This window comes from Emydura macquarii, unplaced genomic scaffold (genome assembly GCF_026122565.2).
Source record: "Emydura macquarii macquarii isolate MOO-44397 ecotype Brisbane River unplaced genomic scaffold, CSIRO-AGI_Emac_v2 contig_3128, whole genome shotgun sequence".
In the NCBI taxonomy this organism is placed as follows: domain Eukaryota; kingdom Metazoa; phylum Chordata; order Testudines; family Chelidae; genus Emydura; species Emydura macquarii.
This window is the reverse complement of record NW_027133265.1, coordinates 3202128-3342368: the sequence shown is the minus strand read 5'-3', so window position 1 is coordinate 3342368 and position 140241 is coordinate 3202128. Positions and strand designations below refer to the sequence as shown.

The 140241-nt window shown below is 40.4% G+C and overlaps 1 protein-coding gene across 1 annotated transcript; it reads right to left on the bottom strand.

The window, feature by feature from the left end:
* Window positions 1–49215: 49215 nt before the first annotated feature.
* Window positions 49216–132371, bottom strand: GABRA2 (gamma-aminobutyric acid type A receptor subunit alpha2). The gene is made up of 10 exons (XM_067531179.1): window positions 131335–132371; window positions 130579–130667; window positions 127783–127898; window positions 98597–98664; window positions 80052–80272; window positions 78446–78528; window positions 69046–69189; window positions 68186–68338; window positions 58202–58404; window positions 49216–50607 (listed from the first exon to the last, which is right to left on the bottom strand). The coding sequence occupies exons 2-10, from the start codon at window positions 130647–130649 to the stop codon at window positions 50299–50301; spliced, it is 1368 nt and encodes a 455-aa protein (XP_067387280.1). The 5' UTR covers window positions 130650–130667; window positions 131335–132371; the 3' UTR covers window positions 49216–50298.
* Window positions 132372–140241: the final 7870 nt, after the last annotated feature.

Genomic DNA, 140241 nt, shown 5'->3' with positions numbered 1-140241 from the left:
CACAGAAGAGGGGCTTGCAAATGCAACAGGGCAAGGATCGGGTCGGCGCGGACTGACTGAGACCCTAAGGGGGAGAGCTACGAGCCGCTGAGAGAGCGCGGCGCTGCTCTCATGGGGAGGCGGCCTCACACACCCCGATGGCAACGCGTTTTACGACAAAACAAGCCCGAGGCTTGTGGGGGTCACTCTCGGAAGGCAGGGAGCCCGGAGAGCCAGCCCGTGCCCATCCGAATGAGCCCCCCCAGGCAGGCTGCAAGGGAGCCCATTGCTTCCAGCCCCCTCCTAGCGCGGCGGGGCGCCTCTGGCTGCGCCTTGCGCATCTTCCCCCAGGAGCCCCCCGGCGGAGAAGCACCTGCATCCCGCTCCCGCCAAACGCCCTGCGACCTCCGCCCCGCCCCGCCCGGTGCAGGCACCTTGCGACGCCGCAGCTGCTCTCCCGCTTCACGGGTCCGCTGGACTAGAGGAGGAGCGTGGAGCTCGAGCGCCTGGTGGCCGGGCGGTTGCTATGGGAATGGGAAGAGCCGGGCGGCGCGGTTGCCACGCGGGCTGTGCCCAGGGCGCTCAGTCCCTGCAGCCGGCCGGAGGGGGGAGGGACTGGTTCTACGGGCTGCCTCAGGCCCCCCAACGCACGCACCTGCAGTTCCTCCCCCTGCCCCGGGGCATGACTCAAAGCAGGGCCGGTGCGGCTGGAAGCGTGTCCCGGAGGGCGATGTGGAGGGACCTGAACTCCCCGAGAAGTTTGGAAGATGCATGAATGGCCCGGCCCACGCTGCCCATTCCGCCTCCCACCACCACGTGGGCGAAGAACTGGCGAGCCCGACCCTCGCCCACCACGTCCATCGCCCTTAATCGCGTCTGCAAACGTCTCTCTTCCCCCACCAGTTAATCTTTCCTTCTGCTAATTTTGCTTAGAGCTGGATTATCTAGAGGAGGAAGCCTGGGCAAGTTGCTGAAAAGAGGGGAGTGCTGGCTTCTCCCCCCTCTGACATGCGCTCTTTTAGGCATCACCCTTTCTTTGCCTCAGTTTCCCCACCAACACCACCCTTTCCCCTTTAAAAACGGGAGACCATATTATTTACCTGGCAGGAATGTTGTGGGGCTTAACTGATTCATATTTGTAAAGTACTTTGGGCTGGAAAGTATTAAAGGATTCAGGGATGCATATGGTATGAAAGTCACTGTATAAAATAAATTGTATGGGGATTTTCACTGTGTTAACTAAAGGAAAAGGTAAGGCAGTGGTGGTCCTGGTTGCTTTTTTAACAGTGTGTATGATTAAACAGAGACTATAGAGATTAAGGCTCACTCCTGAAAAGATTTACACACAGTGTATAAAGTGAAGCCTGCAATTAGTCTACATGACTTTAATGAGGTGTGTAAACCTTTGCAGGAAAGAAGTCTAAATAAGAAATAAATTATGTAACATAGCAAGTTTGTGTGTTGTCTGTAGTACTTTATTATTATTTATTTGCATTGTGGTCATGTCCAGATGCTCCCATCAAGATTAGTTTTTCATCCTACAGCTATGTAATAGAGCTCACATTTTAAACAATGTTGTAGTCAGTATAGTTGCACTAGCTTCCAGGTCACTATAGGGTTCTTTTTGCATAACCTAATTGATGAATTAGCATCAGCAGGCAGAGTGACTCCAGGGAATGAGGACACTGACACAAATTCAATAACTACAGAACTCATATTTGTTACTGAAAGTGGATACAGAGACAGCTCCCCTCCTGCTGCTTGTGTTGACTCCAAAGGCAGCTTTGGTTTTGCCCTATACAGGATGTTTACCCCACCCACCTTCACATCCCCTCTGGCCTTGTCTATGCATGGCGCATGCATGCGCACACAGTTTCCAAGGGGCCTAGGACCATTAAGGCTCTAGCTATTCCATAAAATGTTATCCTACCCATCTGCTGTCATAATAGAAAATGGAGACACATGGGGAAAATTGTGTGAAGTGTAAATAGATGTACATGAGAACCCAGGCTTGGACCCTGCATTTCTTTCATATGAAGAGACTGCTGTACCTACACACAGGCCCGGGGACTTCTCTACAGCTCCCTGTAGGCACAGCAGTCTATGCACACAAGAAATTCTAGGATTAGGCAAAGATTAAGACTATACTAGTGTATGCCAGCAATAAACAACTGAAGTTGAGAGTAAAATTTAGTTAACACAGGTTTTGTTGTCACCTGATTTGTAATTTTAAAATAAGGGGGGGGGGAATCAGCACACGTTGAAAAAAAAAAGTTGAACCCCAAACCAATGAGCTCATGCCAGAAAGACAAGAAAACAAAGTAGATATGTGCTCTGTCTACCACTGTGATAAATTTAGGCCAAGATAGCCCCAAACTTCAGCCTTTCCTCCTTGTACTTTCATTCCAAAAGTAGAAATTCATCCCTCATGGACCCACCAGAAAGAAGAACAATCTATAGTAAATTAAATGAAAAATTAAAGAGTAAGAGGGCAAAGAGGTTTGAAGAACAAATACCTAAAGACATAAAAGAAAAATCCTAAGAATTTACTGAAGTTTAGCAGAAGCAGGCATCCTGAGAGATGGATTGAAAGTGTGCTGGAGTATCAATGAGCAAAAGAAACCATAGAGAAGAATAAGGAAATAAGAGAGGTTGTTGGGAAAATATTTATTCCAGAACTAAAAAAAGATGATGTTTTAGCGGTGATCCTTAGAAGTTTAGACCAAATACCATTGCCTCAGAAACAGGAAAAGCAGAATTATAAAACTCCTAGATGAAAGGTGTGATGGTGATGAACCAGCATGGCTTCCAATCTATTAGAATTTTTCAGTCATATCAGTGAAGTAATGGATAAAGAAGAACTAGTATATTGTGACTTTCAAGAAGCTTTTCAAAAAGTCCATCACAAAAGGCTATTAAGGAAAATACATAGTCATAGGATGGAAGGCAAAGTATTGTCATGAATTAGAAAGTGGCTAAAACAGGTCAAGGATAGGAATAAGTGGTCAAACGTCAGGATGGGTGTCAATTAATCTCTCGTTGGCAATGAAAACTGGGATTAACAGTGAGGTGTCAAAATTTGCAAGAGATAAAAAATTATACTGATTAGTCAAAACTGGGGGAAAAGTGAGGAATTTCAGAGAAGGCTAACAAAATTATGTAAATAGACATCACAGTGGCAGATGAAGTTGCATGTTGGCAAATGCAAGATGCCAAATGCCTTTTACTAAAACAAAAACAGAAAGTTAAGTTCAAAATATTATGGGCAAGTTGGCAACTCCAAGCAAAAGCCCAAGGAGGTTGAGTGGTTCACACCAGATAATTCTGTTGCTGGGAGAAGTTTACATCCTCATCCTACAGAAGGGGCTGGTGTTTTGGGCTCCCAAAATCAGATTCCCCAAGATCTGGAGTCCAGAGCCACCAACCTGGAGGCCTAATTCCTCTGCTGCGCAGCCTGATCTTTCCAGAATCCATAGCAGCATTGCTCCATAAACCCTTGCTCCTGAAATGTATTTAGGGTCTTCAACATCAGAAGGAAATAAATAATAATTCACATTATTTTACAAGTGGCTTCCAGGGGAATGGTACTATGGACACTGCCTCCACGCCTCCTAGTTTAGATAATTATTTCTCCTTCTCTTTCATGTCACCCTTGCGTCTGCCTTCTTACACTCCATTTGATCCCAAATTTCATCCTAGCTACACTTAAAAAGAGAGTCTTTTAAGTGCTTTTAAAAAAAATCAGGGATCAGGAAGGGTTGTTTGTTTCATTTCCCAGATATGCATGCACTACACTCTCCTTGGTAATGCTTCTCTCATTTAACTTTTTAAGTGTTGCTATAGTCATACCATTGGCAATCATTTTAATGAGTAACGTAAGAGAATGAGGCAGTTAATGTATCTGGGATGGAATATTAATTAAAATGGTATTAAGTATGGGAAATGAAAGTTTTATATAAATTATTTTCTGTTAAAATGTTGCCTTATAGACTCAGACTCAGGCTATAAAGTCAGAAGGGACCATTATGATCATCTTGTCTGACCTCCTGCACAATGCAGGCCACAGAACTTCACCCATCCACTCCTGTAATAGACCCCTAACCTAAGACAGAGTTACTGACAGCCTCAAATAAGGATTTAAACACTTCAAGGTACAGAGAATCCACCAGCAACTGATCCGTGCCCTATGCTACAGAGGAAGGCGGAAAAACCCCAGGGCCTATGCCAATTTGCTCTGGGGGAAAATTCCTTTCCGACCCCAAATATGGTGATCAGTTAAACCCTAAGCATGTAGGCAAGAGTCACCAGCCAGACATCCAGAAAGAATTCTCTGTATAACTCAGAACCCACCCAATCTAACATACCTACACAAACCATGGGGCATATTTACTGCTAGTAATCTAAGATCAGTCAATTGCCAGATTAGGCTGGCCCATCATACCATCCCCTCCATAAATTTAACAAGTTCAGTCTAGGTTTCCTACCCCCACTGCTCCCCTGGAAGGCTGTTCCAGAACTTCACTCCCCTGATGGTTAGAAACCTTTGTCTAATTTCAAGCCTAAACTTCCTGATGGCCAGTTTATATCCACTTGTTCTTGTGCCCACATTGGTGTTGAACTTAAATAATTCCTCTCCCTCCCTGGTATTTACCCCTCTGATGTATTTATAGACAGCAATCATATCTCCCCTCAGCCTTCTTTTGGTTAGACTAAACAAGCCACGTTCTTCGTCTCCTCTCATAAGGCAGGTTTTCCATTCCCCGGATTATCCTAGTAGCCCTTCTCTGCACAGTTTGAATTCATCTTTCTTAACCATGGGAGACCAGAACTGCACACAGTATTCCAGATGAGGTCTGACCATTTGGCTGAATGTAATTGTTTCATATTTTATGATGAGATGAATGCTGCATTGAAGTGATGTAGTTTTTACAATCTATCATGTTCCCTTTATACCAAAATTCTTCCCACCTCATCTTTACAATTATACTTCAAAAGACCAGTGCCATATTTTAATAAGAAAGGCCAATGTTTTTCAAATATTTTGTACAGCTGTTAAAGTAGCATTAAGGCCACTACACTGCATTACTTCTTTAAGCTTTCATATACAGTAAATGTTCACGTAGCTTTGAACACGAATTTATTGCATATTTAATGCCACTTTGCGGGATCTATTAACAGCTTATTTTATCTGTGGGTTACATTTTCAAAAGATGTGCTACTGCATGCCCAATTTATGAGCACAATACCCAATGTACATGTGTGTAACTCAGGTTATGGCACACACATTTTGCCAGCTAGCTTGCTAGGTATATGCAAATACTTGCTTTGTGCGTTCACACTGGAAATGTGTGTGCGCGCGCATGTGTGTAACTTAACAAAAATGTGTCTGCAAAGTGGCACATGCTTAACTTTTGAAAATATGGCTCTAACAATTATCAAACATGCATTTCCTCTTAGATGCATCACCATACTCAGTTGTCCCCTTCTCCGTGCCCATTCTGCAAATGGAAATTGATCATAGAGGCCTTTGGGCCTGCATCTAGCGCCTACGTATTGCACTATGCACCTGCTGCCATTGCGCTAGTTCATACTGAAAATACTGCTGTTTGCAGAGCTGAAATGTAATAGGAATATCCATAGGCCAAATAATGGCAGCGGTGCCTCCTGTGCATTGAAAAATGTCACGGTTGCCCCAGCAGTACCTCCTGGTTCTGGAAAACATTGTGCATCTGATGTGTTTGTATGGGGCATAACTGACCTTCTGAAAATGCCATGCACCTTTACTGTGAGCTATGTGCTGCTTTTGGTGCATAGATAGCTTTGAAAATTTAGCACTACTAAGTTGGAGTCTCATTACTGGGGCAGTTTTTATTTAGTGGCTTTGAAAGCCATTGGTGGTCCCTGCTCCACACCCCCTCTTCAATCCAGCAGTATCAAGGTAAGGAACGCATAGCTTGGTGGGAGCTGGGACAGGTTAGGGAGGTGACAGAGAGAGAGCAGGAATCAACCAGAGAGCAAGGAGACATGTTCAAGAATTTAGTGATGCAGCAGCTGACAGAGAGGGAAGACACTTACAGGTATGTAAAGCACAAGCTAGGAGGCAACACTCAGACCCTCTCCCCCTCACATGCATCAGCCCCCTCCAAACTTATTTGGCCTTGGCAAGCAGGTCTGTATCTGGACTCATAGCTCAACTAGGTCTCCATCATTCCTCCCCATGACAAAGGAATTCCATAACATATGTAACTGGTCTAGAGCAGGTCTGTCTTTAATGAAGAATTTGTGCAGGGCTGGTTGTTAGGTAAGAAGTGATACAGGGGGTCTTCTTCTGTCTTCCCACCACCTGCCACGGGACCCCTATCCCACTAAAAGCACCTCCCATTACAGCCCCAGCCCCTATTCTCACACGGTCCACTTCACATGCTAAAACATGGGCTTTATTATCCTGTCAGCTGATCTCACATGATTTCTTACTCTCACAAGAGACAGAGGATACCCGCTCTGACCCCAACTCCTGATCCCCATTATTTGTCCTCTCTGTTTGTGAAAGATGATTTATCCATGACCACAAACCAAAAATGGTCACCAAGAGAGCATTTGATATCCTAATGACGTGTTTCAGTTCCCTCCTTCCAGATGTGGGACATCACAGCATTGAGCCAGTGAGTTTGGGGAGATATTTCTTGCAGCCTGTATATTCCAGAACACAGCCACACAACAGGAATGCCTTTGCCTTCAGGGTCAAATAGAGACAGTATGAAGGAGAGTGGTGGTGATGAACTCTCAAGGCAGCCCCCAGGAAAAGATGGTCCAGAAGTCTATCCAAAGTAACACTGAAACAAGTTGCAAGGCACACACTGCTGCAGGAGGCATTGAGAATTACTCCTAGCTCCAGAAAAGGAAAAAAAAAAAAAGGAATAAAACTACAAATCTCATAGGACCAAAAATTGCCAAATTAAGTGCTCTTTATATGCATTTAGCTCATTCAAGCATATGTGGGCCACTGCCCTGGAATCAGTGATGCATCTCAACACATTAGAGACTGCAATTGTATGCACCATCCTATATTATTTCCCATGAGTCATATTCATCAAGGCATAGATTTATGACCAGAAGGACCCACTGTGATCAATCTAGTCTGACCTCCTGTATAATATAAGCGGTAGGATTTCCCCACAATAATTCATAGAGCATATGTTTTAGGAAAAAATCCAGACCTCATTTAAAAATTGTCAGTGATGGAGAATCCACCACAGTCCTTGGTAAGTTGTTTCAATGGTTAATTACTCTCACTGTTAAAAATGTACACTGCATTTCTAGTCTGAATTTCTCTGTTTCAACTTCCAGCCATTGGATCATATTATACCTTTCTCTGCTAGACTGAACAGCCAATTATTAAATATCTGTTCCCCATGTAGGTACTTATAGCCTGTAATCATGTCAACCCTTAAGATTCTCTTTGTTAAACTAAATAGATTGCGGTCATTGAATCTGTCACTATAAGGCATGTTTTTTAATCTTTTAATCATTCTCATGGCTCTTCTCTGAATCCTCTCCAATTTATCAACATCCTCCTTGAATTGCAGACACTAGAACTGGGCACAGTATTCCAGCATAATTCACACCAGAGGTAAATAACCTCTCTACTCTAATTAGAGATTCCCCTGTTTATGCATCCCAGAATTGCATTAGTTTTTTTGGCCACAGCATTACACTGGGAGTTCATGTTCAGCTGATTCTCCACCACAACGCTCAAATCTTTTTCAAAGTCACTGCTTCCCTAGATAGAGTCCCCCATCCTGTAAGTAGGACCTACATTCTTTGTTCCTAGATAGTACATTTACTCTTAGCCATATTAAAACATATATTATTTGCTTGTGCCTAGCTTACCAAGCGATCCAGGTGGCTATGCATTATTAACCTATCCTTTTCGTTATTTACTCCCCCAATTTTAGGGCTATCTGCAAACTTTATCAATGATGATTTTATGTTTTCTCCTAGGTCATTGATAAAAATGTTAAATAGCATAGGGCCGAAAACAGAGAGAAATACCACTAGAGACACCACTAGAAATATACACATTTGATGATTCTCTGTTTACAGATACATTGAGACCTATCAGTTAGCCAGCTTTTAATCCATTTAATGTATGCAAAGTTAATTTTATATCTTTCTAGTTTTTAAATTAAAATGTCATGCAGGATCAAGTCAAATGCCTTACAAAAGTATTAATATATTACATCAACATTATGACATTTATAAAACAAACTTTTAATTCTATTAAAAAAAAGATATGAAGTTAGACAGGAGTTCACTGTATTAAAAATGAAAACATTTATGTATTATTGTGGGATTGAAAGTAACAACCCTGGGGAGGAGACATTACTAGTGTAAAGCTGTGGGAAGTCTTGAGCTTCAAAAGGACTATTTTAAAACACTGGGCCAGATAAGAAGGAATTTTTGGGATGAACAAAGTTAAGTGAGTTTGATAGCAAATATCTGGAGGGAGGGAATGCAAATTCCCCACCTTTTGAAGCTATGCCTTTCAGCAAAACCCATTGTCTGATCAGGGATGTGAACAGGTAAGGATCAAAGATCCACACAGTACAAAGGAGAAAAAATCATATTCATGGGGGTGCTTGTTCTGAGCCAAATCTGCTGTTATCCTGTAACCTGAGTGTGCTGAACACAGCAAGGATGAGCACCTTTGAATCTAGGCATTTTTTCCTTCTTGGGGCCCTTCAATATCCTACCTCCTCATAGGCCTTCTCCCACAGTTAGGTGACAAGATAGCAAGTGTGAAAAATCACGACGGAGGTGGGGGTGTAATAGGCACCTATATAAAACAAAGCCCCAAATATCAGGACTGACCCTATAAAAATCAGGACATCTGGTCACCCTACCCACAGCCCCTTTCCTGGAATACATGCTTTTCCTCTGTGGGTCTCTCTAAGCTTCACCTCATGGAAGTCTTTTCTTCTACTGAGCCATAGGCTTGCCTATATATAGCCTGCCAGTCATGCGCTACCTCTTGTTTACCTGATCTCTGGGTTTCCCTGGAGAATTACATTGTTCAGATTTCCTCTCCTTAAATATCCAAGTACCAGTAAAAGGATGGCTTGTGGTGCCTGCTCTTAAAGTGGCTAGCACACTTTTCCAGTGGTGCCTGTTCTTTATATTTCAGTTAGGAATTGTGGCTCACGGCTCCCCTCCTGTTGGCTACAGAAGGGAGCTGCTGCTTAAGTACCTAAGCGGAGTGCATTGCCAGTGCAGGTTCCTTGCTGCAGCCAAAGGGACGGGAGATCAGCGCTCCCCTCCCCTGGCTGTAGCAGGGAACATGGCAAAGTGCTCTGCCTGCGGTACCGTAGGCTCTGAGTTTCCTGCTGGAGCCAGAGGGAGAGGAGCACTGATCTCCCATCCCCCTGGCTGCAGAAGGGAGCCACTGCCTAGGGACCCAGGTGGAGTGCACAATTTCCCTGCTGCAGCAGGGGGGTTGGAGATCCTCCTCACTGAATTCCTCCCCTCTGGTTGCAATGGGAGGGGAGGAGGACTGCTGTGGGAAACTGGTGATCCTTCAGGGTTGTAAAAATGATATTTGTCGCCCTTGAGCCAAAATGGTTATGAACCACTGATCTAGCCAGTCTAAATACAAATACTCCAATATCAATCAAACATCTAAATTATTAGTAAGTATGATTTACAGTGAAAGAGACATATGTCAGTATTATGGATATGATTAGCCATTGCCTTGCATCATGTGAAGGCATTTACATTTACACAAAGTAAGTTTAAAACATTGCCAGATCAGAATGGTTGCATTTTACTTCCCCTCTTGTACAAGTGTAAAAGGCTATACAGGGCATCAAGAAATTGAATATCAGATTGTATAGAGTTAGTTTAATATATTTAGTAGGCCTGGCTGAACAAGTTTTTCAGTTCAATCAGAAAAAAATATTCAGTTAATTTCTGAGTTTTATATATTGAATTTGTCATCAAGTTGGAGAAGACTCTTTCTGGTCATACAAATCTATTTCAGGTCCCTCCTCTGAATCAGCCCAAGAGAAGATTTGAATTCATATCTACCTCCTTGGTGAGTACTTTAATCATTGGGCTATAAAGTCATTCTCATGCTCTCTCTCTTTGGCCCAATGCATTTATACCAAATGGAACAGCTTCAACAGGAAAGACTGAGTACAACACCCCTCAGAATAGCCTCGTGATTACAATACTCACTTTGGAGTCAAGATATGCAAGTTTAAGTCCCTGCTCCAGAGTGGGGATACAAACCTAGCTCTCCCGCCTCCCAGGCAAGTGTTCTAACAGCTAAACTAAGACATACACATGGTTTCCTGAAGCTGGCCCTAAAAAGCTTTTCCCCAATCAAACCTAAATTGGGTCAAATCTACAGATAGTTTCTGGTCAACCCAAAACTGCATTTTTCAGCAAATAGCCTAAAAATTAGTGGCCATCTGTGAAAAGTTTGCTTTAAGTGATTTGCCCAGCATCACATAGGAACTCTGTGGCTGAGACAGGGCTAGAATTCAAATCTCCAGGGCACTACACTGTTGAAAAAACAGTATATGATATGTAATTAAAGTCCATAGGCAGCAGGTTTAATAGGCTATGGGACGTTAAGCCTCCCCAACCAGCTGCTGCCGGAAGCTCCTCTGCCTCATCCCGCTTCACATGCTGTCGGAAGAGGAGTTGGCCCAGAATGCCCCTGGTGGCTACTTATGCACATGGCAGACCCAGCCCATGATGTACCTGGAGCTGCAGCTACCGCCCTCCACCACCACAGGGAATGCAGCATAGGGAGTGGCGTGGGCTGAGCACAGGCTGCACTTCTGGAAAGCAAAGGAGCCTTCCCTCCCTGCCTGGTATTTCAGAGCCCAACCAATGCGGAGGGGTCCAGGCAGGCCCCGTTCCTGCTTCCCCATAGCCCCCTCCCACCCACCGCTTGCACATCTTCACCCTCCCCCCTGAGAGGTGTGAGTGGCAGGCAGGGGAGGGGCAAAGAGGCATGAGCTGCAGGTGGGGGAGAGGGCCAAGCAGGAACGGGGCCCACCTGGATCCCCGCACCAGCTGGGTTCTGCGCCACCGGTCACCCTTTCCGGGTGCGCAGCCCATGCCTCACCCATGCCAGACGCCACACTGGGTTCGTTGCAGTACTGGAGGATGGTATCTGCGGGGATGGGCCAGGCCAGCTTCTCCTGTGGCAGCAAGTGGAGGGCGGTGTTGGAGCATGGACAGGGCCTGGGGAGAGGGGCGGGGGAGGAAGGCTAGCACCCCTCCCAGCCTGCCCAAAGGCAGGCGTCACATGCCATCCATGTTAAAGTCTGTATCATGATCCATGCATACAAGAGGGCTGAATGAAGGTTGTCCAGGCAAACTTAATTTTGATGTTTTCTATATTTTGAATGCTTGACTGTGCATCTTCTTCAAATGTAGAGTTTTGTACAATAACATTTTCTAGGTTTTGAAAATGGAAACTCAACACGCCCCATCAAATTCGATCATGTTGGATCATGTTGGCTCCCTTATGGTTCATTAGCAGAGTTAAAACTTTTAGACCCACAAACACAGAACTGCTATTGAACTACTATCAGAAAAAATGGATACTAGTAGTAGATGGTCATCTTCTCTGTGGATCAGCCACTAAAAGAGAGATAAGGCATGCATTTTCCCCACTGGTTGTCACAGCTATTTGCTGAGAGCAGAGAAAGATTCAGATGCATGAATCCCAATTTGTAATCCAGATTATGAGGAGGGTGTACTCTAGTAGTTACAGACCCTGCTGCCCCTGTCTGCCTCAAGTCTTACCTTTTCTGCCCATACCCATTAAACTGTTCATGTCTTAGTCCCAGTCTCCCCCCTTCATCTCTATCCCCATGGTCCAGACCCACAACCTCTCTTTCTCCCATCCTCATATCCCCATCTCCTTCCTTCACACATCATGCCTTCGTATTCCAGTCAGGTTTTTTTCTTCTTCTCGACCACAGTGCCTGGGTGTCAGCAGAGGGATAATTGACAGCACAGATGACAGTCTCCCTGCTCTCAGTTTCTGTGCCCCACAGCATAGCAGCCGCTGGCAGCCAGCGCAAGCAATTCAGATGGAATCCCTGGAAAATGCAGCTGTCAAACAGTATCAAGTCTCTACCGAGCATGTGTGATTTGACATTTTTCAGAGGCTCATAACTTGGACATATTTCATTGGAACAGAAGAAAAGGCACATCCCTGACACCAGGAAGACACCCCTGCCAAATTTCAAGTCCATTCTCCAAAGTACAGAGATGCTAGAGCTTCTCAATTAAGCAGTTGTTAGCATTCTTTAAGTGGGCAAAACGAGACATTTTTCCCTAATGTCATTCTGAGAAATGGCTGAACCTTTTTTTTGCTGAAATTTTCAAAACAATTCTACCTAAGATGGAAACCTTGAAAGGAAAATTTCAGCCCAAGTGTTTAAAATCTGACAAAGGTACAAACAATTGAAAAAAAGGTCTTGTAATGGAACACATCAGGCAACCTGGAGTACGAGTATTGATACCAGCACTGCCTATACTAGAGGCAACATTTTCAAATAAGATAAGGTAAAGTCTAGAATGGAGCAAGCCAAAAAAGATTCAAAGGGTTAGAACACAAAAGTTCAGATAGTTTGGATCAATTTAGGAAATGCATCTTAACATCTTGAGTCTGCAAAACAGGGCTGAAAATCTCATGAGAACAGACTTTGAAGAATTATAATTAATAATTGTAGCATATAGAAGCCCTTCTTCAGACACAGAGGTCAGCTCCCAGACCACAGCACTGAGCAGCACGAAATGGGGAGAAGGTAAGTACCTCAGTGCTAAAAGAACAGGTTCAGGACTATTTAGGAAGGCTGGAGATGCACAAGTCCATGGGGCTGAATGCAATGCATCCGAGGGTGCTGAGGGAGTTGGCTTATGTGATTGCAGCGCCATTGGCCATGATCTTTGAAAACTCATGGTGATTCGAGGAGTTCCTGGATGATTGGAAAAAGGCAAATATAGTGCCCATCTTCAAAAAAGTGAAGGAGGAGGAACTGGGGAATTACAGACCAGTCAGCCTCACCTCAGTCCCCGGAAAAATCATAGAGCCGGTTCTCAAGGAATCTATTTTGAGGCACTTGGAAGAGAGGAAGGTGATCAGGAATGGTCAGCATGGATTCACCAAGGACAAGTCATGACTAACCAACCTGATTGCGTTCTATGATGAGATGACTGGCTCGGTGGACATGGGGAAACGGGTGGATGTGATATACCTTGACTTTAGCAAAGCTTTTGATACAGTCTCCCACAATAGGCTTATCAGAAGGTTAAAGTAGCATGGGTTGGATGAATTGATTATAAGATGGATAGAAAGCTGGCCAGATCATCAGGTTCAACAGGTAGTGATCAACAGCTCGATATCTAGTTGGCAGCTGGTGTGACAAAAGGAGAGACCTAGGGGTCGGTGTTGGGGCTGGTTTTGTTCAACATCTTCATTAATGATCTGAAGAATGGGGTGGATTGCACCCTCAGCAGGTTTGTAGATGACACTGAGCTGGTGGGAGTGGTAGATATGCTGGAGGGTAGGGATAGTATACAGAGTGACCTAGACAAATTGGAGGATTGGGCCAAAAAAAATCTGATGAGCTTCAACAAGGACAAGTGCAGAGTCCTTCACTTAGGATGGAAGAATCCTATGCACTGCGACAGACAGGACAGCAGTTCTGCAGAAGAGGACCTGGGGGTTACAGTGAACAATAAGCTGGATATGAGTCAACAGTGTGCCCTTATTGCCAAGAGGGCTAATGATATACTGGGCTCCATTAGTAGGAGCATTGCCAACAGATCAAAGGAAGTGATTATTCCCCTCTATTCAGCACTGGTGAGGCCACATTTAGAGTATTGGGTCCAGTTTTGGGCCCCCCACTACAGAAAGGATGTGGACAAATTAGAGAGAGTCCAGCGGAGGGCAACTAAAATTATTAGGGGGCTGGAGCATGTGACTTATGATGAAAGGCTGAGGCAACTAGGCTTGTTTAGTCTGCAGAAGAGAAAAATGGGGAGGCAAGGTTTGATAGCAGCCTTTATATACCTGAAAGGAGGTTCCAGGGAGGATGTAGCGAGGCTGTTCTCAATGGTAGTAGATGACAGAACTAGGAGGAATGGTCTCAAATTGCAGTGAGGGAAATTTAGGTTGGATGTTAGGAAAGTTCTTTTCAATAGGAGGGTTGTGAAGCACTGGAATGGGTTACCTACAGTGGTGGTGGAATCTCCATTCTTAGAGGTTTTTAAGGTGCGGCTTGACAAAGCCCCATCTGGAATGATTTAGTTGGGGTTTATCCTGCTTTGAGCAGGGGGTTTGACTAGATGACCTCCTGAGGTCCCTTCCAACCCTAATCTTCTATGATTCTAGCACCATTTGCTACATATTGTAAAAGCCATCTTACTGTGTAAGCTCAAAAGCTAGTCTCTCTCACCAAACAGAAGTTGGTCCAATAAAAGATATTACCTAACCCACCTTGTGTCTCTAATATCCTGAGACTAACAAGACTGCATTTATCTAGCAAAGAGACAGTCCTTGCCCTAAAGAGATTACCACCTTGGTTGATGCTTTCTGCTTCCATTCAGGATGGAAAATGCCATGAGAATGATAGAAGCAAGAATCGTTTCATGGATTAAAGATGCTCTCAAGAAGCTAATATTTGTTTAGCTATCTGGTCTTATTTCATTAGGGGCTAACAGGGCAGCTGGTCTGTCTGAAAACTGTGAGCACTTACTGTTCCAGCCAGAATCAGTAAGGACAAAGACATGAGAAAATGAAAAATAATGGGGCAGGGAAAGTTTATCAGCTGAACTTTTTCCAACACCAAAAAAAGATTCAGTTCATATTTGGTTCAAGCTTTGAATGAAAGTTTAAATTGCTTCTTATTTTATCCCAACCTGTTTAGCCTTCCGTATGTAAATAGATTGTATTCTTATCCCATTTATCACAGATTTCTTAAAAAGATGAACTTACTATATCTTAATAAGAATGAAGTCTGTTGAATGAATGAAAATACTCTCTCAAGAATTGCTGTTCTGATTAAACTACTGTGTTTGTTCACTAACTGACTAAGCAAATGTAATTAGCTGTATATTTCTCTTTACTGCTGTCAATCCCATGTTCTATTGTTCAAGGTAGGACTAAGATCTCTGACAGGTAAACCTTTGCTCCCCACCACCACCCTTAATCCTCCTTCCCTACCTATCACTACTATTATGGCATCATATAGCAATTATTTTTTCTTTTCCAGAGGTATTTGGCCATATATGTATTTAGGGTGAGGTTCAGTTGACCTCTTGATTATACTAATTCCCACTGGGTAATCCAATACATTATATCAAGGTTAAGTTGTAGCACTGCCCGAGTTGGTTCACATTCAGTACCTGAGTAGAAAGAGTAAATTTTCTTCCAAATTTGGTTCAGGAAGCCACAGGACAACAAACTTCCTAAACAAGCAACATTAAAGTGAAGTTAAGATTTCACGTCTATGGCATTGCAGATACATTTCCCCTTGACATTGATCCTTGACAAAATTTAGAGCCAAGGAAAACACAACTAAAAGTCATACAAAAAAACTGATGGAAGCTATAAAAATTTAGGATTAAAATGAACAAAAACGCCTTTTACTTTGCCCCGGTCCTTTGCTAGCCTGCCATTAAATCTAGATATATTTTAACAAAGTAGGTCAGACATCAGTTCTTAAATTACATATATTAGCAGAATTTTCTGGTGAACTTGGTAAAGGCTGAAGTGTGTATTTATGGCAGATACAGGTCTGTGTTTAATATCACAGTATATCAAGAAAATAATTTCATATACTATTAAATACCCTACTGATTTGCTGAAATATATGTTCTATCTCCGGAGTGCATTAAGAAATCCCTCAAACTTTATTTTTAAGGCATTCACCTGTGGATATAATGATGGCTGGAACACATGGCTAGAACCATCTAAAGCTCAGCACCTAGCATGGTGTATATAGCAAATCCAGAAAACTATACTTTTTATATATAAAATTAACTACATCCACAGGTACCCAAATAGCTGTTGGTTCTAAAGGGTTGAAAAGGTATTTAGAGTGTCTGCTTATGGCAGGTCTGTCTTCCATTTGGGAGGTCTTTGCCTATTTCTTTGGTGCTGGTATGAAGTTAATTACAGCATGCTAGATTTCTGTTTCACTCTTGCAAATGGATAGTGGGTTGTTGCATATTGTGTGTATAGTGTTTGAGTGGCATTCGACTATACTTGGGGGGCAGTTAGTATTGTTCAAGTACCCTGAACTGCATTTATATTCATTTAGACATGGAGCTGTATTGCCAATAGGGGGGTGGTTAAGAGGCAGTACCAGAAGCTAAAGCAGCTGCAGAGACAGATGGTTTCTGCAGCTATGACTCTGGTATCTCACAGGTACTCCAGGATCTGCATGGATTCCAGGCTGGCCCCATGGTCTAATCCACAGGAGTTGCAACCAGCAGTTTTCTCATGCCCTCTCTGAATTATCAGAACTCTGCACCAGTCCTCTCAGAAATTTCCTTCCCCAGAGCAAACTTCTGTGAGTTTTTCTATGGAAGAGGTCTGTCTAGTCCATTGAGTTTCTAGGCCAAATCTTGAGATACTGTGATCTGCAAAAAAGTTGGAAAAGTTTTCCAGTAGTGAAAAAAATAATATTTTATTAAAATGTTCATATCTTTGATTTGCCTTGTATAATGAGACAAATCTATTCTGACATATATGATTACATATGAAACATTTCAGCTGGCTTTGGTTGTTAAGTTAGAAGGGGATAGGTCAAAACCAAGCTTAAAATGGAAAGCTTGTATAGCTTTAAGCTTAATTACTGAAAAAAGCAGTATTTCATTATAGCTCAGGTTTGGATTTTGGAAAGGAAAGACAGATCCATTTACTAAACAGTTAACCATTAAGCCACATTTGTTGACTTCTCCTGTGTGGCTGTTTTAAGGAATGCTAAGGAAGAATGACGTTTAAGGCATAAAAAGAATACAAAAATTAAAGTTTAGGAACATTCCTTGTTTTTCCCCCATTTCATTGTATCAGAATATTGTAAAATTGTTCACCTTTCAAAAGCTAGCTGTAATTTATATCCCCCTACTTTCTAATTCATCATCACAATTCCAACAGTGTTCTGAATTTTTTTTTTTTAAATATGTGCTCACAATGCAAAACAAATAAAAACATTTTGGACTTTTATGTGCTATTAGTTTTGTAGCTTCTAAAAGCTAGGGACAGAAGACCCTAAGGCTATGACTACACTTGGAATTAGAGGTCTGATTCCCAGCTCACAGACACACTCAAGATAGCTATCATTGAGCTAGCATGCCAAAAATAGTAGTGTAGCCATGGCAGCGAGGGCAGCAATGAGCAGTGGCATGGGCTAGCTGCCCTGAGTACACACTCATGGGGCCAGGGGGGGTTTGCTACTGCTTAACATTGCCTATGCTACTGCCGCCACACTACTATTTTTAGCACATTAGCTTGATGACAGTTAGTGCTAGTATGTCTATAAGAGCTGGAAATCACACTTATAGCTCCAAGGATAGACATAGCCTAACTCTTAGTTCACCTCATCTTACCACCAGGCACACTGTCTATTATGCAGTTTTCTTTAATCACTGGCTTCAATGGTCTAGCATCTATGCATGGAGAAGATTCATCATTCTAGCATGATGAAAGTAGTTGCTGTGCATAGGCTGGAGTGATATAGAAATGCAACTATATAGAAATGCAACTATTCTTCACATATCTGGAAGAACAGCCTGAGAGTTTACAGTATACTCTCAAGAGGACCAGATTTCATTATCATTGTCCCATCTCATTTGGATCTAACAAACCAGCTATTCTATTTTATACCTTGATTCCCCAGCAGTTATTTGTCCTTTGTCTTGAGAGCATCTCCTTAAATTATCTTTTTGACAAGATTGGTGATATTCACAGAATCTTACCTTTCAGCAGTCTTGCTAATGCTACACTGGATGTTGTTGCTCTTGATTTTCCATATAATAGCTATAAGAAGTGCTGTGTATTCATGAAGCTTCACCCACAACTTTGCCCTAATTGAACCCTGATTTACTAGGCTGTAGACAGAATGCTTAAGGATTCTTACTTCAGTCATTACTACACTAATATTATTTGTCTCCTTTGCAAAGCTGGTTTTCTTCATGTTTGAAGAGAGCTATGTGAGAGTGGTTTTGAGGGAAAACCACCAGGCTTCCTTTGGCCAATTAAGCATATATCTTTTATCAAATCTTGTTTGTTTTCTTCTTAGGTCTTTGGGAAGATGATTGCAGATCAATGGCCAAGCACAAGTTAACTAGCTATATAAAAACCCAACTGAAACTGAGTATATATCTAGCCCATAACAGCCATTATGTGTATGTGCATTGATCTGTGTGTCTGTTAAGGAGCAATGCATTTATTGTCATGATGTATGACATGGCTAAAAATATTCTAATAGTTGTGTTAACCTTATCTGGAAAGTGACTTTTTAAGTGTGTGCTGATCTTAAAATTAACAATTTGTGTTGTTTTCATAGGTTATCTCAGTCATCCACTCCATATCACACAACTTATGAGACTAACAGCACAAATTGCAAAGATTTTCCATAAACTGTGTGCAGATGATCTGCAGACCAATAATTATTTGCTGAGGAAATGTGCAATTCCACATAATGAACTCACTTGAGAATTTTATTAACTGTTCATGGACAATTTATAAAGAGGGAAAAGGTAACATTTGTAAATAATTATTCTTTGTCAATTATTCCCTGAACTTTATCATCAGCCATATGTAAGCTTCCAGTATCTGGTTTTATTTCCACAATTTGTGATACAGAACAAGTAGCAAAATCTAGTCTTTGTATACTATAATTGGTGTGCTGTACTAACTGTTTAATACAGATTTGCCATCTAGGCTAAAATATTACTATTGTTTTCAGTTAGAATTTAAAAATTATTGTGATTTTCTAATATTTCAGAGTAAGTGGTCACTAGGGCATTTATACTCCAACTTTTTAACCCAAGACAGAAGTTAAATATATCATAACTAGCTATGATTTATGAAAGACATGCTATTAAGTCAAGAAAGCACAAATCATGGAAACACTGCAATGGTTGAAGGGCATCGGTCATAGATAGATAATAAATACTTCGCAAGAAGTAATGATATATGTAACACTTCATAGCTCCTTTACTTGCTTCCAAATATTTGCTCTAAATGGTTCTTTCCTTGGTTCTTGCACTGATCAGTGCTCATTAGGTGTTGGCCTCAAACAACAATCAAGGACAATGAACTGCCCGTAGGAAAGCAGTGCAAAGACTGAAGAGTATTAATATCAGCCCCTCTGGCTAGGCATTACTGGTTTATGATGGGGGCCACACAGAGGTTCATGCATAATATAGTAGCACAGATCCTAGCTGGAGACATCTCTCACCCCAGTACTCCACAACCTTGGTTCCTCATCCTATTATAGATGCAAATTAAGGTCCTGGTGTTGATTTACAAAGCAATACAAAACTTTTTATATTGATCGCTCTCCTCAAAAGTAATTTAGTTGACATTGATACCACACCTTCACAACTTCTCTCTCCCTCTAATTAAATTTTCTGTCTCCTTATCTATGAAAGAACCACTGACTTGGCATAAGGTTACAGGAAATTCCACAAAGGAACTCTGCAGGATGCTATTACTCAAAGAGTATTGGGTGCATAAAAATCTATAAGAAACAGATATAAACAACTCTCTTCGGACCCATCTCTCTGAGAAGGCCAGTGCCTAGACAAATCTGTCCTGAACCTTGCTGAGGTTAGGCTCAGCCTGTTCTCTTCTGGTAACTTGTTCTGTAGTCGAAGAGGCCTTCTGCTGAGAATTCTGTGCCTCCATTTCTTGATAGCTTCACTCTGGATCTTGATATTTGCAACAGCCCCAATGCACTCTAAGTAAGTTGTGGATGAGAATACAGTTCTTGAGGTATTCTGACCCCAGTCAGCTTCAAGCCTTTCCAACCAACACCAAGACCTTGACATGGCCCCAGAATAAAATGATGATGAACAAAGGGAGAGCGTAGAGCATAGGTTTGAGGGAAGTGTTCAGATAGTCTCTCAGCCAGAAGGAGTGCTGCCACATTATGCCTGAGCTGTGTGTTGAATCTTATCCTCTTTGTAGCCTGTGTCATAAACCCTAGGTAGAGTGAGTCACAGTAGCCAGGCTAAAGGTGATAAACACATGTAGTACAGTTGCCAGATAGCTGTCCTAAAGGAATGGGTGTGGTCTCTTTCAGAGACCGTGACATGTGTATGATATTTGCTTTATCTTCTGAGGAGACAAAGCTGGTGTTAGCAGCATATTCATCTTATTTAAGGCCATGATGGTCATTTATATATTAAAATGACACAAAGTCCAAGGCTATAAAACAGTGCAGCTTTTACTATCACATTCTTACCTAATTTGTGGTGTTGTGACTGAGTTTTACATTTGTTTGTAGGATTTTCAATGAAGTTCAGTATAGTTTTATCCTGTTAGAATGATTGCCCTTAAAACTTGCCAATTGTTCCTTAGAGAAATTCTCTAAATAAAGTTATTGTATTTCCCTATACTTGGATAACCTTATATAGAGTATTTTTTTCCAAAGAATAATTGGCAAGTTTTTAAGAGGGTACAGGGATTGCTGCTAGAATGTATTGCTAGAAAGCAAAGTTGATTATGTCCAATGCATAACTTGTTTTCAGTAAGATCATTTAATTTCATTAAATACCAATACATGCAAGTGAAAGGACACTACTGAATGGGTATAGTTACACAAGTAACCAAGAGCGGAGCTAAAACCAAAACAGATTTATCTGGCTAAATTATTTAAAGCTACTACACTTCTACATTAAACATATCTTCCTTAATAGTACTATGCTGCACTGGTCCTGTCCTCTCAACCAAAACTAAGGTATTCTTACTGCAGTTTTATAATACTTCAAGAATGCATAGGTCAAACAAGAGGTAACGCCTGCAAACATGAGCACTCATCCATACATTTTAAAGGAAAACTCCCATTAGAGCCAGTAAGAATCATGTGGCTTGGCTTCATGCAGTTTCCTAAAGATGTAGCAGTTAATCTAATGCCTTACAGTGTTTTTAAAAATGCTTTCAGAAACTCAGGTGTGCTCTCAGAAACTCCGCTCTAGTACAGCTGCAGTACCTTTGTTTTTGTTGTGGATTTTGTGTTCGTGATAGATGCCTAGTTGACAGCCCAGGGAACTGAATTCTTCTGTTTATCCACAAAATCAGTACAGCACAAGCAACAGTTCCACACGTTGTCCCATGTATGTGCCTTAACCCAGCAGTGGAGAGACTACTTGTATTGGTGAAAGAGTAGTTCATGTCTTAGGCCTAAACAATCTTGCCTTCTTTTCTAAAGCGGACAATTAAATCAGTTAGTACTAAATGTGATATTGATTCCTCTGTTGCAGACTTTAGGAAGTAGTCTGAGAACCACCTTCTTATTTCATGACAATATTAATGACTTTTAGTCACAGCCAGCCTGATGACCCAAAGGTAAAAGGTTCTATATTTCATCAACAGTCCTCTGAGCCTTCCACTCATGCAATGGTATTTTGGCCTATCACCTGTAAAAAATATTTTAAGCTTTCTCTTTGTTTATTTATTTACCAAAGCAGATATATTCCAAATACTGTGGATATTGTAATGGTTAAGCACTCATATATTGACCAATTTGAAGGCAAATTTGGCAGGTGATTGGTTGAATATGGTATGCAATTGATTTCTTGTAGGACTCTTTTGAGTCTATTTTTCTGCAGGTGACAATCCTACTGGCTGTTTCTTTCTCTATATATCTGGGAGGGGGGAAAAAAAGAAAAAGAAAAGAGTCAGGAATGTGGCCTCAGTTCCTGGTAATTTCACAGTCAGACCTGCTTACCTGTATACTCGTCCTCTGTCCCATATCCCACTAAGAGATCACACCTGGAGTAGATCTTTCTGTACAGTGAGTTCCTGAGTCCCTCAGTCAATGTGATGTTTAGTATTCTGAGATGCTGATGGCAAAAAGTATTTCCTGTCATGGTTTTTCATATTTATAAATGTATCGATCTGGGGTGAACATGCACTACAGGAGCCCTTTATCCTGCAGATACTGTACTTAGGGCAATTAAAAATGAAGAGAGGAATTGCTTACATTCATCTGAGTACCTTTGTGACTTGTAACATCTTGCATGGATCCTAGATCTCTGTGGGTTCTTTCTATACCCCAGCATTCACCACATAGATTTAGCATAGCTTCTTGCTGAGTCCTTAGTACTGTCCATCCTAAACTTTGAAAATTCCTCCGATTCCCAAAGCAGCCAAAAGAGAGCCCGCAGCTTTCCTGCTTCATGCTCCAGACATATCTCTGAAAAAAATCTTTCAGCACATAGATGTAAAACTGCCAGTCCTGCCACCAGAAGAAGTGATATTTTCTCTTTATTAGTGATAGAGAGGGTTGACTTTATTCATTTCCATCATCAGCTGCATGCCTATGGCTTAGTTTCCCCCAGGGGTAGATGGGGTGATTTGGTGTGATGGCCCTCCAGCCAAAGCAAAAGTTCTCTCCTTCTGAGAAAGTCCAAATGTCACACCAATCTCTTTCACCCTCTTTAGGTTTCTTCCTGGGTCTGTTAGGTCCTTTCCCTGTGATTGCAGAGACCTCTCTCTCCCTTTATTACAGGGGCTCAATAGTTCTTGCTCTCCTTTGGCTGAAAAATCCTTCACCCTTCAATATAAGGATTCCCATTCTCCCTGTGTATCAGGGGATGACCATAGTCCATGTGACAGGGCTAACAATTCCTGTAGTGTCACTAAGGCTTTCACAGTTCTTCCTGACCTCCCCAGATTAAATCCTTGTCCCATGGTCACAGAAGTTTTCAATCCCTTTACCTCTAAATAACAGAGAATAAGTCCTTCATTCGCATCTCTAGGTTGCACCATACAGGGCCCCAGACCTCTACTCAAGACTGCACCCCTGGAACTCTACACAGTGGGCAAATGTCCATCCTCAACACTGATATACCCTGTTTCACAGCTTCCTAGGATCACTTCCTAGTTCTACCTGTCCGTCTGTCTTTAGAGAGTTTTCTTCACAACAGTCCTCCACTATACTTCTCTTGGGTTCCTCTCCCACTTCCCCCTCCTCAGGGACTCTCTGCTGGTCCCAGAGCTCCCACCAGTAAACCACTACTTCTGCTCCTTCCACTCTCCCCCTTACCCCTATGAATCAAAACCTAATATGGGTTTGTCCATTTTCTCCCCTACTGAGATGGAGTCTGACTTCTAGTCCTGCCCCCTTCCCCAGCAGGCCTAGTTTCCAGTCTGCCATCCTGTAATCCCTATTGCATCTACTACTCCCAGAATGCCTGAACCTTAAAGGAGCTGAGGTCCAGTAACAGGCATCCTGGGCCATTCCTATTCTTACAACACATCCAAACTCTGCTACAAGCCTGCACAGTGATCAGAAAATGTTTGAACTGTTGGTGTTTTCTGTGAAGAATTTTGCAAATCCAATGGACTTAGAAGTAATTGCTTCATCGTTATTTCAATATAACTTTTGACACCATGTAATATTTAAAAAGCACTCGGGAGTTGGGTTTGTCAGGAGAGAATGCACAATGCTGTTAATTAACTGCACAAACGTTCAGCTCTCTGAATCGGCTACGGTCTCGGGAAAGAACTAATTCACAGTAGACATGCTCAGAGGCTAAAAACAGGCATTAGCATAGTTTCTCCCAACCTAACATTCCATAAAGTTTTTTGTGTAGGTATTTCCAACCTAGCAACTTGATATGCTTCCTTACAGATATATGGCACATCTACCCATGCTCAGATGTTCTTTGACTTTTTAACTCACAATACAGATATCCTGTGTAACCATATATTTTCTGAGAGGAAAAGGGCACATACGGAGAGAATTTTTTTTTTTTAATTGAATAATCATCATACACATCAGAGGGCTTAAGTGCATAGTTGTGTGTCATTACAAAGGGAGCCATGTTTGCAACCATCAACAATGTGTGCCCAGTGAAGGTGAAAATAGGTTTGTGACAGAGCATGTGTGGTGGCTGCCATCTTGACTGACACATTGGGGACCTCAAGAACTAAGAGTATGAGTAGCTACACTTGGAGTTGTACCAGATGAGATCCTCGGTGGATCAGGTACACAGACACACAAACTGGGGTCTGCGTAACATTTCTGAAAGGTTCACGTGCACTCTGCTGAGTGTGCCACTGTTGCTGTTGGCCAGTGCCTCATATGGCAACAGCATAACGGAGGGATGCAGGCATCCAGCCTTCTCTCCAGCCAAAGTACATTTCCTGGTGATATTGGTAATCCCACATAAGGTCAAATTCTTCTCTTCGCACACGACGATCATCTCCTTCCCAAACAGAGAAGGATTTGGATGGAGATCAAGGATAAGTTTATTATCCCAAAAGATGGAGGACCTGATGGACAGAGCCTCATGCCTTTTACATGTATTTTCACAGAATTCACAATTTAGCACTATTGGAGGTAGTCTGGGGATAACTAATGCCCATAAAAAGCATTAAACACCTTTAGAAGGCATTGTTAGATTCCTTTATAAAAATCAAAACAGTAAGGCCAAAGAACAATTTCTGTGAAGGCAGTTTGATCTGTTCTTTACACACACCACAGTACTTTTTTTTTTTTTTTTTTGGTGTATATAAAGTGTCCCTAAATACACAGCACCGCAAAGCACATTCCTCACCTTACCCAGAGTGTCTGATGTCTCTAGTTTACAAAAATTCTCAAATATTGAGATAGGATGGAATGGGAGATTAATTCTGGAGCTGAATGTCTTCAGAGAATTCTCCTTTAAAGAACTATACTGTAGCTTCTGATTAAACAACAAATACTTATCTGATGTCTTTACTTGATTCCACCTCTGCTCTAAACTGCATAATTATTTGCTTTTTCCCCTTTAGCTACTTTGCATGCATTCTGCCCACTTTAAAGTACCTAAGTTGGTCATAAAGCACAAGAGATATATAAAAGGGGACTTTAAGTGGTGTCCTAAAATCGCTTGGGGGACCATGCACATATGAAAGTTTAAAGTAGTAAGTTAAACAAAATTATTTGAGGCTGAACTGGCTTCTGAGTGTGTTGGTGTAAATTCACCTTGGTGGGAAGTGCAGAGGGTGGGGGGAACAGGTGCGGAGAGAACATTGCTGGATTATAGATCAGAGCAGATCTCCAGGTATCTGGTACAACACAGTATATGGCTTCAGAACAGAAATTCTTCAAACTAGAACAGACTACAAGATCTATTTGGCTCGTTCCTCACATGGCTTCAAGACTGAGCGTGCTGCATTTATAGAGGGGATGGTATGATGGACTGCCCACAATGGCATGTCGGCTATCGGCGACTGCCAGTAGCTGAAATCCCCAAACACCAGAGATGGGAAGGTCTCTGAGTTACTACAGAGAATTCTTTCCCAGGTGTCTGGCTGGTGGGTGTCACCCACATACTCAGTTCTAACTGATCACCATATTCCCCCCCCAGGTCAGATTGGCAGAGACCTTGTGGGGGGGGCAGGTTGCCTTCCTCTGTAGCATTGCGCATGGATCACGAGCAGATTTAGATGAGTATAAATGGTGGATTCTCTGTAACTTGAAGTCTTTAAACCATGATTTGAGGACTTCAGTAACTCAGTCAATGGTTAGGGGTCTATTACAGGAGGCTCTGTGGCCTGCAGTGTGCAGGAGGTCAGACTAAAGTCAGAAGGGGCCATCTTGATCATCGTGAGTCTGTGAGTTTTTCAAACAGATGTAAATGATGTTTTAGCAGCAAACAAACCATCCCTCTTTCACTTAAAATTCAATGCAAACTCACAAAGTGAGATTTAAACAGTATTCTGAAGATGTGACTGCTGGGAGTGACATAGCAAGCCAGGACAAACAATTATTGCTTAGAAAGTGCCAGAGGGGTTCGTGTCACCTTACAGACAATTCAAACACATTATCTCTGCCAAACAGCAGGACATTAAAGTTTAGAAAGAATTTTACTGGTAACATTAAACAGAGGGACTGGACATCACTTTGTTTTATTATGTACCTATCTTGACGATTCTTTTTTTAAAGTCATTTTCTTTGCTGCGTATTTACTCCTTCTTGCACACGAACTGAGGTGATTGGGTAAAGGAGGTAGTACAAAAGGGAGGGGAAGGAGACATAGGGTGATGGTGACTGGGGGGTGAAGATGGGGGAAATGAAAGGATGAAGAGGAGGAAATATGCAGTGACCTGGTAAAAAGTCAATTAAACTGAATTTGGAGCAGTGAGTTTGTCAAGCAAACCAAAAGGAAAACAGTCAATTAATGGCAATGACACTACAGGCAATCAGGTAGCAGCAATGAAGACAGCTCCTAATCCTCAAGGAGAGAGTAAATCAAAGCCATTAAGTAATTACAGAGCAGTAACTGTCTGGAGTCCTTGCAGAAGAGTGAAGGTGAGAAGAGTGGGCGGCAGACCTGGGAGGTTGGGGCGTGGACAACACTGGAGATATGGACGAGATGCTGTTATAGAATGGATAGAGAGCTAGCTAGATCAACGGGCTCAACGGGTAGTGATCAATGGCTTCATGTCTAGCTGGCAGCCAGTAACAAGTGGAGTGCCCCAGGCATCAGTCCTGGGGCCAGTTTTGTTCAACATCTTTAATGAAGATCTGGAGGATGGGGTAGATTGTACCCTCAGCAAGTTTGCAGATGACACTAAGCTAGGGGGAGTGGTAGATACCCTGGAAGGTAGGGATAGGATACAGAGTGACCTAGACAAATTGGAGGATTGGGCCAAAAGAAATCTGATGAGGTTCAACAAGGACAAGTGCAGAGCCCTGCACATAGAACGGAAAAATCCCATGCATAGCTATAGACTGGGGACCGATGGGCTAGGCAGCAGTTCTGCAGAAAAGGACCTGGGCGTTACAGTGGATAAGAAGCTGGATATGAGTCAGCAGTGTGCCCTGGTTGCCAAGAAGGCTAATAGCATATTGGGCTGCATTAGTAGGAGCATTGCCAGCAGACTGAGGGAAGTAATTATTCCCCTTTATTCAGCATTTGGAGTACTATGTCTAGTTTTGGGGCCCCCCCACTACAGAAAGGATGTGGACAAGTTGGAGAGAGTCCAACAGAGGACAACAAAAATGATTAGAGGGCTGGAGCAGAGGATTTATTAGGAGAGGCAGAGGGAACTAAGCTTGTTTAGTCGACAAGAGAAAAGAATGAGGAGGGATTTGATAGCAGCCTTTAACTACTTGAAAGGGGGTTCCTGGGAGGATGGAGCTAGGCTGTTCTCAATGGTAGTAGATGACAGAACAAGGAGCAATGGTCTCAAGTTGCAGTGGGGGAAGTCTAGGTTGGATATTAGGAAAACGTTTTTCACTAGGAGGGTAGTGAAGCACTGGAATGAGTTACCTAGGGAAGTGGTGAAATCTCTATCTTTAGAGGTTTTTAAGCTGCGACTTGACAAAGCCATGGCTCGGATGATTTAGCTGAGGTTAGTCCTGCTTTGAGCAGGGGGGTTGACTAGATGACCTCCTGAGGTCCCTTTCAACTCTAATCTTCTATGATTCTATATGCGGCGAAGATGTGTCCTTGCTGCTAGTGGGTTTGAAGTTCCTTCCAAGGAAGCAGGGGATTTTTATAGGCTGCCAAGACAAGGTTTATACAAGAGACAGTGATGCTGCAGAACTGAAGGGCTGGCTAATAGGGTCACCTTTATGGGAAGGTCTTATGCAATTTAAAAAGTATATTCCCTTCTACAGAAGAGAATAAGATGGTTCAAAACATGAACGATTCTCTCAAATTCTACAATTTTTTAAAAGTAATTTCTATGCACACCTATTAGTTTTATCCCTAGGAAAAGCTTTGGCAAGGACAGGTCAAGACAGCAGGTAGGCTATTGCTGCTTGTAATGGTGCTAGTGTGGAGGGAAGCAGCTGGAAGGATGCTCTGTGATACTTGTCCACTCCACCAATGAAGGATTTTAACAAGGACTGGGGGGGCATGATCCCTGCAGAGGTATCTAAGGGATTTATATTTCCTCTGGGTCTTGCCTACCAGGCCTGGGCCCAGCACAATGTTGGAATGGGAGTGGGATACAGGAGGAAATGAAATTTCACTACATTTCTTCTGTAACATTTTGCTTAGTGCAAGTTTGTCAATTTCAGCAAAATATCATACAGTTGTTTAGGGTTATGCTTTCCCATTTTCATTATGAATCCATGAGTTTACTGAAAACAAATGATGAAAACCTGGGTTTGGACACATTTGTAAATTATGATAATTCCCCACAGCTCTATGCACAACCTCAGGAAGTAAATACTCATTCCAGATCACTTCTGCTAGGTGTGCATGATTATGGAATAGGTCTTGACTTCCAGTGTTAAAACTCCTAAGAGAGGGCCCAGGGAAGAAAGGAAGGAAGAAAAAGAGAAAGAAAGAACTTTGCGCAGTTTCTTTAGCTGAGTTTTCTCCAAATTCTTCTATTGGAGATAACGGTTGAAGCAGAGGAAGTATGAAAAAGGGAGGCTAGCTGAGCCCCTCCTATCCTACAGATCAGATTATCAGATTGGTTACATTTTAGAAAAAAAATAAATAGAATGAAATTGAGAATGTGCTATCTCTGATCATTCTTCAGTTCTGCTGCAATCAGAATATAATATGAAGGTACTAAAACATAAGGTGAGGAAATTGTCTCCTTTTCAAATAAAGTAATTTGAAATGTTAGTCTCACTTAAAGAAGAATAACTTGAATTATTCTGAAACTGGCAACACCCAGTATAGTAATCCTATGCATTCTGAGTGGAAAATAAAGATATTAGAGGAGATTTTTATGGACTTATTTTACAATCTTATTGGTCAAACTACAGATTAATACAAAAATAAAATTTAAATTAAAAAAAAAACAAAAAAACAAAAAAACACCCTTGCTGTACTGTAATTTCCCAAAGGGAAATCAGGGACCATTTAACTTTTTCTCACTATGTTTAATGGCAAGAATAGGTATATTGTGCAAGCAAATAAAGTGGGAAGAATTCCTCTGACACAAGGTAAAGGGCAAGAATTTAATTATGTTCCAGCAACTCAGAATAGCGTAGGGACTAGATATACTAAAGTAAGGCAAATGGTAAAAATATGCGCTATATTTTATCCACAGCTACAATAGGTTCTTAAGGAGAATTCCCTGAAGACCAGTTTAAGGAATTCAAGTGCAAGAATTAATATTCTAGCCCTTACTCTAGATTTCAGGAATGATTTGAGGCACCAGGCAATCTGGAGGAGGTGGTGAGTGCCTTAAATGAATTTAAGTTAAATATCCCATGGTAGATGTTTTGAGGCCTGAATATCAAAAGTTTGAGCCAAGAAGCTCCTTTAAAGCTGTTTAATTTTGGTTACAATCACTGGTGGTCTCCCATGTTCTCAACATTTCAACAATCACATTTACTTCTAAATGCAAAAATAAAAAAAGCAACAAGCTAAATCTAAATACACAGAGTAAGATGGCTGCAAAAGTCTGATCACTTTAGAGGGAATTTTACACTCAGGCATTTCTAAGGCATCTCTCACTTTGTCATCTAAACTGTATTGAATAATTTTTTTTCTAGGATGCTCACATGGGGGTTTACTGAGGATGAATATTGATCTGGATCTGCTCCCAAGCAATCCCCTCCTCCCAGACTGATTCTGATTCCCTAGCTAGTTCAGGGTAAAAGTACTGTATGAAAAAGGCCTGCAAGGTGTCTTTTTTTTTCCCCCTTCCCCAAAAACGTTTTTCTTTCTGATTGTTCTTCACTATAGAGATATTAGGAATGTCAAGTCCAGACTTTCCCTGCTTTGGAGGACGTTTGAATATCTCAAATATTTGTTGTGAGCTCTCACACTCGCTGAAGAAGTAAAGCAGTTGACCATTGAAACTTTAACAAGTACTTCCTGTGTCCTAGACGTAGTATAGACATTTGAATTAAATAAGTCCTAACAAAACAAATAGAGCTTAAATACATTAATTAAAAAGCCTTTCCTTTTCACACATACTGGTATCTCTCTCTCTGCTCACAAGAAGGGTAGCCACATTCCTGTGCTCTCTCCCAAGGTAATATGGCAGTGTCCCTCAGCTCAAAATCGCCTTTTCAGTACAAGGGCCTATAATAAATAAGTTTTAAAAAATCCCAAACAAACAGTATTTGCCCTGCATCTCATCTGACTGATGACTCCTGAAATTACAGTTTTCTTAACCACTTGGGTGCTGCACATCATGCACATCTGGGGACCAGTTGTGTTCCACTGATTGACTTGAAGTGAATAGGAGAATGCACAACAAACATCTATAAAGGGTGTCACTGTGTTGGATACTTTACAGCTATAAGAACCCAAAGGGGTTTAACATTACAATTTTGCAGGTTGGCATTGCCATGGAGACCAAACCACAGAGAGCAAGTTGGATGACTTGGATGACCAGCCAACAGAAGGTAAGCCAGCACTTCCTTACTCTTACACTCTGCTGAGCACTTCCCGGACCGTGGGTCAGTGTGCAGTAGGAGTGAGCAACTGGTGTGTGCCCATCTGTCTACTGCCCACCTTGGGAGAAGTGGAGCCAAAGCGCAACCCATTCCCCATCAGCCCAACTTGCTGGCTAAGCACAGCTGAGCTGGAGCAGAGTTGTTATAATTTGCTGCTGGTATAAGCCAGCAGGGAACACTATGAGGTGTGTGTCTGAGGCTATGTCTACACCACCACTTATATTGGTTTAACTTATGCCTCTCAGGAGTGTGAATAAGCCATCCCCCTGAGTAAGATAAGTTACACCGACCTAAGCACCAGTGTGGACAGCACTATGTCAGCAGGAGAGCTTCTCCCACTGACACAGTTGCCTCCGTTCATTGGGGGTGGATTAATTAAGTCGATGGAAGAGCTGTCTCCTGTCGCGTAGAGTGGTTACGCTAGAGAGCTTACAACGGTGTAGTTGTGCCACTATCTGGTCTCTAGTGTAGCCATAGCCTGAATCACACTGCTCTGGACTGGACCTAAAGTCACAATTTAGCCTAAAGGTATTTGAGTACATGACACCAGCAGAGTTTGGGCAGACTTTCAGCAAACTTAATGGGGTGTAAACCAGCATAGAATTTGGCCACATGTTTTTTAATTATTAAATTAGTGCTTATTTTTTAAATTATTTCCAAATAAGACAGATATAGATATTAATATTGTTCTACTATCTATAGCATCAGGGACAGAATACTTTAAAAATCACCTACTAATTATCCATCTAATGAAAATTCACTAGCTAGCAGTCGGTTGAGCATGTGTCATTCTGAATGAGTAGCACACATCATGAAGTGCAAATTTAACTCTGATCCCACGTTACATTTATTGAACATTTATTTAATTTTAAATGCTTTAAACATTTGTTTGAGCTGGTTAGATCATCAAAAAGAAATGTAGGATTTTTAATATGGTCTGTAATATTAATCATACATTACAAAAAGATCCTCAAAGCATCAGCGATCTATTTCATTCACACTTTTCTGTATTTCTCTTATAGGTGCTTCACATGAATGAAGCTCTTTCTTTCATGGCTGTGTACTGAACATGGTTTCAAAGAATTCAATTTTAGCCTTAATTTAACATTTCACTGAATTGGTCACACTCTTGGCTCAGTTCTTCAAAACAGCCAGAGAAATATCTATTGTGACTATTACTGAGGTTTTTTTTAAAAAAAACAATAACATCTTCTCTCAGCTAATCATCATTTCTAAAATTCAAAGGAACAGGAAAATCATTAATACTTTTGAAAGTAGGTCACAGTGGGGATGGAAGGGTGGGGGAAGGAGCTTAGATTGAAAGAAACTTTCTAAAATTGTTATGTTCAATATTTGAGTGGATTTTAAGTGCTCCAGGGTTTCCAAACAGCTTGGTTAGAAATTGCTGTTAGATTAAAAGAGGGGTTCTTTGGAGTTTCTGTTTTAAGATAATTTGTCCCCATTAATTCAACTTTTGAATTATTTTTTCTAACCTTCTCTCCCTTAGCAGGGCTACTCCCCAGCTCAAAAGCATACACTGCCACACCCAGTCTCAGGCAAGGAGATTTATTTTCTTAATGGAAGCAAGTAAACAAGCAGAAAAACAGTATTTTAACTTAGTCCTTACCTTCAGGTTGCAGCCCCACCCCACTCAGAGTTCTAACCAGCTGTGCTCCCTTTCTGGGGCAGCAGCTTGAACACCTGGTTTCCTTGCTCCAGCCTGGGCAGCCACAACAGTAGCTAGCACCTCTCTACTATGGCTTTCCCTCCCCAGGCACAGCTTGTCCCAATCAATCCCCCATGCCAGCTCACTAGCAACTCTTTATATTGGCTGGATTGGACTCACCTGCTCTGGTCCAGGGTCTCCTCTATCCATGGGGACCAGCTAGCCTGAGACACTTTCTTGTGCTGCAGATCATGCTTGTCTCTTTCCACCCCCTCACAACCAACGTCTCATACAGGAGGTCAATTCCCTCCTCACGCTCAGTGCGGTGGAGGAGGTTCCACCACAGGAGCAGGGAAGGGGATTCTACTCAAGGTACTTCCTAATCCCCAAGGCCAAGGGGGCCTGAGGCCAATTCTGGACCTCCGCCGTCTGAACAAGTTTGTCAGGCGCACCAGGTTTCACATGGTTTCCCTAGCCTCCATCATTCCTGCCCTAAATCCCAGGATTTTTCCCAGGCATGTAAATGGAGAGCAAGTCCTGTTTTACCTCTTTATGGGGTGCAACTTATTTCTTCTGCTGCATCAGGCCCACGCCCATGGCTGGCATGAAGTGGGGATGGGGACACGGACCTAGACCCAGCTTCTCTTTGTTTCTACCTGCCCCCTTATAGGCTGCAATTCTGGCTAAAGGTACTTGAGGAGTAAGACTCCGTATAAGCTTCCCCCCCATTCTGCACACCTGTGTAAGTGCAAGGTGGGAATGATCAGCAGGTCTTTTTTTAGGCTAACCACCTCAGCTAACTGCAGGTGGGCAGCTACTAATTCACAGACCATACAAGACCCTGTTCCAGATCTTCTGGAACACATAAGAATTAGAGCAGGGGTCAGGAAGGCATTCCTCACCTCCAATGTATTCGGGGAGATTTTTTTACCATCTCCTTCTTCTGAAGCCTCAGAGATGGCCACAGCTGGAGATGGGACATTGAACAGGGATGACTGGATTGCTCTGAGGTGGCCCTGAGCATTCTCTCTCTTGGGGGCTTACCTGGCTAGCCCTTGCTCAGATATTCAGGGTCTAACTGATCACCATATGTGTGATCAGGAAGGAACTTTTCCCCAGGTCAGACTGGCAGGGACCTTAGGGGTTTTTCACCTTATGCTGCAGTGTGGGGTATGGGTCACTTGGCAGGATTACCTGGGTATACTTCACTTAATCAATTCCCTGCCATGTAGTGGCCTCAGGCTCTGGTGCACCTCAATCCCCCCTATTCTCTGCCTGTGGAACATAAAAGTCTAGTCCCCTGTGGGCTGCAATGCTCTGGTCTACTTTCAGTTGTTGGGCTTAGTGTGAGGGAGCTGGGTGATGTTGGTGACCTGTGATATACAGGAGGTCAGACTAGGTGATCTGGTGGTCCCTTCTGACCTTAAATGCTACGATTTATAATCTTCTATTACAGCCTTAGGGCTCAGTTCTGCCTCTCTTACTCACCGTGGGTAGTACCTTAATCTGAGAGTAGTCCCATTAAGGGTTACAAAAACTAAGTTTAGAAAAAACTATAGGGTCCAATTCATTCATTACTCAGCGGGAGTATTGAGTCCAATTTTGATCCCCAATGTGTAGAAAGGATATAGAGAAACTGGAAAGGATCCAGAGGGAAGCAACAAAGATGATCAAAGGGACGGAATTTAAGCCATATGAGCAAAGGCTGAAGGAGCTGGGTATGTTTAGTTTGGAAAAAAGAAGATTAAGGGAGGGGATATGAGAGCAGTTTTCAAATATTTGAAAGGCTGCCATAAAAAGATGGAGAAAAGTTGTTCTCTTTTGCCATAGAGGGTAGCACAAGAGGCAACGGGTTCAAACTACAGCATAGCAGATTTAGATGAAATCTTATGAAAAAATTCCTAACTGTAAGAACAGTAGGACAATGGAACAGGCTACCTAGGCAGGTTGTGGAATCTTCACTGGAGATTTTCAAAAGGAGGCTGGACCACCATTTCTCTTGGATGGTTTAGACACAAAAAATCCTGCATCTCGGCAGGGGGTTAGACTAGATGACCCTTGTGGCTCCTTCTAAACCATGATTCAATGTGTTGATAACTGAATCACAGAATATCATTGATAGACTCATAAAAAGTAATTTACTGGCAATAGCACACACTACCTGGAAAACCTAATTAGATGAGGGAATGTTAGAATAATTGGTGCCTCTGAATATAGAAAGGCGTTTGATCCTATTGCTTTTATAGGAAACCAAGTGCCAACAACCTTAAAATTCAATGCAAAAAATAATTTTGTATATGTGGAAAAGGCTTAACTCAGCCCCTTAGAAAAAATCAATGAAAACAAGCAGGTGGCAAACTTGATTGTGTTGAAATAGAAAAAAAAAAGGGTATGGGTAAAAAAAAGTAGAGGTACTTTTCCCAGCTCTGCTCACTAACCAACTCCAGTTATTTAAGACCCCAAAATAATATGTTGCTCACAGAAGATTTCATAGATTTTTAATATGGGTTTCCTTCTTCTTTCTTGTATAAGTTCATCAGCCATGAAATAGTTAATGTTGACATGTCCATTGCCATCATTAGGCTCGAGAATTAACACCCATTTATATGAAGTGGGGTAGCTAACACAACTCAGAGTTGAGCTATTAGGGCAGACTCTGCAGGCTCAGGCAGACATAGCTGCATCTTTTCACACTCCATTTACAATGTAAAAGTTTTCTTTGCAACCATAAGGGCTAGAGATTTTAAAACAAAACAAAATACATTATGGTGTACAAAATGGCAAGCTATGAGTAAAGTACTGACTTATTTACAAAAGTGAGATGGCCTACTTCAATCACTGGTAACTCATACAGCCAGTGGAAATGTGAAAAGTCCAACACATTTCCCCAAAATTATACTTAGTCTACAGGGGGAAACTTCTCCAGACTTTAGGGGAAAAAATCCATTTGTTCTAATTATAGCTTTCTAATACAAGAGATCAAAATAGGGTTCTGCATATAGATCGCACTGTTGAAGGTGCAGACCCAAATACTGCAAACACACAAGTGAGTAACTATATTCACATGAATCATCCCAGTGGTTCAGTGTGAAAACTCATCTTCATGTTTGCAGGAGCTGGTCCATGAAGTTCACGGGGCTTAACATTGCTTTCCAACCACACAGGCTAGGAGAAAAGATGTCATACTTAAAAATAACCCAGTGGACAAAAAAGCCATTGGTGGAACTCAAAACTTCCTATGAGAAATCTTGAGTACGCTAGCATCATTTTTTTAGCATTCAAACACAACACAGAAGTTATAGATCAATGTACATGGCAGCAATCAAGATAAAGGTTAAATCCCAGCCCACTGAAGTCAAATGAAATGTTGCCATTGAGTAAAATGGGGCCCGGATTTCAATGATGGACTCCGATAGAGAGAAAAATACTGAAGACTAAGATTAAGGCTACTGAGAATGCTAGAAAAGACCTTTGGTATTTGTTTGGGTTTTCTAGACTACTTTATTCTTCTAGGTGAGGGAACCATCTGATTTATGTAATATACTTTGGACCTAGAGATTCAAAACAAACATTTTTAAGCTGTATTACACTTTCACCAATAGGAACAAAACTGCTGCTGTTAGTAATTTACTAAGCATAACTCGTACAGAAGTGTGAGTTAAAAGCATATTTCATGCAGTAAAATTATGTGTTAGTAGCAAGAGGCACTATAATGGGTTATTCTTATGTGTGGTTGGCTTTATCTCTTTCTTTTCAGTCTGCCCTGAGTTTACACTGACTGCAGCCCCTTTCTTAAGTGTCATGTCATAGATTGTAAATCAAAGCAGAATATGTCCCATTTTATTTATAAAATGTCAGGGCAGTACCTTGAAAATACACAATTTTTACTTCCAGATTAGAATGAGATGAGCAAGGTGTTATATTTTGAGCTGGAGAAGTACATAATAGTCCATCTATCCCAGTATCCTATCTCTGACAGTGGCCAGAGCCAGATGCTTCCGAGGGAAAGAACAGAGCAGGGCAATTTATTGAGTAATCCATCCACCAGTTCTGCAGTCCCACCATCTGGCAGTTGGAGGTGTAGGGACATCCTGAGCAAGGGCTTGCCTCCCTGACCATCTTGACTAATAGCGATTGATGGACCTATCATCCATGAAATTATCTAATTCTGTTTTGAACCCTGTTAAACTTTTTGCCTTCACAACAATCCCTGGCAAGGAGATCCACAGATTGACTATACATTGTGTGAAGAAGTACTTCCTTTTGTTTGTTTTAAATTGGCTGCCTATTCATTTCTTTGGGTGACCCCTGATTCTTGTGTTATGTGAAGGGGTAAAATATCACCTCCCTATTCACTTTCTCCACACCATTCATGACTTTATAGACCCTTACCATATCCCCTGTTAGTCACCTCTTTTTTAAGTTGAACAGTTCCAGTCTTCTTAATCTCTCCTCATATGGAAGCTGTTCCATACCCTTCATCATTTTGTTGCCCTTCTATACACCTTTTTCAATTCCAATATATATATTTTTTAGATGGCACAACCAGAATTGCATGCAGTATTCAAAGTGTGGCTGAACAATTTGACTCAGATGAAGGTGTGAAAAGTGAGGCTGCGTACACATCTTCTCTGGCTAACAGTTGTATTGGAAAGGATTAACTGCCGCTGTGTAATGGGTGGAAGTTAAATCATACGCCTGCAATGAGTTTAATTGGTAAGCAGGTGTTTTGTTCAGGAAACGGTACAAAATTCTGCAATGGCATTTCTGAGCTTTCCCGTGTAAGAATGTTTTAAAACTTTTCTGGGGCAGGGGAGGGGTGTCACATTTTACTCACCAATCACAGAAATTTTGAACTTTTAAGGTTGGAGGATGAGGGTTGTTTGAAACAAGGAAGCTCAATTACATGCTTGCACATGAGATTTTGTAAATTACATCCATTAGGTGGCAGTGGTCCTTGTAAAGATTCATATTCTTGAAAAGGAAAACTCATCATTAGAGCTGGAGTGTCATCATCACTTTGTCATTTCCTAAAGACCCTGGGTTTATTTACATTCCTTCTAGAACTGCCTGGGTTGGCTTCTGAGGTTTCTCAAAACTCTGGAAATGGGTCCCTGAATCGATAGGGTGGGGAAGTGCAGACCAATTTAAGTTATGTGCCTGGAGTGTGACGTTCACTGCCACTGTTGGTGTTAAGGCCATTACAGAGTGAATCCCAGCTTGCTGCCTGCAGCTGAAGAAGCAGTTCTGCTGAGCAGCTGATTTGGCCGCTTGTGGCCAACAATAGATTGATCTGCAGAACAGGTCCCTGTCTGGGAAGGGGTGCAGGGACCTACCAAATTTGGATCCAAGGATAATCTGGTCTGCCACAGGGACTAAGAAGCAGAAGCTAGCTTTCCAGGGCAGGAAGCCAGCAGACCCATGAGCACTTTTGCAGGAAGCAGGGTTGGATCCAGGCCCCATTTAGTTTTAAGCCATGAGAGGCAGTGTGAACTAGATTGGGATGGAGGACAAGTGAATCCTACATTCTGCTGACAACAAGAGCTGTGCAAATAACTGATTTTCAGCTCACTGGCCACGCCAAAGGAAAAAAAATCAATTCCCTCTGCCCCCTAACATGTTAAATTTTCATTTCAAATTTATTTTCAACCAAAACAATTTGACAAATTCAATATAAATTCAAGAAATATTTCAGTAGACCCAAATCTGGATTTTTTTAATTAATAAAGATTCGACTAGAAATATTCACCCAGCTCTAATGCCAGCTCTGACTGGCTTTAGCCACTCAACCATTCTTCCTTTGTTTACTCATCTGTAAAATAGGGATAATTATTACCTATGCCAGGGGGCAGGATTATGATTATTTAATTAATGTTTGGTTAATATTTGCCAGAATTCTCACAATATCCTCCAGTTGCTGATGGATGAGTGGCCTTTAGACTGCTGTTTTATTAACATGTATGTCTCTAGCATATTTGTTTCTAAGTGTTGGTCACTACGCACAGATCTCAGCATAAACGGCTGGGCTCTGGTTCTCCTGCAGCTGGAGGCTAGGCACGACTCCTCCCCTTCCCAAAAAATCATTTTGTTGGCATAACTTAAACCATAAAGCCAGTCCTGTATACAGTAATGTGATCCTTTCCTCCTATCCACTGTGAAATGAGCTATAAAATTGTCCTATCCAAAAATGCTAATGCTGGCTCTGGCAATATGCCAGGCAAAGTGATAAAAAAACAGAATGGGTTGAAAAATGATAGCTTTTAAAAAAAAATTCTGGACATTTTGGAATGTTGAAACTTGAATTTTTTTGACTATCTAATAAATATTCTGTAGCACTATACAAAAGGATAGTCCTTAATAAAACTTTTTCACTTATTACAACTATGCAATGTTAGCGAGAGATGGTGTTAATCTATGCAAAGTGGGAGAGACACTGAACTCTATCCTCTTTAATAATTTATATCTGGGACTCTAAAGACCTGCAAAGAAATTGAAATCAGAGTTGCTTTTAATATTTCAAACATTATAAATATTAATTTTCCACTTTATCTGTTGCTCACATCCACAAATGAAAAGGACAACTGTTCAAAATGTTTTAAATGCTTTGCTGAGTAAAATGTTGCTCTCCCTTTTGCTGTGTTTTCCCTAATTTCTGAAAATGTTTCATGGTCCTCCATTTCATTATTTCCTGTATGTAGCTCCCACCCCACAAAAACACCACCACCCACAAAACAAAAAACCCAATTCCCCCCACAAATACCCAAAACTGTCCCTCCCACAAAATCTTATTTTGGATTAAAAGCAAAAATGTCATGAGAAATGCACTGTGCTGCAGACAAACTACCACTAATCTTTGGGGATTCTGTAACTGCGCAACGCCTCACTATGGGTGCAGGTTAGAGAGAACAAAATCAAATAAATAGCCAGATTTTCAGTAAAATGCCATTCCAGCTGTTTGAACCAACTGCCCTTGGCTGGTTGCCACTGACAAAAATATGCTGTCAGTATTTAAACAAGGTGCTAACACCAAATTATTCTTCCTGCATCTTTGCGCCTGCAAAGAGGAGGGAAGAGGGCTCCGTCTCCTCATATCTTCTAGGCGTAATAAAGGAAGAAGGCAAGAAAACGTGTCAAGCCAACCTATATTAAGCACTCTTATGGGAAATGTTCATATGCTGTACCAGAGAAATGTTTACACTGTAAGCTGAAGAGGAAAGCGGGGTAGAAGGCCACCCCAGCAACAGTTGTGGAAAGACTTGCCATTTGGTGCAATCAAAGGCAGAAAAAGTTGCTCTTCAGAAGTATTGTTAAGAGCCATAGGGATACTTCAGCTCTAGCAGGGATGATTTAACAGTGTGCAGAGAGGGACAAGATATCACCTCAACTATCCATCAATTTTTTGACAGAACAAGGAGCTGTGGAGCAGGGGTGGGTGGTCACTGGCGGCTCATGAGGCTAAGTCACACAAATAGACACATTTGCTTAGTGTGGCTGATGTTCTTCAGAGCCAATGTCTCTTGCTGACCTTTGGGACTCTGGGCCGGGCTGTAGTGCTCCTGACCATGGAGTCTGCAGTACACGTGGCAGCCATCGAGCTACTGCAGATAGAAGAGGGAGTGAGCATAGAGCAAGGAATTACTGACTTCTTTTGGGCTAGCCCCACAGAAGCAACATATAAGGCACATGCATCTCACTGTATCTACGCCTTGATTTTCCAGACCCAGCAACAAGTGGTGCTGTTGGTGGATCCTGTTCTGAAGGGTGCCAGGCAGGAGGGGGAAGTATTCTGAGCTTGAGCATGTTTGTATTTTTTAGCAAGGAGGGGTGTAGTATTTTAAGCCTGGGACAGCAGATTGCAGCCCCATCACTTTTATTGACGCCAGTTGTCACTGCCCCAGCAGCTCCTAATAAGAACCTTCAGCTCAGTGAAGGCTACACCATGTTCACTCTCTTTTCCTCCTGAACATTGTCAATAGTTGTGTAATACATTTTCACAGGAGACTGGCATCTAGTTCAGAGACGAAGGAACCAGTATGCATAAGAAAAAGACCCAATTCAAACCTCCAAGAGAAACTTGAACCAAAACCATTTTAGAGAATTGGAAGAGTTTGAATAACATTTTCCCCGTCATTCTTTTTCTTTTCTGGGTATCTAACCAATCTTTTCCTGTTTCCTACATCAGGAACTGAGCACAGTAACAAAGTTCCTGAATGCAACGGAAGTTATGCAATACAGTCAGATGGTGAGCCTTACCTCAGAATCAACAAGAATTTGTGCAGACAAGGGAGAGTTTTCTCTCTTTCCACCATGACTTCTTTTCTTCTGTCTTCAGAGGAGTTACTGTGGGAAAGCTAAACTAAAATCATGGAGTGTCAACATAGCAGGTGGTAGGTCCCTGTGTGAGAATCAAGGCTGTTTTCTTGAGTCACCCTAAACTCAAATGCTAGAAGCCTTCACAAAGATGCATGGTAATTTCTGTGAATCGTACTGACAGGTGGAGTTTGTTACTCCAACCAATATTTCCTTGAGGCTTAGGAAACAAGGGACTGGGACAGAGGAGGTGTCATAGAGAAAACTCTAGGAAGAGCCAAACTTGAAGTGAAACCTTAAGTTGATGTTTAGGTATTATATTTTTTAAGTTATCTGTAAAGTCAAACAAACCTGGGGGAATAAGTTTGCATTACATACAGCATATGTATATTCCGTTCAGAGCAAAGAGCTTACAAATGGCTCTTGTATATTGTTCTGAAGGCAGTGTAATCTGTGGTCATTCTAATTTATTGCAGAAGAGGGTTCCGTAGCTGTGGTCCAGGAACTGAGAAGGTTCAGTTCCCTGCATTTGTGGGTTTCACCTTGGGCAAAGACACCTCCAGCAGCCTGAGGAGCACTGTTTGTCTTGGTAGGTTGCAGTTACAGATGAGGGATGGCAGTTCCTGAAATATTTACAGTCTATTCCATTGAAATCCTTTAAACTCAAAAGCAGATACTGTACTTACATTTCTTTGTCCTTTGCATCTCTGGATGTGACATGGAGACATGAAAAGCTTCCATGCCCAAATAACTCTCAGGATTAAAGATTCTGAGACTTTTACTTCCCGCCTCTGGTTACCTGTAGCACAGGTAATGGCGAGACAAGAATGGACATAGGCAGATAGAGGGTGGCAGAGAACATAGGAATTTCCAAACTAGATCAAAATAGTGGGCCATCTCATCTGGTATCCAGTCTCTGACAGTAACCAAAATGTGGTGCTTCTGAAGAAGGTTCATTAAGTCCACGCTTCCCCCACCCCAATTTATGGAATAAGCTGACTATTGGGAGATTTCTTCCTGATCCTCAGCAGCTGGTGGTCGGTTTATACCCTGAAGCATGAGGTTTTATGTCCCTTATATTAAAAAAAAAAAAAATTACCACTCAAATATAAATGCCCATGTTCTCATTATTCACATAAATGGATAAACCTTTTGAATCCTAGTACTGCTGCGGACATTGGTTGTTCAAAGTGTCATTCTCATCGGCCAGTTGTGTCTTTTTCATGATGTCACTCACTGTACCAACTACCAAAGTGGTACGGCTGCTGCTCCAAGGCTGCCTGTTTATGTTTGTCACCTGCTCCCATTTATCCGCTGCCCATGCTTCTAACTCAATGAGTATAATTTTTTTTTCAGTAAAGAGGTTCCAGCTGCAAGCCTTTCTTAGCTGGTGCATGTGTCAACTCCTTCTGCACCCTGTCTTGTAATACTCAGCTCAGGACCCCGTCTTAAAAATCCTAGAACTATTTGCACACATATCGGTTTGCAAGCTCATGTCCTTCCAGTGAAAGCTGCTCAGGGCAGAGACTGCATCTTATTATATCTATGTAAAGTGTCGTGCACAGCTCTGTATTTTATATACAAATGCTAAATAAGATTAACTAATATAAATAATTGTAATATAAATGCAATTTCTTATGCAGTGTTGCATCTACAATGTGCTGAACTACTGTGTAATGTGGACTTTCCAGATAATCTGATATGATGCAACAATTTAAGAGATGATCAATATAATATTAGACTGTCATAGAATCTAAGCATTGGTCTAGTTGTAGCATTGATGTTTGGGTGTTTCACTATCTTGTCTGTTCTGAAACAGTGAATTAGATTGGACAAAAAACCAGAAACTGCAAAAAATTCTGCAATATGGGTTTGTTGGTGGTTTTAAGATTGTGGGTGCTAAAATGTCAGATTCTAATGGGAGCAGGAGTTCCTAACTAATTTTAATATAGCCTCATTAATGATGGCTTTGAGTCAATGTGTTTGCATACAACAAACCATTTAATGTTTGATATGAAAACAAAAAATATTCCGTAATGAAATAGCAAATAACATCAGAAAAACTCCAAGAATGTTTTCCTTCCTTCCTTTTTTTTTTTTTTTTTTTTGCTGTAAACTCCATCTATAACTAAAAAGCACCTTTGCAGACGCTAAAATTCTTTCACTTTAAGCCAAGACACTTTAAGCGAAGACATGAGCGGTGTCAACTGGTTATGCTATTAAATTAAAAACAACAAAGAAAACCAAGTGCAGTATATTTAAATTAACTTTTAATAAGAAGTACAAAAAGATAATGTTAAGCAATATTTTGCATGTGGTTCATAAATATTCTTTAACAGCAAGCAAAGTGACACATTCAAACATAAGTCAAGTTCTTTCTTTTACACTTTTAAAAAAGTAACAACTTTGTCCAGTTAAAACAAGGTCACAAATTACAGAATATTATCATCCCCTTTATTTATTTATAACTGTGAAACCTACTAAATAAGTGAACTGTCACCCAGAAGTTTTTATATGATGTTGATGTTCAAAGTTAAGTATACTTACATTTAACATGCAGTTTCTTTATTGTGCATGTGCTTTATATTTAAATTTGTGATTTTTTTTTTAAATGCATCAACTCCATTCTTATTATTTCCTATTACTCAGCAATATATACGAAGCATCTATTCTTCAAGCTCCTATACATTTTCAAGCCCAGGTGTCACACTAAAATAAACATACCATCAAGTATTTAGGTATCTCTTGATTCCTGTTTAGTTGAGAAATTACTAGCAATGATTTCTCTCTGAATCAAACTTGGTTTTTAAAAGCAAGTGCATTTATATTTAGTGTGATCACTTCTGTTAAATAAATTTAAAGTGCCCTCAAACAATTCTTAGTAAAGTGACTATTTCTGGAAGTATTTTTGTTTAGTAGTTAGACATTATTTACTTAATAGTTTATGATGTGTGTACTGTATATATATTCTAATAAATAGATGTAAAGTACTAAGTTGCATTCAGTTCTAAAGCTAAGCTACAGTAACCTGTTAACAGATAAATTCAGTCAAAATGAATACAAAACTACCAAAACCAGAAGATCAAAGCAATATCTTGTTCCGTTCTGTATTTGCATCCATCCCAAAAAGCTAAAAACATGAGATACTGGAAAACAAAGATGGCCATTGACGCTCACCTCCTTTAACAGTTTACAAAATCATTAAGTGAAATCTTTGAGTGCCTTCAATGCATTGACATGAGCCGCAGGCCAGCAGACAGAGTGAAGAATTCACAAAGTTATGTAAGATAAGCAAGTAACATTTGAAAGCAAAGTTTAATTAAAAAAATTAATCAAGTTACACAATAAAAATATTTACGTGTGTGTGTATGTAGACACCAGCACTCGGAGAAGGGTATAAACCATCTTGCATATTTTAAAACACATTTCAAATGTGTTATTACCCACTTGTAATCCACAGCACTTTCACAATATTCCTAATTTCACAATATTCCTACATTAATACAGTACTGAGAGTAAAACAAGCATGATCAAGGCCCAATTTTAAATGTGCTTGATTCCTTTATATAAAAGTTCATCTTCTCAGTGTGAAAAGCTAAATAATCAAGCAACTCACTCCTAGGGAGAGCTGGATATGAGTCCCATTGTCAAGGGAAAAAGACCTCGATTGACTTCAGTAGTGCAGGGACAGGCCCTTAGGTCCTAACTAACTAACTTCCTATAAGATCAATGGGAGTTTAGCCACTGATCTCAGAGGGAGCAAGATCGGGCCCTCAAAGTCTGAAGACTCCTCAAGTAAAGACCCCAATTCTGCACTGAGAAACACATGAGCATGAGGGTCGACCCAGGCGGTTGTGAGCATAGAATCATGACCTAAGTTTAAAAAACATGGGGGTGTAGCTGAAAAGAAAGTGAAAAATATGTAGTTAAACAATAAAAGCAGAGCAAAACAAGCTATAAATGCAATTAGCATGAGCTATTCCCAAAACCAAATCTCTGAGTGTTTGCTTTTTGCTGCCTTATTTGTGGTGAAGCTATCAGCTCACTCATGGATCCCTGAAAATCCTTAAGAAGGTGTAATTTAGAAATCCAAATTCAGGATAATGAGACCTTATTTTCCAATTATTAGGGATTTGGATTTATTTACAATAATGAGGAAAAAATTCTCCCCCTCATATATATAATAAAATGAGCATAACAGAATATATTTTAAAGCTTAAAATTATGTTGAGGGTTAGTTGTCCAATGGAAGATACATTGTACAGTTCCTGGGGAAAAATGTTCGATGATTTTTGAATTAATAGGTTCCCGTATTTGGAACTCTAACTAGTGATAGTTTTTCAGGTAAACATAATTTGATTAATGATTCTAGGTTTTGCAAAAGACTTATTTTTAACAAAAATGTAGAGTTCTGTGATATCAAATGATAAAGCCCTGATCACTGTGGACTCTATTTAGACTTGTTTCTATGTTTGCCCACTTATCCTTCTACTCACAGGTTCTGAAGGAAGAATTAGATAACCTTGTTGATTCTGCTGATAACACTCACTTTAAAATCTTTTTTTGCTCTGCTTCATGGCTCTGAGTTCTGCTGATCTGAACTTTTGAAGTATGTGCCATGTACTAACTCAAAGTGGGATTGGGACTGATTGTAATTTCATATCCAGACATGGAATTATTTTTCACATAAACACTTTAAGTTAGGAATAGTGCAGATTCTAAAAAGTGCAAATAATGGTATTCACTATTGTCCCGAGGGCCAATACACCCCTGAGGCTCCACTGAAGCCCTCAAAATAAGGCATTGCATACAACCTGAGGAAAAGTATTGGGAACTAACAGGATTTACTCTATTCCTGAAGTATTTGTTTTCTCTTCAGGAGTTGTAGAGAGCTGGAAGAGCACAAACTTAGCTACATTATATTTATGAAGTGGTTAGTGGCATTGCCAATCCAGAGGATTCAAGAACATGAGTCAGATCGCAAAAAAATGATTAAAAAAGATCCTTTCAGGCTTGATCTGCCTCTTAGCTTTTACTGTGAAATTGTCTGCCCATAATTGGTGACAATTGCAGGTTCAAAATCCAACCTCATGCACACACAAAGATATGTAAGCTTCCCCATAGGCTGTTTAGAAAGGGATTCCTCCACTTACCTTCTCCTGTGGAGAAGTGGAGTTGCTGTTCTCTCCCTCTCTTCCCCATTTCTTTCCAATTGCTGCCCACACTGCCCATCCTGTCCCTCTCACGTTCTCCCAGTCTCCTGACCCTTTCCATTCACTTACCACCATCTCTTTCCTCTGTTTCTCTTTAGTCCCTGTCCCTTCACATTCTCCCTCAGCCTCTTGCTTCTTCTCCTGCACTCCCTTTAGTATCCTACCAATCTCCCCAAACCCCATGTAATTTCTCCTCCAATTTCTAAACTACATAAAGCCCACATGGCAGACATTTTCCCTCAGAGCATCATGGCCCAGATCCTCAAAGATATTTAGACTTGATTTCAATGGAAGTTAGGGAACTAAATACCTTTGAGGATCTGAGTCCGTGTAACTTCCGAGCAATTGAAATAATAGGAAGTGACGGCCATGTTGAATAAGAGAAAAAATTTGCACAAAAGCGGCGGAAGCTCATGAGGACATAAATAAAAAAAGCCACAATAGCAAGGAGTTGCCAGCTTCTTTAAAATATAAATAAAAGGTGATGTTAGTTTCTCTTTTTGAAAATATCAACAAGAATGTTTAGAAGCCACCCTGTTAAAACAGACGCACTAAGACCAGAGACTACCAGAGGGTGCCATGGCTTATAAACCCATGGCTCTCCATCTTTCCTCCCCCACAATTCCAAATTTACTATTAATATTTGGCTACTATTTGCTAACCTTATGTGTCGAGGAGTAAATATTGCAGTCCTACATCAAAAAGTTACTTTTTGACCCTGGCTTGAAACCATGTTGAGCCCAGTCCAAGTTACCACAATGTGAGGCCATTTTATTTATTTTTTTAAACTGCTACATTATTACTGTATTTATTCTTTAGGTTTCGTAAGAAATGCTATACCAGAAGGCTTGGGAGCACAGTCCCGGGAGAGGGGGAGGGATAAACTAGAAAAGGACAGAAGCGGGGGGGTTGATATAGGCCAAAAATTCAAAGTTAGGTTCCTAAATCCATTAATAAAGCTCTTAAATAAAAGTGGGCATCAATATTAACAAATCATATTGAAACTGATGAGGTTTCTGAGGCTACGTCTACACACCGATAAAAGACACAGCACGGCTGCAGCTTGCCTGGGTCAGCTGACGCAGGCATGCAAGGTTTGGGTTGTGGGGCTAAAAATTGCTGTGCAGACATTCGGTCTTTGGCTGGAGTCTGAGCTCTGGAACCCTGAGCTCTGGATCAGCTGACCCAGACAAGCCATCTGGTATGTTTTTTTTTTATCCCTCTATAGGTGTACCCCAAGTGCTCAGCATCTATGAAAGTGCCTAAATATTAATTTAGGAGCCTAACTTTTAGGTACCCAGGTTTGAAAAATCTTGGCCACAGACTTTAAATCTCTCAATGGATTTTAAAAAAAAAACCCTACGGATGGCATTTCAAAATTCATTTTAAGGTACTTGTGTTCACTTAAAATGTCACATTCAGCTATACAACTGTCACTCTTGAGAACTCACCAGTTTTATTTTTAGTCATTTTCATCATCATAAATGATTGAATATTGAAATTATAAGGACAACTGATAGAAATTGCTTACAAGGCAATAAACAAAAGAAACTAACTTTAAATCTGGACCAACTGTACAAGACTTTGAGCTGAAACTCTGCTTTCAGATATGCCCTTGCAAATCCCATTTACTTCAGCAGGAGTTGCGTGCAGCTATCTGACAGCCTATTTATGCATATAGATTACATTTATATGGTGTGTTTGTTTTTCTACATCTTAAATATGTGATGAATGCCTAGTGTTTATCCAATTTACTCTAAGTGTTACATAAGTCCAGAGGGACTGTTCAGTGAATTAAATAGTTGCACCTAAAGCATTATTTCTGTCTGACCCTCTTCCCAGAACTCCCAGTGATTTAGGTGGGAATAGGACCTGGCCCTTTGTGAAGTTGAGGCTGCACAATTTACAGCAGTCCCAGTGCAGCTAAAAATTATGCATGTTATATTTCTGAAGCAAGGCCACGACTTGCTTGATTCTCTAAGTCGGACACCTTTGTGTGTGTTCCTCCCCCCCCTTTTTTTTTTTTAAACAAGGAGAACTCCTCCTCCCCATAACATAATCAAATGCATTTCTGGATACACGCATGGATCTAGAGGGCAGAGATCTGACTTCCCATTATTTGAGACATCAAACCTAACTTTGTTTAAACAACGTGAAAAATCTGAACTAGTTGGGATATAATTGGGGTAAAATACATTACTTTTTATAAGCCCAAACCTGCGAGGTGCTGAGAGTCCTCAACTCCCTTACAAGTTAATGGGAGTTGAGAGCTCCCATCAGGTTACAAGATGGCGCCCAAAGGTACATGAAAACATAATCAACCTATTTAGAGTCTGAGAGTAGATAGGCTTGGGCTTCTACTATAATACACAGTCAGAGCCCTTTGCCAAAAACGGAGATAAACATGAAAGGATTTTTCTACACGGGACCAATATTTACAAATATTCTACATATGTACATATTTATATATGTTATACCTGGATACTGTGACATTAAAGGGATCTTCATAATTTATAAATAAAACGTTTTAAAAAATGTATAATTATACCATGAAAAAACTTTTTATTGCTTGCCTTCAAACCTTGTACACTTTATCAAGCTATTGCACACATCTCTGTATTACATGGAAGATCTACATTTATATATAAATATATATATGAAAATAAGGATATTTCTATTTTAATGTTTTGAGTAAAGTGCTTGTTTTTCAACTACCGTTGAGGAATAAAGATGGTTTGATTAGAGGGGAGTAAGGGAATACACATTTCACTAATGGTTCTCCCTTTTATTTTACTGATGTCATATGGAATATCTTGTTTGATTAATGTCAAGTCTGTCTTCTACTAATAAAATGCATTTGTGACCTTGGCATCTATACAGTGTCATGCAAAGCACAAAATAGAATCACATTAAAAACAAAGAAAAGACAAGAAAATTAAATAGCAAAAAAAGCAGTGTTTGATTCTTCTTCTTTGTTTTTGCTAGTTTCCATGTCTTAAGATAATTCATTTATTCATTTTTAGAAATATCTGTACGAGTTTGTCAAACTTTGAACATATCTATTTTATGCACTATACTCAAGTACTGTACAAAACTGCAATAAATGACACTATACGATGACATATGCTTCTACTATAAACACACCATGGTAAAGGTGTATCCATTTTAAAAGGTCAACTAATAACTGCTAATGTATGTGTGAATCAAAATATTTTTGATTGGCCAAGTATATTAAAATCTAAGTACAGTACACAATCATTGGTTATGCCATGATTTACCAGGCCTTTCAGGGCATAAGGAATATTTGCAAAAGTTCAGATGAAAATTAATTTTACTAATATTAATTATTCATATAAAATTGCAAATGGCAGCTCCAATTTTGTTATATTTTGTGTATTAAATAATTGACAATTACTGATGACGCACTGAAGTTTATTAAAAAATAACATTCAAATCTTAGCAAAATCCTTTCTATTATACAAAGTTAAGTTATATCAGTGAAATGTAAAGTTGTAATTTACAAAAGCAGCAATAAATCTTATCCATGAGGACAACTTCCTGGACTGAAATCACAAACTGCTGTTTCCTTTGAAAACAATGGCTTTTATGGGCAGATGTGAGAAAGCCTTTTTAAGGCAGATTGTCCTGTAAATACTAAGCAGGAAAAGAGCATCTTATACTTCTGATATACTTGCCCCTGAAAAATTTCTGAGTGTCAGTTACAATATTTGATGTCAGTCTCATAATCTAATTTAAAAAGCCTTTTCTGACCTTGCTGAATAAGAGAACTTGGTTCAACAACCTCACACAAACAAACACTGAAGAGAATCAGAGTTTTTCTAGCAGAAGTTGATTGACACTAGAAATTTGATTAACCACTACTGCTCACTAAAATGAGTTGGAATATTTCATTAACAATTTCAAAGCAGGTCGAGAAGCAAGGAACTAATAGCCTTGGCATTCCAATAGTCTTTACTAAGTTTAAAACATAATTACTTTCCAAAATGGTTGTGAACAACAGAATAGTTTGAAGTCATCCCTCTATAATATGTACATGGGCAGTGCTATTGTATGAAATAAGATTTTTTTTAAAAATCATTTTTAACGACAGCTTCTCCCATTAAAGTAGAATCAGTTATTTTATAGAAAAATATTTTAACTTTAAATTAAAAAAAATATTGTTCCTAAATATTTATGCAGGACCATATTTTCATCAAATCGTATGAAGAAGATATAATTCTGTGTATTTGAATCCCAGTTTAAAGGAAACTCCTGCGTAGAACTTTTAAAGAGCTGGCTATATTGTCATGGGTGTTATCTGTTTACAGATCCCATGAATAAACAGTGTGCCTCCTTTGGAGATACACGGATAAGATATATATATATACACACGCTGTACATATTGGTTCACAGATTAGCAGTTATTAGTTGTATTTTACATAGCAAAACAACCCATCTGATTATAATGATGCTATACATCCCCAGTGTAATTCAGCTTTTAGGTTGAGGGAGCAAACCCAAGTAAGACAGGTTCCCTATTTAAATATGTAGCCCAGTACACTAAGTTAAAGGTACCAAATAAGACTGGGAACATTATTCTAGACATTCTGTCAATTTTGCTAACACTGTTGAATGTTTTCTTTGCTTCTTGTGGCTTGGCTTCTGGCTTTGCCTTGTTGGGTTCTGTGGTTGTAGCACTCTTGGAGATTGTTGGTAGCACTGAGTCCTTGGTAATATTTGGAGCATAATTGGCAACAGCCACCGCATAGGCATTGTTTTTCTTAATGACAGATGCTTTTTCTTTTTTCTATTGGAAGACAGCATGGAGTTAAATAGTTACTGTATGGCACATTTGCCAAATCAGAGTCACTAAAACAGCATTTCAAATGTTTTTTAAAAAGTGAAGATAGTAAAATAAATGTCAGTGAGTACTTTAATGACAAATCATATGTAGACAATGCCCTCAATCTCTCAGATAGAAGCTACAGATTAGTGTCTCAATCTAATAAAGAAATCTGCAAGCACGGGCCCTAATGCCCACATGAAGTCCCGCTGAAGTCGACAGAAGATTCCATGGAAGAAAGGTCAGAGCTTGTGGATATTTTTGAAGGCCTGGCTACTACCTATATTGATTGAGTAGAAGCCAGCTTCAGAAAAGCATTACAGTCTCTAGTCTTGGCTTGAGAGCCAGTGTTCTGTTAGAGCTAATGGTAAATAGGAAGCTGGGAAAGGAACAGGAAAATAAAAGGGCCACCATAATAAAGTGACTCTGGATGACCTAATGTCCAGTCCCTACCATCATGAAGTGAAAGGACTATTACAATGCACTGCTGGAGGGGATAGCTGAAGACTGACCACACAGCCAGATGACTAAAGTTACCTGTCAGTTCATTAATATAAAAATTAGGAAGTGGGCCAACTCTCCCCCCCAAATCTAATGTTGGTATTATTCACACACCTCATAATTCCATGCCAATAAAAATATAAACTCTTACTGTAATTCCATTATTTAAGAGAATCTGGATATACACATATATTTTTAATGCTATGTATATTGCTTGCTCGGTTGACTAAGGACATTTTAAAAATCCTGCAGTGGCTAAAACCTGGGGAAGAAACATGTATGAGTGAGTGACAGCCCTACTTCCCATTATCATCACTACCTTAGGTACGTATCCACTGCCCCAGATTTGATAGTCAGGATTGAGGCTTTAGAGGCCTGCCAATGACCGCTTCCACACCCTGTCCCTTCATCTCCTTAATACAAACCTGTAATCTGTACAGAGTAGGCTGGCTGTTTGTGTACCATAACATTGATACTTGAACAAGATGTGAACTAATAGGACTATGTCTTTTCAACTACTGTGGTCCAAAAAACCTCTCTCTCTTTCCTGCACTATGCAGGATCAGTTCCTAGGTTATACAGAGATGCACATTTTTAAAATCTAATCACCAACTCTGGTTTTTGCTTACTCTGTGCATTTCACTCTGCTTGGCATGTGATTTTGAAAAATATTTTCTATGTTTTTCAATTTACATTTTTTTCTTGTGTGCTAACACAATGCTGCAATGTTTGGGTTGCAAACACTGCAGGGGAATGTTCAAATCAAAAACAAAAAAAACTGTCTTGATTGACACTTTTTAAAAAATCCAACCACCTGAAAATATTTCTGTTCATATTATATTTGGTAAAACTTAAGTTACACAAACCCTAAACTCCTTGATGTGACTTATATCCTTTTGACTATACAAAAAGCAAATTTAACAGCAATCTACCTGATAAATTTACCTTTTTTAAAATGATGTCAATCAGATATATGAATGAATGAGCAAATGTAGGTAAACACATACAAGTTTGATCCATGTCTTGGGCCATTTTTTTTCTCCTGGAAAACAGGCCTTCATCCTGAAAAATGTTGTGGAAGGGCAAATTGCTGTGTCTGAGCATAGCAAGATTGACTTCACTGGCTTGAAACCCAGCTTCAGGAGTCTGACCATATGCAAGGAGGCACAGGATCTGGACTTTAAAGGCTAAATTTTCAAGAGAGACCATCACCCATTTAGGCCCCTAAAATTAAGTGGCCAGATTTTCATCAAGAATAATGTAAGGTGCTGGGTACTGAGTTCTCTTTGAAAATGTTGTCCCAGTTGTGGGTGCTAACCAGCACTCCTGAAAATCTGGCCCAAGAGATCTCAGCAGTATCAGACTTAATTAATATGCAGGTGCATTTGCTCCAATACAAGTAAAGCTCATTAGCTTAATAAAATATTAAACATTCAACATCTTTTTTTTTTAAAAATGCATCGGTATTGAAAACGGGAATTTGAAGAAAACAGGAAAAAACATCCAACCGAAACACAGCATATGAAATCAATAAATGGAACGACTTCATTTTCCTGTCTATATTTTCAAAATGCTTAAGTTTACCAATTCTGGGCCCAATCCAACACAATGTATTTGCAGATTTCTATGTGTTATAAGCTACAGAAGGTTGTATATACTGGCTCTGCATCAATCCAATCATGATCTAAATAGGTCAGTCTGCTGCAGCAAGCCCAAACTAAGAAAACCCTAATACAGTGTATGTGGAGGAATGGAGGAATTAGAGCTGCTCAAGAAGAGAAAGCCCATACACATTTGCCGTACTCAATGAGGTGTGAGAATCAGTGTATTCCCTCTGAAAAAGATGAGATGAAACTGCTACATGAGTAGGGTGATGTCTTACTCCTGGTGGCTTATAAAGGTACATCTACACTGCACACTCTTTATGGTGGTGTACAGAGAACATACAGTACATGCCCTCTCTTCCCCCAGCAGGGTAGATAGTGACGCTCTGGTAGGGTGAGTAAAGACATGCCTGAAACCTGGGGGAAGCGGGGGTATGTACCCTACATAGCTTTCTACACACACAAGCCATGCCTCCCCTGTCTTCATTGCTATTTTTAGCCATGTAGCCACTGCGCTGCCAGAGACTTTCCCCACTGCCTCTGTTGGAGCCTTTCATTGACACTTTCATTGACAGCTACCCACTGCAGTGTGGACAAAGCCTGCCTTTCACCGCAGTGTGTAGCTACACATACCCAAACACACCACCAACAGGGGTGCGCAGAGTAGATGTAGCCTGTGAAGGGAAAAGAAGATGGAGTCTCTGTTTCTGCTGAGAACTGATTTTTAGAAATGGCTGCAAAAGCCTGAGATTGAAAGTGTCTTTCTAGCAAAAGTTTAAATCTTAGAATGTTAAGGGTTAACAAGATAGTTATGGAACCTAGACACCAGCAGGGATGAAATGCAGAGAAAGACCTTGTAACTTAGATAAGGAAAGTTGAAAATGCTGTGCTGGGAAAATTCCTGGATGGGTAGTTTTTTTAGTGTGTATGACGTATAAAGTTTTGTGTGGGGCTATATAAGCTGTTAACATAAAATTCTAAGTTGTCGTTCCTTATATTTGAAGGGACCACCTTCTTTACGTAAAGAATAAACTCTGACTTTGCTAATCTGTTGTTTGGCTTATTCTGGACCATCCGCTAGGCAACGGACATGTTAGTAAGGACCCCTGAGTTTGGGTTCTTCCACAAGCCTAAGATGTCATCATGTTCCATGGGAAAAGCTGCTGGAGATGGCCTAGGGGAGGGAAATGTGGTCATATTCCCCTTCCTGAGTTTCCTTCAAGCTCTCACCTCATGTGGGGCATGGTGTCAATCAGTGTACTGACTGGAGTGTGAACGTGGACTGATATTTACTATAGAAATTCCTACAATCCCTGCTTCAGTTCCCCAGCGAAATACAAGTTCCAGTGGCTACTTCAGAGTTAGAAAAGAACGTCAGTGGAATGTAAACACAGTCATTTCTTGTTGCCCCCACATTGCTCACTAGCTGGAAGCAGCTGAGCTTTGTGTTGTCAGGATCAGGGTGTGTAAATCCAGAGAGGAAAAAGAACAGAAAGAGAGGAGCATGTTAGCTAATCTGCAAAATCACTGCTTTCGCACACAGTCAGTGTGATTTTAAAAAGCTTCTTTGGTATTTGTAGTCTCATTAATGAGCCCCTTAGTGCAAGCCCTGTGAGCCCAAGTCAGTTGGCACAGGTCAACCATTGGAGTCTAATTGAAGTGTAGACATATCCTGAGCACACAGATTCAGGGTATCAATACATCTGATTTAATTAGGAAGCATCCATGTCCCAGAATTATGTCAAACTTCCATTTACATTCATTTTAAATTCTAATGCCAACATCCCAGTAGGGATATGCTTTTGGCTAACTGAGCCATTTTCAAATCCTCTGGAATCCATTACAAATAGCAGTAGGTGTCTGATCCTCAGACATCACTCATTTTAATATAAATTATTTCTCATATTCTGTGACCTCTTTGCTACCTTCAGTCCAACTGAATTATATTAAACTGAATTGGTCTGGAAAAATAACAAGGATCAAATTCTAATTTATTTGAGAAACAATATAGGTTAAAGTAAGGAGTGTCTGATGAGATAGAAACACAACTGGACAGCACTCAATATCTACTTCACTTAAGAAGGATGTTTAATAATGGAGTCTAGGTGATTTGAAAATAGATGCAACAAGCCAAAGTGTCATCAATGTTAGTAAGTTTTTGTTCAGAATTTAAAATAAATTAGATAAATCCCAAACTTCTTAGTCAGGCAAAATTTCTGTTGACTTCATCAGGAATTTTGCCCTAGTAACAACTAAGTATGTTTTGGATTTGTAATACATAAATTGAGAGTACACAAAATTCTGGTGTGTGGAGATTTCTTAAACGAAATATTAAAATGAGAGTTATTGCAAGATATTGATGTAAGTCTCATAGTGTCTCAAATACTGCTATTATAGTGGAATGACTGTGTGTCATATGTTCTCCGTAAAGCCAAGTGACTGAAGATTTGATCTTGCATTGATTCATTCAGATGTCATTTGCTGGTATTAAGAATAGATCATATGCTAATTTCAGCATGTTTGTGAGGTCAGCAGTCAGACTGTGAAAACTAAGGATTCATTTTAGTGCCCACTGAAATCAATGTGAGTCTTTCCATTGACTTCTATGAATGTTGGATTTGGGTATAAAAGCTATAGACAGGCAAGGAGTCTGCAGTGTAAAAATACATAGGATCACATTTTCAATAAGAGAGGCCAAATTTGTGCCTGTAGAATATGCAGATACTGTAAGCGTAAAAAAGGTAATTACATGTGCAAAATACACAGTGACTTATGCAAACCTGGTTTCTGCACAGGCAACTACTTATTTGATGCATGGAGATAACTGTTTAATAACTGCATTCTTATTTTGCAAGTGATGCTTAGACATCTACTCTTGACAATTGTCCTATAGTGTAAAAAAGGAATTTGAGACAGAGCTTTTCAACCAACAAGAGGTTATAATTAACCGAATGGATAAAGTATATGCTAGAGGCTAAATCATAGGACTGGGGGGTCAGAAATGGCAAGTCTTGGTTACTGGTTGGCCACAGTTTCAGAGTGTGATCTTGAACAAGTTACTTTACAGATCAGGAAAAAAAGACATTAGTGAATTGAGGATAATACTTCATAGCTCATAGGTCTGCTGTTAGGCTTAATTACATTATTAAAGTTTGTAAAGAGCTCTGTGATATTTGAAAGGTGCTAAAAACAACGAACTATTAATACCTACTCTCTATGATATCTCAGAAAACCTAGTAATCAACTGAATATTAACCAAATTGAACCAGGGTCAAAGTAACAATTGTAGTGAAGTATTATTTTCCTTAACAAACCAGATGGCTACAGGGATCCAAATGATACTTTCTTGACTCCACTGATGAGTGCTGCCAATGGAAATGCAAAATGAGCAGATATTGAGAATTTGAGCAAAGAGGGTTCTGAATAGTGCAGACAAATTTGCAGAAGGATAAGCACCGTGAACAAATCTGAACTGCACTAAATTCAGCACTGATGGCTTAGGGACAACGTGGTCATGACTGAGGAGGTCAGAGCACAGCTGCTTAAATGCAATCCAATCAGTAAAAACTAGAGTACAGAGCTGGCATTTTAATGATTTTCCATTACTCCTACTGCCTATCTGGAGTGTGTTTACGAGCTGCACTTGAAAGAAACTCAGAGCAGAGCAGCCACATGGGCCAACCACTGAGAAAAGTGTCCTGGTTTTTAAGGAAAAAGTATTTCTCACATCCAGCTGCTTAATGCCTTGTGCCCTAGTCTGGGCATGCTATTTTTGCCAGCCACCAGGCTGTTTTGCCTCCTACTCTCAGCTTCCTCCCCCATGCTTAGAAGTCCTACTGGTCAGCACTTACTTGCACCTTTGCCAGTTGGAGCTACTGATTAAGGTGATGATAAGATGGACAAAAAGAAATTTCAGGTAGCCTAAGAGATTCATAAAATTAAACAGGCTTCATCTTCTGAGATTAAATTGGTCAGAGGTCCATTATGTGCTTGCATTTTTCCATGCTTTCTGGGATCTAGATACTAGGCCTATATTCAAGTTCAATTATATTTTGCAAAGTTCCTCATGACCCTCTGGTCCATCAACAATTTGCTGATAATGCACATGCCATGGTTATTGGGGAGACTCCCTCTTGAGTGCACATCTCTGTTGAGAGACCTGCCTTCCTGCACCTTGTTCTGAGTGGAATCACATTGTCCACCCACTCCGAGACTGGATCTCTGAGCTGTAGCAGCCCCCTTCCCCCCCAACCCACACACACACACAACCTGTTAACCCAACAACCCCAGCTGAGTTTGGCACTTTGCTCTTCAGGTGCCTATGACAGTGTAAGTTTGTAGTCACCCAGAAACAGTGTCTTCAAAACACAGCATTACTCATTCACACTCAGAGCAAAGGGTTAAACAACGAAGAGTCCTATATGTATATTGCCCTTACCTATACTTTAATCTTTCCTTGAAAGCTTTTGTAAGTTCCGCTTAGCCCAGCTCTTTAAGAGAAGCAGCCCATGTCTGGGAGAAGCAGACTATTCTGCCTGCAGCATGCAATATCTGCCTCTGTGTGTCTCCTTGTCTGACTGTTAGCTCTCCGTGACACTCCCTGGGCGGCCCCCTCTCATTCTCATGGGCAGCATCTTTAATCAGCGCCCCTTTAGATCTTAGGCCTTCAGCCGTGGGATGAGTAAACAACGCAGCCTGGTGTGAGCCAACCAATGCCATTCCCTAATGGTTTACCTCTTAATCCCTTAAGGAGCCATATCCTTGCCACTGTTTTGATTCCTGTTTGCTTCCCCCTTAACAGCCTCTTTGATATAACACCTGGCATTTGGGCAGGTTAGTATCAGATATAACCTGAAGGGCATATATTTATTTAAAAAACTCCTACACCTAACTCCCTCATTCTCCACATTAATACAGATAAAGAATAAGAGGGAAATGGATAACTATAAAACAAATAAGGAAAAAAGAAGTTAGGTGAATGGGACAACATCTCCAATGTTCTGAAATATAATGGAGGCAAGTGTAGGATGCTTATTTTCATGAACTTTGAATAAAGATTTTTTACAGAAATATTACTCTGATTTTATTCATTTTCACATGAAGGACTCAGATGTATAATGTGGTGTAACCTCAGATTTTATATTTTTGTCATTTAACAGGACTCAAATAGGCTATCGATTAATGTGGAGATAGCCTTGACACTAATCGTTTCTCCAACGGCAGCCTGCTAGAGAAAGTTCTTGTATACCGTTTAATTTCTGCTAAAGTTTAGCAATTTGAGCACACACTTTACATCATCTTTCTATCCGCACCTACTTTCATCTCACAAGTCATAATCTTTCTACTGGTTTGAAACGTCAAGTATTTTTCAATAATAACCAACTATCAAAATATCTGTTCAACTGGTTTCTTAGAATTGACTGGAAATAGAAATGTGTTTCATTATCATTTACCTTATCATTGACTACGCTTTTTCCATCCCATGCCCATCCTCGTTTTGTGAAGTAATTTACAGTGGCAAATTCTATTAATGCAGAGAACACAAATGCGTAACAAACAGCAATAAACCAATCCATGGCTGTTGCATAAGCTACTTTTGGGAGGGAATTTCGAGCACTGATGCTCAACGTTGTCATTGTCAACACAGTTGTTACTCCTGTAGAGGGTGGAAAAAAGAAAATGTTAGCAATTCTAATTAACTTTTGACGTTTAATGAGATTCAGAACAGAAACCTCTTACAGTATGTTTCTAAGAATTATAAAAATGTTTCTATAAGGTTCATATAGTGTGATGGCACTGTAGATGCACCGCATTGAAGGTGGCAACAGAATTTTCCTTTGTAACCTTCTAGTTCTGGTTCACTTTTTAAAAAAATAAAATTTTCGTAAAAAATGGCTGAAGATACAGTTTTGAAAATAAACACAGATTTTTTTCCAATTTTCTGATTAATCAGAGTGTTGGAAGGAAACCCTACAGAGTCAACTAAATTAACTAATTTGCTTAATTGAGTGTGTCAAATCACTTTGCAGTAGTATAGCAAAAACTACATGTTGATGAGTATTTGCAATACCATTCACCCGTCTCCTCACAATTTCTTGCCCAGTTTACTAACCATAGAACCCAAGAGAGAGTCAACTTTCCCGAGGTCAGCCTGACTTCAGCTGCATTGCAAACATTGGAAAAGAATGAATGGTCATCTTTCCGAGGAGTAATCTTACGCTTCCATTTCAAAGGCTATACATGTATGGCAGCCATTTTGACTGAGGACAGCCTGTGGCTTCACTCTCATTGGGAACAATGGGAGACTGCAAGCATAGTAGCTAGTGGCTGTCTCACTGCCATATTACAATGATTAAGTAAGGTAAACTGGTCAATTTCTCATTGAGATAAAATCGATAATTTTATAGTACAACAAATTAATTTGAAACTTTCAGATTACTCGGTCTTTTTTTCAATATTTTTATTTAAACATTGAAGAAAAACCCAGGGAAAACAAACAAAAATATTTTGCACTTCACTGAAACCTAAATAGTGGATGATAATGCCATATTCAGAACAATACAAAACAGGATATACAGGAAAAAAGCCATATACCAGTAGACATCACCTTTTAACATACCCACTGACACAAATACACCAACAATTCCCCTAGTAAATCAATCCTACTCAACCAGAGTCACCAAAGTTACACCCAGACACCTTAACTCTTCCATCTCTGGAATGCTATTAAAAATGTATATGTCTCTTGAATAAGAAACAATACAAAGTAGTACACATACCAGAGATCAATATATCCACACTAATATTGATATATAGTCAAAAGATCCTCAGTGACAGAAAATAAATACTAATAGCATCTCATAGCTCACAATTAAAATATTACGAACAAAAACATTTGTTATAACTGGTTACAGTTACTAAGAGGAAATAAAACCAGATTCCTAAAAGAGCTGGAATAAATATTAACTCCACAAGAAGGAATACCAGCATCAAACAAAGAATGGAGAATTCAGGGAGGGAAAACTCAGCCATATTTTCCACCACTGGAAATCAGTTGCCCAGGCTCTGGCAGAATGGGGCTCCACCATGAATGTATCCTCTACTGGCAAGGTGCTTTAAGCACCATTGGGAAAGGAAAAGAAGCAGAGACTGGGTCTCTTCAGTCCCTTTCTGCCTTTGCTGTCTCTGTCCCCCTTCAGGGCATAGGCAAGAAATCTCTCTCTCTAAGGAGATTCTGAAGGGAAAAGGAGGCTAGGCAGACAATCTCCATTCTTCTCTCTCCCCGCACCCACTGATTAAAAGGACCTCTCTAGAAGTTACAGAAACACACTTATTGCACATAGAATCCGCACATAAGATATTTTTATTTTTAGACTCCACCTATTAGGGAGGTAACATTAGTTATAAAATCAACAGCAATATTGTTGAGGCAGGTGTGAACTACTACACTGTACACAGTGGCAATGCAGAATAAATACTGTATGAAAACATGCAGACATGCATTGAATGCTTGTTAAAGAATTTATTTCTCTTCCTAGTTTCCACTATCTAGCTCAAAAAACTTTACTTTTTACTTCTGATCCCTCCTCCAAAAGGGAGAAGAGGACTCCCCACTTTAAACTTGAAATGAACACATACATACTGTAATACCAGCCAGGTCATTCAGATAAATCAATTTCAGTATACACAGGTATCTATGAAGTAATTGTGTCTCAAAGATAAGATGATCTGCACCCCTACATAATTATATACTGCAGTCAACAATGTTCTGTTTAATTCATAATGTTTGGAGAAGACTAATTTTCTTGAACCTACATTGGCTTATTTGGAATTCAAGATTTGTTGGTGACCTTTTCTACTAATGTTTTTAATGTCATTAATTTACCTCTTATTTACTGCTACTGGTTGCCAATTCCTCTAAAATGTTTAGCTCCACACTTTGTGTCCCAAATACTATTCAAACAGTAAATCACCAAACAGCTGTTAATGAAGGCTTTTGAACTTCTATTTATTCATTTAATAAATTGAATGATGTCCAAGTAATCAAATTTGTATAACCTGGACTGAATGAAGAAAAAATTAAAGAGAAGTTATACTGCAATACCAAACTTCCAATCTGAAAATCTGTTGCATTCTGTTCTTCAATCAACAGGTAACAGATTTTGAATTATTAGGATGAATTAAAATGGAAAAAACTTTCTGCATTATCAGGTCTTCCTTAAGACAGCATTGTTTAAAGATAATTTGCCTAATTTTTACTGTTGGACCTGCTATGACTGAAAAATCAGTAATGCTGAGGAATAACGTCTAAGTAGTGTAAAACAAAGCACAAGTATTTCATCTACCTTACAAAGACGGAGGAAAATTTAAACCCATACATTAGCCAGATGATAGAATGCATGTTGCTGTAAGCAATACATTAAGGGACTGATTTTCCATTCCATTACCGAAGTTTTAATTTAATTGAAGAAACAATAACACCGGTGCAAGAGTTATGAGTGGATGGGCGCCCTTGTAACAAAGATAGTCAACACCTCTTTTGAGGAAAGCAGTCTCCTGCTTTCAATCATGCAACAGTCTGAACAGAACTACCAATTCAGTGGGCCTCATAAACATTGCCCAATCTCTAATCACTCTTTCTTAAAAGACATGGTTGATAAGATGAACAGTCTCCAACTATACTTGGCCTCAGCCAATAATATTCTCTCCCCCTTCCCCAATCATGTTTCAGATATGGCACTGAATACATGACAAGAAATGCTCTTTTTCTTTTTATGTCTGGCCAGGAGGACATGCCCCATCCTGTCAGACAGCAAGATGGCCACAAACAGTATTCCACAAAAACCTAAAGTTGGCATTTCCTCATTTTACTGTTTAAAATATGGTTCTAGTCTATAAAAATGACATAGTGGTATTTCATGTTTAATGTTTCAATGATTTCTATGTCAAACGTACTTAGTTTATAAATATAAAGATGTCTTTTCTAACTGTCAGCCCTGCAAACTCAATCTGTGATCTGAAAGTCAAGCTGGTGTCTTTCCTTCTTGCGCCTCACCACCAGTAATAAAGAGTCTCCAGGAGAAATACTTCCCTTCTTTATACTTGTACAACAACCCCATCCTCTACCCATTCCTGCACTTGGGCAGTGATTCTTTGAAAGAAGTGTAGCTGCAACAGGGATATTATATGATTGCAACTGGGAGTGGGATATGGTTTGCAATGCTGCATATAGGTCGGGAGATGGTCTATGAGAAAATCTTGCTATTAAAAAGTTCCAGAGAGGCAGCTGTGTTAGTCTGTATACAGCAAAAACAACGAGAGTCCTGTATCACCTTAAAGACTAACAAATTTCTGCAGGCATAAGCTTTCATGGGCTGCAGCTGCCCACGAAAGATTATGCCTGCAGAAATTTGTTAGTCTTTAAGGTGCTACAGGACACTCGTTTTTGTTATTAAAAAATATTCCACCCTGTAAAAAATATGAGAAGCCCTGTATTAAGTCTGAAACCTATCTATCTCTTAGCATTTCATGCACGAACTAACAAATGTAGCTCCAAATCAAAAATCAAATAAAAATAAAAATGACTAGTGATGCATAAAAATGAGCTTCAAATGGTCCCAGGCCATCTGTAGAGTCCCAAAATGATAGTCCGGATGGCCTATCTTCCTGCTTCTATTCAGCATACAAGAGAAGGACCAACAGTGTCCTAGAATTCAATATCAACTCACAGAGTTTAATTTCTCATTTTACTCTGTTTAATTTCAACTCATTTTACAGAGTTTAATTTCTCATTTTACTCTGTTTAATTTCAACTCATTTTACAGAGTTTAATTTCTAGTACAAATATGAATACTCCCCAATGCCCCAATACACTGGACATGTGTGCAACTGCTGCAGTAAACAACAGTTACTGAAGTGTAAAAACATTATATGCAACTTCCTTTTGATGCTCCTCACTTTTCCTTCTCTGAAGGGGATCAGGGGAAGTGCTGTGCGGAGTTGTTGGGGGTTATACCACACCCAAATTTGCCTTAGCCCCCATAGTCACCCCTCTCAGCACAAAGAGTGGCATGGTTGCCACCCTTAAACTTCAGCGCTGCTGCTGGTGAAGATGCAGGTGCCGTCCCTGAAGGAGATCAACCTTTCCTTATTGCCAGTACGTAAGTGCCCGCATCACCAAAACCACCACCACAACTGGCGTTCTCAAAAATCACCATGATGTGCCAGCAATGAATGAACAGAAATTTAACTAGCCTCTCACACTATAGATTTAACCATTCAAAGTTGGTGTAGGTCCATTGACAGCAGTGGGTATTTGTATTGACACTTTGGAACTGAGGCTTGTTCTGTGCACAGGGGACATCAGTCTTCAGACTGTTAATCTAACACCTTTCACTGGCACCTACCAACCTAACCAACCAACCAACCAGCCAACCCACCCACCCACCCACAAAATGAAATCTGTCATATTTTGGATTCCAAGATAGATGGCTAAGCTTTCAGGATGTGCCCAAAATTGACAGCCATCTTTGGGGCAAATTATATCAACTACTTAATAGTGCACAGCAACACTACATTTCAGTATAGGAAAATAAAAAATAGAGTATCCAACTGAAAAATGTATGAGAATGTGGGTAGCTAGACTGTAAATACAAAATCTGGAATATGATCACATCACCAGGGTTTGTGCCCTTGTTCTTGTGAAAAGAGTCTATCAACAAATCTTTTGATTTTACATCTCATATGAAAGTTTTGTCCTTAAACTTGAATTATTTTTAGTTTAATGAGTCCCATTTTAACATTATTACATTAGACAGAAGAAGCTTCTCTGAAAATAACATCAATACACCTCCAGTTGGTAACCAACCACCTGAGTAAGTTCTTGTTTTATTTTCTCTTTCAACCTGCAAAAGGCTTTGCAAATAATTTTCACAAAATCCTTGCTTCTTTACATAAATGTGTCCCCCTAACAATTGCTCTATGTGAATTACACCTCCCCCTCAACTTTAACTTTTGTTCCTTATAGTTTCCATGGAGGAACATCTTAGTATGATCATTATCATAATCATCATGACAAATCCCAAAGGGACATGGACTCCTTGGAGATCGAGCATTACCCGTAACAATCTCTGGCTAAATCTTTAAGGTGGTCTGACTCTATAACCAGTTTATGTTCTTATTGCACCACTAAAGTTTTGGCACCCACATAGCAGCCATAGAAACTACTGTAGGGCCTGAAAAGTGGGAGCAGCTGCTGCTATGTAGTTGTTATATCGTCTGAGCATTCTTCAGCACTGTTTATGATGCTGCCCAGATAACTCAATGCATGATGATACCACCTGCTTGATTTCCAGTCCTGCCAGGTTATTACTGAGCTGGTTATAATCTGGAGCTGGAGGCTGCTTGATGGCAATGTCTAGAGATTTTGTTTTATCCAGATTAGTAATCAGACCAATGTGGGCTGCTTCTTGCCTGACCAGATCAGCCATTAACTGCAGCGATTCACCGAACTGAGCCAACAAGACAACATCATTGGTGTATTCAAGATCTTACAGCAAAATGATGCTCAGCTCAACACTACAAAAACAGCCTTTAACCAATCAATACCTATATGGAAAAATAATGGTGACAGAATGCAGCCTTGCCAAATTCCTATAGATATAGGAAACCATGCCATTTATCTGTCATTGATTCTAACACAGCTTTCTGCTTCATTATAGAGCTCTTATATCAATGACAGTATCTTTCCCAGGGACAAATGATCTCAGTAGATTCTACAAACTTGCTTGATGCACTGAATCAAAGTCCTGATGGAAATGTATAAAAAGCGCTGAGCATGACCTATTAAATTCAACAATCTTCTCAAAAAAGGTGTCTCAAGGTAAAGATCTGGTCAACAGTGGAACGATCAAGTCTAAAACCACACTGAACATATTAGAAAATTGTTAAATCCCATTTCCTTATTCAGAGGCCTACTCCCAGTTTGCTATAATACTAACGTATTACACTATTTTTCCTTAAAAGGCAGTAGAAATGTTAGCTGATAAATAAAGGTAAATCTACTGATTTCTTCTCTTAATCTTTCTACACCTGCTGGTGCAAAGAGCATCCACCAGTTTCTGCCATTTATTCTGGTCATATGCTAGTGTCTATTCAGGCTTTTGAGCGTTGGATGGATTCGGCTTCTTTCTCTAGAGTTCTGCATAATGTTTTTCTAGGTTGCCCCCTTTTTCTCTTCCCAGGTGATGTTCACATTATCACCTGATGTGAAAGCTGTGTTAGTGGCATTCTTAAAGCGGGTCTGAAATATCTCCATCATCATCCTCATACCATGTTTGATGCTTTCGGTTGGTTTGTTCTACCTAGAATTTCTGATGTTGCAAGAAACTCTTTCCAATGGACTCTGAAGATCTTCCACAGGCATTTACTTTGGAATAAGGTGATAGCATCAGTTTCTATGACTCAGCTCTATATATGAGGACAGACATGATGGCAGTGTTAAAAATTCTTATTTGTGTTATCAGTGCCAATCATGCTACTTTTCCAACTCTTTTCAAGTTTATTATGCTGATTTTGAGATTTGTTCTTGACATCTAGTGATTAGCTAGGTTAGTATAAAATATTAATATAAACATAGTAGATTAATCTATGGGTTAGCAAAACATAAATATTCATACATAAATATAAAATACCTTGACTAAGATTTTCAAATGTAGGCACCTAGCTCCATATTAGACACCTAAATAAGTGGTCTTATTTTCAAAGGGTAATAATGTTTTCCCTTTTACTCATGAACACACTTTAGTACTAAATCACATGAACAGGACATAAATGGAGATCTGAATATATTTCAACCTAGGGTACTTAAGGAACTAGATGAAGCCATCTCAGACACATTAGTGATTGATCATCTTCAAGAACTCATGTTGGATGGGTAAGGTGTCAGAGGACTGGAGAAGGGCAAACATAGTACCTATCTTTAAAATGGGGAACAAGAGGACTCAAGGAATTATAAATCAATCAGTCTAACTTTGATACCTGGAAAAATAATGCAACAAAATATTAAACAATTAATTTGTTAGCATCTAGAGTATAACAGGGTTATAAGGAATAGCCAACATGAATTTGTCAAAAACAAATCATGTCAAACCAACCTAATTCCCTTCTTTGACAAGATTACTGACCTCGTGGATGGGGGGAGGGAGGGAATTGTAGGTGTGACATATCTTGATTTTAGTAAGGTTTTTGACATAGCCCCACTTGACATTTTTATATGTGGTCTAGATAAAACTACTATAATGTGGATGCACAAATGGTTGAAGAACTATACTCAAAGATTATCAATGGTTCGCTATCAAACTGGTGGGACACATCTAGCGGGGTCTCACAAGGTCTCCCTTCGGTTTGGTGCAATTTAATATTTTCATTAATGACCTTGAATAATGGAGTGGAGAGTATGCTTATAAAATTTGTGGATGATATCTAGTTGGGAAGGAGTGCTAGCACTTTGGAAGACAGGATTAGAATTGAAACAATCTTGATGAATTGGAGTGAAATCAGCAAGATGAAATTCAATAAAGACAGGTGGAAAGTACTTAACTTATGAAGGAATTACAAAATGGGGAATAACTCACTAGGCAGTAGAACCGCTTAAAAAGATCTGGGTGTCATAGTGGAAAATTGAACATGAATGGGATGCAGTTGTGAAAACTGCTAATATTCTGAGGCGTATTAACAGGAGTGTCATATGTTATACCAGGAGGTCACTATCTCTACTTGGCACTGGTGAGGCTTCAGCTGGAGTACAGTTGTGGTGCCACACTTTAGGAACAATTTGGAGAGAGTCCAGAGGAGAGCAACAAAAATGATAAAAGATTTAGAAAACCTGACCTCTGAGGAAAGGTTAAAAAACTGGATATGTTTAGTCTTGAGAAAAAAAAGACTAAGCGGGGGACCTGATAGCAGTCTTCAAATACGTTAAGGTCTGTTATAAAGAGGATCGTGATCAACTGTTCTCCATGTCCACTGAAGCAAGGAAGATTTAGGTCAGACAGTAGGAAAACCTTTCTAACTATAAGAATATCTAAGTACTGGAATAAGCTTCCAAGGCAGATAATGGAATCCTCATCACTGGAAGTTTTTTAAGAACAGGTTAGATAACACCAGTCAGGGCTGGTCTAGGTATACTCAGTCTTGCCTCAGCACGGGGGGCTGGACTAGATGACCTCAAGATCCCTTTCAGCCCCCCATTTCTATGATTCTAAGTCACATAGTTTGTCTGTGCCTCAGTTCCCTATCTGTAAAATTTGAAATCTCACAGGAATGCAGATAAATACATTAAATATTGTGCGGCACTTAGATACTACATAACAAGGGGCATGTAAGTGTATTAGATAGACAGAACACTTTGATCTCAGCTGCTGAAACCATTCACTACCTTCTTCCTTGCATCATATAGTCTGGTTTGGCTAAGGGAGCAGGAGTTAGCCCAGAAGCACAGGTTCACTAAAAAAGGAACTGAGGTTTGCACACTGCAATATTTTGAAATGGTGTGGGACTTTCATTCTGCTTAGTTTATCAATGGAGTTAGACGTATACATAAACATACACCTGTCAAAATACAGTTGTTGATAGTATAGATGAAATATTTCAGAGCAAAACCTAAATATAAATTCAACATTTAACTTAAAAATATTCAAGATTAGAGCCTTAGTACTTCATAGGCAAACCGTTCCCTTTTTTAAAAAAAAAGGGTCAAGGAAATATCTGCATGCCACTTGCATATGCTAATTATCCTGAAAAACCTCAAGACTGTCAGAAGATCTGTGACCTGCACCTGACGGTTCTATGGATTAAAACAACAGCCCTATAATGAACTTGAATCAGAAGGGGTCTTGCAACAAGTCCCTCTGCCTCCTGAGCACCCCTCATGGCCAGAGGTCACTCTGTGGAACCACGCCTCTGCTTTCTCCTCTTCAGGGCCCCTTACACAGACTTCACAGATTTCTCCTGTAGACAAAATAATCCTCTTTGGGATCTAGGTTTATGTACAGAAATTAATCTCAAAATAAAACAAAGTCCAACAAAGAAATGCTTGCTCAGGGTCTCCCCGGCCTCAGTAGGGCATTCCCAGCCCTTCCTAGCTGGAGTCTTAGTTCCAAATCCCAGGACTCTGGTCGCTCCTAAAAGTCTCTGCTCTCCCTAAGCATGCATGCATACTTCCCTCTTCTAGTTGCTCTTTATCAGGGAATCATCTGACTCCTCTCAGGTGTACCTCTTTCAGTAATCAGGGTTGGCTAGCCCCAGACCCTCCAGCCCGTACAGGGCAAGCCATCCTATAAAAAGAACAAAGTGGGCTTCAGCTGGTATCAGAAATGCTTACTGACTGCTGCAGATGTTGCCTAATGCACACGCCATGCGTTCCTCAGAATACTCACCAAAGACTGTCCTTGCAGGTACAGATTCTCTGTTCAGCCAGAACGACACTTGGGAGAGAATGACTGTCATGATGCAGGGGAGGTAAGTCTGAATCACAAAATAACCAATTTTTCTCTTCAAGTGAAAATGAGCTGTCATTACTGTATATTCACCTAGTGCATGAAAGAGAAACAAACACAAAACCCTATAAAATTAACTGTTAGCATCTACAGATAATTCACTTTCCTGGTAATTAAAGGCAGAAAAATCCTACTGAACTGACTATGACTCCATGGACTGGATCCTGCAATAACTGACCTCAAGGAAAGGTTAGTCGTGCTCTTCAATGAGAGCAAGCTTGGATCTAATATTTGTCTTGCACAATACATTCTAGAAGTGAATTTTTATATTTACAAGGAAAAACTGCATGCCAGGACAAAGACCTTAGGCTTCAATCTCGCAAGTTCATATGCATGGGTAGACACCGGTGGCTGCACAAAGCCCCTCTGAAGTCAACAGGGCTTTATGCAGATGCAAGGGTCCACTGCATATATGAGCCTGTAGGACATACCAATAGGATATTTTAATAATCCATGATCCAGGAGGAAACAAATCAAATCACAGGTGGTCTAGGTGGTACAATATTAGGTTTCACAAAGAGCCCTGCTGAAACAGCAATAGGGAGCATTTTCACCTTCACTGCCACCTGCTATTTCATTAAGCTTCAAGGCAGTAGTAAATTGTTCCTCCAGGCTGCTCAGATGCATTAAATGTATTACTGCCAATACTAGTTTTGGCAACCTAGTGACATAATACCACCAGCCGCTAACACTCACTATTATAAAGCAACCGTCCTTTTCTTCTAATGCATTTTACTAACCTGTACTCGATTTAACGGTCTCCTTTCCAATTGTTTGGCCTAGCAAATCATACTGATTCAATCTAGAGCCATCTGGAGCAACCTGTACTGAATCAGATGCATTGTAAGTCCAAATGTAGGTCACTTCTGAAGTTGTGTATGCATCTATGGGAAATATTAAGAAAGTATTTTGTCAGCATTTTAGAACAAAAAGTGTCCATGGCAACTTCAGGGCATAAATAATTAGAAGAACTACTTAATTATCTGCCTAAAATTGTCATCGCCTAAAACTGATAAGCAATTTAAATGTTATTTTGTCCTGAGAATATGTAAGTATTCAAGCCTCACCATATATATGTACCACAGAAATATGTATTGTGAATGTTCATTGAGCTAAATATTATTGTTGTTGGGTTACAAGCAAAATCTATTTCTAAACTGTTAAAATATTCATTGGAGCTTACTTGTTAAATGTGCCCTAAAATCTCAAACAGAGTAGGTGCCTGTGTCAGTGACTGGTTATGTGTTGGACAGGTTAGCTTTCTGGAAATGTATTTTGTATGAAATGAGCTACAAGCTTTTCCTGTTCATTTGATGTTCGTGTCTAAATATGGATGGGTCTGCCGAACATTGCTATAAGAGTCACTGTGCCCTGCTGTCCCTGGGCTTGTTTTTCCTCCTTTAAATTCCACTCCTTAACTTGACCGAGGCAAGACACACTGAGGCTATTGGGGCTGCTCACGCAATACATTCCAGAGGACAGCGAAAGGGAAAATACCCACTTTGCCAAGAAGCACAGTGAAAAGAGGGTTACTCCCTTGTGCAGTAACTGACATTCTCCGAGATGTGTGTCTCTGTGGGTGCTCCACTCCAGGTGTTGGCATGTCCTCGCTTGGAGATTTTGTCAGAAGTGCCTGGCCAGGTCATGCATGCGCCGTCCCCATCCCCCAGTGCCATTGGTGCCCTTTTTGGCACGCACGTGACCTGATCCCCTCTGTTCCTTCTCTACCGAAGGAGCACAGTGAAGTAGAGGGGAGGAGGGTGGGAAGTGGAGCACGCACAGGAACACACATCTCGAAGAATGTCAGTTACTGCACAAAGTGAGTAACCCACTTTTCTTCTTCGAGTAGTGCTCCACTCCAGGTGACTCTCGACCAGTGCCCTCAACTGGCAGAGGGAACTTCGGAGTTCATAGAATCACAGAGTTGGAAGGGACCTCAGGAGGTCATCTAGTCCAACACCCTGCTCAGAGCAGGACTAACCTCAGCTAAATAATCCCAGCGAGGGTTGTTAGGTTGAATGGATGAGAGTACTGAAAGTCCGATTGCTGCAGCATGTCTTGTTGCCTGATCGATGGCATAATGTTTTATGAAAGTGTTGGTCAAAACCAAGTAGCTGCTTTGCATATTTCTGTGATTGGCAAGTTATGCAAGAAGGCTGCAAATGTAGATATTAATCTAGTCGAATGTGTCCTGACCATTTGGGGTGGTGTTATCCCTGACTGTGTGTAGGATATGCAGATGCAGCTGGAAACCCACTTTGATAGTCTTTGTGTGCTATTCAGTAAAATATGCCTCATTGATTCTGAGCATTGTAGTTCTGTTTGTCAGAACCAGTTAAGAACCGTGCTGTTAGATGTAACTTCTTCAGATGTGGATGGGTCCCTTGTCCTGGGAGAGGAAATTCTTGAATAGTGGGAGAGATTGGCGTGTGAATCAACATTTGTGTCAGGTAAGTAAACCATGTTTATTTGGGCCATGCTGGTGGTATCATTAACACCTTCACTTTGCCTTTGTGTATTTTGTGTATGGCTTTGGATATCATGGGAATGTATAACGGAGACCTGTATTCCAATTGATGAGGAGTGCATCTCCCATTCATCTTCTGCCCACACCCGCTTTTGAGCAGAAGTAACGGCTCTTGCCGTTCATTGTTGTTGCAAACAGATCAATCGTGGGGTAACCCTATTGTCAGAATATGTTTTCCAGGACTTCATTGTGCAATTCCCACTCATGATTGTTGCTGAATTGTCTGCTCAAATTTTCTGCAGTGGTGTTGTGAATACTAGGTAAGTATGCCACTGATATGTGGATATTGTGGCCTATGCACTAGTTCCATAGCTTTATGGCTTCTGAACATAGGGAGTTGGATCTTTCCCCTCCTTGCCAATTGATGTAGAACATACATGCCATATTGTCCGCCATGTTTTTTACGGTTTTCCCTGCTATGAGAGGTAGGAAATGTCGACAGGCATTGAGAATGGCACATAACTCCAGCATATTCATATGCAATTTGCTTTCTATATTGACCATTTTCCTTGAACGGTTTGTTCTTGTAGGTGCACTTCCCATCCGATTAGTGATGCGTCCGCAGTGATCATGATGGAGGGTGTTTCCTTACGAATGGAATCCGTGATAGAAGGTAGCTGAGCTGTGTCCACCATTTTAACAATTGCTTGATATTTTTTGGCATCACGACATTTTTGTAGAATGATTGCCTGTGTGGCTTGTAAATTGAGGCGAGACACATTTAGAGGGTTCTCATGTGCAATCATGCAAGTTGTATTACAAATGTGGTGGTTGCCATGTGTCCCAGCATTTGGAGGCATGTGCATACGTTCAAGGTCAGGCTGTTTTCTATTATAGATTCCAAGTTCACGATGGTGTTGAATCTGGTTTTTGGGAGGAACGCCCTGGCAGTAAGAGAATCTATGTGCGTGCCTCTAGTTGTTGCATAGGCTGTAGGATATATTTTCTGTAGTTGATCATCAGCCCTGGAGTACGAAATAATGCCCTTGTCGTGCGGATTGCTTGAATCGCCCCCATGTACATACGTGCCCTTATCAGGCAATCATCCAGACAGGGGAATATAGTAATCCCTATGCTGCAAAGATAGGCAGCTACGACAGCAAGTATCTTGGAGAAGACTCTTGGAGCAGTACAAAGGCTGAAGGGTAACACTGCATATTGATAGTGGTTGTTGCCTAGTGTGAATCTTAGGAATCTGGGTGAATGGTAATGTGGAAATATGCATCCTGAAGGTCAAGGGCTGCAAACCAATCCCCCTTTTCCAGCACTGGTAATATAGTAGCCAGAGTAACCATCCTGAATTTCTGTATCCTTATGAACTTGTTCAGTTTTCTTAAGTCCAAAATGGGTTTCCAATCTCCGGGTTTTTTTTGAGTGAAGAAATAATGGGAATAGAAGCCTCTGTCTCTGTGTTGGTAGGGGACATATTCTATGGAACCTATTTGGAGTAAATGTTCTACCTCCTGTTGCAGAAGGTGCTCGTGAGATGGGTCCCTGAAGAGGGACGGGGAAGGGGGTTTGGATTGTGGGCATGGAGGTAAAAGGGATAGTATACCCGGAGCGGATAATTTCTAGTAGCCATTTGTTTGTTGTTATGCTCGCCCAGTAATGGTAAAAGGGGCGTAGGCGCTGTTTAATCAAGATGGTGGATGTTATGGGCTCTGGCTGTGGCAAATAGGGTGGTCGTGCAGACCCTCAACCAAATTCTCAAAATTGTTGTTTAGGAGGGGCTTCCTGAGATGTCAATGGCTGTTGGTTTGTCTTCCAGCAGCGCTGTGGCCTTTGTCTGGAGCGTGGTTGCTCATACTGTCTGTTTTGCTGGTAATGTTGATACCTAGAGTTATACAGTTGGTACCTAAAGGCTCTCTTTCTTGTTGCAGGTGTGTAGATTCCAAGCGTGCATGATATGCATAACATCATCGGTCTTATCTGTGAAGAGCTTTGCTTTATCAAAGGGAAGATCCTCAATCATTGCATGGAGTTGTTTAGGAAGGCCACGGCCATATGACGATTGCCGTTGCCACTGTTCTTGCTGCTGTGGCCACAATGTCAAGGGAAGCCTGCAACATGGTTCTTGCAACCAACTGTCCTCGTTTTATGAGGGAAACTGTTGTTTTCTGTCCTCAGGGATGCAATCAATAAATTGGGATATCTTCACGCAATTGTTGTGATCATAATTTAACAACAACGCAGCATAATTTGCTACCCTCAATTGTAGTGTAGCTGAGGTGTCAGCCTTCCTGCCAAGTAAATCTAGTCTTTTGTCCTCTTTATCGTGTGGTGTTGATCTGTTATGTTGTTGTTTGTTCCTCTGGTTAGCAGCTTCTATAACCAGTGACTTAGGAGCTGGATGAGTGAAGAAGAACTTGGTATCTTTAGCAGGGACATAATGCTTTTTATTAGCCCTTTTGCAAGTAGGAAGGATAGTGGTGGGCATTTGCCAGATGTGATTGGCAGGCTCCATCAGGGCATTGTCCATGGGAAGGGTGATTTTAGAAGAAGCTGAGGACTGCAGTATTCTCAGTAGTTTGTGTTGTGAAGCTGCCACCTCCTGGAGTGGAATCTCCAAGCTATCAGCTACCCTCTTAAACAACTCCTGAAACTGCTTAAAATCGTCTGCAGTCATAGGAAGTGGGGGAATTATGGCCTCATCTGGTGAAGAAGATGAGTTGTGAGCTGATGGAGTTCTCTCTTGCTCTGCAATGTCCTCCTGTTCTTGTGTAGGACCAGTTGTTTCAGGTCAATTTGGAGGAGGTCGATAGGGTGACCTTTCCCTGTACCTCTGGGAGGTTGATGTGGTGTGGAATAAGCAGACCAGGTGTCCTGTCCAGAACTGGTGAAGCGAACCATGGGGGTCCAGACCATGGGTATGATGGACGTCCAGAATGTGGACGGTGTTTAGCTGAGGGTCTCCTAGGTGATGGTTGTTGAGGGGAAAAGGTAGCCTGTTTGCTTTCAAAGTCCTCATCGCTGGAGAAGGAGATGCAGGAAATGGGGTCCTCCTGACTGAACTGCACTGGGGAGGTGTCGGTCCCATATAGTAATGATAGTGGGGAGGATGCTAAGAATTCCTCCTCCTTCTCATGGTGCCTGTGCTTTTTGGTATGCTTTTGTGGGGCCGGCATCATCGGTTCTGTTGTTACGATCAGTGCCACAGTCTGCTCCATGACAATTCTCAGTGCAGATGTTTGTGTTGGTGCTGTTGGTACCGTTGATGTTGTCGGCGCCATTGGTGCCTCAGAGGTTGTTGGTGTCGAAGGCGCCGCAGGTATAATTGGTGCTGATGTCATGGATTTGGTTTGTGTCGGTGCCATGCCGCTCATCGGCTCTGAGGTCTGTCTTAGTGCCAATATTGTGACGGTTACCGCTCTTTTGCAGACCATTACTTTCGATGGTGCCATATCAGATCGGAGTGGTTTTGTTTTATCTCTTCGCTCTTTAGTGGAGCAGTGAGAGTCCTTCCTTGTTGCGGAAGTCAGTGTACAGGAGAAACCTAAAGCCTCTTCGGTACCAACTCCTTTTGTCCTTTCCCAGTGACCTCTTTCTCTTACTCTGCTCCATCGCAGGTGGGGTAGAGTGCCTTTTTCAAGACTTATCTGGAGAGCTGTTACCTTGTCCAGGGTCTGAGGCAGGTCTCAGAAAACTCCCTGTAAGTATTAGCTTCAGGTGGAGATCCCTGTCACGCCTGGCTCTAGCTTTTAGGTTCTTGCAGTGGACGAATTTTTGGACAATATGCCCTTCACCTAGGCATCTAATGCACTCCAAGTGCCCGTCCGAAGCCAGCATAGCATCCCTGCATGAAGTACACCGTTTGAAGCCAGGAAAGCCTAGCATGGTATTCCTATTAACCATTAACTATGGAGTAAGTCTGAGGGAAGGTTTTTTTTTTGTTTGTTTTTTTTTTGTAAGGGAAGGATTGAGGTAAACTACTTTAAACTACAGGTAAACTAACTAACTTTAATGAGGAAAAATAACCTATTAACGATTTTCGAAGCGGGCTATGAAGAGCTGCTGAGGGCTCCATCTCGGACCGTGGACAGTTGAGAAGGAACTGAGGGGGTCAGGTCGTGCACATGCCTAAAAGGGCGCCAACGATGACATGAGACGGGAACAGCACATGCACGACCCGGACAGGCACTGCTGACAAAATCTCCGATCAAGGACACGAGGACGCACCAACACCTGAAGTGGAGCACCCACAGGGACACTACTCTAAGAAGAAGGGGCCCACCCTCTTTCCTGTAGAGAGAAGACTAACTAGCTCTTCTGGGCTCATTTCAGCACTAACCAAGAGCACCTGTAAGGCTCATTCTGCCTGGAGCGGGAAAACTGCCACAGGAAGAGATTCTGAACAGAAAGAAGATGGCGGTACCTCAGTGACTGCTGACCACAGAGACAGATCAGCCAAGAGGGAGAAATTCGCAGGCCTCACTGACCCTGAAACTGCATGGACCAGTTCAAAAGCAGGGTACCTCAAGAGGAGAAGCTGGATGCAGACCTTAATTAAAGATACTATACCAGCTGATAAGCCATGCACCAAAGGGGTGACCCCAAAAGACTGCCTAAGAGACAGATCACCTTTGCCTTTCTTTTCTTTTCCTCTGATTCCCCTCTCTGTGAAGGGAAAGAGAGAGAAAACAACCTCTCTTTTGTTTGTTCATTTTTATTTGGAGAACCCCTTGTGAGCCACGAACATTAGGAAGGACATTATAAACAACTTGAATAGGGGTCTGGTGGGGACTTAGAGGAGCCCCAACCCTCCCACAAGAATTTTATTGCAAAACTAATAGCACTGGCAAAATAAACTAAAAATAGAAGGAACTAAAACTATGGCTCAGCCAGCATTAATGCATCTTTAACGACTGGGATACAGAAAAGCACTGAGTATGTTCAGTACTTCTAACTCTCCTTAAAGGTGGAAGAGGTCATATAGAGTGTGTGTGTTTTTCTAAGTGCTGTTAGGATACCGGCTTAACTCCTGCTGCCTGGGATGGCTTGGGCTGTTGGTTACACAAGAAGTAGGAGAGTGTTTCAAGCATGGGGTGCCGCATGGAATGGCACAAAGAAAACAAAAGGAGGAAGATTTGTGCAGAACAGAGGCCATGAGATGGGAAACATATTTACAATGGCGGTTTAGATCGGACAATAGGAAAAACTTCCCAACAGTTAGGATAGTAAAGCACTGGAATAAATTGCCTAAGGAGGTTGTGGAATCTCCATCATTGGAAATTTTTAAGAGCAATTAGAGAAACACCTGTCAGGGATCATCTAGATAATGCTTGATCCTGCCATAAATGCAGAGTACTTGACTAGAAGACCTTGTGAGGTCCCTTCCAGCCCTAGATTTTATGATTCTACAACATAGCAATAATAGAAGCTGTACGAAGCATCTGGGAAGGGATTCAGAAAAACTGTCTATGTAATCCATATAAAACCACCAAAGGGAATAAAATTTTAAAAATAATATAATCCTGTCCCTTAGGTATATTTTGTAAAAGCAAGGAACACACTTTTCCAGTCTAATACCCTCAATAAGCAAATGGAGCATGAAGGGAGGAAGCTAAAGCACTGATGGAAGAAATCATGTTTAAAGTCTGGTAGTGATAGGTAAATTTAGCTCCTCTACTGTAGCTGCAGTGCCAGTGAAGAAAGAAATGCAACATATCACCTGGTTGAGTTTCAGTCATTTTCATTTGAGAAAACTATAGAGGTCATGGAAGAGCTTCTTCATCCAACCAGCCATACCTCTCATGGCTAATAAAATCTAGCAGAAACAAAACTTGCAGAGACTGTTAACACTTCCTTGCAGAACAGTGTGTTGCCAGCTTCTTACAAATATGTGGCTGGAAGTCTCTTGCCTGATAAATCATCATTACAGCCTTATCCCTAACCTTCTCATTTCAGGTTAGGTTATTGAGAAGGATCAAGTAAGGCAATTCTGGTATCATCTGTTATCCTATGATTTCTCTGATTCTGTCACTTTGGCTTTTGTTCTGGGTATGGCAGAGATTGCTACTGTCTTGCTGGTTGATGATCCTCCCAGTGATAGACAGAGGATGCATATTTACATTGCAATAAAAGACCTGTGGCACAGCCATGGCTAGCCCAGGTCAGCTAACTCAGGCTTGCAGGGCTTGGGCTGCAGGACTATAAAATTGTAGTGTAGAAATTTGGGCTTAGGCTGAAGCCCAGGTTCTGAGACCCTGCAAGAGGGAAGGGTCTCAGAGCCTGGGCTCCAGCCTAAACCTAAGCCTGAATGTCTACACTACAATTTTATAGTCCGGCACTCCGAATCAGCTGACCCCTGCTTATTTTATGCAACATTTCTGGTATCACATTGTCGTGTTATGTAGTTTGGGTAACACACAGCTAAATTAGAATATAAAACAAAAGTTGACTTCCATGAGAAAGAAATTTGATATTTATTCAAAGCAGGCTTGTAAGAGTCAACCCTACTCAGTTTTCACCATACACAATTCCCATTTGCACATTTTCTAGTTCAATAAAATCAGACAAGAATCTCTGGTCCCTTTTATGTCAGTGCAAAAGGAACAGAAACTACCCATTTCTCTCCAAACAGGGATTCCCCCCAGCATGAAGACAATCCCAGAGGGCACAGACCTAGTGTCCATTCCTATGTCTTTCCTCCAGACACTCCTGGGAATGGGCCCATATTAGAGGCATGGTCAGAGTGTACAGGGCTCTGACAATGCCTAGCTTATGAACAAAATTACCCCTTCAGTCACCACCTGGTACAATGTAGGGTTGCACTGGACTTTGTTGGGCTATGGCCAGTGTGAAATCAGCCAGAGAATCAGATAGCAGTAAGCAGCTCCCTAAAAATCCCCTTCTCTTTGTGCCAAGTAGTGAATCTGCTACTATCTCTTAAAAGAAAATAAAGGCAAGAAACCAAGGAAATATATATGAAGAAATATTTATGATACTTAAAAATCCCCAGGTACTATAAATCATGGGACTGATTCTGATCTCACTTATAACAGGAGTAATGCCACTGAAGTTTATGCAGTTATGCTAGTATAAAACTGGTGTAAGTGAGATCCGGATCAGGCCTCACATATTAAACTACAAAATGTACACTGTAACTTTAATCTCAAGAAGTCATTTCCTGCAGCCTTCACTAAGAATGAAACAACATATACTATTAAGAGAGAAAATGCACTGCATTCTAAACTATGCCAGTTAAAATCTTTAGAAACTTCATAGATACATTTTTGAGTATGTATCTTTGTTTAGAAGGCTTTAGTTTACTTTGAATAAATACAATATTTATATGTTTGTACCATACACATAGGTCTTGATTTACCACTGTGTTATTGAAATCAATAGAACTACTCTAGCATAAAACTGGAACAATGCAGTGGTAAATTAGCCCCACAATATTCTTATTTAAAGCAGATTCTAGGAATTTTTCAAATGCATTACATGATAAAATACTGAAAAAGAAGATCTCAATAACACATACAAAAATACATAATACAGTATCACCATCTACGCCTACATAAACCTGGACAATGACAACTTGTGAAACCAAGTGATGTGAACCACACAAGATATTCATTAGCCAAAGGCTATAATTCTAGTTATGTACTTACAGCTACCAAATTTCAATGGGCATGAATGAGCATCCATAGGAAAGTCCTCCAAGTGCATTGGACATTCAGCTTGGACTGTAAGCCTAAAAGGCAACAGACGGCTATATGTTTAAGTCAGTCAACAAGACAAGAAAAAAAGTGAACATAGCTCATATGCTGATGTGAAATTGCAGTGTTATATTAAACTAATTAAAATTTAAATCACCTCTTACTTCTTCACATTTATGTGGTCCTTCAGAAGACGTTGACTTATCACATCAAAAACTTACAGCTGACCTCAAAACTATGAGGAAAGGCCATTTAAATGAAAATATAAATTATACAACTGTAGGTTGTTCAGAATAGTCATTTTCTTCTCCTAATATTCATAGGTACATGCTGTATGGCTCTCAGTGGTTTGTTACAAAAAGCACATAAAGCACAGCTGATTTGCCTAAGGAATATGTTTCACAAGACTCTGAACATTTTTTTAATATCTTAAATGGAAAGTGTGAAAAAATGAATTCATTTTAAAAAAACAGCTCTTCTCATTCTTCAATTTACTATAGGTTAAAATACATACATTAATGCCAAAATATGAATAATAAATACATGGAATGTCCTGAGAAACATGCCTACATCAAACTCAAGGGTAAAAATAATCTTACAACATTTTAAATAATTTATTTCAGATTTTTCATCTGGATTACTTTTGATTAAACACTGAATTGCATCAGTGGGCAGGTCCCCAATACAGACCATCTCTAGGTCATGAAAAGAATAAATACTAGTAATCGCAGACTGAAAACAGTCTATCTTAAAGCATGCCCCTTATTTTCCGTCAGATAGGGTTAATGCTTCATTTAACTTTATTTTCTCAAGATTCAGTTAGACATTAAGCAGATGATTTATATTAATCATACTGTAATTTGAGACATGTATATGTACAATGGTCAGTTCTGAATTTATAAAATTAAAGCTGTTTAAGACATGAATTTCACAGCTCCAACAGCAACATACCTTTAACTAGGCAACTTATAATCATACACAATTGCATGATTAATTGTATCTGATATAATCTATCAATTTACATTACCTGCCTCTTTTTTAATCTCTTCAAATTGGGTGGAAAAAGAATTTTCTTTGATTTGCAGCACAGGATTAAAGACTTATTTCTGGATGGTTAACAATGTAGTCAGTTAAAGCAGACATGGCTTCAAATATTGATTTGATCACAAGTGAAAATACTATAAATGGTGATGGCCTCAATTTAGTTCTAAGTAAACTTTTCTATGCATCCTCAAACCACCACATAATTCAATATGATTAGCAGTCAGTGTATCAAGACTCAGAACTGTAATTGCTTGGGAGTTGGATAGCAAATCGGGATTAAGGTGCATGGGCAGAGCTGTGTGGGGAAGACTGCAGAGTACCTGACTGCTTTATGGCTCATGCTTTATGCCTTACTCTAACTGGAGCTATGGAGTCCACTTTCACAATCAGTACAAATCATTAAGTATGTTAAAAGAAAATCATTTAAGGCATAAAGCATGAGCCATAAATCATTCATTACTTAGAAAAATCATGTCAATAAATACTGTGAATACAAATAGATGAAAAGATGTACCTCATAGTATACAAGAGAGTTCCATCATCCTGGATTCGTAGTAGTTTGTTTGGCATTGTCATGTTATGAGCTACTGACTTCTTCCCATTGTGAAAGAATGTGTCTGGGGTCCAGATTTTGCTGGCCATTAAATTGTTCAGTCGAAGGATGTTCATTGGACCTTTAAACTTTAACCTCTCGTCTTTCCATTTTTGACGGAAGAAAACATCTATTGTGTACTCCTATAATGGAAAAAGACATTATTTTTGTCATAATGAATATCAGTCTGTTTTCCAAGCTCAGAACACTAAAATGCTTGCTGTATAAAATCTGTTAATAAAAGTATTTGAAGGGGAAGAATGGCCAACAACTGTAATTGTAGAATATTGAGATTAATAGAGGAATTTAGAGAAAGCATTTAGGGTCTATACTCCCCTTGCTAAGGGCACATAGAGCAATGCTCATTAACTTTAATAGATGTTCTAAATTAGTATATATAAGCCCTAATGATTAGATGACTGTAGTGCAAATTAGTTTTCATAAACACTTTCACATTTTGTTCAGAAGAAATGAAGATCAGTACAGACCAAATTAGAATACTTTACTGCAGCAAAATGTGCCTGTAATAGGAAGCCAATACTTCAGTAGCATTGAGAATGGCCATGTTCTGAGCCAAGAAAACAAGTATATACAGAAAGGGCAGGATATATCCAGGAATATTAATACAAGAAAGATTCTTCCCAAGGGAAAAAACACTCTGTAACAAGGATGCTGCATAATTATGGGTGTTATTAGCATAAATACATAGATAAGGAACAGTGAGCGATACTACTATCACTAACGTCTGAGGAACAAAAGGGGGCAGACTGTCTGCTAAAATCGATGCCAGTCAAAGGGCTGATAGAAGTATGCCTTGGTGTTTAATCTTGGGAGGAATTTGTGCTCAGAGAAAGTGGCTGTGGAAGGAGATTGATGTTCTACTTCCAGCTGCATGAGTCACTAACTACTATCCCACTATGAAATAGACATTATGTAGATATCTTTAGGATCGTTTGTTGTTCTAGCTAAATACGAAAAATATTGATTAAAAGTATGAGTTTATCAATGTAGTGAGGGGGTGTGACCTCCCTCCAAGACTGACAAGGGCAGATGGCCATCCACCCCCCTGGGCAGAGTCAGGAAGGTCACACCCACTAGGCCAGAAGCGGAAGGGTGGGACAGGAACCAGAAGTATAAAGGCTGGGCCCTCCAGCTCAGTTGGGAGAGAGCTGCTGATGGAGAAAGACACCTCTTCCCTGCTGCTGGAGTTGGAACCCTGAGAGGACTCTGGTGGCACCGAGGAGTCGCCCAACCAACCTGAGCTGCCCGACAACCAAGACACCAAGGAGCTACTGGGACTGGCACCAGTGACTTATTCCAGGGAGGCAGATGATGACTCCTTGATGCATATACACCCTGAGGGGACAGTAGGAAGTAGCCCAGGGACAGCCAACTACACTCCAGCTCTGCTTGTGCCTGAGCACTGGGCAGCGTGTTTCTCCCAGAGCCCCGCTGACCCAGTGGTGGAACACTCCACCACTCTTAGGGCCCTGGGCTGGGACCCAGTGGAGTAGGGTGTGGTCGGGTCCTCCTATCCCCTGCCCCACCCCTGGTGTGGCAGACTCCCTCTACTAGGCCCTGAGGCTTATGCCGGGTGCTCGCCCCCCCGCCTGTGAGCCCCCATGACTGTGTGGGGTGCTTGCCCCCTGCCTGAGGGTCTGGGGCCATAGACGACTTAGCTAACTCCCTGCTTTGAGCTTCCCTACACAGGTGCGACAGCGAGGGGACGTGGCCTCCCTCACAGACTGACAAGGGAGGACAGCCACACACTCCTACAATCAACTAAGTTAAAATTGTATGTGTAAATTATCTAGTGGTTTGCAACTATCAGCATTCCAGATAAGTTGGAATTTTAAGTGCATAAAACTATAAATTGTGCAGTTGCGATATTACTTCTGGTGCAGCTGCACTTTTGTTGTACAGCTGCAAAATGTAGCTGTGCATTTAAAATGATCAGTATGTTCCAATAATTGTTCTATTGCAATTACTTTGCAAATACTACACTTCATGGAGATTGCCTTATGTGCACATTATGCTTGAGTGACAAATAAATGTCCTCTTAAAATCCAATCGCTATAAAAAACAAGTTAAAAGTAGTTTCAGGTACTACACCTACCCCTGCCAATTTCAATTTTGCAGTTAAACTTGTGTGTGTGTTCCCCCTCTGCCCCCTTTGCAACACCCTATAGAAACAAGGTAAACTCACAAAGGCCCTGATCCTGCAAGCAGCTCTGTACAGTGGACTCCTGGATCTTCATTGACCTTCAACGGGCTCTCTTTCTGGAGTCCAGCTGCAAAAGAGCTGCTTGTAAAATCGAGACCTAACTGATTGATGGGATAGAGCAAACAACAAAACTAGTTATGCAAAGATGCAAAAAGTAAATGAATGGAAAAAAGAGAATTTCTGCTTACCGATATTTACTTGTAAAATTAGCACAAATATTTTTTCAGGCAGAAGGGCGAGTTTTAATTTAATGGCATCCCTTTAAATTTTCCTTGCAAATCCTTAGAAGAAATTTTGCTAAATGCAGCTGCTGAATGAATCAAGCTGGTGAATAATTTAATAGATAGTTTCAATATCAAAATAAAATTCATTTCTGTACAAGTTGCAAAGTTTCTACTGACTGAATCCTAGTACCATTTCCGCAAGCAAATGACTGAAGAAGTGGATCTCTGAAGATGACAGAACTTCTATAAAAGGGAGAAGTAGAGATGGGAGATCAGACCTTTGACAAAGCTCTCACAATGGCCTCCTATGTTTTGTATTCGGTTTTTTTACCAATACTAAGGAATATGGGTACTCTGTGAATTTAAGCCAAAGAAGAACCTTGTTGATTTCAGATCAAGGGCAGGAACTGTTCACCTGTGGTGAAATCCTGGCCCTACTGAAGTCAGTGGCAAAACTGCCACTGATTTCAACAGGACCAGAATTTCACCCATGATGACCTACATACAGAAGAGGAACTATAGGAAATACTGTTCCAAGCACATAAAAATGAAAACATTTCTAGGACATCTTTTATAAAAACAAACACAAACTGTGAGGTCTGTAATGTACATGCATAGCACACTGGGCAACCTTAGTGTTCATGAAAGTGAGAAGCTGAAGACAATGAGCTGAGCCAGGCACAGTAAGAACAAGTACTGGGAAACTTCCTCAGTTTTGGCAATGCAACCGAGCCCTGACTTGCTATTCTGAACAGGCAAACATCCTTATCTGAATAGTCACAATCACTGAATATTCTAAAACTACAACAAGAGGTGTGAGGAGTCTGATGAGTAATAATCATAAAGCCAAATCTAAAGGTATTCCCTGATTTTCCTGAAAAAAAGGGAATAAAAAGACAGGAGCACGAGTGGGCAAAAGAAATATTGTTAATTAGGAACCGTATGAAATTAGCAAGTGTTCCAGGGCAGAGGAAGTGCATATATCATGATACTTCCCACTTGCAGAGCTCATCACTTGCAATAGCCCACTCTCTGCAGAAGTAGAAGTAGCCGCTTAGTTCAGCTGAACTAGTGTGAGAAACTCTCAACCATGTATTTGTAACATACTGTATTTATTGCAAATGTTGGATTTGTTGTTTAAGAAAAAGTGGACTAGTAAGTGTACTAAAATTGCACACAACATAAAATAATAAAAAAAGGAATCAAAATCCAAACTCCGAGGTCAATTTCACTTTGAATTTACTAAAATACTTAATTACTTCTGGAATCATGTAGCTGAAACCTTTATGGATACCATGTCACGGCATTCATGTGCACGGCAGGGGGGAGAGGAGGATGACACAAAGGTACGCTGTCCCAGAGCAACACTGAATATAGCCCAGGTTTACCTTTTACATATTGTTCACAGTCAGTTTTATTTCCTCTGATGCTACCTTCCATTTGTAATCATAAAAAAGAACAAGAAAAAGCTGGCTTAAATCCACAAGGTACTCCATCTTCCTTGGTATTTATAAAAACATATTAAAACTTGGAAAATTGTATCCAATCATACTGCCATATTTGCTCCCTTAATATGCATACCTTGTGTAATTTCATTTTACTGGCCAATGTGTTTCTCCTCCAGTAGTTACTTCATATTTCAGAGTTTGCTGTAAGTACATTTATATATTTGTTGCTAGGTTATGAACACCTTGCCTTTGTAGCAGTGAGGAAAGACCAGATATAGTTCTCAAATATTTAATGTAAGACAAGAATGAGGCCAAAGGCCTCTGTTCCTTTCCTTAGACACTCCTTCATTACTCCTTTTCCTCCAAAGGTGACCAGGGTGAATTGTCTTGAATGATTTACTGCTAAATTTCTTGTGGCTCAAGATCCTATTTAGAAATTCCAGGTTGCCTAAGATCCCTCAGTTATCAGAAATCTGAAAGTCAATAAGGATCAAGATCAGGAACTATTCAATGATGAAAGGAATATGTGAAATCAGGCTAGACATATCAGATAATTCAGAAATGGCAATTGTTCAGAAAACTTCAAGATGATTTCCACCTAAGTTTTTGCCCTGTTCCAAATTGAGAAACTGTACTCAAGAGAAGAAATCATTGCTGTGTATGAAATTATTAGTCCTGGAGTCATACAGACATGATTTGAAATTCCATGGAAATCAGGTGCCTAACTCCACTAGGTTCCTTTGAAAATATCTGTCTGTATGTAGACAAATCTAAATGTTTGTCTCAGCTATTTATAGGGTGTCCATAAACAAAATATATCTAAGGGTCTGATTCCCTACAGTCTTGCACCTTGAATACACAATTATACGTGCAATTCAGAATAGCAGCATTTCACACACACTTTGCATAGGTGGCAAATGTCTACAAAAGATGCAAAGTAGGGGAAAATCAGAGCCCTAGTCTTAAAAGGATTCCTCTGATAAATCTGTCAAGTTCTATAGCTAATTCTAACCTCTCTAAGGGCAAATTTTCCCTCTTCCATCCATACTGTTGTATAGTGTGTTTTGTTCAGAACATGGAATAGAGAAGGGGTGGAGCCACATCTTCGTGAGAGTGTCCCATGGCCAACTTCCATGCCCATTTGCAATAACCTAGACCAATTCCCACCCTATTCACAATCACATACTCTCCAGTTGGCCACTACACCCCAAAAACGATGAAGCATTTATCACATTAATCAGTTTGTTTATTCTGTTCATTTCATTGCCCTTTTCCGTCTTTTCTGTTTCTGAGCTTGAGCCAAAGAAGAGAGTCAGCACATTGAGACCAGCCAGCTCTTAGTGGACCACCACTAAGTGCTCTACAGACCACAGCATGGGTACCACTGCAACAGAAGATCAAAGAGGATAATTTTCCCCATAAAATGTCAAATGTGCAGCCTGAGGACAGGGATGGTATGTAAAGAGACATTCCTCACATTGCTCTTTCCTATACATCTGGTCCTCTATATTTGTTATACAGAGGATTGAAATGTTTGGTCACCTATGCAAGTCTGCAATTATTGACAGACAGTGGTCTCCAGCAAAAAGAGTCAGCATTTGCCAAAAGACACCGCACACTTACAGATTGCTTTCCTCTTCTAAATAGAATGGAAAACTGTGTTCTCAAATACCATGTTATGGTAGCTGCTGGCAAACACTTAGGGCATGTCTACATTGACGGCAGCACTGTCAGCACCACCAGGTCGATTCTGCAGGATCAACTGAGCAGCAGTGGAGACACACTCAATCAATCTGGAAGTTGACGGCGTTAATCCACCCCCACAAAAAGATTAACGCTGCGTCAATAGGAGGGCATTTCCCGTCAGCGCAGCATAGTGGGAGCGCTGCACTACATAGAAGTTAGGAAGTTGATGGGAGATAGGCAAGCTACTCTACGTAGCTTGCTTATCTCCCATTGACTGCTGCCTAATTTTGCTGGCAGTGTAGACCAAGCCTTACTTCCTAATGCAGACTACTGCTTTGTATAAATGCAGAGAAGGACTCTAGGGGGAAAAAAGAGCCTTAATCTGACACCTTGAATTTGTATTATGAATTTTATAGATATCTTTATTCAAGAAAGATGTAATGTCTATATACTCTTTACTAGTCAAAATATTATTCAGTGCAGTACCCCCATTAAACTAGAAGAGCATATTTTCAGTATTACAGAAATCTCCTGGTGTTGATTTCTGGTCTAATGAATACTCCCTGTTGGTTTGTATTTGCATTCTTGGTCTCACAGCTGGATTATAATACTGTACATTTATATATGTCGCATTAGCTATCAAATTTGTATCCTGTCAATTTCTGTAATAATTTTATATTAAACAGTTAGAATTGTTGGGCCTGTTTTCTCAGTGAGTGGTTGGTCCATGGGGTAAAATCATAAGGATTTCATTCTTTTTCTAGTAAGAAGTTGTTGTACTTCATTCCTGTGTGAGTGAAGATATTAGATGTAAGCCAGGACCTCTGAAGCAAAGTTTCAAATTGACTTGAGTCTGAGCAATCTTATTCCCCTTACTTGACAATCTTCTTTATTATGAAGGCTGGACTTGGACAGAAAGAGTTTGGGGGAAGATAGGGGGAACAAATTATCTTTCTCATCCTCTTCCTTCTGTCCATGGTTGACAGGTTTTGGCAGCCTTTGCATCTGGAGGAGAGATGGAAACATTCCAAAGATTTCAAATATTGTGAATGCCCATCAGCATGCAGCATTGACAGTGAGCAGGGGGAACATTTCATTAATCGTGTCCTGGAACCCAGCTATTTTTTTTTCCTGTGAATAGATTAAGCCAAAATTTCTCATTTACTGACTTGTTCTGATTTTTCCAAGTTAGTCCTTTATATTCAGATTGGCCTTTTATTAGATAGTGTTAAATCTCTGAAGCAATACACAAACATAATTATGAATGTAAACAGATTCAAACTAAGATAAGTGGGGAGGAATAAGAAGTTAAAGTAACTTTTTACTGAATCTTTAAGGGCAATCAAAAATGTGTGCAGAGAAACAGTCCCTCATCCTCCCTTTAATTTATATCTGTGGTTGATATAAATTGATGAGAACAACAAAAAAGCTTGATGAACCCTCTTATACAGGGACGTCCCGGGCAGTTGCACTCATGTAGATGAGAGCAGAACTGTTCCCTAGATATTTATTTACAAACTAATGTCAATTGTTTTGTTTAAAGTACTACTGCTCCTGGTGTCACATCTTAATTTTTCTTACTGAGTCTTAAGGCACTTTAGTGATAAGCCTACCAAATTAGTCCTGCTTCAGTTTAGTTTCAAAGCTATTAATAATGTTACTCTGCAGCTAAGTGTCAAACACTTCCGTGAAGCCAAAGGAGCAGTTTTAGGCAAGACCCATAAGAAAATAATTATCAAAACAGACTCATCTGTCTTGTATCTGAGCCTTTGGGACACATCTGCCTCCTTGTTATAATCTGATACTGGCCTGAGAGTGATGAGCACTTCGAGAAAGTGGTGTAAATCCTGCAATTTATTTAACTGGTGAATAATTCATCACAGCTCCCTTGGAATAAATGCTAAACATTTGGGCCCAGCTTCCAAACTCAAGCTGAGCTAAATTCTGAATTAGTAGCAATAAGTCTGCTTTTATTTGGCTTCATCATTTAATTCTCTGTGGGAAGAACTTACTCACAGTGCAGAGGACCAGTGCAAGGCCCTATGCATTGCCAATGTCACACACAGATGTCACGTGCATAGAACTGCAGGCAGATGGTTATTAGCACACTTGCCATGTTGTATGGAGAGGGCCCCCATGTTGGCTCTTCACAGGTCAGCATGCTTGGTTGCAATGAGAGTATTTCTGCTAATCGAATGGCCACCAACACTTTATACAACTTGAAGAGCAGGAGTGGAATAGCAGCCAAGAGTGTGGCCACAGAACTGAAGAGCAGACAAGGCAAGGGAATGGATTTCTCCACCTCCATTTCCTCTGCTCTCTGTCACCCGGAGACAAAATACTTTATGTTGCATCTCATTAGCTATTAGCCTAACAGCGTGTCCTGATTCCATAAAAGTAAAAAAAGGAGTCAATTTCTCTTTTTCCAAAGTCTGTCAGGCTTTTCATCTTTACAAGCCAATAACTATAGAGGACAAGCAGTGAGAATTCAGATGTTTTCATTTAACCTTCAGGGGATTTGAGGCAATTCTATCAATTGTTTAGTGGAATTACTATAAATACAGAAGTGCTGTTTTCCAGTATTTTTTTCTCATAACGCACTACACTGGACTAAATGTTCCTTGCCCCTGGAAAAACCTAGGAGAGAAGATGTTGGGAAAATTTGTGAAACTGAAATTGCAGAATTTCTGAGAAAGACCCCTCTCATGGCAAAGTGGGTGGCCAGAAACTGCATGGTTTCACCAGACCAAAGAGAACTCAAGTCTAATCCCATGGGTCCAGGAAAGCAGGACAGCTCCATGCAACTCACAGCCTTCGTCATATAGTATGCTGGCTTTGATCCCTATGCCTGCTCTCTACACCTCAGTTCTGAGGGGAGCTGGTGCTGATCTGGCCAGGATTATCTCTCACGTGGATTTCCATGGGATTTCCATAAGAGCACATTGTGTAATGTGGCTATCCTGACCTTTGTTTCTCTGCCCTAAGATTATCTTCACACCCATGGACTCCCATCACTGTGGTGTTCACACAGAGGGACTTACATAGGCTCCTGTGGGTCACAGAAAGGTGGGGGAAACATGGTCTGTAGCCATCTCTCCTTCCACTACTTTTGCCTCCCTTTAGACAGACTTTCACCCCTTTGTTCCGCTCCACGATTTGGAAGACTTGCTTTTTGCCTAAGACTAGCCTAACAACTTTTTGCTGTACACTCACATGTTTTAGGCATTAAACAAACATATCCTTGCAGATTTTAAAGGAAAAGAAATGTTCAGTAATGAAGTAAAAACTAACATAGATCTGTAGACAACAAACTCACTTTAGTTTCATAAAGGGGGAAATGCACCCCTGTTTGAAGGGTCAGCACAAGGACCCTATTTTGAGACTCAAGTGGGACTTCAGTGGTGCAGAGGCTTTGTGCTAGACCATAGCACAATATAAGTGTATGAAAAAATTAAGGTTTTTTTCCTCTGTGGAAAATGTTGACTTTTGCTGTTGTTGTTTTTGTCAAAACCCTTCTGCAGTAAATGTTGACTTTTTAGCCAAATATTAAACTAAATATTTTGGCCACAAATATTTTGGGTCTGGGGCATTTTTTGGATAAAATATCTAAATTTAACATAGAAAGCAGACACTTTAAAAAAAAATTCATTTAGTCAAAAAATGGGAAATCTGCAACCAGCACCACTACATGAGATAAATCCCATTTAAAATGATCAGTGCCCTTTAAGGGAATTTGAATTCAACTTTTTATTTCAAAATTAATTTCTGCTAAGTTAGAACTAAAAACTTAACAGAAAGGTGATAATATTACTCTACTAAATTATAACAAAGCCTTCCTATACTTGAAAGATCCATTCCACTACAAGCCTTATATTTCTGTTCCTTCTGTCTTTTTGTCAAAATCAGTCTTACTTCTTGTTCTATAGCCTGCAATACTTGGATAATCTAAAAACAGCCTAATCAACCTGACTTGGTTAAATACTGTGTAGAGCTCATATCCACATATGAAAAGGAACATCTGTGCGGTTTTTCCTCCTTCCATGGGAGAGGATGAGATGCCTCTGCATCACCATCCCTCCCCTTCCCTAAACACTGTAGGGTGTGTTCTGTGGGTGTAGCATAAGCACGGAGAAGGGGCAGATGCTAAGTGGGCTGGAAAGGGCATGCACCCCTCTGATCCCACAGATATTTTAGAAAAGATAATATAGTATGGGCTCATATTATCTCCTCTACAGCATCCCCCTCCTTCCTGCCTGTACCATTGATGAATATTTTTGAAACTACACGGACAACTGAGAAAAGCAAATGTAGCACAAATGTTTTTAAGAATATAAAAAAGTTACTCTTATTAAAAGGATGAAACAAACAGTAAGATTTTTTTTAAAAAATGAGTAACAATCACACCCCAAATTTTGCACTGATTTATACCCCATGCATCCCCACTGCAACCCCTACCTGGTAAGAAAACCCTGAGTAATGGCAGTCAGAATTTGTAAAGAATAAAATCTAGGTCACTAGATTTGACCCTTAGCCCTCCATGAGAACATCTGTACTGGCTAATTCTGAAAAATAAGAGTGTAGAAAATGCTTTTAAAAAGTATAATTGCAAATTGATTATGCAGTAGAGTCTGCAGCAGCAAACTGACTTGGTGTCAACAATTCTGCAGACCTCTAGAACTGTTAATGCTTCATGATTCCATTGAGATATGTGTCAGCAGACCTGCAGGAAACTTTAACAAGTGCTGTGTAAAGCCACCTTAACCAATACATTAAAGCAGTGGCACTCAGACTACTGTACCCCTTTCAAGAGTGTGATTTGTCTTGCATACCCCCAAGTTCCACCTCACTTAAAAAATACTTGCTTGCAAAATCAGACATAAAAATATAAAAGTATTACAGCTCACTATTACTGAACAATTGTTTACTTTCTCGTTTTTACTATATAATTATAAAATAAATCAATTGGAATATAAATATTGTACTTAAATTTCTGTGTACAGTATATAAGAGCAGTATAAACAAATCATTGTATAAAATTTTAGTTTGTACTGACTTCACTAGTGCTTTTTATGTAACCTGTTGTAAAAGCAGGCAAATATCTAGATAAGTTGATGTACAACCTGGAAGACCTCTGCATACCCCTGATTGAGAACCACTGCATTAAAGAACCAAATATTAGAATATTGTTCCTTTTGTATATTTATCTATGTTCAAATATTAAATAGAATAAAAACAAAGAAATAAAATAAAGAAATAATCACAGCATAAAAATTGGTTGATGCAAAGTTAAGGTTAAAAATGTAAATACAAAAATATCAGGAAGTCTATGTGTTACAATATTCAGAAAAAGCTTAACCCAGTTTCTGCACATACTTATCCAGATTCTGCTACCTTCCACTCATTGAGTAATATCTCACTCTGTGAGTAGTTCCACTAAAGATTAGAAATACAGAAAAGAGGAAACGCTATGAGGGGAACTCATCTGAGGTTTCCTCTCCATGGCACTCTTCCACAGGATTTATGATCTGGCTGTATATTTTGTGCTCCTTATAATGACTATTGCTCAGATGGCAAAAAATATTATTATTTTCCACTTGAAATTTAGAGGCTCTTCTCTTGAGGAGATCATCACTTTTGGCTGCCTGAGAAGCTCTAGATGGCTGAATGAGAGGCAAGCTTTGTCAGACAATAACTCAATTCAGAGAAAAAGTTGTAAAAACACTGACAATATAGAGGAATATACAACAACAAAAATAAATGTCTCTTTAACTACAGTATTAGTTTTGAAAAGGGCATACAGAAAAAGCCCATTTTAATTGCCTAAATTCACAAGCCCACTTTAGATTTTGTCATCTTGTCAGCCATGTTCCATGCAAAGTTTAATTAACATCTACCTCAGCGTTTTTAAATGTTAAAAGAAAGTTTTTTAAACTTAATTACAGATGCCGTAATTAACTGCTTTAATTACCATTTTAGTCCTTTAACTGTCTGCAGACAATTATGGTAATTAACAATTTAGAGATACCACTTTGTTTTTCAGTTGCTGGGTTGTTTTATTTTAAATATTCAGCTTTTTCCTCTCCAGCTAGTGTCACAATACATTTCCATCACTGACCTGGTTGGAAGCCTTTAGGGCTTTACATCACAATACTGAACTTATATGTTTCATAGAAATAACAATGCAACAACTGAAGCTCTGAAGGTACAATCTGCTTTATTCTGAACTTTGGCTTCTCTTGATTAGTCCCTATTACTCTGCATAATGAAGTTGAAAAACAACCAACATACTGGCATTTTTTCCCTTTGACACTAAACTCTGAGGCCAATATACTTCCATATCTTTATTAAGCAGCTAGTATGGGTAGATCTGGGTTTCAACTGGGTATCTGCTATCTTGGACTTCATTTATACAGAAAATTTACAGCAATTCTCCCACAACTAGTCTAGAACCAATGCATCAGTGGGAGAAATGCTAAAAATTCTCATTGTAGACAAGCTGAGAGAGGTTGTTAACATAGTAACTAAGTAACACTAGGCATTGTTTACCTTCAGCAAGATGAAAAAGTATAGTATTATTTATAAGAAAGTCTCCAAGATCTTGAATTCAGATGTACGTGCAGGAGTTTCAATGCAGCAGAGAAAAGCACATGAAAAGGAAATCATATTTTCAAAGTAACAAAATGTAGTTTAAGGAAATCTTGCACTGATACACTAAAATGTTAAATGAGATGCACTGTTCAGGTCTTTTTTTTAAATTCAGGACTAAAAATGTATTTTGACGATGAAGGTACAGTTTCTTCTAATCACATATCCACATTCAAAGCAGTAACAGATTTTGGTTATAAGTATTAGTTATCCAATTTATTTTTGCTGGGTTTAAATCTATTCAAAAGCATAGTATTCTGACTAAAAATAAATAAAAAAAGAGGAACTATGTAACAAAACAGTAGCGTCTACTTTATTTCACAAAAAAATTACTCAAAAACTAATGGGCCTGATTCACCACTGCATTATTCCAGTCATATGCAAGTGTAACTATCAGAACTGATGGAGTCATGCCCATAAAAATCTGGAGTAAGGCAGTAGTGAATCTTGCACTGTATATTTTGTCCATGAGCACTCTGTGTGACAGTGAAAAGACGACTAAAACCTACATATCTTTATCACTATGGTCACCTGAAAATTTACTCTTCCCTGAAGCTTCTTTACTAGTAAAGAACACTGCCAGGTGAAACTTAAACTAAGATTATTTAGATACAGAAGTGGCGTTAGCTATTGAGCTGAAAGATAATTTCCACTAGCTCTCACTATTGAAATACAAACAACTTTTTCTAAGTACTATAAGAGAGAGTGAACCCATTTTACTTTTCCATAATCCTGAACTACACAAGTCCCATCCCAAAGTGTATCCATTTCAGAATTAAACCAGGTATTTATTTTGGTTTGTATAAAGTAATGATCATGTGAAAAAGTGAAAATGAAAATTGGGCTAAATGGAGAAAGGACACAAGACTCAGGCATTAAAGCTTACTAGGGTAGCCTAACAATTTAGTGAAGATGGTGATATAGCCCCTATCTGGTTTAATAATCCTGATATTATTTGTGGGTTCTTTACCCCCAGGTTTATATCATAACATATAAGTGCAATAGATAACAAGCTAATCAAGGTAAAGCAGGGCAAGAGTGACTATGACTTCAATATCCATGTTCTGTAGTGGGTATATAAATGCACTACATTGATGGTTTCAGGACTCTCTCAGCCCCTGTGCTTGTCAAATTCCCAAGAAAAACATTTCAAATAATTAAGAAAAAAATTGTCAAGAATCACTGACATTTATAATGACTCCACAGAAAATAAAATGGTAATGACTACAAGCTGTTTTGCAAAGGGCAATTTTTCACTTACACACACACACAAAAAAAAAAATTCACAACTGAGTCATGGCAAGTTTTGATTAAGTCACAGATTTATAACCTAATTGTGGATTTTTGTTTTGAAGAATGTTCTTTTGTAACTTCTGTCTTTCGTAGCTGAAAGGGAAAAACAAGTATCTGCACCTCCGCAAGGAGGGAGGGCAGCAGGAAGAAGCCACACAGGCTCTCCCACCTAAATAAAAGAAATGGAGGCTATGACTTATGACAAAAAACATGACTTCACGTGATTGTGGAATTTGTGACCCGCCATGACAAAACATCAGCACTAATGATATTTCCTACCACTGCCATACTGTAAATAGTTTTGAACATCAGAGTAAAAACAGTCACCATAATGCACACATTCATGTAGTAGCTCTTTTGAAATTCAGTTTGTGCAACAACTGAAACATAAGGTAACTCACAGTTTATGTATGGGAGGTAAGTTTTTTTTTTTTTTCCCAAACTGGTCCAATTAAATATTGATGAGGACTAAAGCAATGCCCTGCTTGAGGGTTTAGCACAACTCGTTATTACCACGAAAAGTCTTAACTTTTCTTTTTGTATTCGTCCAATGTTAAACCGTTGAATGAAATTTTGTCAGATTTACCAACGTTTGCTTGATAGCCTGATATCAAGTTTTGAAAGTTTCACAGCATAATGATTATTTCTGCCAAAATTATGACTGGTTGAAAAAAATATATGGGATTTGAATGGAAACTTGTATTGTGGCATTGGCTTTAAGTGGCAGATTAGATGCAATATTCATTAACACTAATATGCACAGTGGCCATAGCTGATTCTTACTAACTCCAAAACAAACAATAATAATGATCATGAACTCTTTTGTTAGCCATGTGAATAACCAATGTTGTTCCACAACAATTCTCTTAGTCCCAGTCCTATCATTTCCAGTGTGGATCTCCCCTGTTCCATACAGAGTGGGAGGTAGGTGTGAATCAACCACACCCGATGACACTATTCCCTACACCTCTTCGGTAGACCTTATTCTACATGCATCATTCGTCCGTCTCCAGATGCCAGTAGAAAAACTGGCAGTAACTTAATGCAACCTGAGACTGCAGTCATTCTTCTATGACCCCCACGCACTTCCAGTTGTGGAAAAAAACCTTAAAAGGAGTCCTAGAAGCAGTAGTGGCTATGGGACATCCTGATAATGAAGCTGCACTGTCAGAGAACCTGACTTGAAGATGCAGGGGCCTCAGTGATAATGAACCTATCTTCCTGAGGATCCCCTGGGATTCAGGCAGTCTGGCAGCAGGGCCACTGCCATTCCATTAGAGAACTAAGGGCAGGGTAGGGGAGATCAAACCCACCCTCCCAGTGAAACAATTTGGGGAAAACTGAACAGGAACTGTCATAGTTCTCTCAAAGGGAACTGCACCTGTATGCCCCCTCTCTGGTCCACCAAGAGCACCCACTTAACGCTTCTAGCTCCTTAACCATCACCTTTCCTGGGTGGAGATCTGCATCTCACTCCCTCCTAATCAGTGATCATCAGGCTGCCCAGATCCCTGCCTCACACTGTGATATCCCCAACAAGCCAGACACTCTAAAAGGACAGCACTTGCACTTTGATTTCTCTTTGAGGGTTCTGACCAGTGTATTATCCACAGATATAAGTTACCGCACAGCTCCTTCTAAACAAGCACATTTATTCTTAAGGTAAAAAGCATTATAGAGAAGCATATTAAAACAATAAAAGAACTACATCCATGCTAAAAAGTTTACCACCAGAGGTCACCTCCAGCTCCAACCTAAGGCTCTGGTAAGTTTTAGTCCTTCAAAACCCACAATTAGGCTTTCCCCGTGTTTACAAGTTCATCCAGCTTAGATCTAGGACCAGAACGAAGTCTGGCCAAGTCAGCTATTTATACAGCTCAGGCCTTTGATCTTGGCCTTCTGTAACAGGTAATCAGCAGACAATGGCCTTCTCCTCATGGTGTACATTCAAAAGGCTGGGTTTTTGCATAAAGGGACATGTGGAATTTGTATCAGTCACTCTCCAGGGATTCTTCAGGAAATCCACTTTACTCTTATTGTCCTCAAAAGTCCACACTTATCTGGCACGATACAATATAGCGTTTTGAACGCCTTTAAACTTCTCAGGTCTCACATCTGTCATCTCTCTCCCCTGGGGAAGTTACATATGATCCTGGCTCACCTTAATACATAAGCTTAAAAAAATAAGGTCTTCCAAAGATATTGAAGGAAATTGTCATATCAGTCAAAGGAACATCAAAAAGTTTTCCTCCCTTCAGAGCCTCCTCCTACAAATATTCTGTGGGCCCATGTATAGTAGTTTAAATTTACACAGAGTCCAGCGGAATGTAATATTCGCTTGAAAGATAGTTTATGGCATTTACACTAATTTCACTTTCACGTTTGACAGGATATGCGATTCCTTGGAAATCAATCATTTTAAACTTAATTTTCTATCTGACTCCTGGTAGGCATTACAAAGTAATTTTATAAAAGAATCAATTGCACATGTTAATTAAGCCTGAATCCTTGGTGTTAGTGAACACTTAAGCCATTTTTATCTATCTACCGACATATCTGAAAACAGATCTATAGCTATTGGTAACAACCGTCATTTTGACCTACTGTGTTTCATTTCCACAAGTATCCCCCTGAAAACTGCGTTTATAGGACTGATATTATAAGGCCTGATTCTCCATTGCCCCACATCTTGCGTGGTCATTTACCCCTCTGCAAAGTCAAATTTCTCCACTCACACCAGTGACAGAATTTTGGAAAGAAAGGATGATCCAATGGTTAGCAGCTGGGACTTGGGAGACCTGGGTTTAAGTCCCTACTTAGCCACAGACTTCCTATGTGATCTTGGGCAAGTCACTAAGACCCAAATCCACAAGGGGACTTGGGCGTTGCACTTTTAGGCACCTAGAAAATCACTGGGACAACAAGAGGATCCACAAAGCCTGAGTTAGGTGCCTAGCTCCCTATACAATAAATGAGGAGACACAGTTGCTTTAGAACACAATCCACAGAAACCAGCAGGCTAATAGTCAATGGGAGATGCCCAGGAGAGGGGTGTGTACTAAGTTCGGCCCTTCTCACAGAGTTCACTGTCTACCTCCAGGCTGCAGGGAGGCAACTATTTCTGCTTCCAAGCCACAGCTGGGAACCCCTCTGTTGGAGCCAGGGAGCTTGGTGCCTAAGGTATATCTTATGAGAAGGAGTTAGGCACTTGCCTTGCTCCACACAAATAGCGATGGTGGTAGTGGAAGAAGATGTTAGCCCTGTGGCTAGGGTACTCAGCTGGGATGTGGGATCCTATCCTCAGCCCATCTTTCCCTACTTCGTGGATCACTTTGGGACTTTGGTGGATATAAGTGTCCAGGTGCCTAGAGTGAGGCAGCAGTGAACATGCCCAGAGGCAGAAACATAGATTCCTAGGGAACCTATATGGAGAGAACTTATGCACCATGTGAGTTTAGGCACCTACAGTTTAAGGTGGCAGCTACGCAGGAGTTTTGTGGATCACACCTGAAAATGGGACTTAGGCGCCTAAGTCTCTGTGGATCTGGGCCTAAGCCTCTCTGTGCTTCAATTACCCATCTGTGAAATGGGGATAACAGCTCTTCCCTACCTCAGAGGGTGTTGTGAAGATAAATACATTAAAGATTGTGAGGTACTCAGATATTATGGTAATGGTGGCCATATAAGTAAATAAAAATGAATTTTACACCCATTTTGCATTGGTGTATACTGCTGTGGAGAATCAAGCCTATAGTGCTAGTTAATAAAATACAAATGATTTTACAAGTTTCATTTCATATCCATAGGAAAAAAACATTTCTGTTATTCACAAGAATCATGGCCATCTGTAATGCCACCCAAGAAAACAAATATACTTTTTTTTTTCTAAAATCAGATTTTTATTTGAAATAGCTAATGAAATCCAGTATATGTTGTTTCAGTAAATATTTATTTAAAAATTGTGCTATTTTTCAGGAAAAAATAAATGAATAATTATTTTTGGCATTTCTTTTCAAAATTGCACCCATTTCATGAAATCAAAAATCACTCCAAAACCTCACATTATGCATTTCTCAAATTCTTTGTATAATGAACATCCCTACCACCAATTAATTTGTTACAGTTGTCAGTTACAGAGAGCTCCAGATCATCATACCATGGGGAGTCAGAGACAGAGAGAGAGAGCCCACAACAGGGAGCCATCTTTAGGAGAAGAAATTGGGGGGAGGAGGTTGTTTTGGTTTTGCTCAGCCATTCAGGGGGTGCCGAAAACATTTCCCACTCTGGGTGACAACACACCCAGGACTGGCCCTGTAGGCCAATATCGTTAGTTTCTTTCTTTTAATCGCCATTGGTTCTGATCCTGCTGGTCCTTTCTGACCTGAGTAGTCCCAATAACTTGCAGAAGAATAATTACCTAAGGATAATTTAGTGTTTGCTGGATTGGAGCCATTGTTTGAAAATTCCTGCTAGTAATTTTTCCCAGATCATTTCACTGTGGGGATGGAGTTTGAGGCCCACCCAGAACAAAGCACAGTGACCTATCTCTTTGTCCCAAGCCACCCATGCCGAAGTCCTTGAAAGCGCCTCAACTTGTCCAGTGACTGGGGATCTATGATCTTCTTTGTAAAGACTGGAGAGAAACAAAGCCATTGAACAAAATATTTATAACAACTTGGGGACTGTTACTGATAGGCTTTCCCTGCCTTGACTTCACAGTTCTGGGTGAAATCCACACAAGTGTAGAGGACCAGAAAAAAGCCTATGATCACTTAAGTCACATCCTACATCCTTTGACACTTATATCAATTTTATATTGCCATAAGTCTGTTGATTTCAATGAATTTACTCTTGATTTGCTCCGGTGTAAATGGGAGCAAAATGTTAATGTTCTTCTCAGCCTGTCCATGGTATGCAAGCAAAAGATTAATTCACTCAGGGACTCACCATGTCTGTGTCTGAAACAGGTCCAAAGCTGGTTACGTAGATGTTAGTGAACACTTCCGTTATACTGTCTGATAAAAGAGGAGAAAAACAAACATTTTTAGAATATACATTTTCTGAATTCTGTACACAAAATGACGTGAAACATTCTGAACCAGATTCTGCTCTCAGTCATGTACTGTTGTAAACAAGGAGAAATTCCATTGACTTCACTGGAATTACTCTGCTGTTACAGTGGTGTTACTAGATGAGAATTTGGCCCCGAGTGCTTCACTTACAACAAATATAAACATCTTTCCCATTTTCACAGTCAGCAAAAACAATTACATTGCCTGGTATTTAATAAGGTGCCACAATTCTAAACGTAAAACGCCTTTCTGGCAGAGCTATTATTCCAAGAGTTGCAGATCACTGCTGTTAAAAGCTTTCTAATTCAAGGCTATATTTTTTTTCAGACTGAACAGCTTTTTTCAAAGCCAAAGAGAACAAAAAGTTTACAATACAATTACTAATGGTGATAAAAATAACTGTTCAGCAGCATCCTATATTTTAATTGTTTTTAAGTGGCAGATGCTTAAACATAGTAGTCCTTTTCCTTTATTTACCACGCTGCTTGATTGCTGTTGTAGCACTGTAAAAACTGCAGGAAGAATGTCCTCCTAAAGTTTATAGTTGGACAGGCATGATACCAGCATATTAAATATTGTACTGAAGGGAAAAATAATCGCTGAGTTTTCTATCTTCAGTTTTCAATAAGGCTCAAAACTGAATGATGTGCACTAATAGGGATGGGCCACACCAGCAGAAAATTTCCCACAGTGGCATCCAACTACCCTGTAAGTATCAGGATGTTGAATGTTTTGCCTTACAGCAAATTTTTAGCTGAAAAATAAAAAAGGAGGTACTTAAACACAACTAAGTGCAGTTTGACAATTAAAGTACCATGCCCTTTCCTAAAAAGAACACTGCACCTCGTAACTCCTCTTTGCTGTATCTTGACCTTCATATTTGATCAAAACACAAAAATTTGCATTTAGTGCTTCTTATTCCTGATTTAAAAGCTGTTCTAAAAACAATCTTTTGACCAAAGATATTATATGATAAGTAAGGATAAGATTATGTCATGGAGGTCATGGATTCTGTGACTTTGAGAGACCTCCGTGACATTTTCTACTTCAGCCACAGGGTGGTGGTGGGCCTTGCAGTTCCCCGCCGCCACGGGTGGTAGGGGGACCCGAAAACTGTCAACCACCACCGCGATAGGTGCTGGACCCCTCCTCCCCCTAGCGGGGCTCAGGCTCTCATTCCCCCTTCCCCCACTTGGGCTTCGGTCATTCCTCCATCAGCCCCATTTTGTCACAGTTATTTTTAGTAAAAGTCAGGGACCCGACACCGGCTTCCATTAATTTTTGTTTATTGCCTCTGACGGGTCCCTGACTTTAACTAAAAATAACCAGGACAAAATCTTAATCTTAATGATAAGATTCCATTTTTCATTCCATTAATGAACACAGTAATGTAGGTTTCACATTAGAAGCTCAGAACAAAGACCTGCATATATTAGTTTCTTATATAATCAATGTTTTCCTTACAAAGAGAAGTGCAATTGAACATGCTGTGTGTGCGCCACTGCCCTCTACTGAATAAAATCAGAAGTGCTCAACTGTTTATGTAGGCTCTATATACGCTAACAGTCTCAGCTAAGGGTAAAGACTGTGGCAGTTATATACTGCAGTGCTTTGGGGATGGTGTAGAGATGCACCACCATCCAAATTGGAGCATCAGGAGAGACTGTGCTGGTACAATCCCTTCTGGAGCTTCCTGGAGCATAGAGGAAATGCATCTCTGCCTTGTTGCTTATGATGAGATGTGCACTCCCCTTCACAGCCAACCAGCTGTGCCCAATGAGTCCTAAAAGGAGCTGTTGAAGGAGAGCAGAGTTTGTAAGTATGCTCTGTTGCTACACAGAGGGATGGGAAATACAACCCAGATGGCAAAAGTCTTTTTTGTGCCTTGCTGCCTGCACCACCATACAGGGGCCACTCAATCTAGTGGTGAGGACCTGTGCTTTTGGAGTAAAGCAACCTGAATTCTGTCCCCACAGCTACCCTGAAGTTCCAAGTGGTCATACTCACTAGCAAAAGTTCTTAGGTAGCTACACATTTGTTACAGTATGGTATTCAATACATTCTTTCCTCTTCACAATACTTTTACTTTGGGATTATCTGTAATTTATCTGCCTTTCTAGAAAAGAAAAAGAGAGGGAGAAAAAAGATCCTTCCCCAATGTGTCCAAAACAAGATTATTATACATTTGTATTACTGTAACACTTAGGGTCTCAGCTGTAGATCAGGGCTCCACTGTGCTAGGCACTGTACAAAACACATAACAAAGAGACTGTCTTTGCCCCAAAGTGCTTGCAATCTACCGTATTTCCCCATGTATAAGACGCACCTTTTTTCGAAAAATTTGGGGTCTAAAAACTGGGTGCGTTTTATACAGTGGTACTTACCAGTGATGTACCATAATACATTTATTTTCAAATTTCGGGCCCCAAAATTAAGGTGCGTCTTATACATGGGAGAATCTTATACATGGGGAAATACGGTAAGTATAAAACAAGAGACAATACAAGATGGTAGGGTGCATTAATGTTCTCAATATTTGGCAAAGAATAAGCATAGGTTTTGCGGAAATAACATAGAAACCACGAGTATGGTTCAAAAGTACAGAGACTGAATACTGCCTGTCAGAAAAATCTCCAAACAAGGATAATCCTGTTCAAATGGGCACCTGTTACAGGCTGAGAGGCTATGAAAAGTGATAAGACATAACTCTCTCCTGGGCACCAAACATGCTACAAAGATTAATTGTGAAACTTGGCTTGCACTATACCAAAAGCTCACAACCCTAAATATAATTTTAAGCAAAAAAGGTGTTAAATGCATCACTGACAATCAAGCATTCAAAAAGCAGGCAGCCAAATCTAATCTTAGTTACTCTGGTGTAATCTGGAGTAACATCACTGCAGGCAAAGGTGTCATTTGTGAATTACTCCAGTATAACTATGATTTGAATCTGATCCAAAAAAAGCAGAGCTATGGTAGGAAATTAAATATTGTCCACTCCTATTGTACAATATCTCTTTATATTGTTATACATTATTTGTTAAATAGTACAATATATAATACAAATTGGAATATCATTACCAGCTTTGCATATAGTAAATTACAGTGCACAGTCTTCAAACTTGGCTTCAGTTTTATGTCTCAATGCAAGCAAAACAACCCCACATTCTAAGACTATAAACACAGTAATAGGGTTAAACTACTGGTCCCCAACTGAAAAATAGATAGTGAATGCACAATGTTGAAGGAGATCAAAGAGGCAACACTGAGTGGCTGCAAAGCTGTCATCCTCATAACTAACTACCTGGAGATTCCTTTAGCAGGCCCTAAATTACCTCGTTTAAAGTCCCCATCCTACGGATAGGCCAAGGATGTCGCTGGGAGAAAAAGGCAAGCACTCTAGTGATCCTCAGCTGCTACAACTTTTTGTCAACCAGATACAATTTGGAGCAGCACTCAGGCTGATCTAAATTGTATGAGGGGACTAACTCTAGGTCAAGCTTGGAAATGTTGACATGGGTGTGTAATGGGATAAAGGTCACAGAGGGAGTCTGTATCAGAGTTGGGATTAGTCCTTTATCAACTTGACCACACCATCTCTCATGCTCCTGAGCTGCCCATCCTTGTGGCCTCAGGTCATGCAGTCTGGCTGGTAAGCAGAAGAATTGGCTCAGCTGAAGGTAGCTGGTTGGTAGGAAATCTGCAGTGGCCTTAGTGCTATCAGTGATAGCCTGAATAGCATTACCCTCTTCATCTGTGAAATTGATCTAGGATCTCCCCTCCCTCCACACCCCCCCCCCCCCAGTGAAAGAACCTATGCTATGCTTTTTTCATGGACCTCAAAGACTGTGCTAGGGGTATCTATGAATAACCTGTGACCTCTAGGAAAATATATTGTTTTAACAATGCTAAAATACCAACATTTTTCTTAATAGGACAGGGCGTTAAAAATATGCAAACACACAATTCTACTGCACAGCATGCAAACATTTCTCTTTATCTTATAAACATTATTTTGTATGTGCAATAAAGAATACCCTGGAGAATGTGGCAATGCTGTAATTTGATTGAAGAGCTGTTATGGATTAAAAAAAGTGAAAATGAAGCACTGTTTATTAATGATGTCAACACAAAATGAAAAAGGGGGTCAAGTTTAAAGTGCTGTGGGAGCCTTAAAACAGGATTTCCAAGCTTGGGTAGAAAAGCTGTCAAAACCCTGATGTTATTTTAATTACTTTTGATTAAAATATATTATTTAACTAGAATTGACATTGTTCTGACATTGTAATATGGTCTCCACAGACATGCTTGGCAATTTTGCCCAAAGACACTGAAATCATGATTCATAATACAATCCAGGAGCTGCACAAGTGAAACAGCCAGATCCTTAATCCATCAAACACTGTTCCAACTCAACATTCTCTCCTTAGCTGACAAGCTTGTTAGTATAGCTGCAAGTGCCAGCTGAAGACATTTTAGGGCTGGGGGTTAAATAATTGGGAGCTGCAGGAATGGAGGAAGGAAAGGGAGTGTAAATATTTCAGTGTATATTTTGCTTTAGTGGTTTAAGGACAGCTGTATCTGTCCAATTATTCACCTTTTTCTACTGTTATTCACTAGCATCAATTATAATAGTACACTTTAGAATTACGTCTGGGTACTTAAGTAATGATGTACATAGGGATTTCAGCTTGTAAACTGAATGTGGGTTTTGGGAGAAAAGGAAGCAGATTCATTTCCCTCCCCCCTGATTTCAGTACCTCATCTGCCCCCTCCTCAGCCTTCCCTGGATCTATTTTCAAGAAGATTTCTTAATGGGATCCATATCTAAAAGTATCCTTACATCTTCTGTCTGCTTGACTAGACTCTATTTAACCAGACCTTTTCACCCCATCAATATCAGTGCTTGACAAAAAGCCATTTAAATGTTATGGTCAGTTCCAAAGAGGTAGCCACAGAACAAAGCTGGCCATATTACTGCTTCAACTGATGCCATGATAAAGCAACTATCATGCCTGATTCTGATTTCACACCAGACTAAATCAGGAGATACTCTTACTGAAGTCAATGAAATTACACTGGTATAAACCTGGCAAAAGTATGAGGAAAATCAATTTCACTGTTTCTTTGTCTGATCCCGCTTCCACTGAAGTCAGCAGCAAAACTCACATTGACTTTAATGTGAATAAGACTGAGACAAAAATTATAAGTTATTCTTTATACCTCCTGAAGTGTAAGACTATCAAGTTATGCAATCAAAAGAATGACTCTGAAGGAACTGTTAGTGAACAACAATGCCACATTACAATTTCAGCCTTATGCAGAAACCCAAAGAACAGAAGATGGCTCCTGTCACCAAAGTGATAAAGAGAAAGAGAGACTATGTCTCAAGTAACTTGGTCACAAGTAATCAGAAAACATGGAGATTGCTTAAGACCTGCAGCTGAAACACACGTGTGTGTGTGTTCGTACACAGGCACACATTCACACTGAGGAGTGAATGAGAAGAAAGAAGAGAAAAGACTGGTGAAATGGAATATGAACCTAGCCCACAAATTTCCAGTGATGCAGACCAGAAAAATGTTGGAGTCCAGAAAAATAATAAATCTGTGTTGTATTATTATTATTATCTATTTGTATAGAGTAGCACCTACCGTTTCATAGATCACAGAAGGGATCATTATGATCATCTAGTCTGATCTCCAGTATAACACAGGCCATAGAATTTCCCCAGAATAATTCCTAGAGCATAACTTTGAAAAAACCATCCAATCTTGATTTAAAAATTGCCAGTGACAGAGAATCCACCACGACTCTTGGTAAACTGTTCCAATGGTTAATTACCCTCACTATTAAAAATTATGCCTTATTGCCAGTCTGAATTTGTCTAGCTGAAGCTTCCAGCCATTGGACTGTGTTATACTTTAGTCTGCTAGATTGAAGAGTCCATCATCAAATATTTGTTCGCCATGTACGTACTTATAGACTATGATCTAATCACCCCTTAATATTCTCATTACCAACTTCCACCTCCCACTGAGTTTCCCCTTGGGGAATTCCAAACAACACTCCTCAATTAGTGAGAAGGGAAGAGACTCACGCCAGCATAGCAAAGTAAGTTTTTAGCTGACTCCCCCTTTCCATTGCACTGAATTTTGTAATAATTTTGTAAGGGTTTCTATGTCGAAATATCAATAAAGAGCCTCAGGTCACGTCCCAAAGTAATTCATCCAGTTCATGGGCAGTCTTTAAGGATAAACCCATTACATCTCCGCTAACTGAGCTGGAGACCGAGACTGACACATCTGAGGGAATCACACACTACTATTGAGAAGCATAGCAAAATTTCATGTCACATAAGGGATACACAACCACATTTTGACTGGTATCAGACAACCAGCAAAGGCCACTAAAACTGAGGGTAACATAATGAATGCCAATCAACACGGGCTTATTGAAAATAGATCCTGTCAAATAAACTTGATTTCTTTCTTTGATGAGATTACAAGTTTGGTTGATAAAAGTAATACTGTTCATGTAATGTACTTAGACTTCTGTAAGGCATTTGACTTGGTATGACATTTTGATTAAAAGAACTAGAACAATATAAAATTAACTTGACACATATTAAATGGATTAAAAGCTGGCTAATTTAGAGGTCTCAAAATCATTGAGTGGATGTGTTTTTAGCGGGGTCCTGCAGGAACTGATTTTTGGCTCTACACTATTTAATATTTTTTATTAATGACCTCGAAGAATTCATAAAATCATCACTGATAAAGTTTACAGCTGACACAAAAATTGGGAGAGTGGTAAATAATGAAGAGGACGGGTCACTGAGTCAAAGCAATCTGGATCGCTTGGCAAACTGGGCACAAGCAAAATGTATATGTTTTAATATGGCTACATATAATTGTATACATCTAGGAACAAAGAATGTAGGCCATACTGACATAATAGGAGACTCTATCCTGGGAAGCAGTGACTCTTAAAAAGATCTGGGGGACACTGTGGATAATTTGCTGAACATGAGCTCTCTATGCAGCACTGTGGCCAAAAGACCTAACGAGATCCTTAGATCCATAAACAGGGGAGTCTCGAGTAGAAATAGAGACATTCATTTCTCTTCCTATTGGGCACTGGTGCAATCACTGCTGGAATATAATGTCCAGTTCTGGTGTCCACAATTCAAGGAATGTGTTGATAAATTGGAGAAGATTCAGAGAAGAGCCACGAGAATGTTTAAAGGATTAAAAAAAAAAACACCATGCTTTATATTGTTTAAGCTTCTTGAGTCTATCTATTTTGTCATGTGAGGATTCTCAAGGTTGGGAGAGGGGTCCCAGACCCCAGTCACACACCTCTGCACAAACACCAGCCCTCCCTGCTAGGGGGATTAGAGTTAAGCTCTGGAACAAGCACCACACTTAACAATAGAACAATACTTTTATCTAATCGAGGCAAAGCCAGGAGCAGACCCAGGTCAGGATCTCTTACAGGAGTTACACAGACTTCCTTGCCTCTGATACAGCACACAGATTCTCTGCCCCATGCCAATGCAACCTCCCCTCCCTTTGGGTCAGTCCAAGTGTCCATGCACTCTGATGCTTGTGTGTGGTGTGAGCTCAGAATGGTGGATCTTGCTGCATGGTCTCAGCTGTCCTGTCAGCTCTAGACTGTTTATAAGAGCCCCTTTTGCAAGCAGCTGGGTCTCCTCCAAGTAACTCCCAAGTTCAATCTCTCTGCACCAGCTCAGGTGCTGCATGCTGCCCTGCTTCTTCTTTGTTTCTTTCCAGGCTAGTTACCCATCTCACCCTTTGAGTCACAGTTGTTCAAAGAATTGTGCTCTCTAGATGACAGCCACAAACCAAGGACAACAGCCTACTAGCCACAATGCAATGGCCTCTGCAAACAAGCCAACCAAAGGCTGATAGCAGAACTGAGGAACCTTTCAGAGATATGGTGGAAAGACTGGCCTTCCTACCTGCTGGAGCTCACCTACTTGCAAATGACATGGTGCAACACTTCCATGAAATATTAACCCCTACTTCCTCATGTTCAGCAGGCAAGACTGGCTGCCAATAGACCCTGGGCATCTGACTGGAGAACCTGGGGAAACAGGGTCCAGAGGCCATAGGATGGGTCCATGACCATAACCAACCCCTCTGTGAGGCAGGCTAGATCATAGCCATTAACATGAGACAAGCCAGAGACAGACAGAAATGGAGCTATGACAGACATGCTGCTGCCCAGCCATTGACGCTGGATGATTGGGTCCTACTCAAACAGCAGAGACACTGCAAACTGAATTCAGCCTGAGGTCCTGAACTATACATTGTCTGTGGGATCCCGAATCCCAAATTGTCGGTATACAAGATCCAAGCAGAGCTTGCAGATAGACCAGAGAGGGTCAGATCAGAGATCATGTTCCACCAGAAGATGATCAGGCCTTGCCAATTTCAGCTTAGCCATGAAACAGGGTCAGGGGAGGATATCCTAGCCCTAATAGCCAAGAGGCAGGCCTGGACAGAGTCAGTGGGCTCATTCTAGCGGGGGGGCTCACATGGGTGGGATCCCCACTGAATGCACCCGACCCTGGTTCTGGTTTTGAGGCAGAGGAAGAGCAGAGTGCGGAAGTTGGGGGGGCCACAGGAGGAGGCACCAGACTCGAGCCCCGAGGCAGAAGAAGAGCAAAGCAGGAAGGAAGCACCTGAGCCTGACCTTGGAGTGGGGGAGGGGAGAAATAGAAATGAGGCAGGAGCACCCCAACATTCTCAAAGGCCACATGGGGGGTCCCCCTACCCAAATGATACAATAATGTTGACGTTGGCCAAGCCACAGGGTGTGCCTGCTACCTGGGGACAGGTGTGTTTATGTGGAGGCAGGTGTGAGGGCTGGGCAGAAAACTTCTCACTCCCCCTTTCTCCCCACCTCCTTTTCACCACTTCCTGCTACTCTGAATAAACCTGATTGGTTGGTGGGGAGCGTCAATCAAAACCAAAGACAGAATTAACTCCAACCCTGGGAGGCTTTGAGCCAATGAGCAGAAGGGGGACAGGACAGGGCACCAACCCAGGAAGATCTGGCGAGGGAACAAAGAAGAGACAGGGCAGAAAATGTGGAAATGGCAAATGTGCTAAACAACTTTTTTGTTTCCGTTTTCACCAAAAAGTTTAGTAGCAATTGGACATCTAATATAGTGAACACCAGTGAAAATGAGGTAGACTCTGAGGCTAAAATAGAGAAAGAATGAGTTAAAAATCATTTAGACAAGTTGATGTCTTCAAGTGCCAAGGCCTGATGAATATATATCCTAGAATACTCAAGGAACTGACTGAAGAGGTATATGAGCCATTAGTGATTATCTTTGAAAAGTCATGGAAGACAGGAGAGATTCCAGAAGTCTGGAAAAGGGAAAATATAAGGCCAATCTATAAAAAGAAGGGGAATATGGATAACCCAGGGAATTACAGACCAGTTATCTTTTCAGTGCCCGAAAAGTTAATGGAGCAAATAATCAAGCAATCAATTTGCAAACACCTAGAAGATAATAAGGTGGTAAGTAACAGTCAGCATATGTTTGTCAAACAAAATCACGTCAAACCAACCTAATAGCTTTCTTTGACAGGGTAACAAGCCTTGTGAATGGGGGAAGCAATAGATATGACTTTAGTAATTTTATTGTTACTGTCTCACATGATCTTCTCATAAACAAACTAAGAAAATACAACTTAGATGGAGCTACTATAAGGTGGGTGCATAACTGGTTGGAAAATGGTTCCCAAAGAGTTCCCAAAGATGGAAGGGCATATCGAGTGGGGTCCTGCTGGGATAGGCCCTGGGCCCCATTCTGTTCAATATTTTCATCCATGATCTACATAATGGCATAGAGAGTACAAACTTACAAAGTTTGATGATATCAAGCGGGGAGGGGCTTGCAAGTGCTTTGGAGGATAGGTTTAGAATTCAAAATGATCAGAACAGACTGGAGAAATGGTCTGAAGTAAATAGGATGAAATTCAATAAGGATAAATGCAAAGTACTTCACTTAGGAAGGAACAATCAATTTCACACACACAATATGGGAAATGACTCCCTAGGAAGGAGTCCAGAGGAGAACAACAAAAATTATTAAAGGTCTAGAAAATATGACCTATGAGGAAAGACTGAAAAAATTGGGTTTGTTTAGTGTGGAAAAGAGAAGACTGCAGGGGGCAGGATAATAGTTTTCAAGTATATAAAAGGTTATTACAAAGAGAATAGAGAAAAATTGTTCTTGCTAACTTCTGAAGATAGGACAAGAAGCAATGGGCTTAAATTGCAACAAGGGAGGTTTAGGTTGGGCATTAGAAAAAACTTCCTGTCAGGGTAGTTAAACACTGGAATAACTTATCTAGGGAGGTTGTGGAATCTCCATCACTGGTGGTTTTTAAGAACAGGTTAGACAAACACCTATTAAGGATGGTCTAGATAATACTTAGTCCTTCCTTGGAGTACAGGGAACTGGACAAGACGACCTCTCAAGGTCTTTTCCAGCCCTACACTTCTGTGATTCTATGACCTGAAGATGAAACTAAATATTTCTCCATAAAGCTAGCTTTTGACTAAAACAGAAATATAATAATTGTTAAAAGGGAGATGAAACACTCCTCACACATTCATCATAAAATCTAGGTGTCTTACACTAACCTACCCACACGCTGAAAAAAAAAAAAAAAAAAGCAAAACAGGGAATAACCAGTTAAATACAAAAATCTTGCTCTAAAATTATAATTAAAGAATATAAAGATGAACTATTGAGGTTGGTCCTGTTCTGCTTGTTTCTTTTCAGTCAGAGGTTATGTCAAACAGTGTACTGGAGATTTAAAATTGGAAGCTAAAGGGAGATTAGAGTTTGGCTCCAAGAAGTCTGATTGTATTGATATAGTACAGTCACAAGGCTGAGGTAAAACTTAGTTATCTAGTGTGAAAAAAGTGTTTGACAATCAGCCAAAACTGTGTCACTCAAGCTAAAAAGCAAACCTTTTGGCATTCAGCCTCACCCTTTGAGCCATTACAGTTTCCTCGGGATCAAAAGAGCTTATATAAAATAACCAGGCCTGAGTTATTAATGAGGCTATTGTAATGTATAGATCAATAGAAAGGGCATGATGGAAAGCTAAAAGGGGCTGGAAAGCCCAAGGCCTTTCAACATTGTCTGGGTCAGTCTGGGGGTAGGAGAATAGAAGGCTCTGATGAGATAGGGAGGGACTGATGTGCGTCAGTCTGAATCAGTGCTGTTTGACTGGCAAATAAGGAAAACAGAACATCCATTCCCACCCTGGTATGCAGTGTTGTTGTAGCTGTGTCTGTCTCAGCATATTAGAGAGACAAGGTAAATGAGGTGATCTTTTATTGGACCAACTTCTGTCAGTGAGAGACAAGTTTTCAAGGTTACACAGCGCTCTTCTTCAGGAGTGGGAAATGTACTCAGTGTGTCACAACTAAATAGAAGGTGGAACATCTTGTATTTAGCTGTGACACTGACTATGTTTCTCAAATCTGAAGAAGAGCTCTGTGTAAGCTTGAAAGACTGTCTCTCTCACCAACAGAAGTTGGTCCAATAAAAGATATTACTTCACCCACCTTGTCTCTCATTCAAATCCTGGGGTGTTTTCCTCTAAGGTTCCTACACTCTTCAAGCCACTATGCTATTTCAAATGGTACCATAATGCACATGCAGAACAAAGTGGTTTATAGACTGGAAACACATCAGGTCAGCATTTCACATCAGAAATTAATATACAAAAGGCTTATCTGTTTTTTTTAATGCTCGAGTTTGGTAACTTTGATGCTTGCTAGTCAGGAGCACCTAGTCAGTCTCTGCAGCACTATCGCTTTGGGCACATTCCTGGTTTAATATCTCAGTGGCCTATGCCAGGATGTAGTGTTTTCTGATCAGCAAATTTGGATCTTTGTACCTCAGCACCCACTCTGCCTCTGCTGTTATTATCAAACACTTCCTTCCCCCTCCCCCCCCCAAGAAGCAATATTCTATTAAAGGGTATTTAAATAAGCTATGCCTCCTATAACGTTTTGCTACAAAGTAATGCAATTGTATCATCAAACATTGCAATCCTTTTTGAAGGAGTGCAGGTGCCGGTTTCTTCCCCTGACTGCGGAATATATCTCAGGGAAAGAGTGCTATGTTTGCATATTCCTGCCTAATTATTACTGGACTTATGAGATGTCTGATGCACTGTTTCAGGATTTTTCTAGACTCATTGGTGCAATTAGCCCTCCAAACAGAAGCAGCATCCATAAATGTGTTTTCCACATCTTCATAAAGCTAGTGCCCCTTCCTTTCAGATGCAGACCAAATTTCTTCACTCCAGGCTGGACAGAAGCAATATGATTGGACTTAATTTGATTGAAAGTTTCACACAGAAGCTTAAGAACATAAGAATAGCCATACTGGGTCAGACTAACGGTCCATCTAACCCAGTATCCGGTCTTCTGACAGTGGCCAATGCCAGGCACTTCAGAGGCAATAAACAGAACAGGTAATCTTCAAGTGATCCATTCCCTGAAACCCATTCCCAGCTTCTGGCAAACCAGAGGCTAGGGACACTTCAGAGCATGGTTTTGCCTCCCTGCCCATCCTGGCTAATAGCCATTCATGGACCTATACTCCACAAATGTATCTAGTTCTTCTTTTGAACCTTGTTTTGAACCCTTTACAACATCTTCTGGCAAAGAGTTCCACAAGATGACTGTGCATTGTGTGAAGAAATACTTCCTTTTGTTCCTTTTAAACCTGCTTCCTACTAGTCCAAGCTTCAACAAGTCCAATATGCAGTGGGCTGCCTACAAGATAACAGACTGACAAAAGCACATCACACCAGCATTGGTACTCTGCACTTGTTCTCTATCCAATTCCAGATTGGCTTCAAGCTCCTGACATTTCTCTTGGAAGTCCATCAATAGGCTGAGGCCTAGGTATTTTAGGGTATGTCTTCCCTGCAGAGTTAACCCGGTCTCTCATTCAGTTGTTGTACCTAATCCTTTTCTGGTCCCCACACAAAACCCTCTCACCCAGGTTTAGTGGGGCTTTCAGCCCAAGCTAACTGGCACAACTGGAGGTATGTGCTACAGCCCAGCTGCTACTCCCCCACCTTCACAAATCTCCCTATTGATCACAGGTAATACAGAAGGTTCACATCCATACTCTTTCTGGGACTGGGTTATGATACTAAACTGGTTAAACATAGTTACCATGTGATTACCAAACATACCAATATTGTTATCCACTAGACAGACTCTCTCCCAATCTTTGCTGTTGAGAGAAGCTGGATTTCCAGGATGATACAGTTTCTGCTGTTCTTTTATTTCTTTGATCTGGAGTTTGGGTTTGATAACTTCCATCTCAGCTAGCAGCAGTTCCAATCGCCTCTTATGAGATTCTTTGGCTCTTTCCTCAGCTTCTTTTTCTAGCTGGGCCAAGGTTTGCTTCTCTTGCAGTCGAATGTTTGCAAGCCTCCGCTCATATTCTTGTTCCAGTAACTTATCACCTCTGTCTCAGCAGCTGTACTTGCGGCCATCAAAGGCAGATCCATTGTCTTGTGATCATCAGCCAGTGGCAAATCGAGGAGGGGGGCGGGGGAGCCAGGTCCCTGGCACTGGCCTGCGGGGGGTGGCGCCAGGCCAGCTCTTCATGACGCGCAGGGGACAGGGGGCGCCAGTGTAGTAATATTGATACTACACTGGCCCCTCCAGTGCCCCCTGCCTCCTGCGCATCATAAAGGGCCATTCTGGTGCAGACCCTCTCCCCCCCCCCCAGGCCAGAGGGGTGAGGCTGCTCTATCCGAGCCAGCGCCGGGCTATGGGGCTGAAGTGGTGAGTAAGTGCGGGGTGCTGGGCTGGCCCTTTACGATGGCTCCTGAGCCTCACCCACCCGTCATGAAGGGTCGGCCCAGTCCCCCCCCCCAGGCCAGTGGGGTGAGGCCACCCCCGTCCAAGCCAGCACTAGGCTGTGGGGCTGGAGCAGGAGAGGCGGGCGCCGCGCAGTGGGTAAGCGTGGAGGGGGTCAGCAGAGCCAAGCCTGCATTTGCACCCTCCCAGGCCTCACACTTCCCCCTTGCAGGTGCAGACACCCCCACCCCCCAGGGCATCTGGGGGGGCCCTGTGCAAGGGTGGGGGGGCATGAAGCTGGGGGGCATAAATGAAGGCTTGGCCCCCAGGTGCTGGAGACCCATGGTATGCCACTGCCATCAGCTATTAATAGGTTCCTTAGTTCCTGATTGAGGCTTTCTTCTTAAAATATAACATCTTGTGTGAGCACAAATCTTCAAGGACTTTTCTGTTAAAACATCAGATTGCGCTCAGCTCACTTACTGTAACTGATCTTTAACCCTTAAACTCTCAAATGTCAACAGTAATTTTTGACAAGCATGGTGTTTTGATCCAAAACTCAGTTAATCTGTGGCAATGTCACTCAGACCTGTAAGCCACCCACTCTGCAGTGAGGACAAAGGCTAAATCACCCAAGTATTGACAGTTCTTCCCACCATTCCCTCCATGTACTCAGAAGGATAGACAAATTCTCCCACAATTCATGGGAAAGAATCATAAAGTGGCTCACTTTACTGCAGCATAAAGAATCATCGGATATGCCCCCAGAAGTCCTAGCAACATACCTCAGTGAGTACAACATCAGTGAGCACACATCTGTCGAAGTGGGGTGCAGCCCAGGACAGATTATGCCCGCAGAAATTTGTTAATCTTTAAAGTGCTCATTGTTTTTGCTGTATACAGATTAACAGGGCTACCCCTCTGGAACTTTTCAGTGAGGACACAGTGATTTGGGTATGACTTTGCAGTGTGGCTGTTCACACTTGCATTAGGCTAACCCAGGTACTCAGTCTTAGGTGTCCATTACCCAAATTAACTGTGCAGGGAAGAGCAATCCAGACCCAATTGACATCCGTGGAAAAGACTCCATCAATGGGCTTTGGATGAGGCCCTTAGAGAACAATCTTTTCTCTCTCCCTCTCTTTCTGTGATTCACTATGACACATACAATCAATTGGGCTGTTGCAGTTGATGGAACCCAGGGTGAAACCCTGGGAAGCCAATGGCCATGCTTGCTTTGTGACAAGCCCTCACGCGTCACCAGAGGTCAGCATGAATCAGAGTCTTTCTGCCTTGGTTTCTGCACGGGATTTCCATGAATAAAAATGTCTTTAAAATGGCTGACCAATCTCTCCTGGAGACAAAGTGAGAACATTCACTTATGAAAGCACTGCAGTGATGGTCCTTTCAGACAGACTATTTTATTATAGTGATGGGTGGATTAAAAATGAACACATAGCTTTATTTTCTTTTCTTAGCTCAGTATTTTAAATACAGAAGCCACTGATACCAAGGTAGAAAAGCTTAATGTCTTCATTGAGTATAGGTTTTGTGTCAGTGGGGCACTGCTAATGCATTGCTGCAATAGGAGGCTCAAAAATATTTGTTTTATTTTAAATCAGAAATGTTGTAAGAAATTACAAAGCAGCATTTCAGCAGAGGATGCTGAAGCAGAGTAATTACAACAAAACTAGAGATCCTTTGAATCTATTTATCAACTTGACAGCAGTTCCTGTTTCAAGATAGGTGAAAGAACTATTAAGCACAGGAAGTTAATCTTGATCCAGAGTATTCTAATAAATACACTTGCAAAAAAAGTTAGTGTAGACCATCTGTAGCCAGTCAACTGTTTTTAATATGTTAGTAACTATCTTTCTGGATTTGGAATCTATTTGATTTTTTTCTCCTACAAGAATTAGAAGACTTACTGCTCATTTTTTGTACATATTGTGGGTGAAATCCTAGCTGTATTAAAGTCAATGGCAAAACTTCTATAGATTTCAATGGGGACAGGATTTCACCTTGTGTCTCCTTGTTTAGTATATAATTCATGGTGTAACTAAACCTTAACAGGGAGGTCCTCCAATGCAGGGAACTTGCAGTGAATTTTGTATAGATTTGGTTTTAATTTGTTTGGTTGTATTATTTATGTGTTTTACAGTAGCGTGTTTTGAGGACAAATACTGAACTCTTTGCTCCAGCAAAACTCACATTAATGTTAACAGCTCAGATCCTCAGATGGACCAGAGCAATTAAATAACCTTTACACTTCCCTGATCCCTGTGGCTCATGGGATGGGGGGCAGCTCATCTCCCAATACAAGTCAGAGCAGCCTCAGGCCTGCCTTCTCTTGCTCTTGACACATCTCATGCCTCAGGATTTCCCCAGGAAGCAAAGGGGTGGGAAAAGGGAACAAACTTCTTGCCAAATAAAGTTTTCACAAAGTAAGGGGCTCAGGACTGGGTCCATAAAGATTCTTATTAAAATGGAAACAAATATGTTAGGAATGTTTAGTTTTTGATTTAATTGAAATGGAAAAATTCATTATCAAGGAGCCAGAAATGAGAATTTGAACATTTAGGTAACTGTATACATCTTTTTTGTAACCAAAGTTGAACCTGTCATTCATATGTAAGTTACTGCTTTTAGTTATTCCTTCATGAATACACATTCATAATTTAAACTTAAAAATAAAAAGAACAGCAAAGACTTAGGGAGAGATTCTGTGCTGCCCCTCTAAGAGTTACAGCACAGACCTCACAACCCTACGTCTAAGGTACAGCATTCTCCCCCGGCTGCCTTATGGACTACCATGCTGCCTGGAATCCTTGCCCTTGACACCTCCCTCAACATGCCCCCTACGACTAGGTTTGCAAAGGCAGGCGCTCTGGGTGCAGCCTTATGGCTGTCTTCCACAGTTTCTGCAGCATGGGAATCCTCCCTGGCCAGATATGGAGATTTTAGGACTCCTTTACACTGCTTCAGCACTTTTATGTTGTCTAAATGGGCTGGAATGGGGAAGAGAGGATCTCACCCTTAACATTTAACCATGAAGTTTTTGCACATAGAAAGCACATAGGTTAGTTCAACTTAAATAGTATTTTTTCTCCAAAATGTTGTCGAACAAGTGAGTAATGGGAGTCCACTACTTTGAATTAATGTGATGCAGCCTGCTAAACAATCAGTGGGGTCACTGGATGATCAAGATGCTAAAGAGGCAGTCAAAGAAGATAAGGCCATTGCAGAGAAACTAAATGAATTCTTTGCATAGGTCTTCACGGCTGAGGATGTGAGGGAGATTCCCAAACCTGAAACACTCTTTTTAGGTGACTAATATGAGGAACTGTCCCACATTGAGGTATCATTAGAGGAGCGTTTGAAATAAATTAAACAGTAATAAGTCACCAGGACAAGATGGTATTCACCCAAGGGTTCTGAAGGAACTCAAATGTGAAATTGCAGAACTACCAATTGTGGTATGTAACCTATCATTTAAATCAGCTTCTGTACCAGATGACTGGAGGATAGCTAATGTGACACCAATTTTTTAAAAAGGTTCCGGAGGTGATCCCAGCAATTACAGGATGGTAATACTAACTTCAGAACTAGCAAACTGGTTGAAACTATAGTAAAGCACAGAATTATCAGACACGTAGATTAACACAATTTGTTGGGGAAGAGTCAACATGGTTTTTGTAAAGGGAAATCATTCCTCACCAATCTACTAGAATTCTTTGAGGGGGTCAACAAGCATATGGACAAGGGTGATCCAGGGGATATAGTGTACTTAGATTTTCAGAAAGCCTTTGACAAGGTCCTTCACCAAAGGCTCTTCAGCAAAGTAAGCTGTCATGGGATAAGAGGAAAGGTCCACTCCTGAATCAGTAAAAAAAGGTTAAAAAAAAGTTCCAGAGGGGTAGCCGTGTTATTCTGTATACAGAAAAAACAACAAGAGTCCTGTAGCACTTTAAAGACTAACAAATTTAATTTCTGCAGGCATAAGCTTTTGTGGGCTGTAACAGATCCGACGAAGTGGGCTACAGCCCACAAAAGTTTATGCCTGCAGAAATTAAATGTGTTAGTCTTTAAAGTGCTATAGGACTCTCATTGTTTTTGATTAAAAAAAGCTTAGGAATAAATGGTCAGTTTTCAGAATGGAGAGAGGTAAACAGCGGTGTCCCCCAGGGGGTCTGTATTGGGATCAGTACTGTTCAACGTGTATTCTTAAATGATCTGGAAAAAGGGGTAAACAGTGAAGTGGCAAAATTTACAGATGATACAAAACTACTCAAGATAGTTAAGTTCAAAGCAGAATGTGAAGAGATACAAAGGGATCTCACAAAACTAGGTGACTGGGCAATAAAATGACAGATGAAATTCAATGCTGATAAATTCATAGTAATGCACATTGGAAAACATAATCCCAACTATAAAATAATGGGGTCTAAATTAGCTGTAACCACTCAAGAAAGAGATTTTGCAGACATTGTGGATAGTTCTCTGAAAACATCCACTTAATGTGTAGCGGCAGTCAAAAAAAACTAACAATGTTGGAAATCATCAGGAAAGTGAAAGATAATAAGGCAGAAAATATCATATTGCCTCTATATAAATGTATGCTATGCCCACATCTTGAATACTGTGTGTAGATCTGGTCGCCCCATCTTAGAAAAGATATACTGGAATTAGAAAAGGTACAGAAAAGGGCAACAAAAATTATTAGGGGTATGGAACAGCTTCCATATGAGGAGAGATTAATAAGACTGGGACTTTTCAGCTTGGAAAAGAAATGACTAAGGGGGAATATGATAGAGGTCTATAAAATCATGACTGGTGTGGAGAAAGTAAATAAGGAAGTGTTATCTATTCCTTCTCAGAATATAAGGACTAGGGGATCACCAAATGAAATTAATAGGCAGCAGGGATTTAAAATGAACAAAAGGAAGTATTTCTTCACACGACACACATTCAACCTGTGGAACTCTTACCAGAGGATGCTGTGAAGGCCAAGACTATAACAGGGTTCAAAAAACAACTAGATAAGTTCATGGAGGATAGGCCCATCAATGGCTATTAGCCAAGATGGGCAGGGATGTAAAACCATGCTCTGAAGTGTCCCTAGCCTCTGTTTGCAGAAGCTGGGAATGGGCGACACGGGATGGATCACTTCCTGATTACCTGTCTGGTTCTTTCCCTCTGAAGCACCTGCCATCAGCCGCTGTCGGAAGACAGGATACTGGGCCAGATGGACCATTGTTCTGACCCAGTATAGTTGTTCTTATGTTCTTAGCTTAGGAACTCTTTGGGGCAGGGATTGTGCCTTCATCTGTACATGGACAGCACCTAGCACATTGTGTACACTACCAGAGTACACAATATCTTGTTCTATAAATATAAGATAACCAATTATTTAGTAACCAACAAGATTTTCTGTTTGATTTTCCTATGATCAACAAAGGAGTGAATGAGTAGGAATAAAGTATTTTATACTGAGTGACAGCTTTAAAACCTTACACAAACCAGAAGAGATAGTTAATGATGTGATGCTCAGTAGTCCAATATCACACACACTTATATTTCCCCCTTTTTCTTTAAAAACTTTTCAAGTAGTACCACAAAAGGTACCTGGTGATGCAGAACCAAGCCCAAATGAAAAGACCCAGCAGCAAGAAGCTCATCATTCTGCACTTGATCAATCATGTGGACACTAGTAAGAATATCAGTGAAATACCATGGTATGTCCTCAGTCTGATATAGGGTTTTTATCAAGACAACATTGAATCCAAGACTCTCCCCTTTCCTCTTTCACTGTCATTTACTCCCCCATTACAACCACTTACTTGTGTCTCACCCAGAGATGTCTAATCCTTCAATCAGTGACACTACAGATTGAGAAGAAACCTTAATGGCCCACAAATAGTGAGGATAAAATGTATCTATATTGCCCATTAGACTATCAGTCAGGGGAAAACATCTAGAACATTTGGTGGATGCCGTGGAGGAAGAACCAACCTTTTAGCCTGTCTCCAGAGTCTCAAAGATAAATGCAGATTCTTCCCTGCTGCCTCCTCCTCTAACTCTTCCGCCCCCACTGTTTCCAGCTCTGCTGAAAGCTTCACATACCTAGAAGGGATGGAAATGGATGGCACTCTATCCACTCTCTATCTCCTGGCAAAAGGAGTCTGAAGCAGGGCTCAAGCATAATTTTTTCGGGCCCAGTACAAACTTTTAACACGGGCCCCCTCTTGTAATGGGGGTTGCAGCCTGGGCTGGGCCCCCCAGGGCCTCTGGGCCCTGGTAAAATGTATCCTTCCTTCCCTCCCCCCACTCACCCCATGTGGGGGCCCTGGTCTGAAGAATCTGTAATCTGAGCGCAACAGAGGAAGGGTTCATTTAAGACAGAGCAATGGATGTGTTGAGAGACAATTGCCTCTATTGGATGAGAGACTCAAACACATAAGAATGACCAATTCAAATAATTCAGGATATGCAGTTCATCCATAAAAATAATCTATTACAGAGAACTCATTCTGTAAAATAGTAAAGGTCCCAGACGTTCATTATGCAGTTGAAGGGGAGAGCATTATACAGGTCAAAAAGAGCAGAAAATATTGACAGAAATCCTATATAGGTCTGACACCTTTTTTTAAACATATATACATATACATGTTACCCTATCACAAAATTTCTACAACTTCTCCTGCTTATCATTTTATCTTGCTCTTCCTATCTACAGAGACCCCAGAGAGAAATAAAGAATGTTTAAATGTCAAGGCAGTCATTTCAGATATATTGATTTTCTCCCACATCTTTGTGGAAGAAAGCTAATCAAGGTGCGTGCAATTTTTTAAATTGAAAATAAAACCAAAAACATTTTTAGGACACATTGTTCTACTCATGAGAGTAGTCCATGGAAACCACACAACTACTTGTGTGAATAGGCCCTTTGTGTGTACACTGCTTTTTTATATTTCAATGAGAAAAGCAATCTGTATAAAAAAGAGAACATATGTAGAAATAATATATTCAATTAAAATATATTATGTTTACATACTTATGCTATTTGGCAGTTTAGATATACATCTGATATTTCTGATGTTATTTATGGGTCTGAGATATGCTACGAGATCTGATTTGTTATATTTTATATATACAAGTATTTTTATTCTTTTTAACTGATTACTCTTAGATAACTGTATGTGAAAAATTTTGAATATATGTGTAAGAATATAATGATTTTCAATGATCAAGTGTTCTGAAATTTGGTATGCAATGATTTTTTCTACTAGTCATATATGACTGTATGAGCTATATAACTGTATGAGACAGACATATATGAGATTAATTAATATGTAACACTTTTACTTAGCATTTTTACATACCGCAAATTGACTTGAATGACTATAAAGCACACATCATTTTGTCTAAAGAAGTGCCAAATTCAGACCTCTGACACATGCACATGTGTAGCTAAGGACAGAATTTGGTCCAGAAAATAGAGAATATTTTTGCTAGAATATTTTGTGGCCCAAATTGCACATAATAATCCAAATAAGAGAATGCTGATTTTCAGCATATTTTACTAAAATACCTGCTCTAAGTATGTAAGTGTCTGAAACATATAGCATGCAAGAGTAAAATTTCCATCCAAGAGCTCTCTTCTGCAAAGCATTAATGAAACCACCTGCATGAGTAAGGGTTAGCATGATCAGGCCCTATCAACAAATCCACATTTTCAGAAACCTGGCTCTGATAGATTTTAAAATATAAAAGCAAATATTTTGGGGAGTAAATAAAACTTTCCTTTCCTTGATGATTAACTTCATTTGTGTATCAGCCTGAAATGATATTTTAAAAAGAACCATATGAGGATTTATCTTTGCAGTGTTGTAGCCATGTTTGTCCCCGGAAATTAGAGAGACAAGATAGGTGAGGTAATCTCTCTAATTGGACCAACTTCTGTTGGTGAAAGAAATACGCTTTTGAGCTTGTGGAGTTCTTCTTCAGAAACTTGAAGAGCTCCGAGTAAACTTGAAAGCTGGTCTCTTTCACCAATAGAAATTGGTCCAATAAAAGATATTACTTACGCACCCTTTCTCTGTAGGATTAATATTGACAAATTTAAGCTCTCCAATTCTTATAATTAAAAACAATTAGATGATTTACTATTTTAATTCAGATTCATTGTCTGTTTTTCTGATTAAATAGGTTAGTGAGTTACAAAACAACATAGCATCTTAACGAATATATCTTCCATAGCTGCTTTAGAGACTGACTCATCATTAGAATCTATTAATGTCAGAAATGTAAAAAAATGCATAAACCAGTATGATCAAACTGATTATGTTAAGTGGGTTTTTTTTTTTTTTTGAAGTTTTCAGATGGGTGTTTGAAAATCCTTTCATCCTTAATTTGTCATCTGTTTAATCCACTGACCAATGTACAGTGTCCTCTTTTCAGTCCCTCTGTTGTGCCTGATCACTTAGCCCCATTTATGGACCTAAATGAACAATTTACCCATACAGGTGCTTTGTTGTGCCAATAATATGATGAACTGTCTCTTCATCTGTGTTCCTAATTGGGCCCTTTGAGTGCTACCATATATAATCAACTACAATAACTAACTCACAAAAAAATGTTGTGAAACTGTTAAACTTGTTACACACAACATAACTGACATTCAAACCTCCCTTCTGCACACATCCTATTATCAAACTACCCCCTCCCCACACCTTACTAGCTGTAAATATTGAGTGCAACAGTTTAATATGCTGGGAGGGGATAGTTTGGATGATGAAATGATGGCATCTCTAGATAGATAGCATCATTGATATGCAATCAGGAGCATTACCAGAAGCAGGAGATCTGCTATTGACCTCCACTAGTACCTCCAGCATTATACTGGCATGAACAGAAGATGAGTGCCTAAGCTGTGCTCTGGGCTGGAAGGACCCATCTTCTCATGTCCAGCTAGAAAGCTTCCCTGAGATTCTTCTGTTTATCCAACCCCAGATCAGATAGATTTAATTAGATATGGGGGTGAAAAACCAACAAATTTAACAACAAAAACACCCTAAACCCTACCACAAGAAGAAACTCCACTGCACACTCGCTTCTTTTCCTGGGGGAGGATGAGAGAACAAACACACGACAGATGTTAGTCGCATTGCTTAGTGCACTACTGGAAGCCATTCAGATACCAGTGTAATGAGTGTAGTATAAGAACCTACACAGAACAAAATGTAACAGAATAGAAAACAGTGTATGAGAGATGGTATATGGGAAGGGGCAAAGGCAACAATGGAATATGTGTTAGGGACAATGAGAGATTACAGAGAGACATAATTGGGGTCAAAGCCAAAGACACAATTGGTAAGGGGAGCTGCCCAGAGCTGGGAAATGATGGGAGTTTTCAGATGAAGTAGAGCGAATGCTGGAATTTTAGGTGAAGGGAAGAGAGGGCTGGATAACTGCTGGAAGGATAAGAAATAAAATGGAATTTTTGGGAAAGAGATTGATTTTTTTTTTTTTTTTTTTTTAAGAGGGGAAAGAAGAGAAAGAACTTGTCTCAAAGATACTTGTGAAGGTCAGGGTTTGGGGTGGGATTGTGTTTGGCCTGTGGAATTCACAAAATGGCAGGGTTTGTTGTTGGGTTTTTGTTTGTTTTTATTCTTCAAGGAGGTTACCAGACTTTCTTACAAGGTGTTAATATTCCCTTCTTCAAGTGCCACTGGATCCCCCCAGGACTCCTACTGCCTTGTTACACCTATCTTTGGTGCAGCATATTAGTTCCTTATGGGAAGGATTCTGTGAAGTATTGTGCATTCTCTGAGAGATGCCGAGCACTCTCATTGACTTCACTGGAAACTGAGGGCACGCAACACTTTGCAGGATTCTGCATTACTGTGGGAGCTGGACAAATATATTGCTTGGTCCACTTTTCACTTGTCAGTCCAGTCCTGGATTCTATATGATAATGCCAAATCCTAGGAAGGTACTATCAAAGAGAGCAGGTTATCTGTCCTCTAGATTTTCCCAGCCCTCTCAAATTCACTCCAGTCTTGTCATCGGTATATTAATTATGGATAATTTTTTACTTACTTCAGGTAGTTTCATCTTTTCACTTAAATATATATTCTTGGTTAACATTATATTTAAGGACTGAAGTTGTGAAATTTATTATATTTTCCCTGTCACAGATTAAAATGAAAATCTGCAGCTATCTTCCGCTTCCCCCATTTGTAAATCAGCACTAATTGTGCGGAAAGTCAATAGAACTGTCCCAAAATAAAATTAGTGCAAGGGAGAAAATAAACAGGTCCTGCATTTGTTGTTTTAAAACTACATTTAGTAAGCAAAGTTGGAACTATCATTGTTTGTTGTCTGTGTTGTGGTAATGCCTAGGACCCCCAGTAATAGACCATGGCCCCATTGTGCTAGGTGCTGTACAAATACAGAACAAAAAGATGGCCTTGGAGGCAACTTTTATTATGGGAAGATAAATTAAAATAAACCTCTGTCTTTACATTTTTCGTAGGAAAAAGGGAGGACAAAGTTCACAAATGCATGCCCTCTTAAAAACTACATAAAACTGAACATGTGCAATGTGCCTACATTAACCTGAAGCATAATCCCACTTAATCCTCCCAAATAAGTGTAAAAATCCCAGGATCCAAATCAATAAATTATTCTGGAGAAAATGTACATATATGACTATTGGTTTGAACACTGGTCCCCATTCATATCATCAGAAATCAACATAGTTAAAGTATGTAAACCTATTGATACCTTGAGATGTTACTAGTGTCCATGTAACTGTCCATTTTTTCTTAAATCCTATTAAGGTAGATTCTAGAAATACTTTCAAGGACAGAGAATTCCAAATATCATCTGTGGAATACAAATTAAAAAAAAATATATCCAAATGTATCCATGTTTTCCTATTGCTGCTTAGTTTGAATGGATCTGCACCAAAATCTTCTTAGTCTCTTTTAGCTGCTTATACCAAATGTATAAAAGAAAACTTCTGTATGAAATAATGGGCTTTAAACATAATCAGAAAGTAGACATTCCGTCTAAATCATTTGTATGGTTTATGTTAAAATTATCCTATTTTCATGCAAAATATTACCAATGACACATATATTTAGGTATTTATTGTTTTAAAACAACACTTGCATTAACTCTGACATCCCAACAGAAGATTGTAAGGAACTGTGAAGTTTAAGAAAACAAGATATTTTAGAAGAGGTACTTGGGCCCACTTCTGGTAGCTACAACCAAGGAGTATCAGGCAAAATTAAGGAGAGGGGGTATAAAGTGGCTTTAATCCACCATTCTGCAGGCTCAATCCTGGCTACTCCATGACAGTCTGGGCCATAGGAACAAGTTTAGAATAGCCAGAAAGCTGCCCTAACTTGTACCTGCTGCCTATGGCCCCAAGGGGCACTACATTGCCCCCTTTCCTGTGGCTGCACCCCCTTTGTGGGCTGCAAGGAGGAGTGGTGTAAAACCAATGTAAAACCAGCACCACTCAAGGACAACCGTTGCTGGGATAGGTCTCCAGTGGTCAAGACTTTTGGTTTTACAACAGTTTTGCACCAACAATACAACACAAAGCTGACTTAACTCTTTGGACAGTATAACTTTCAGAACTGAAACGTATGCACCCCTAATTAAAGCCTCAAGAAAGGTAGTACACATACACACAAACATACACCCCTAATTTCTCAATAAGTTTGATAGGAGTTTCTGAATTTATCCCAAAATTCAGGAACAGGAGTTCAAACAGACTCACTTAGCTAGATACTACACAAACCCTTTCAAGAACATGTAGTTATTAGAAAAGTTTCCTTGTATTGCATTTTATTTTTCAATGATCAGCTAAAACATTTACTGATAAACTAACACTACCCTTTTCAATATTAAAGCATGAAAATATTAATTTTTATTGAACTGCACAATTCCTTATTGTAGCGAGGGAGGCCTGTTCTGCGCCTCCGCAGATCCTGCGCTCTTTTCAGCTATGCTGGTGGTATGGCTGGGTGGGAGCAGGGGGGGGCCGGTCCCACTCTCTACCCAGGGCCCCAACCCAGGGACCCTGTGAGAAGTAGCATCAAACCACTTAGTCCATGAGAGCTACTACCTTCCCTGGGTCACCTGTCCTTGGCCCCACTGCTCGCGGTCCGCTTCCTGGAACCGGGGCAAGGGTTTTTCCCCCTTCCTCATCATGGGTCTCTCTGTCCCTGTGATCCTCCCCTGTTTGGGTGGGGTCACCCCACCTCAACTCCTTTGCTCAGTTGTCTGAGCAGCCAGGTTCTCCTTCAGGCCTCTGTGCCTATGACCCTTGGCCCTGCCCAGACGGGCGTCTCCTTAACTCCTGTACCTTTGGGGTTGTAGTAACAACAGCAATCACTCTAGGCTCTGTAGCAGCGCAGCACAGTGCAGCTCCTCCTCTCAACTCCCTTTCAGCTGCCCCTCTCTGCCTGACAGGGAGGCTTTTAACTGCTGGTGCAAGCTCCTTAACTGGCCTCAGCTGAATCACCCAGGGAACAAGGATTTGTTGATCCTGGGGCTAATATACATAACCCTCCACTACTCTCCTATAGCCATCAGGTCTGGCCCTGTCACACTATGTGTAGCAGAGAAAATTTAGCAAAATGAATTCCAACTTTTGAAAATGCATCAGGTGAACAATTAACTGATGCATTGTGTTTTCCTTTCAAAGGCTTCAAAAGAATCTATGTCAGGCATTAGATAGTTATGTCTTAGACTAGGTTAGGCCACATTCTGATCTCAGTTATACTAATATAAATAGTGTAATAGTATAATCTAATCTGTTACACCAACGTAAATGTTCTAATAATTTCAACTGAGTTCCTTCAGATTCAACCAGTTTATCTGAGATCAGAATCTAGCATAAGTAATGTAAAATAATGACATAAATACCAAGATTAACATCTGGGCAAGTTAAAGTGCAGTAGTCTACATGAAGACACAATTAGAACCTATCAACCTCTACCTAGCATGCAGTTTAAAAGAAGATTTCAGTAACCAATGTTTTCAAATTCTCATCTTAGGCAACCATTGTAAGAGAGAATAAGGAAGAGAAGGCTATACAATTTTTGAAATATGCAATTCTGAAAATATCATTATCTGTAAAAAGGCTATGTGAGATATATAATATCCAGGACCAAGCTTTTGATGTGTAATTGAATGAAACTGATGTTCTGATAAATTACCAGTATTCTTTCAGACTAACATAATCACATATTATGAATCATTATTTGTTCAATATGCATGAGTTACCTTCATTTCACACATGTTCTGCATTGGTTGATGGCATGTATGTTAATACTGAACAGATGTTAATCCCTTTATTTTCATGCTCACCAAGCGTGTATTAATTACCAGGGAGATTTGAGGATCTTCTTCTTTTAAATACTTTTATATAAACTTATTTTCAAAATTTAAAAATCCATCACAAAGATAAAAATATAATTTGCATTCCTTAAATTCAGGCTCTCCATAGCAAAAATGTTTCATTCCAATTTTCTCAATTTAAGGCTCCATTTGCAAAGCAACTGCAAACTGTTTTCATTAATGATCATGTTCTTCTTTGTAAACAGGCAGAGAATTTTTCCATTACTTTTGCAATTAAAAAAACAAGATTTTTTTTAAATAACTACAAATTAAATTTCATTTTCTGACAACTTATTTCTGCACATCATCTGCAGGGCAGTCTGTTCTTACTACATCAAAATGGTTCAGAAAGGACCAAGCATTTTGCAACAAAACAGTGTCTCCTTTTAAGCAATCACTATACATCCAGTTATTGTACTGTCCTTCTCATTTTATGAAATAGCTAAACATAAATCCCTTTAAAATATAAAATAATGTATTTGCAAGTGTCTACTGAAGGGAGACCAGGACTGGAAATAAAAAGGTACTACAGGTCAGGATCAATGTGTAATGAGAGATCTATAGGTAGCTTGTGCTACTTTATGCTGGTCACATACTAGCCAAGATTTTCCAAACTGGACCAGCTGGGGAGCTACTAGTCAGGACTAAGGAGTCTTTCTATTGATTTCAAGGGGAGCTGAGGCAGGCTTTTGCTTAGGGCCTGATTCCATTGAAATGAATGGGAGCAGAAGCGGGGTCTCAGGAAGTTTGCATTTGCCCATACTATGCATCGCTTTCGCCAGTTTTAACAGTTTCACACTTGAGCATTTTAATTACCAGAATTACAAACAAAACAAAACAAAAAAATAGGCAGAACCACAAAATATCAAGAGCAAGATATTTCATCATTCTTTATACAGCATGGAACACCCAGTGTATACCAACACCTGTAGTCAAAGCAAATTCTTTAAGTTTGCCACTCAGATAACTTTCTTTATTGGAATACAATTTTAAAAGTAAAATGCAAATAAAATAAACAGACATTTTGAAAATTACATACAACCAGGACACAAGAGCCCCCGGATTCCTCCATCCAACCTTTCTATTATTTGGGCACTTAGAAAATATGAAATAGGGGTAAGATGCCTGGCATCATGATCATTAAAGGCCAAATCCTGGTCCCATTGAAATCAATGACTTCAACCACTAATTTCAACAGAATGAGAATTTAGCCTGAAATGTGTGTTACACAAACACTGTTGAACATTCAACAACTGTTTAATATTTTGTGAAGGCATGAATGTATTCATATACTCATTCAATGCCAAGGGATACTTGTTCACCCAAAATTCCCATGGACATTCATGAGGGTTTGGTGTTTACAAAGGAATGTGCGATCAGACCAACATGCACCCTAGAGATCTCACAGTAAAAGCAATTAATGTCAAAGGATTTCTATTTATATTGAAGAAGACAACTTTGTTCACATCCTATTTCAGTTTTCTAATATCAGACTTTTTTCTTTGTAAATAAGATAAATATATAAATGGTTGTTACTAGTTAATGGATTTTATTTCCATAATACCTTTATTGTTCTATTAATTTTTGTCAACAGGTAAATATGGATTCATAAATGATTTAGCAGCAGTATGTATCAAATCATTGGAAAAAGTTCCTAGAGAGAAAAAATATATTTGTTTAAACAAATAATTATGCAAAATAGAATCTGATTTTATATTTTTTTTAAATTGCGTTTTCATATTCTGTTACCTCCTAATCCAGGTCTAAGACGATTATCATAACCATCCAGAAGTCTGTCTAGTATTCTTGTAAAGATGGTGATGTTATTCTTAGCTTCATCTTCTAGGGAGTCAGCCAGCACTAATCTAAATGGACATTTTACATTTTACAAACTAATATATATATGTTTACATACATACAGTACGCAACTACTGTTATCATTTAGCTTTGACTTTGTCAGTAGTTGCCCTCTAATCATCTACATTATCCTAATCATCCCACCTTTTCCTTATAAAAATGTAAATTCAGGAGTATTCTACAACATGAAAAATATATGCTATGTATCATAAATGTATGCACATACACCAATTATATATTAAACAATTGTTTGGAAACATATGATTCTAAGAAACACAACTTTAAATTATCAAGTATTTCATTTTCTAACAGCCTCTATCTTCAGCCCATATTAAATACAGTAAATATAGCTTCCTAAGAGCTCAATTAAAAATTTGGCTGTTCAAGTACAGAACCCTAAAATAACTCCATGTGCTTCCATGGGCCTTTACTCATGTATTGGTATTCTGAGTTCCAAAACAAAACTGTTTCCTTGCAGCTGCTGGCCTACTACCTCACCCCCTGCATGCAAGATCTCTTGAACAGATACTTTTTGTATGCCTCCACCCAATGGCCATATAACGTACATGAGCAGAAGTACTGACATGAGAGAAAACTCCACTGACCATGCTCAGGGAGTCCTCTGATGTCAGTATATAGTGGGTGGGCACAATGAGGCTGACAGCAGCAAGCAAGCTAGGCAAGACCTGTGAACAGCTAAGAGCTGTAGTGGCTTTAAAATGGTATTTAAAAACAATTATTGTCTTTCAAAAGACAAGAGTATTTCCCCATGTTTCACCAGATCCAGCCACATCTTGTAAAAGTTGGGGTGAAATCATAAATTAACCTCCCAAGGAGAGTCTGTGGATCATCTAAATGTATCAAACTTCCTTGGTCAAGAGAGACACCTAATTCTCAACACTGATCATCTCTTCCTGGAAAACAGCAATAAATCCAATGAAATATGATTCTGCTGTCCAGCCAAGAATGGTGCTGAACAAATCACTTGGGTGTGGAAACCCAAACCATGGCTTTGTATACCTTTAGTCCTTTCTCCTATATAGAACCTTCATATTGAAATGTTCTTGTTTATTTAATACCAGGATAAAGCATTAGGGCAGTAAAACAGCATACATTAAACGCATTACCAGTTTATACTGTTTTTCAAAAATCTGCAGGTATTTTTGTCTTACAGATTTTTTAATTTTTGTGTGTGCTTATCTTCTGCAACTGCAGTGTTGATCAAGATATTTTGATTGAACAATTGATACTAAGTAAAATTAACACATTTTGTCTGTTCAAAAGCAATCATTAGGTGACACAATGTTAAATTTATGACAAAACAACCTAAAAAATTAACAAAAGCAGTATTTTCCTTTCACCATCCAATTCAACATCATGGAGGAAGTATTTAAATGTAAATTATTGCAGTCTGCGGTTTCCAAGATATTGCCCTTATAATCAAGCATAATCAGTTAATTTACAAATCAAACACCAAGTTGTCACATGTAAATTTCCACACAGAGCTTTTAATCTTATTTAAAACTATTGTTGTTTTTTCTTCACCTATATTCCCATATCTGTCATTTTATATTAATCTTTTAAAGACAGAATAATTTTTTAAGTCAAGGTGTGATTGAAAAACCCAGTTTAGATAGTTATAGCACTTTAGGATGTAATCCTACAACACTTATTCACAAGAAAGGTCCTTAATTAAGCAAATTGTCTCATTGATATCAATGGCATTACTCATGTGAGTAAGGGTTGCAAGATTGGGCCCATTGTGATTTAACTAATACTGCACCATGTTTGGGTACAAAGTAAAACAGATGACATATTTTTAAAAATTATTTAACTCTGGTCACTGATAGCCACCTGGTAACTGTACTAGACTAAAATAAATGCAGGGATTTTCAGCCATGAGAGACCCCTATACTTTTGAAAATCATATTACCCAGAAAACTTATTGCAGTCACAATTGAAGCAAGTAAAATGAAGTTACAAATTACAATTAATTGCATGTTTAGAGAGCATAGCAACACTAAACTAATTACATTTAAAATTACTTTCTGATATGTTGTCACTTAAGAAATGGAGATCTCTAAACAACAATATGAAAAATTGATTGTTCAGCCAGGCTGTTGTTTTATTATATGAGACTGTGAAGCTGTATACTACCTCCACCTAGAGGTTTAAAGCTTAAATATCATTCTGGGGTCTGTGGTGTTGACAAAAAAAAAGACAAGCCCATACTCAAAAATGCCAACATTATTTTAGAAATTGTAGTTTGCTATGTGACTTCACAACAACCTATTACTTTGCCGGCACTGTTGTTCTATGTGATTAGCTTATGATGTAAACTGGTAGTGACATACTGACTCCAATACATCTCTTGCAGATCAGAATGTTACAAAGACAATATTTAAGGGTGTATTTTTTCTTTCAAATGGTAGAATTAAAAATGTCAAGTCACGCTTGTAGCAAATTGTTTAAGACAAGTCATTAACTTTACACTGTCCCCAGAACTCCTTCTGTCGCTGCACCTGCACTAGAAATTGCTAAATATTGTATTTAAACAACTAATCAAGACCTTTTATGAAATATTACCCCATACCAGTTTTTATCGCCCCTTATAGCAATTGATTATGAGCAGATCAAAACACAATATGCATTTCTGTTGAACAGCAATAAGAAACATTGTGTGCTCACCTTGTTGGCACCCACACCAATAAAATGAGAAGAACCAACGGCATCTTGTAGAGTGTCGGTGTCCTCTTCATAGCTGCTCTTTGCAAAATCTAACCATGCAAGAAATATACAAACCCACTCAGAGCTAGAATCTCCACCAAGCAATGCTTTCAACTTAACCAAAGGAAAAATACATGTCACTTCAATGGAGATGAGAAACCATTGAATTTCTGCAGCACTTTTCTCTACTAGCAACTTAGAGCTCCATATTTTGCGAGGATTCTGCTTTGTACAAGCATGTAATGTATAATCAAGTGTCATGTGAGCAAATGCATCGGATGCGGTTTTTTTTTTCTGTAATATTGAAAACCCCGACAAGACCAAACAAATAATCAGTTCTTAATGATTCATCGTTTCACAACAATACTCCGCCATCCCTCCTACCCCCCCCCCCCCAATATCATCATCATGCCCGTTTGCAGAGGTTCAACGGCATGCCTGTGAACCAACCAGTGCAGCAGCAGCCAAATGCCGACCGTGTTGGACAGCTGTTTAAAAAATAATAATGGCCATAGACACATCAAAAAGAGGCAACCACAGTCCAGTGGAAAGTTGCAAAATACAAGGATCTTAGCCAATGCAATGTCTTGCCTGAGGTTAAGGGAGGGGGCCCAAAACTAGAGTCCCCCCCTCCCACCCCCCAAAGACACTCAGACTTTCCGGGGGGTGGGGGCATGCCCCGCAGCGCAAGGAGGAGGGAAGCTTTGGGGTCCCTACCTGGGAGGCGCTCGGAGAAGCAGCACTGCCTGGGGGTGGGCGAGGGGGAGTCCCCCCGCGCGCTGATCTCCAGAGAGAAGGATGCTGAAGAGGGAGAAACTTGGAGCCGAGCAGTCCACACTGCAGCGGCGCTGCGAGGAGCTGCAGCTCCGGAGTGCTATGTGCGCGAGGAGGAGCCGCTCACCAGCAGCTCGAGGCGGGGGGGGGGAGAGGCAGGAGGAGGAAGGCGTACGCGCGCGCAGGCCGCTGCGCGCGTCTCTCTCCTCCCCCCGCCTGCCCGGCTCCGGGGGGAGGGAGCGGCGGAATGGCAGAGCCTCTCTCTCCGCCGGGCCGGCGCGAGCTCTGGGAACTAGAGTGCTGCCGCAGCGGGGGTTCCCGCGCGCTCCCTCAGCCTCCGCGTGCCCCCCTCACCCCCACTTCCTCCCCGCTGCTTGTCTGCCCGCCCTGAGGTGCCTCCTCCCCCAGCGCGGAGAATGCTTTGCTTTGCTCCGCTGCTCTGCAGCGCCTGGCACCCCACCCAGCGCGGGGCAAGTCAGGAGGCGTAGCGGGGAGCGCCCTGGAGCAAAGCCCAGCAACCTCCCGCACACCCCCGCCCATCTCCATCGCCGCCGCAGACCTCAGTAGCCAGCGGGGACGCAGCACGGGCCGCTGTGCGCCCCCAGTGCCTAGTGAGTGTCCCTTGCAGCCGCTCTCCGCCGGGCATCCCTCCCGCTGGTCTGTCCAGTCAGGCTGCCGCAATCGTCCCTGCTACCAGCTCGCACCCAGACCGGCGTGTTCAAAGAAGTTTGCACTGAAAGGCACTGGGGGAGGGGGGGGAGAGAAGCTCAAACGTTACTTGTCTGGCCGCTGCACCAGCCCAGCAGCAGCGAGAGCGGCTAAGGCAAAAGACAGCGGGGAGGCGGGAGGGGTTGTTTCCTTATTTAGCCTTTCACTTGTCAGCTCCATGTGCAGTGAAGAGCGTGTTATGTAGCGCTCATCTTCAGCCCCTTCCACCCTCTTCTCTGGGGTTGTGTTTGATCTTCCTCCTTGGTAGTCTCTGTTTTGTCTCAGGTGATGAAATGCAAAGAGGGTGATTGCACGAAAATGGTACCTTCTGCTGATGCAGCTCATTTGTGATGAAACAGTCAGACGAGGTCTAAAGGAAAAGAGACAGAGCTGCTTATTAGGGGTGTTTAGAGTGCAACTCTTATGAAAATGCAAAGAGGGAAAGAGAGGAGCTGCGTGGTTAATTTCCTCACGACTGATGAATCATAAATTAGGATTATATGAGCATATTAAACATACAGGGGACACGACCTCCCCTAATGACACTGCATGAATAAAAGCAAACGCATAAATGTAGTTAGATACACACAAAAATGAGCTTTGCCTATGCAAGAATAAGTAAGGAAGAAAGAGATCCCTTAAATGCTAAATATTTGCCGCGGTCTCTTAATCACCACTTTCAAAGTAAGCGTTTAATGTGCTGTAACCTATACAAACAATTACTGTGAGCTTTTGTTTTGTCTGATCTCTCTATCTAGTTCCCATCATGGGTCTGATCCGGTATCATTAATATTCTCTTCCCCACTTGCCCATTGGCACAATCTAATTGAAATTCGGAGAGATGAAAAGTCTGTCAGCTCAGGATTCAGGCAGCTGAGGAAACAAACCTCACCTTTCTACCCAGCTTGCATACTTGCTATTGTACTCCTTTATATATCATGTTGCCTTCCTTCTAGTATACAGTCTTTCTTTGATATTCACAGGACTGCTGTTATTGTTTCTGCTTATTATTTTGGAATCTCTAAGTAGGTAGAGTATTCTTTGTTTGATAATTGAAGAACTACATTTATTTTCAACCTAGCCTTCCTTTCATTCTTAAAACAACATCAAAACATGAGGAAGTGCTAAACAGCACCAGGTCTGACATTTGTGCCTTTTCTTGGCTTATCTCACCTACCCCAACTTGCTTTCTCATTGTGCCCTTCCAGCTGTTAAGGCAGGATTCAAATACTTCAACTGTATTCCAACATCTCTACTCTACCTGTTTATTACCTTTTACAGGAAGTATTTCTGCTCCAGTTTCATATTTATTCCTAGCTTCCTAAATAAAAGGTCAAACTGTATGTAAAATTTGTAAAGAAAAATTCATTGCATTTTTGACTAACTATAGAGTTGAAAAATTTTGACTAACTATAGACTAACTGTAAAGTTGAAAATTTTCAATTTTTTTCTACCAAAACAGAACTTTTTCAACCAACTCTATTCTTAATGGTTCAAATGTATTTTCAATTTTTTAAGCCTTTTACCAGTGTGGAAAAATATATTTGAATAGTTATTTTTCCAGACTATTTCTACAAGCCTGATATCGAGATCAAATAAAAGCAAGAGTTACTAGCAACCAGTACCAATTATTTAAGGTCAATAATTGCATTACAGATATAAAAGAGGAACTTTTGATTATGGTCTATGTTACTTTCTGTACAAATTTTTAAATGTTGGCATTTCTCCAATTATATAGGGGGCCTAATGCTACAATTCAGGAAACTATGAAGGTATGTCTAGCACAGAATAGTTATCTTAGTTAATTGATAGAGGAAAATAACTTGCTTGTAAATGCCAATATAGACACACCACAAAGGTTTATTCCAGGACATACAAATTTGTAGTGGTGCCACAATGGTAAACTGGGGGTTGAGCAGGTGGAACAACTGTAAGATAAAGCCATTAAATTAGTGGTGACACTTTTTAATTGGATCTTGACCCTATGTCTCCTCCTGTCATACCTATCACCTATACATTGCTCTATCTATTTTTAATCTTGTGTACTTGTTTGTTTTTCATCTTTATGTCGGTTTTCTTTTTCTGTGGTTGCTGTTTTACATAGGTTGTATCCATTTTCTTTGTTGTCTGCTGCTCCCAATTGGTGGACCCTGTACTTTATCTCTTTCCCTCCCCCCAGTGGTTCCTCCTCTTCTGCTGACTTCATATTGCTCTGTTTGGTAGATTTCTGACCACCAGTGCTTCCACTGGGCGACAGCTGAGATGAGCCCAAAGGACGCAAGAAAGAAAAAAAATGCTTGGGGTGTCAGTCTTCTTCCATAATCACCTGGGTGAGGGCCTGCCCTGAGAGCAGGAGGGAAGACTTCAAGGAGAGAGCCCTTGCTTTACTCATAGCTGTAGGAGTGAGTTTGCAGTTAAGGACAAGGCAAATGCTTTCTATGTAGCTGTTCCTCTTCTTTGCCCTTTGCCTCCCCAGATTAGTTTACTAGGAAGTACTGCCTTTTTCTGTCAATCAGCCTATGTGCCAGTGAATGACTGAAACAAAAGCATGTTGATGCAGTACATTTCGGTTAGGCGGATGTATTCATTTTATCTTTACTCCATATGGACTTAAATAGAATTTGGTAATCTGGTTCTCACGGTATTATGAACTCAACTGGTCATTGTAGCATATCTTAAACCACAACTGTAAGGAATGACAATCATATCCAAGAATAAGAAAATGTACTGAATTGGAAATGTTGTAGTCAATATTTCATTAAGTGGAAATGCAGATTTGGGTGCATTATTTATTTAATCATTTGTTATTTTATGAGCCAAATTATTATACCTTTTTATTCATTTGGAGCAGTACCCTTCTTAACAAATAATTTTATTCACCTCAATAGAGCAACTTTTGGAGTCAGTCAGCAGTCATTGTGAACTAGTGTATCAGAATCATGGAGGTGTTCACAAACAAGAGTATTGGCAATTTATTCTTGTGTGGCTCGTATGGGTCTCTTAAGACAGAAGGGGAATAAAGACTTTTCACAGTTATGCACTTTCCCTCCACATGCCTTCCTCATTTAATCAAAACACTTAAAACTAGATTTCCCTCTAAGTTCTATATACGGGTTGCATCAAGAAAAAGGAAAACAAACACTTGTGAAATTTTACAAATGCTAATAGATTCTGTAGGATATACTACAATTCTGTAAGATTTACTACAGTTACATCATTCACTATTAGATTCTTTAAGACTTTTCCATACGGGATGCTGCCTAGCCTGTATTATGTTTTGGTGTTAACCCCCCCACAAAAAAAATCACTGACCTCTGACCTGTAGGGATATACATAATTTATCCAGTTAAGGCTGATCACCTTTAAATGTACTGCAGAGTAACTGGAATTCAATTAAACAGTTGTTGAATGTTAAAATCAAAAGTTTCATGGCTCTTTTTCATGCAAACAACAATCTGTGTACTCATGTAGCCTCCAATTCTGAAGTATCTGAGCATCGCACAGACTAATATATTTATTCTCACCACTCTCCTGTGGCTAGGGAAATATTTTTATCCTCATTTTACTACTGGAGAACAGAGGCAAAGAAAGACTAATGGATTGATCTTATGCACATACTAAAGTCCATGGCAAAAACTACCATTCACTTTAATGGTGCAGGATCAGGCCTTAAGTGACTTGCCAGAAGTCACGAAGGAAGATGCGGCAGAGAAGGGAACTGAACACATCTCTTAAATCCCAAATTAACGCCCTAATCACTGGACTACTCTTCCTGAGCTCATCCTGACCTAACCTTGTGCTTTGTCTGCAGCATTAGGATTCTCAGGTTTTTTTCTCCAAAAAAACAGGCCTGTATAATGTGAGCTCATGGAGAATCTCTTTCAGCTATCAGTAGAAATGAGACTTATATAATCTTTTTAGACTAGTCTAGCTTCTCCTGGCACGACCATCATAAAACAATGAACACTTCATCCAGTAGAGGGCAACACAACACACACTAGCCAGTGTATTGAAGCTAAGATGATCACCGTAAACGCTTATGACTCCCATTTAGGAAAACTAAGTACCGCTTCTGTAATGGAGAAGAGGGAATATGTAGCCTTTTAGTTTTCTCCATCTACATATTTGTTTATATTTTACACCTGCGTATGGAGAGAGGCAGGCAGTTACACAACTTACACAAAGCATGTTTAAGGTAGAATACTAAGAGATGCTAGACCTTTGCCTTGTGTAAATATTCCAGAAAGCGGAAAATGTGAACATGTTCTAACTTTTGGAAAATTAAAACAATTTAAAAACCTCAAAATAGTTCTAAATGCAGTATTTTGGATTCAGTTGTTTAACTTTCTCTGTGCCTAGAGGAAAGTTTTTGCTGTTTCAAAGATGTCTACCAATTTTGGATTCTCAAATTCTGAGTCTCCTATCTAGGACAGTTATGACCATATGACCAGAGATACTGATATATTCAGCAGTTCTAAAAATCAGGCCCGCAACATTGAGCTAGACATTTACTCAGGGGGATAGTTGTCTCTGAAAATATGAAAACAAAGTCATGACTATGGAGTGAGTTTTAGAGAAGAATTGTAGATTTAGGTCTACCTGTGCTCTGTCCCTGTTCAGGGATAGAAGAGAGGGAGGGGCAAAATAAGGTTCTGCTGCTTTGTGCTGCCCACAAGGTGACCAGACACAAAGGAAGTCTTCAGGGAATGCAAGGAGTACTTAGGATCATCAGTGTTAGCCTCTGCGAAAGGCCCAACACATCCCATCATGCTACACCTTCCCCAAGGATGTTCACTGCATGACAGGTTGCTCTGGAGACACACTGTGCCTGCTTAAGTCCCAATGCCTCAGAGAGCTCCTGGGAGAGTGCCCCACTCCCTTCATCACCACACAAAAGTGGAGAAATTAAAATGAATCCCTCACTTATGTACAGTCTGCATCTTGCTGAGGGATGGGTTTCCAGTAGAACTAGTCAGAAAGTTTATTTATTCCATAGAAAGTTTACGTTTTCAAAAAAAAAAATGCAACCTGAAATTTTGAATATTTTTTTCAATTTTAGGCCGTAATTTTTTGGTTATCCAACGAAAAATAGAAAATTTTCAGAAAGACAATTTTGTAAAGTTCTGACAGAAAACTTTCCACCAGTCCTACCTTCTAGTTCTATGCCACTTAAAACACACAATCGGAGTTCAGCTACTAGCATGAGCTATATCTGTTCTAGATTCAAGCATATGGTTGCAGAAGGTGTCTTGTTTTGGGTGCTAAAAGACTGTGCACCCCTTACTTATTCTCAAACATGGATTTTCACAGAAAGTAATCCTAAGTGGGACTAACATTAACTGAAGCATGTTAATGCTAAAAGAATGTGGTCACAACAAATAATGCAAAAGACAGTTTCCCCATGGAGTATTCTGGCCAAGATTTACCAAAAATGCCACTGAAAAGACAAAAATTACATAGCTCATGTGCTAGACCCCATGTCACATCAAGTCTACATGCAATCAAGGAAGTGTTGGGTGTTGACCCATTTTACGACATGTTCCATGTTTGTCAAAGTAAAAACTTTTTGGCTGCCACAATCCCCCTCCGTTCACATTTTGCAAATACACTGACCACACATTGTCATGTTCTGGGGTCAATCTCAACTAGTGAGATGTTGTGCCTGCCCTGTAACCTTGGGTGCCTCACAATGCTTTGCTGTTGTAAGTCCCAATCTGGGCTGCTCACAACCAGCCTGCCAACATGCAGGACATATCCTGAATGTCTGTGTGCTAGACAGCCCTGGTTCAGTAGCTATGACCCCAGCAGCCTGTGTTCAGCTCTATAGCCCCACTCTGGCTTCTACCAGCCTTGTTCACTACTTGCAGGGTGACTCCAACATTCTCCCAGTCCCAAATTTTCTCAAAGCAGTGTGCTCTGCAATGACCAGCTCTCTCCTGCACAGCTGAGAGAAAGAATATGGTTCGTTTGTTCATCTAAAACACAAAACCACATTACATATTAATTTAACTGGAAGTAAATACACCCTTCCCTTTAAACACTGTACTGAGTTAGCTTATGGTAAAATTAAATGAATTTATTAACAAAATATACATAAAATTAAGTGAGTTCAAGTATAAATAATGAAGATATGAAGAGTTACAAGTAAAACAGAACAAAAATACTGTTTGAGTGTGAAAGGAGTGAAATCAGGAAGGCCAAAGCACAATTAGAGTTGCAGCTAGCAAGTTACCTCTAGAAACCCCTCTTGGGATGTGAAGGGTATATTAGCAACAAGAAGGTGGTCAGGGAAAGTGTGGGCCCCTCACAGAATGGGGGAGGCAACTTAGTGACAGATGTTGTGGAAAAAGCTGAAGTACTCAATGATTTTTTTGCCTTGATCTCACAGACAAGGTCATCTCCTAAACTACTGCACTGGGTAGCACAGAATGGGGAGGAGGTGAGCAGCCCTCAATGGTGAAAAAACAGGTTCAGGACAATTTGGAAAAGCTGGACATGCACAAGTCCATGGGGCCAGATGCAGTGCATCCGAGGGTGCTGATGTGATTGCAGAGCCATTGGTCATTATCTTTGAAAACTCGTGGTGATCAGGGGAGGTCCTGGACAATTGGAAAAAGGCGAATATAGTGCCCATCTTCAAAAAAGGGAAGGAGGATCCAGGGAACTACAGACCAGTCAGCCTCACTTCAGTCACCAGAAAAATCATACAGCTGGTCCTCAAGGAATCCATTTTGAATCACTTGGAAGAGAGGATGGTGATCAGGAACAGTCAGCATGGATTCACCAAGGGCAAGTCATGCCTGATCAACCTGATTGCCTTCTATGATGAGATGACTGGCTCTGTGGATGTGGGGAAAGGGGTGGGTGTGATATATCTTGACTTTAGCAAAGCCTTTGACAATATCTCCCACAGTATTATTGCCAGCAAGTTAAAAAAGTATGGGTTGGATGAATGGACTAGAAGGTGGATTGAAAGCTGGCTAGACCATCAGGCTCAACGGATAGTGATGAACAGCTCAATGTCTAGTTGGCAGCCAGTTACAAGGAGAGTGTCCTAGGGGTCGGTCCTGTGGCCAGTTTTGTTCAACATCTCCATTAACGATCTGGAGGATGGAGTGAATTGCACCCTCAGCAAGTTTGCACATGACACTAAGCTAGGGGGAGTGGTAGGTACCCTGGAAGGTAAGGATAGGATACAGAATGACAGACAAATTGGGGGATTGAGCCAAAAGAAATCTGATGAGATTCAACAAGGGCAAGCGCAGAGTCCTCCACTTGGGACAGAAGAATCCCATGCACTGCTACAGACTGGGGACCGACTGGCTAGGCAGCAGCTCTGCAGATAAGCACCTGGGGTTTACAGTGGACAAGAAGCTGGATATGAGTCAACAGTGTGCCTTTATTGCCAAGGCAGCTAGTGGCATATTGGGCTGCTTTAGTAGGAGCATTGCCAGCAGATCTATTTGGCGCTGACAAGACCATAGCTGGAGTATTGTGTTGAGTTTTGGATCCCCCACTACAGAAAGGATGTGGAGAGAGTGTCCAGCAGAGGGGAACAAAAATGAGTAGGGACTGGAGTACATGACTTATGCGGAGAGGCTAAGGGAATTGGGCTTATTTAGTCTGCAGAAGAGAAGAGTGTGGGGGAGGAGGGATTTGATAGCAGCCTGAAGGGAGGTTCCAAAGAGGATGGGGCTAGGCTGTTCTCAGTGGTGGCGGATGACAGAACTAGAAGCAATGGTCTCAAGTTGCAGGGGGGAAGGTCTAGGTTGGATATAGGAAAAAAATTTTCATTAGGAGGATGATGAAGCAGTGGAATGGGTTACCTAGGGAGGTGGTGGAATCTCCATCCTTACAGGTTTTTAAGGTGTGGCTTCACAAAACCCTGGCTGGTTTAGTTGGGGTTGGTCCTGCTTTGAGTAGTATATTTGACTAGATGCCCTCCTGAGGTCTCTTCCAACCCTAATATTTTATGATTCTATGAAATATGCTTCTAAAAATGTAAAACAATCTACCAACATACAGGTTTTGTTCAAGATTGTTTCTCTCACCAGTCATTCTTTTTCCCAGCCATGGATGACTTTCCCTCAGTCAGGGTCTTCCACAAAAGTATAAGGTTCTAGCTTTCCTTGTCATCTTAGG

Excerpts from the sequence above, each read along its gene's own strand:
- GABRA2 (XM_067531179.1), bottom strand. The coding sequence starts at position 130,649 with ATGAAGAGGACACCGACACTCTACAAGATGCCGTTGGTTCTTCTCATT. Across the intron at positions 127,899-130,578 it reads TTGGTGTGGGTGCCAACAAG|ATTAGTGCTGGCTGACTCCC; the intron begins GTGAGCACACAA and ends ATGTCCATTTAG. Across the intron at positions 80,273-98,596 it reads CTGTTTCAGACACAGACATG|GAGTACACAATAGATGTTTT; the intron begins GTGAGTCCCTGA and ends TTTCCATTATAG.